At 36.5% G+C, this 144,179-nt stretch overlaps 1 long non-coding RNA gene across 1 annotated transcript; it reads right to left on the reverse strand.

Moving 5' to 3' along the window:
* Window positions 1–30,984: 30,984 nt before the first annotated feature.
* Window positions 30,985–90,859, reverse strand: LOC134471873 (uncharacterized). Its single transcript, XR_010041580.1, has 3 exons — window positions 90,513–90,859; window positions 57,448–57,556; window positions 30,985–32,223 (listed from the first exon to the last, which is right to left on the reverse strand). It is a non-coding gene; the product is annotated as an uncharacterized LOC134471873 (long non-coding RNA).
* Between the last annotated feature and the right edge of the window lie 53,320 nt (window positions 90,860–144,179).

A 144,179-nucleotide genomic window follows, 5' to 3' on the forward strand; every position in this document is an offset into this window, starting at 1 on the left:
TATATATATATATAGACTACATGAAGCAGATTCAAAGAGACAACCAGGAAATTAAAAACTCTATGGAAAGACGGCAAATCAGTTTGAAAGAAACTGATCCAAACTGGAGGACAGTTTTGCAATGTGGGAGTATGAAAGGAAAAACTTTTTAAAAATAACAAGGAAACAAGCAGTAACAATACAAAGGCTAGAAGATGACAAAAGGATCTATAATTTGAGAATAAAGAATGTGAATGAAGAAGCTGGGATACAAACAACAGAATTACAAAGGTTATATAGAAAGGATAGAAATACATGTTAAGACTCGTACATGTGTAGAATCTATGAACAGTTTATGAGAACTGATCTTATGACACATGATGAAATGAACAGATACTTTGAAGAAAAAGAGACACTAAAATACCCAGGGCTGGTCCTAGAGTGTCATAATGTGAAACCCAGCAATAGTATTATTCTTTGTTCAGAGTGATATTAGCCTGCTTGGGTTTATTCAATCTCAACATAATTGAAGATATGGATAACTGCATGTTTGTTTAAGTGTATGGGATTGATAACTATATTTCTAAGTTTTTTGTTGGACAGTTGAACAGAACTATTTGCAGTCTCATTGTTTGAATTCCCACTTCACATGTTCCATTTTTGTATTTTGAACAACAATTTGTAAAATGAAAATATGTAAACATCAACTAGTGATTTCTTACTATTTATTTTTTCTCTGAACGTATGTATTATTTCTACCTATTTCCTGTTTTGTTTAGTCTTTCTTTAAATAAAATTTTAAAAAAAAGAGACTGCAAACATAATCAAGGCAAAAGCCCTTGAGAAACAGTGTGTAAGAAAGAAAACTACTCACTGTGAAACATCTCCCAGGCTTTCTTCTACATGCTCCACTATACCAGGCTAGTGAATTTTTCTTTTATGTGCTAGTTTGCATAGTTTTTTCCCAAATTAATGTCCATATAGAACCTATGAATGTGATCTTATTTGGAAGTAAGTTCCCTTTAAGTATACTGAAATTACCAGAAGGCCATAATGGATTAGGATATGTCTTAAGTCAAATCAAACTGGTATTTTATAAAAGAGAAATCTGAAAACAGAAAAACAGGGGAGCAGGCCATATGAAGATGGAATTAGAGACTGGAATTATGCATTCACAAGCTCAAAAATGCTAAGGATTCACATTAACCACCAGAAGCTAGAAAAAAGAAAGGATTCTTTCTTAGATACTTCAGAGAGAACACAAAGTAACTGATAACTGATACCTTAAGTTCAGACTTCCAATTCGCTATAACTGTAGAAAAATACATTTCTGTTATTTTAAGCTTTTCTGTTTGTGGGACCTTGTTGTGACAGCCCTAGGAAACTAATACATTGGAGGGAATTAAAACCTGCTATTTCTCTTTGAGAGCAAATGTCATTTAGATAGCCAAGGAAATTGATTCCACAGATATCAATCTGGAATAAAATATGATTAAGTTCTAAATGGATTACGAAGAAATAGAAAGATTGGGAACAAGGAAATTAAAGAATTCAATAGCTGATTAAAGCTAAGTTCTTAGGGTTAATTATATACAAACTTTACTGTAACTCAGTTTCCTGAAAAAATTCCAAGGAAATGTCACTCGAGCATTGACAATATTAATACTTCCTTTAAGGAATATTCACTGAAATAGTCAGTGCCACTAGCTCTACTTCATTTCCCTGTCTTTGTCTTTTCCAGGATCCTCAAAGAGAGATCTGCCAGCTCCCCAAAAACCCATGCCCACCTCTCTGTGATCCCTAACCAGACAAAAGGCAGCTTTGGCTCCATCATTCACAACAGTTTACAAAATGGAGAGCAAGAAGCGGGGACAGTACATGTTCAGTAAATATGTTAAACATTGCAGAAACTGCTTTTGCATTTGTGAGTTAATAATGTTTTCATTTTGTATTCATTCATGACATGACTATTTCTATTAAGCATTAAAGTACACAGCAACAAATCAAATTTAGGGGATTACAATTGGACAAGAAAGCATGCTATCTCTATCCATGTCATCACCTTTCTTTTTCTGACTCTAACTAGATAATTCAAGCTAATCTCTCCACCTCTGGATCCTTAACTTTCAACTGGAAGTTTATCTTTGCCAGTAAAGTAATGTATTACAGGTTTGGGGATTTAGGACACAGACTTTGAGGGCAGAGGGTGTTTATTACTCTGTCCATCCAATCACTACAACTTGCTGACATGAGAAAGTTCAGAGAAGAGAGCAGAGGTCACGATAAGTAATTTGGATGATTTGTTAAGTGAAAATGGGAATATAATAGTGGATTTAAGAAGAAAAATTCACTTTAAAAAGTCATCTGAATCAGTATGTAGAAAAAGATTTAAGATGAGAAAGAGGGCTAATTGGAATTAGAGAGAAAGACTGGGATGAAACTCAGTGGTAGAAGACAGGCATAGTATGCACAACGCCCAGCATCAAAAACAAACAAACAAACGGACAGACAAAACAGACATTCTGTGTTACAATTTAGCAGGCAGGGGATGCAGCTCGGTGGTGGTATGTACTTAGCATATGCAAGGGTCAATCTCCAGTCCAAAAAAGGGAAGAGCCGTAACAGGAAAGAGAGGGAAAAGTTAGAGGAAGGGAAGATTCTAAATCCCCATATCAAGTGTTTACCTCTGACCTTTTAAGACTCTGCTGTCATCTGCACCTGACCTTTTACATCACTGAACGGTACTTCCAGTTGTCCTAAATCATATTGTCTAAGTCCTGCGATATTACATGAGGCTTCTTTTATTCATTTAGATTTCCATTCTAGTGATTTCCAGATGAAACTCACTCCCACAAAACAGCCAACCACTAAAATAAGAATGCCTTTTTGGGAGGCAAGTTTCAGGCTTCCAGTGAATTTCAATACTACTGAAAGTCTTTCAAAAAATGAAATCTTTCTCCATCTTCAAAATTAATGAAGTCAAAAGAAACTGAGAAACTGAGTCCAACATTCTTTACTTTAAATGAGGAAATCAAGGTCTCAAACTTTTATTACTGTTTGAGACAAACTCAGAGAAGAAACCAAAAATTTGACAAAAACCTTTAGATACTATGGATGCTTCCTATTAAACCATGTTATCTCTACAAATAAAAATAACAATTTGATAGCAACATGTTCTTGACTCCATAGAGACAATAATGAGAAAGGTTATGGAATCTTAGTGTGTTCTGTTTTATAATAGCTATGATAAAAGTATTTTTTAGAAAGTAAAACTTTGCTGCAAATAACTAAGCCCTCATATATTGCTGTATATGACAAAATATAACTATGCTGCCCAGTTAGAAGGAAAAAACCATGAGTAGTCTTCATTACGTTATGCTAATGAAAGAGGTCCAGGGAAAAACTTCCATCACTTATTTTTTTTCTTAGAGAAGGATAAAGCTAAGCCTAAACATATATTTGGACAGTGGACAAGAAAAATGCTAATTTCACTTTCCATGACCAATTAAATCTCTGACATTTTTTAAGTTCCATCAACTTCCAATAGCCATCAGTTTTGAAGGTTATTTTTGTTGTTGTTGTTGTTGTTTGTTTGTTTGTTCATTTGTTTACTATGCCAGGAACTAAATTGAGATCAGAGCTCATTTCATAAGGCATCAAATGGGGCAAAGATAATGACTTTTAGTCAGTCTTAAAATGGAGATAGATTCAAGCCAAAGGCATAGAGGTGAAAGTCCTGTACCCCGTGTCCATTATGAAGCCCTGGGGAAGCTAATTTATGTTTCATGTAATTGTATATTTGAGAGCTGAAAAGTTTTGAGTGATCATTAATCTTCAAGAATGCATTTAGCTATGACTTGTCTTGTGAAAGGTTTTCCTTCAATCCATTTTGGAAAGTGGCACTTGCAAACTCCACTGAATTAAACGGGTGTGACTTTATGTCCTCAGGTCAGCCAAGCATATCATGTTTCTGCAGAACTCACTGCAGTAGCAGAGTCAAATTCAATTCAGGTTGTAGATACGTGTTAATATTAAAGTTATAGTGATTGACTTTATATTGCACTGAAAAATGTCTCAACGGTAGATGACAAGAGGTCTTATACATATCACTCAGTGTTTCTCAAATCCATTATTAAATATATCTCCAGAAAAGAGTGTGCGTGTGTATATATATATATACACACATATATAACATGCAAAAAGATTTTTTGCAAAGCACATCTATTATTAACAGATTTTAAAAATATCTATGGTTAAGCACTGAGACTCTTGGTAGAAGTTGCTATATATATATCATTTAAAGTGTGAAGATCTTTCTTTATAGAACACATATTCACAGAATTGTTATATGTAGTAAAGATATTAACATTCTTCGACACCAGTCTCTTGCTTTGTAAATGAGAATTGAAGCAAGCATTACTGGGTTATGATAAAACAATTTACACACTTTAAAGCTAATCTTTTGATTAAAGTCCAGTGTATTTTAAAATTTACCATACTTTCTAACTTATATCATTTTCTGATAAAACAAAGCAGCAAATAGATCAATAAGTCAAATAATTAATATGAATATACATAACTTTTAAAAAGTCTTCATATTTATCTCATTTCTATTAAACAACTTTTGCTCCTGTCAAATAGATTGCTTTTGCCCCAAAACACTTATTATTCCAGTGCTTTGTCCATTACTGAGCGTGTGCTGAATAGCACCCATGGTTATTAGAAAGAAGCTACAAATGTACAAGGCACCATTCTTGCCCTACTAGAGTTGATGGCCAAACTAGGGAGGATATTATTCTATCACAAATAAAATCAGTACTGAGACAACAAATTTCAGATTCAGAGGGGAATGATAACTGTGCCAAAAACAGATTAGGGTAGAAATTAAAATTTATGTGATTTGAAACTGGGGTTCAGTATATGGGAGGAAACAAAAATCAAAAACTGGAAAAACAAAATAAAGGCATAAAGATGGAATATGCAGTCGTACAGTGACAGTGCTACAAAAACTACAGAGCAAATAAAAGGCCCATTTTGCTTTTTAAGAAAGAGTAGGGAGGCTGGGGATTTAGCTAGTGGCATAAGCACCTGCCTTGCAAGCAGGCAGTCGTGAGTTTGACCCCTGGTACCAATAAAAAAAAAAAAAAAGAAAGAAAGAAAGAAAGAGTAGGGAACCTCTTATTCTAGGCTTTTTAACTTAAAATATTGTTTGTAGCTACACTTTCTACTTATACAAATTTTAAAAATTTATGTTTTGGTATTATAAAGAAGACAGGACTGCTGATGTAGTCCAGTTGTAGAGCACTGGTTTTGCATGGCAAGCCCTTGGGTTTGCTCTCCACCATCATTGAAAGGTAAACTGAAACACAGTATAATTTTTTTTAGTGCTTTTGATGTTAATAATGGTTCATGAGTTAAGCAACTCCAAGCCAGAAATGCCTCAGGAGCCTTTCAGGCAGGAATACAAAGTTGAGGCATTTAGAAGACAGACACAGAATTAAAACAAAATATTTGTTTCCAATTATGTAGTTGACCATTTGGTTTACCCCCCTGGAAAATCCTAGTTATGTAATTATAAGTGAGTGGGCTCTTTCTCATTGGTTAAGATTAATTACTGTTTTTCCTTAATATAGGCATTTACAAAAAATAGCTTGTTAAGTTTTATTTACATTTACAAATAAAGCAAAGTGTATATCACTTATGAAGTTTAACTGGTTTTGTCAGCTAAAAGATTCTTCAGGCTTGATCAGAATTTTAATTTAAGATTACTGTAATATGTATTTATCACTTCATTAAAAATAAACCATGAGTTTCCATAGCATCAACTTTAAAATTACATTCAACCACATGAAATGAAGGAACTGTGGAAGACAGTCTAATAAAATGATGGAAGATATGAATGTATCCTAGCTTTTTATAGTCCACGGGAAGACTAGCAATTGGAAACAGTTATAAGGAAGAGGACAGTATCTATGAATGACAAGGGAAGAACAGGACGATGTAGCCACACGGTACTATGAATACATCATATGAGCTCAGGCATTAAAAAAAAAAAAAAAGGTTTTCAGAGTCAATTTTGTCCCAAAGATAGCTAAAGTAAGAGAGTTAATATGGAGGTTTAAGGTAAAAGGGTTTCGGTAAGGACTCACCAAGAATACTGGTCTAGAGGTGAGACATAGGATGCACTTTCCTTGTAGACCAGTGAATGCTGTAGAGGAGGCTGGGTCACAGCTGGCCCCGAAGGGAGAGGGATTGAAAAACTGAAATATGAATTATACTTTCTTTTTGGGATAAAAGATTAAACTTTCTCAAAAAGGTTCTCATATCAGTTCTCTTGGTAGACTTGTAAAAACTTTATTAATGAAATCTATAAAAAATGATGGGCTTTCAAATGGGACAATGTGCTACAGGATAGCAAGCACCAAAGTACTGTCAGAAATACAACACAAAAATAGCATCTCATGCATATATTCAGTGACAATGCTGGAAAAAAACTAGATGGTAAATGCAATTACTAAGTGATACAGAAATTGATACCACATAAACTGAGCGCACTTTAGGAGCAAGAGTTACTCAGAGATTGGTAGCTGCTATTGTCTGAATGTATGTACCTCTCAAAACTACATATGGAAATGTAATCCCCAACAGAACAGTGTTCATATATGGGGCCTATAGGAAAAGGGGTTGATTATGGCAACTCTACCCTCAGGAATAGGATAAATTATAAAAGGGCTTTACATAGCCTCTTTGGCTTTTTTTTTTTTTTTAATCTTCCACCACAAGCGGTCACAGAGTGTGACCCTCCTACACCAGACACAGTAACTTGATCTTAGGCATCCTGTCCTGGAGGAACTGTAAGAAATAAATTTCTGTGGTTTATAAGTTTTGTAGTTAAAGATAATCTATTATAATGTTCCAAACTGACTAAGTTGTAGTGTGCTTATTCTCCTTCTTTAATTACGTGTAGAGCTCTAAAATAGTAAATTTTGATTATTAAACATATTTTAAGTCTTGTGAGTTTTTACTTTCTCCTATCTACCTATTAATTTTTGGAGAACAACTTGTAAAAACTGCAAAACTTGATATGTCATCAAATTGGACATATTACCTGAGAATCTATATATTTATAAATGTAACTTTTTTTCCATCCTCTAACTCTAAAATTCAGAGCATCTATACACGAGATGAATAATTATGGTACAGAAGCAGATACATTTAAAAAGTACCTACTAGAATATAAAGCCTTATGACTACTCATATTTGTTATAACTTGAGCCCCGGTATAAAATCCAAGGAGGCAAGAGACCGAAAATTTAGTGGCAAAGGCTTTATTTCCAGGCCTGGCGACCAGTCTCCGGGAGCCAATTTGGAGACCGTCCCCTAGAAGCTGAAGGGAGGACTTTAAAAAGGGGCTGGAGGAAAGGGCGGGGGGAGAGAAACAAAGAAACCTGTAGAGCCATCAAACTTGTTGACCGGAGTCTGGAAACTGTATTGCTGTCTATTTAGCTCTGACAGTCTAGGGAGTTCCTGGTGTTTTTTAAATTACTCCCATCCTGCAGACTGACATTATCTCAGAGTGGCACGTCTGCAGCAATATTTGGAGAAGAAAGTGGAGAGTTAATTATCTCAGGACAGCTTGTCTTCACTAGTGAGTGCGAAGGGGTCACAAGTTATGAGAGGCTGGAACTTAAGTTTTACAAAGACCTGATATCTAACTCATTTGATACATACAGAACAAAAGGAAAGCACCGATTGGAGTTTGGGCCATAGTATTACCCGGTAATTTGTTTAAGCTAAGCAGTTTTTAAAATTGGGGCAGGCTCATTTTACAACAGATCATCACCGGGTCGGGGGGAGGTCACCAGAAACCCAAATTCTTTATGGCCTAGATAGATAGGTGAGGGGAGAGGGAGGCAATAAGGCGCCATACAGAACAGAAAACGGCGGTAATGTGTCAAGGTCAGGGTAAAGGGTTAAACTCACACGCAAATCTCTCTGCACACAAGCAGGTTACTTTAAACAAATGTAAATTAATTGCCATTTTAGTTTTTCTTAGCTCTTTAGCGGAGAATAGAGGCTCCTAGCAGTGATTAACAACCCTTGTTAGCTTGTTTTAGCACAGCTTCTGTAGTTTGTAGAGAGCAACAATGGTTAACATATCAATTAGGTGAGATTTTTGCAATTCTTTACAGAGGAGAGTGTTGCTCAACAGATCAATTAGGTCCCTTAACATATCAGTTAGGGAAAAAGGATAAAACAAACACATTTAGTAAGCCCCTATACAGGTTTGCTATAATACACATATAACAAAGCTATTTTCTTAGGGTACAACAATATTAATCATTTAAGTTAACTCCATTCTCTCCTGCCAAATGAGTTCCTGGTCTTGGCTCCATTTAAATTAGCAGAGGTTTCACTATGCCAATCATATTTCTTATTTTAACCTTTCCTTGAAAAATTCAGATTTTAAGTAGTCACATCAGGGGTAAAGAATGCTAACTACTCCAGGAGCATCAGCACATAAGTAGCTCAAATGTTCTATTCTCAGGCCTGTTTTTATTTAAGGTTTGTGGATTTTTTTTTTTTTTTTTTTTTTTTTGAGACAAGATCTTGAAACACAGTTCACCATGGTCTCAAACTTGCAGCAGTCTTCCTGCCTTAGCCTATTGAGTGCTGGGATTACGGACAAATACAATCAGGCCCGGCACAGCCTGTGAATTAAAAGTGTAATTACAGGTCCTTAAAATGCTTGCATGCTTTTTTTTTAAATTTCATAGTAAACTAAAGAAGCTCTCTTAGTCTTTGTAGCTGTGCCAACTCTGACTGTGCAGTAGGTATCAGAAGTTTATACTTCACTTGGCAGATAATTTGGATGGAATCAAGACCTATGTGATCAGACTTTTTAAGCCAAGAAATAACATTAATCATTATTTCTAAGTAACACAATTGTTTCCTAAGAATTATAGAGATGGTTTAAATAGGTAGCACTTGCAAATTTCTTGTACTCTCCAGTCTATTTTCCTCATATAACCTGCAACTGAAATTCTAACAACTCTTTGTTGAAACCTCCTGTTAGAAAAATCAAACCAAAATACAAAACTAACCAAAGCCTCACACTAAAAAAGAGTTCTTTCTATATTCATCTTGCTCAAACATTTTACTCGTCTTCTTCTCATTTCTCCCTTTCTTAATCTCTATTATTTAGGTCAAATCTTTCCCTAAATTTGTCTTTCCGGAAGTCTCCTTTTCCAACCTTGCCATGTTCTAAAAATTCATTCAGAACAGTAAAGACTTAATCTGGTTCAGAGAACTTCTCTTTGAAAAGTGGGTAGGGCAAGGGGGCTGTTTGAGCAAAATTTGGGAGGAATGTAAACAAAGTTCTAGGAGTCATTCTTTTTGAAGAGGAAGTACTATAAATACTTACATCTGGTATTCTCACAGAGAACCACATTGGCATTACTGTTCACCTTCAGTTTCTACCCTCCTTTTCTGACCCTCCATTTTTTACCCGCCTCTCTCTTTTGTTCCACCATCCATACACATACGTTTCCCAATTTTTTTCCCAATTGTGTTGGCTTAAAATTTGAGTCACCATCACTACATTTTTGGTTATGATTTCAGCACACAGCCTTTTGATCACGTTATTCTCCTAACTCTTCTTTTACAATGAATATTTCCCGAGAAATTCATTCTTAGCTAAATACTCAGATTTCTTAATAGGCATAGCAATTAGACTACTCAGAAATATGCAAATTTGAATTCTGAGATGTAAAATTCTTTAACTCAATGTAAAATTTACCTAGAGGTATTAAAATATAATAAAACATGACAAGGCCATTTAAAAAATCAAACAATAAGTCAGTCATAATGATGCAGATATTTTCATGTATTTATTATTGTTGTCATTAGTATTCCTGACATACTGTCTTTTTGCAAAGGATCAAAGGATGCAAAAATATTTTAGCACTTTGGCCAAAAGATTTATTTGACAAAAATACATGTTTTTAAATTACTTCCCTGGTCTCTGCAGACAGGTATTACTTGGCTTCTTTGCCCTTTGTATTTAGAATTTCATTTCAGTATGAAAGTCTTCGGGCTTACAGACAGCTCTAGATAAAAGCCGCAGATGATTAGAGGGAAAATTGAACAATAAGCATTCTACTGGTTTGATAACAAAGTGCAGCTGTAGAGGTTGCAAGAAGTAAACTCAAAATCATTTCCCAAGCTCAACAGTTTGTTCACTTAGCTAATACTGTTATTGATCAACTTCTCCAAACACAGTGCTAGGCTTTATTGATATTGGGAAACCTGACCATAGACCTCATGAAGCTATCATCTGCATCCTAGTGACAAGTAGAACACATTCTCACAGCAGCTATTGAAAGAACATAGATTTGAAGCAAGGAAGATCTTGACTGAACAGAAGAGAACTTTATTCATGCTTAAAGAGGCTACAAAAGAACTTCCAAATAGAATAGCCCATAAGTAGCTTAAAAGTAGGTGTAAGTGTCAATTATAGGTTATTTGTATGGTGGTAAATATCCATCATTACCCTAAATATTTTGTACAGCCATATAAATTTCATACTGTGGGCTTTGGTAGACAGGCATATTAGGGGTCTAAGTTCTATCTTGAGGGTCAGTAGAAATCATAGGAAAAGCTTTCACCAAGTCAGGAAGTTATGATGTACTACATTGACTGAAGCTGTCTTGTGAAGCCAAATATGTTTAGGAAATTCCTATACTTCGGAATTTCGCCAAGTTTTTACAAGGGATATGAGATATTCCACAAGATGTGTGGTTGAATTCGTATGGTTGGTTTTCATTCTAATTAATTATGAGGACTTCTGCTGATATCTAAGTTATATTTAATTTTCTGCTACTCATTCTCAATTACATTTTAACCCAAAATATATTCAAATGATCATAGGAGTTGCTGTCTCCTTTACACTTATTTGTATGATTACTTTTATTTAAAAGTATGTTGGCGTCATTTGTATGACCAGTTCTTCTGGATATTTATAACTCTCCAGTTACCCTGTCATCTCTTTTATTTTTTCTTTCCCCCTACTTTCTTCATCTCCCACCAGCACACCTCATCCATGGCTTACAGCTTGGCAGTGATCTTGGCTCAAGTTCTTGATAATAAATGTATATATATATATTGTTACATATATATATATTAGCCATAAATTTACACTTAATTCTGCTCACTGGAATTGAAGTTTGCAAATATCTCTGCTTTTACAAAGAATTTATGAAGAATTATCTTTTAAGTTTCTTTGTATTTTGAAACATATTACTTTGCTCTATAGCCTAAACAAATTTCTACAGCACAAGTCCCATTCCATTAAAACAATGAACCTAGATGACTTTTCAAAAACAAAATAGATTATGTCTTATATTAAATAACCTGATGCTGTAGTTGGCATCATGTGGAACAGAAAGAAAGACAAAAGTAACTGGCAGGAAACTGAAATGTCACATAATTCAATCATTTAGATTAAGGAACTTAATGGCAAAGATACTTGCCTCAAGCTACATGCTTAATTAATTTATGGGAAAGTTTGAATCAGGAGCTGTGACCCCAAACTACAACAAAGATGTAAAAAAGGGTCTGATGGAATCACTGTAATTCTTTAAGATTATTTCATCTATTTTCTATTTCTTTCATCAAGATTCCATGATAACCATGATACCCAAGTATTTGGGGTCATGCATAGTTCAAGCTCAAATAAAGAACTATGGCAAAATTTGAAATATGTAGTTTTCCAAGTATGAATATTAAGTGGCTATATATACCCATGGTAATTCTTTGAAAGAGAATAACAACTTTTTGAAGAAAATAATTTATTTTATATTCCATAAAAATTGATCACATAGACTTATGGTAGTAGCTCATTAAGCAGCAGATGGTCAGATCATATCCTTCAGGCCACCTGTTGAAATAGGCCATCTAATAAAGTGAAATGTCATCAGCATCTTAAGCAGTGCTGTGACATGTCATTTCACTTGCAGGAAACTTCATGTCTATAAGATGTTAACTTGTAAGATACCAATACAAAGTGAATTAAATGTGTAAATTCAAAACTAGTGAATTTTGCTCCACATAACAGTTTCTGAAGAACATGAGAATAAATTCTATAAACACATTAATAAAAGTATATTTGATTGTGTAGAATACTTAAGATTAAAAAGAAAAAACATCTAACTTTTCAGTTATAATGTATGATTGTGTTTGCTCCATTTATTATTCCCTTCCACCCCCAGGACAGATTCTCTGCATCCTAAGAGCAACACGCTTACCTTATTTTGGAACTGCGCCTCATTCTCACCTTAAACCTGGGACTTAGTTCTTTATTCTGACTCAATCTGCAAGTTACTAATGAATTGGAGTCCATTGGATGAAGCGGGACTTTCTCCGGCCACCTTCAGATCAAATCACTGTACCTACAAGGAGCCGCAGTTAAACCTAGCAATCCTAACTTCTCTACATCTCCTCTGCTCTTATTTTTCAAGTCTCATCTCTCCACAATCCTTTCTCACACCAATTTTCTTCACACAAATCTTTGCATAAATATACACCCAAACATTAGTCACCATTGTCACTGGAAGCCATTCAGAGTATTTAGAAGAACATAGATCTGGATGTTAGAAAAGCATAATTTGAGCTACTGGTCTAATACTGAGCCATGTAACCTTGACCAGGTCATATAAAGACCTAGAAATATGTTTTCTTAATTATATAAATTAAGATAGTAGCATATTTTCTATATTACCTCAAAGTAGCTTTAAGATTCATGAGATAAAAATGTGTGGCATCCCTAGAAAATAATTATAATTGTCAATAGTTGAAACGTATTTTATATTTCACTTAAAATAATTGATAATTACTAAGAGTTTTCAGCTGGGCATGGTGGCACATGTTTGTAATCCCAGCACTTAGAAGGCTGAGGCAGGCAGATCACTGAGAGTTCAAGGCCAGCTTGCATGACATATTGAATTCAAAGCTAGTCTGAACTATATACCGAGACCCTTTCTAAAGAAGTAAATGAATAAATAAAACTAAAAAGTATTTTCTTGGGGTCTTTAGTCCTTAATATTACGCAATAGAAAAAAATTAATATAAACCTATCTTTCATTATGAAAATAATAAATACTAAACTAGAGATACATTGAACTATGAATTTTGAAAGTTAGGGTTATTGTGATTGGAAAACATACTAAGTAGAAAGTGTATGGCTCTTAGGCATTTTACACTGCTGTTTTTCATTGTTGTTGTTGTTGCTGTTATTGCTATTGTTTTTAGTCTCCTTTCTCCTCTAAGAAAAAAGAGTTTCATAAATCAGTAAATACCAGTTACGTGTGAGGGAAATGACAGCTTTTTATATTGAAAAAGAAAAAATTTTATACATGAAAATTTGAAAGAGAGGCCTGGAAAGCAAACTTCTTGTGGTGTTAAGAAACACAAGAACAGAAAAGAAGCAATAAAAGAAGTAAAAGAGAGAAGTATACAAAGAGAAAGGGCAATAAGGGAGAGAAAAGAGGAAAGGGGAGGAGGGAAGGAGAAATGAGAGAAGCAAGGGGATGAGGAAGTTATACAGCAAAAAGTGACTCGCTGGACTCACTCAGATGTGCTGGGCTTGATTTCATAAAACCACAAATAAGAGGACCTGAATAGAAAAACACTAAGACCTTTCCCAAAATCTATAGTAAATTATCCAACTGTAATTCTTTATTTCAACTCTTTGGAGTTATGAGATACTTATTTCATGTAAGCAAAAGCTAGGAAAGTGCTATTAAGAAACATTACTCTCAAATATATTTTTCTGACAATGACATGAAAAAGAGAGCCAAGAATACCCCTGCTATATGGTGAAGTTGCCCACCAAATAGTTTTTCACCTTATTAAAAATGATCAAGTCTCTCAGTGCAGGGCTAATGTGCTGAATGGAGCCATTGAAGCTGTCTGTTAGCCATTAAACTAAATAGAAGATCATTTCATGCCTGACTTCCTGTCGCTGTATGAAGATTGCACTGGCACATTAGGAAAGGTAGTGGGTACTCAAGGAAGCAAAGAAATCCTCTTTGTGACAGTTGACAGTCTCTTGTGATTTAAAATTCTTTTTAAAAGAGTACCAATATCCTACTCAGGCAAGCAGAACATTTTCACATGTGGCACTCACTTCTTGGATGATAGCATAATTATTTGTCTCCCTCACAATAAAAAGGATAAGAATAAAATGAACTAGGAACACAAAGCTCCACAGATAATAAATACAATGATAATATACTGCTCCTGAGTCACAGGCAGTTAAACAAATAACCATTTCTATTCCATAAAGCCAGTCTCGCCTATGCCAAAATTAAAAATTATGTAGGCCAAAACTTCCCCATCACGTTGAAATTTCTATTTTAACCTCTGTTTTCTCAACTTTTCTTCTTTCTATTTCTTAGGATCTAATAATATTTTATTTGAGCATTTTCTGTCTTGTTCAGATCTCTTCTACTCTGAAGCTTACAACTCACGCTGAAGTGTTAGGTATTTACTGTTTGATTTTTACTAAAACTGTTCGATTATTAAATAGAACTCTCACAAAGGCAATAGTTAACCCGAAGGCAACTTGATAGAGTAAAAAAACACCAGAATTCAGGGTTTCTGCATTAACTTTATGCACAAATAGCTGTATAGCCCTGGGCAATTTCACTCCTTAGTTTTTTTCACAGAAAAAAAAAAAAAACATGTAGGAATAGTTAATGATTCAGGAATCAATCATGAAGCCAAAGCATCAGGCTGCAAAGGAAGAAGACACATGAATACATAAAAATCTTGAGTGAATTTCATTTTATTCCTAAACATTAGGCCTTTGTAAGTCTCCATATTTGATCCCAGACAAGGTAGGCTTGATTAAAAGAAAATGTAAGCATGGTAATTTTATTGTAGACATAACATAATGTCTTTTCTAACATCTATTTAAAGGTGTTCCATAGTAGCATAACTACCTCATTAGGGCACAAGATGCCTTTGTATCCCTCAGGCACAGTGTATCACTAGTGGGTATTGACAAGGGTATTCACTCATTTCATTTTACTAGGACAGTTAGTAAATTATTTAGAAGATAATTCCTCTTAAATTCACATGCACTTAATAAAGTAATGAGAAATTCAGTCCACTGGTGATATTCTAAAATTAAGCAAAATATACGTTTGTCTTTGAAAGTTCATTTAAATAAAGCCAATGAACTTCTCTTTATAACTTCTAATTTTTTATTAATTTTATTTTAAAGAGGATAAAACCAAGGAAAATAAAACAGAATAAAATCAATCAAAACAAATCAGTGTGATGCAAGACTTCAAAACAATACAAAAATCAACAATAGCAAACGTAATGCCTCTTCTTGTCTTCAAAATAGTTGCAGATACCTTCAGAAATAGTAAAACTCCAACAGAATAGAACCAATAAAAACAAAACAATGAATGCAACAAAGGACTTCAAAACAAGACAATAGTAAATGCAAAATTGTTACCATAATAGATCTTACTATCTTTGAAATAGCTACTCATGCCATCAGATATAGCAAAATCAAACAAAACAAAACAAAACAAAACCCAATCCAACAAAACAATTAAAATGATACAGGACTTCAAAATAAAACTATAGAGAATCAGCAATGGCTACTACCCTCAAAGAAGATCCCCTCCTAGATGCCATACTGCATATCGCTGTCCTCTGAACAGATGATCAGAACACTGGCCCTAGACCTGCAGGTCAGTGAAACACCAAAATACCACAAGCATCAAATTGCATTTCACCTCAATAGCTATCATTGCAGCCTGTGTTTTCTCCAGATCGGCCGGGCACTTGGGTGGGGGTGCAGATTGGCTTTTCTTGTTTGCCATTCTGTGCACCAGAAGGGGCTGGGTTCTGGCTGTCTGTACATGTTGCTGGCTCACAGGGAGGGCCTGCTTCACGGTGAATCCTTGTTCTCTCCCTCACAGTCCACAAATGGCGCTGGCTCATGGGGAAAGGCTTAGATATGGCTGTCTCCTTGGCAGCAGTGGCCCCTCTCTTCATAATAAGACAGTCTGCTTTTAGTGTTTTATTTTGTTCTGGGATTTTTTTTTTTTTTGTTCATTTTTTCTTTTTGAAACAGGGTCTTGCTATGCAGTTCAGGCTTGCCTTAAGCTCACTCTGTAGCCCAGGCTGGTCTCCTCCTTCCCAACCCCCTGAGTGTTGGGATTACAAGCACATACCACCATACGAGGATAACTTGAGAGAAATTAATCTCAGGATAAGCAATAAACAAGACTGAGAGAATTCCCAGCTGGTGTCTAAGGGGACGGTGTGCTATGGACTAGTAATTGGAGCGCTCTTAGTACAACATGAGAGGAGATAGCCTCTTAAGAGGAAGATGCATTTGGGAATATGGTGCACAGAGAATGACACTTTCCATTTTAAATAGAATTTAGTCTCAGGACTATGGCTTATATTTAGGAAAGCATAGCAGATTTCTATCCTCAAAATTCTTTAATAATCAGTGATCCTACAGAATTGTCCAATACCTTGTTGCCCATGACTAGGTCTATTCATATGGATATAGCATGTCCTCAGGAATCCAATTATGGCATAAGATACTATATTAAAATGACCTGGTTAAGCTTAGATTCAAGTCTAATGATCTTTTCATCCTTAATACACTCTTTGATTCCAAATACTTACCAATACCAATTCCTACATCAAAGTCTTCTAACCAGTCAGTGTGAAAGTCAAAGAAGTTCTTGGCTTTTTAAGACTTTCCAAATACAAATAGACACATTATAATATATACCTTTTTAATGTTAACTGAATGCCTATAAAATGTCTTGTTGATTTTTTTAAAAATTTTCTGTCATTTTCATGTAGATGATCCTAGTATTTCCTCTTGCTCTTCTTTGTCTCATGAATTCCAGTTACAGACAAAATAGATAATCTCCTCTATTTATCACAAACTCATCAAATTTAAAGATGAATTCAGTGTCTCTTCTCTCAAAATTTGACCAAGTTCTCTGTCTCTAAAACAGTTTATGCCACAGTTCTCTTTCTGAAAATCCTATAGTCAAATTTTGCTAATTTTTCTATCACATGAAACAACGTTCAAAATTTATCCTCCACTCTGTCATTAATGTCATAAATCAATTCCTTTATTCCATCTCTCACTGAAAGTGAGTTTCTAATGTCATGCTCAGACCCATATAGCTGTTTCTCAGTAGTTTCATGCTTTCCAACTCTTGCTGATGTAATCTATTTTGTATTTCATTGGGTAACTAACTCACATTCTTATCAGCTCTCTCTACTACAAAATAATTTAGAAAATTAAAAAATACTGAAAACCAAAAAATAGATAATTAAAATAAAAACATAAAAAGTACTTCATGAAACTGATTCAGATTTTTCCCATAGAACGTTTTCATGCCACTCATAATTTTTCAAATACAAATAATAATTTCTACTGCAATATTTTTGTTGCTTCATGTATTGACCTATCCTTTCTTCACCTCTCCTCTTTATTAAAGCCTTTCTTATCTCTTAACATGAACTCTGTTCTTCCTCCACGATCCCTTTCTCAAACATCACAGCCACAATGGATCTTCTCTGGCTTCTGCTTTTAGTTCTCACTCTTAGTTCTTACATGTTGTTTTGAGTCACATATACACATATATTACATTTCCTCCCTAGGGTTTTCCAATTCAACATAAGTAGACTTTCCCAACAAGCAAAGCTAAAAAAAAAAAAATATATATATATATATATATATATATATATATATATATATATATATGATTAATTTCCAAAGGAGAGAATTGAAGATTGCTGAAGTTATTTACAAGCAAAAGCAAATTCTATAGAATCCTATGGTGGTAATATCACAGAGGTCGATCAAGTAACATATGGAGGTAGTACTCAGTGATCTAAAAGTCTTAACACATTATTATAGACAAAAGGAAATAAAATGTCAACTTAAGAGATGTACACTGAATGTTAACTTTATCCAAGTCACCTACTTAGGCATTATGAATGAACAATTTAAAAAGTAATGTCTTTCAAAAAATATTGTTAGTAGACGATACACGATAGTGTAACTATAATAGATTAGGATATGGGTTGATTCTACCATTGAAAGAACAAAATGTCTGGATTTAAATACCAACACAAATAAAATATATAGGCCCATTGTCTTAAATACAGCCAAGAAAAGCAGAAGTTTCTTAGGAAATGAAAAGAAGGAAAGGAAAGGAAAGAATGAAAAGAGAAGGAAAGAAACTAGAAGGACAGAAAAAGGAATGAAGAAAATTGTAGGGATCACTGAGTCTGCTGTACAATAAGAGCATTTACCAAATTTGATGAACTTTAAGCTTGGCTGTCAAGCCCAGAAGAATGGACAGAAAAGCAACAAGGTTTGGGTTCTGCCACAAGGATTTTTTTTTTACCATGTTATTCCCAAAAGCTGAGACCTCAAACAGGTATCTTCAATGGAAATTTTTACTATATACAAATCATGTTTTCTATACACTATTTATTCATGGGAATAGACTTTTCTCAACAGCAGTGCAGGTCAGAATAGGAGAAATATTCACTGAAATATGGACACACAAGCTAGCCTTTTACATACATTCTTGGCTGATCTACTGAAGAACAATAAAGTATCAAATCAAAAATCTAATTCTGATTATGGTACTAGTCTTTAGTGCCTTTGGACATTTGACAAAAGTAAGTTGAATCTCTAAGAAACACAATCTTCAAATTAGACATCAAAATTTTTCTATCAAAAATATTTTTAAAAAAGAAAGTCAAATATAATGATACTATAAGCAATAAACATAGAAACAATGAAATATTTTTTTTAAATCATAGAAATCAAATATTTCAGATAAAATTACTAAGTATACTTAGTAATTACTAACCTGTGGGATAAATATGTAGCTTTAGATCATAGGAACCAAACAGCAAGATGAAGATGGAGTAAAATTTTTGGTAAATTCTTACTTAACAAATATAAAGTTGGTTAAAGTTGATACAGCTTACTGCAGCTCTGTCAATCAATCAAAGGCAAATGACAAGCTGTACATTTATTTTAAAATGCCAGAACCATGGGTAATAAGGGCAGAGTCTAAAGCTCTTTGCAAGAGTCACTGCTATCCTCTTTCTATCACCTCAGTTAAGAAAAAGGAGTGTTCCACTGATAATCTGAGGCTCGCGCTACCACACTGTGGGTTGACTCAATTTCAAGCTGAGGCTTGAACTGTCAGTAAAACACAGACTTGTTCTGTCAGTAAAAGTAACACTTGTTAGGACCTGAATGAGGAAAGCACATAGCTCTGGTACCCAAAGGTGATGATCCAGGTGAGAATGAGTGCTGGGCCAACCATGAGAAATTTTAGGAGATCCTAAAAACAAGAAAGTTATAGAAGAGATGGCATCAATTCTTCACATATTGGTGGCTTAATGAGAATGCCTACTGCATACACATATGTAAAATAGTATAATAGAAGCAGAGAGATTGACTATAACAGACTTTTTTTTTTTTTTAGTGTTATGGAAAAATCCCAAATTTGAAAGTAAGGAAATGACATATCGAGCAAAGGTACTGAAGGGGTTACCTACACTCAGCAAAGACATCAACCAATATAAATTAAGTCTAACAGTATTGAGATGATGGACGTTACAGACAAAATTTTATAGTACTTATCAAAAATGTGTTAAAAGATTTAAAAGAAAGATATGTCTGTAAATGGGAAAACTCAATATAAAAATAGAAGCATAGTCTAAAAATCAACATTCTAAAATCAAAATGGAAAATAATTAAATGGTAAAGTTAAAAATAGTTGCTTAGTTTTTAAAAGAAATAACATGCAGACTTGAATATGTATGGAGAATAAAATTATAAAAAATCTTAAGCAGATTTTGGTGTAGCAAATTGAAGTTTCACAAATTAGAAAAAAAATACATTATTTCAAATTAAACACTCCGGTATGAAGAGTAGCAGGAGACTTACCAAAGATAACATAAATCTACAAATTTATCAATATTACAGTAAATGGAGGCACAATTATGGAAAACTTGAAAGACACAGTGAGGACAGAATGAACTACCATTACTCAAGAACACAGCAAAGGGGAAAAGATAGTATTTTAGTTAAAATGACTAAACTTCAAAGGCCAAATAAAGATAACAATCTATATTTTCAATAAATCCAATGAATCCTTAAAAATATAAGCATAAAAGAATAAAAATGCAAAGTGTTAAAGATAAAAAGATCTTGCAGCATCTAGACAGAAAAAAGGCATTTTCAAAAAAAGAATTTATTGATGGTATATCATTGGCAAAAGTGAGTTAAACACCATGAAATAATAGTTTCAATAAGATAAGAAAAATAAAACTGTCAACTAACAATTCTATGTATATTTTATGAGAGAGCTATAAAAATATTTTGTAAAGCAGAGTCAAGCTTGCCCTCAATAATGTCTGTTTGAAAAAGTTTTAAAAAAATAAGGAGCGTATAATATGTCAAGTGATTCCATATGGAAGATCTTAAATGAAAGAAGAAATGCAGACACTACCATAATGAATGTGAATACTAATCAGGATTCTCCAAAGAAATACAACCAATAGGATGTATAGAGATATACTGAGAGGAGACATATTATAGAAATTGTTCATTTGATTATGGAGGCTGAGAAGTCCCACTAACGCCCATCAAAAAGCTACAGACACAACAAAGCGAATGATACAACTCTGAACATGAGCCTGAGAACTAGGAGAGCCTGTGGTGTAACTCCCAGACTAAGACCAAAGATTTCAAAATAGGAATGAGGGAGGGAAACCTCGATAAGACCTAGAGTTCAATGGCCAGAGAATCAGGAAATGTGGTATTGAGAAGGCTGGAGGAGATAGATATCCCACCTCAAGGACAGAGTATATCCTTCCTCCACCTTTTTGTTTTCTTCTGACTCTCAGAAACTTGGGTGATTACCCACCCATACTACTTTCTCAGTGTACTCATTCAAATGCTGAGGTCTTCCAGAAGCATTGTCACAGAAGCATGCAGAAATGTTTACCTGCTATTTGATCATTTTTAACCCCATCAAGCCGACACATAAAATTGCCCATCAAGACACCTGAATGCATTTAAAAAGGCATGTTTAACAACCATTTTGTGAAATTTGCTTATAAAATGCACAAAGTCATTAGCACACTAAGAAATAGTTGATGGAGCAATTTTATATCTGCTGAATGAAACAGTAAAAATAAGGGTCAGGTTTTTTATTTCTCATTTTATTTAACTAGAGATTTTCTACCATTGATCAGTGACAAATAGGAAAAAATTTGAAAGAGATTTTTCAACAGATAATTTGAACTCTCTGGTTTATGTATAAAGGATCTACACTTAGAAATACTTTGATAGCTGAAATAGAACAAGAAAAAAGGAACCTAAAATTATAGCATTTCTACTGCTGAATATAGTAACACAATCACATCACATTTAAAAATCATTTAATTTATTCTTACACTAAGTACTGAGAAAATTCTTTATCCTTGTCCCAAGTTTTATGTGTAGTCTACTTTCTGCACACTCAAAAGAAGATTAATCTTACAGATACTATCTTCCATCCCTAAACTTTCACATACAATTTCACAATATCTATTTTTTTTTCTGTATTAATGGATGAAGAAGAGAATAAAAGAATTGTTGAAGTCATTTAATTGTGACCTTGTCATTTTCTGGTATGGAATTTGGCTATTTCCTTATTATACAGAACAAATTTCTTTTAATAACTAAACTCTCTTCCACTACTATCCCATCTCAAAATACCATTTTTTCTAGCTTACCTCTGTAATACACATGAATTCAAACCTGTAGGTTTCCTTTCTAGATTTATTTTTCGGAAATGCAAATGTAATTCTAAACCTTAGAGCTTAAAGTCCTTCAATGCTAAATGTCTACTGAATGTCTGTTGATGAAGTAAAAATTCCTCACAACAGGCATTCAATACTTTCCACACTATGTTTCTAACTGTCCCTCTTACTCTGACCTCCCTCTATTTTGTCACATAATCTCTGATGCCTTAACAAATGGAGTATTGCTCTCCAAATACAGCACAATTTGTGAAGCTGCTACAGTCTTCAGTCAGATGCCCACATTTATCCTTTAGATTCTATATTTTCCTCTTTTCCTTCCATGGCTCTTTGTTTAGTGGACCACTTTCTCATTCTACCTTATGTTATAATCATTGGTCTTATATATTAATAGACTATTTATGCATTCCTTATGTGCCTGTGATTGAATTTCCAGAATAAGTTGAACAAATAAATTATCCATTACACATGAGGTAAATATAAACCTCTTCTCATTTGCAACTACCTTTCCACTGCTATTAACCAGTGTTAAATTACAAAAATTGGGGATCCCACACATTATTTTTACCTTGTTTTTCATGCATTTCCTCATGATTTATTTGGCCAGACTCCCACTTTCACTCTGTGATAGTTAACTTAATTGTCAACTTGATTGGCTTGGGAGTCTCATAGAAGTAGCGAAGCACATTTTGTGTGTTTCTTGTTGGGGCATGGAGGTGTGGCCTTTGGTTCTATGTCTGATTTCTCTTCCCTTCCTTTCTAGCATTGTTCACCTACTCTGCTGCACTCTTCTAACATAATTCCTGCATCAGAGCTAAGTGGCCATGGACTAAACAACCTGTGTCTTTGTTACTTTCCTCTCATTACTGAGACAAAATACCCAACACCCAAAGTTACAGAAGGAGAGATTGTTTGACTCACAATTTGGAGAGATTTTGGTCCATAGTTGGCTGGCTCCACGGCAGGGTAGGGGAGCCCCTGTGAGAGCAAGTGAGCAAGGTAGGTGAGAACCAGCAAATAAAGGAATTTAGCTGCTTCTCTCTGCCCCTTTTATACTCTGTTGAGCTACTGAGATTAGAATGATGCAAATCATTCAGTGGACTGATTTGGTAATCACATGTTATTTTCTGTGTCACACGCCCTAGACTCAGCCACCTGTGAAAAAGTCTCACCTGTGATCACACGAGGGCAAAATCTAAACACAAATCACAACACTCTGAAAGTATAACCCAAATTAAACCTTTCCCCCTCTAAGTGTTGGGTATCTGGTTCTATGTCCCAGCAATGGGAATGCTGACTAATAGAATTCTTCCCTTGTTATGCAAATATAACTTATTATATTTATTATTTTTCAATAATCTTTTAAGTCACAACTTTATCTTCCATATTTTGATGAAGTCATTTATCCCTCTACTATCACTTTGTTTTTTAATTTGGCAAAATAATATTGATTTAATATATGGAATTACATATATCTCTTTTTGTAGTCATGCTGGACTTCCATAATTTATCATTATTTTAAATTTGAGATGTTTATGACTTGTCTGTCGCATAATCAATAAAACAAATATACATCGGTGTAGCTAAAAGGGTACATTGTAGATCCAGATTAGTTGGGTTTAAATTCCAGTTTGTTTATTAGTTGTAGCATTAGAGTTTCTTACCCTTCATATGCACTTTCCTTATATGAAACTGTTGTACACTAGCAAAAAGAGCTTCGTTATATTTGTATTATACCAAAATACCTGTAATGTGGCCTACTGTTCTGTATGTGTTTTCCTTTTCCTCTGGGTGATCTCATTGATATGTTAATCGATGCTCCCTTCTGTAAAGAGTTGAAAATCCCTAAAAATCTTACCTAATTGAAATGTTAACTATTGTTGCCCTCTACAAATAACAGGTGTGGTGCTAGAATAAGCTGACAAAGATTGATAATTACTGCTAGATCTCTACCCTCTGCTAAGGAAAACAAACGTGTTCCTCATTAGCACTTTTCTTGATCCACGCCCATATCCCTTACTTTGTAAACTGTGATATATACTTAAAGGCAGCAAGTATAGAGGATCAACACACAGCTTTTGCAATCTCCAAGTGCACTGTGTCTCTGGGCTCAGGATAAAATAAATCAGCCCTGCTTTTTAAAATACGTTTTTTGCCTCATATTTTGAACTCAAGTTTGGGGGCTCGTTTGTGGATTACAAGAGAAACATGAGACTATTTGTGATATGCCATGAACAATTATGAAGATTAATAGTGACAGGGAAATATTTAGAGCACTGATAGCATGTGCTCAAGAAATGTACATTCCATTTTCATTCCTAAAGGAGTTATCATTGTTACTATTTTATATTTGATTTTGCTTTTCTGTAAAAATACATACTGACTCTGCATATATATTTAGTGCCCACAGTATACCAGCTCTGGTATAAGTGAAGTTGACATCAGGTTGAACAACATAAAGCTTATATTCTGGTAAACATATATGGTCTATGACTTTCCTCAGCCCCACATTGCCCTTACCATTTGAACAAAAGAGTGTTTATTGTGCTGAATATTGTGGTGCATTCAGCCTTCTTTGTCTTAATGCTTTCAGTAAGGGAAATGTTGAATAAATCAAGTGAGCTTGAATTGAATGGGGGAGCCGATATGAACCACAGAAAATTCCACAGACTGAAATAAATATGATGTTGGTTCACCAGTTAGGTCCGCCATTACAGATGGAAGGCTTTGAATACATTAACTTTCTTGAGATTCCGTTTTTACTCCTAGAATCTGTTTAATATTATTAACTGCTTTGGATCATTGTTTAAATCAAATGAAATAAATATTTAAAGTGCCTGACACATAGTTACATATCCAATAAAAGCAAGCTATAATCGTTTTTATGGGCAAATACATATTTGTTATATATATCTGAGACCTTTACAATAAAACACCCTCAAATGCCTGCATGCTGTTTCTATGCCACCAAAGTTAAATTTATTTATTTAAATTTCATTTATTAAAAGTATTTTTAGAATCTAATGAACTGTATGTTATTTGGTGCGTAACTTTTAATAATTCTTAGTGAGGTTTAAATATATAAATTAATATCTTGACATGAAATCTCTATTTTCTCATAAAATGAAAGAAAAAGTCCTGCAACGTGACATGTACAGAAATTTTATGGGTGAGCTGTGCAATCTGGTGGCAGAGCATGTGCTTGGCATGCACAAGAATTTGAGTTCAATTCTAAATATTAAAAAAGTAACAGAGTTTGTTCCATGCTCATGATTTTATGCCAATCCTCTTTTTTGGTTCTCTCCTCACTGATGTCAGCATTCACAACTAGATATATTCTGAAATCCAGAAGAAACAATCATTCCTCCAAGCACAATATTTTATGGAACTCTGTGGAAAATGATTATCATTTACCTCTGGAATTTCAAGACAAATAGATACTCAATAACTGAACACTTGTCATTCTGGTAGTAATTTTCCACCATTCTGTCACCTTACTTAGAAGAAATTAAAGTCTAAAGATGCTTAATAAATGTGTCTAACAAATATATAATTATTTTCACAGTTCCGTCATGCACTATGACAGTGTTACAGCCACTGGCCATGGTGGACACTGAAAGTATTGATAAATGTTTGAGGATGAGCTCCCTACCTCTGCTCTGAACCAAAAAAATGAAGGATTTGATGATTTCTATGGGATAAATAGTTTCACAGTAGCCAGTTTTAACCTGCCAATTAGCAAGTATATGTATTTCTGAAAATATGACCATTGGTTCTTTCAGTTCTGTGAGAGCTGGCTCCACCATACCATTGAGAAGTCTACTTTATATTTATTGAATGGTGAAATTTTGGCACTTTCGATATATTGGGCTAAGTGAAATGTATTATTAAAGTAATTATAAATACTAATTTTTACATTTTTACAATGTGGCCACTAGAAAATGTAAAATTAGAGATGTGGACCACTTTGTATTTAGTGGTGCATGTATTGACCTAAGAAATTATTGTTAAGACAAATATGTTCACACTGTAAATTATATTTAATTTATATGTATTATTTACTTAGTTTCATTGGTGATAAAAAACACTGTAAAAATCAACAACTGGGATGCTTAAACATGTTCCATAATTCAAAAAATAATGTTCTTGATTCAGAACTGTTTTATATTTTTGTCTTGGTAAGTTTTCCCATCAATGGGATGAAATACCTGATATTTACAATTTAAAAGAGAAGGGGTTTAATTTGACTCATAGTTTTGAGGGATTCAGTGAATGATTGGCTTAGTTCAAGGAAGAAATGGCATGGTAGAAGGCCATGATGGAGGAAAGCTGCTAACTTCATAGCAGTCAGGAAGCAGAAAGAAGAGGGACGAGCTGCTGAGAGGAAATATATCCTCTAAAGGGTCATCTCCAGTGACACATGTCTAGTCAATCCCTACCTCCTAACAGCACATTTTGCTATGAACTCATCAATAAATTGATCCACTGATAATTATAGTGCCCCTTGAACCAATTATCTTCCAGAATCTCCATCTCTGAACACATGAGACTTTTGGGGGAACATTCCAAATCCAAATCACAGAAGTTGTTTTATCTTACCAAAAATCAATCAATAAAAAATTTTTATATAGAGATACACATAAATAAAACTTTCCTTATCCTTTTCCATATTTCATTGGTATCATATACCAATGGAAACACTGGAAAATATTTTACCTCTGGCATATCTGGTAAAGATGGAGTAATGGGACAATGTCAATTATATAATGAAAATATGTAATGTAATAAGCACGTAATCTATAATCCTAAGCATGTCTTTAAGATCAAATGGGACAAGCAAATTGAAAACTGCAAAGGAAGACTTGATTCAAGGAATTACTGAGGCCTGCAGTTGTCCTGTGCTGTCACTGACAGCCTGTGAGTAGACTACCTGAGTGAAAAAGCCTGTGAGTGCACTTTTGTGAGTTCATTGAAGGACTTGGAGGACTGAGAAAGCATCCCCACAGGTGTGTTGTACCTTTAAAAAGGAACAGAAGAGGTGCCAGGACACAAAAGGGATGGCTTTGGGTGGAAGACAGGTTGATGACGTATGACTCTGTCTGGATACCATGCTCTCAAACTTGTCAGGAAACATTTCTCAGAGCCTTGTTCACACAAATGGGTACAATGGCTTCACTCATCAAACTTATAAATTCCAAACTCAGTAGTCCTTTCCTCACCAGGAAACCCGTTCACATCTATCAAATCACTGTCCATGACTTTTAAATTATGCTAACATATATACAATTGTCATCAACCTTAGAAAACATCATGGACCAAAGTAAAAATGCACGCAGTTGCACCCAGGTTGCCGTACAATGGAAGATACAAAGGCATCATAGTAGAGAGGCAAACGTGCTGGGCTAGGTGTCAGGAGACCTGTTCCAGCTCTGACTTCTTTGTTAACTCTCTGGATAACCCTGGGCAATGCATTTAAACATGAGACTTAGTGTCTTCATTTATAAGATTGGGACAACAGAATATGATTTAGGAATTTATTGTGAGCATGTAGTATTAAACATTAGAAAAGTTACTGGAGTTGTTTTTCCTAATAAATTGTATTGTGTGCAATTTTAGGTTTGTAACATAATGTTACAAGATATATATAGATAGTAAAATTTATACTATTATGAAGTAGATTAATGTACTTATCATCTCCCATAATTACTTTTTCTGGAACAAAACCGCTAAAATCTAATGTCTTAGTTACTTTACTCATTGCTGAGACAAAACAGCCAAAGATAAAAGGGGAAAGGTTTATTTAGCTCACAGTTTGTAGAGGTTTCACTCCATAGGTGGCTGGCTCTAAGGCAAGGTGGCATATGGCAGAGAGGCATCATAGAGAACAGTTCATAGTGCCCAAAAGGTAGTAAAAGAATCAAGGGGTGGAAACAAGATCCTTTCTGTCCCTTATATTGTAGCCAGGATACCTCCTCTTAGGAAAGTTGTCGTGCCCATACCTGTAACCTTGATACGAGAATGAGCCAGACTCATGCTATCTTAGGTCTCAGCCACCATCTTAGCTATAAAATAGATGTAAAATCCTGTGCTCACAATTGTTTCCTGCAAAAATACCCTCATGGACCAAACCATGAACTCTTACTTTTGCTTCACCCTGAGCTGTTGTAAGATGATTGGTTATATCCTGTCTTCCACTCCCGATAAGATTCCAAGACAAGTGAGGCAATATATCCTTGCCCGGTTTTGCCCAGAACTAAAAACTGTGAAACCTAACTCACTTGCCCCTTGGGGTCAACCATCCAGAAGTTTGCTGGATGTCATCCACCGCTGTAAAATTTGCTTATACCTGCTTTTTGCCCCCTTGAGTGATATCTTGTGTTTCTCTCTCTGCCATAACAATCTTAGCCAGAACTACACTAGACCAATTGGTAGACTGATTCACTAGTCACACACCCTTAATCCCAGCATCACGTGCCCTAGATTCAGCCACCTCTGAAAGCATCCTATGACAAAATGAGGTTTTGGGGGTACATCTAGACATAAGCTATAACACCTAACAAAAGTCCACAATACAATTTCACTAACTTTATTCCTCATGCTGCATGTTACATCCCTAAATGTGTTCATTCTACACATCTACTATTTTTTACTCTTCGATCTATAGCTCTCCATTTCCTCTGTCAACACCTATATCCATAACCAACCATGGCTTCATTATCTATCTGTTTATTTAAGATTTCATATGCAAGGAGTGATTAAAATATATGGTGAATATTTAAATTTAAAAACACTTATTACATTAAAAGACACCTTGCCATTCATCTCCCTCAAAATATTGTCCCTCACTTCTAATGCACACAACCCAATGAAGGCCATTTTCCTTGAGTGTCAGTAGAAGTTGTGATTCAAAAAGAATATGATGAATAATGCTGCTGAAACTGAAAGGCAGGCTCAAAGTATATTATGATGAGTCTTCACTTGCCTTATTCATGGGATCTGCACCCTGGGACTTCTGGGTCTTAACCAAAGACAAAATAAGCATGAAAGGTAAATTTTTTCAACTGATGCACTGCATCTAAATAGCTATGACTACACAACTAAAGACATTTACCAAAAAGGACTTCCAGATCTGCTACAGAAAGTAGCAAGAATGAGGAGGTAAGTGGGTTTAAAGTGAAGGAAGATGTTTTGAGGGGATTAATGACATCTTTTATTGTAGTAAATATTTTTAAATTTAAATATTCATGGTACATTTCGATCCACACACTATATGATGTACACATATATTCACTAGATATATATATTCACTACATATTTCTCATATAAATGAAATCATGCAATTAGTTTTTTTCCCTATGGCTGATTTATTTCATTTAGTATAATGAGATACATATTAAAAAGGATCATAACTTTTAAGTGCTTAAGTAATGCCATATACATGAAGGTGCTCAAAATATGTTAACTGATATTACTTTTTTAAAAAAAGTTTTAGGGAGTAAGTAGGTGTCATAGTAAAAGAGTTAAATGGTAGCTTCCTTTTGCCTTTCTAGGAAAATTCACCTTCCGATGTATGCCTACACAAGTAATTTATTGAGCAAATCTGGCAAAAACTGAGAGTTCTCTTAGAAGTGTTGAGAAAGCTTTTTAAAAAAGAAACTTTTCCCTGTGACCTTCAGAGTTTATGGTTTAGTTCACAATATGCAAATAAATGCATAAAACAAATGGAGGATAAGTCCAAAAACATTACTTACACAACAGCATGCTCCTGTGAATTAGCTGAATTCTCCTGTTCCTTCCTTATGAGCTACAGTCAGAAGAGGTGTGATTGTGTGAGTTTAACAATAGATGTTAAACAGGGGATTACAATATGTTTGGACTTAACTGGGATGGGGGAGGAAAAATAGAGCTAAAGGTATATTTAGAGATACAGGGGAAAAAATCACAAAATTTCAAGAGTCATCTATGGAAGTTTTCAGCCAGGTGATAGAAGGGTCTGGCTTCTCTAACCAGACCCTTAGATAAGTTGGCTGAGGATTTAGCTCAGTGGCATATGCGCCTGCCTTGCAAGTGTGTGATCATGAGTTTGATCCCTGGTACCGATAGAAAGAAAAAGACCAAAAAAAAAAAAAAAAAAAAAAAAAGTTGTTCAGTGTAAAGATATTAATGTTCCTAGGTTGGTTCATCTTTCACACAACTGGAGTTATGTATTCCAGAGCTAAGTAAACCTTCTAGAGGGGAGATCTTTTTTTCTTGTAGGTAAAACCAGCTTCATCTTAGAGTATTAGAATTACAGATTTAAAAAAAAAATACATTGGCTTCATAAATATATTCAACACAGTAACTTTTGTTTTACATTTAAATGGAGTTTGAATTTTACAAAGGGTTCCCCTACCCTCCCCTGTACCTCATGCGTGATCCTCAAGAATCTCAAGAAGCCAAGCTTGAGCCAGTCACAGGCTGCAACAGAGATCCAGGTCTAGTGAATGGTGCAAAGTAAGGACTGTAGCTGTCTGACCACTCTGACTTCTTTCTCTCTTTTTCATTTGTGCCGGGGACTCAGAATCCCCTCAGAGTTCAGCAAATGCAGAAGAGCCTTATCTGAGGGATGTGCAAATGTGTTCAAAGCAAGCAATTGCTATATTTCCACAATGGCAGACAACAGTTACTAAAACACAATCACCATCACTCGGCAAGAACAGCTCCCAAGCTGTGAGGGCTTCCCAGGTGAGTCATGCCACAGCAGCAGTTAAATGTGTCCTAAGGAAGAGAGAGACTCAGGTAGCAAGTGGGCTGGAGATTAAGAGAGAAAAGGAAGTGAGCGTCTGGAGGAAAAACATCAGAGCTAACCACAAAAGCACCATCTCAGCAATAGGAAAATTAGTTTTCCCAGGGATGGGAAAAATGATGAGGATTTAGAGGGAGTGATTGAGATTACTCTTCTAAGATGTTAATTTTTCTATAAAAGGGTGTTCACCCTAATAGTACCTTGTTATTTTACATTTTGTAAGAATTGGAGTGAATTTGGGTATGGTAATGATAATCAAAGAATAATTAGATGGGGGTATTTGTTAGGTTAGATAATCACATTAGAAATTTACTCATTTACTCACTCAATAAAATGAAACCATGTGTATCTGCTCTGCATCAGCTTTTACATTAAGAGTCCAGTATAAAAATGTAAGAAAAGCCAGGGATTTAGCTCAGAGCCACAAACACCTGCCTGGAAAATGCAAAGTCATTAAAAAAACAACAACAACAAAAACAAGACTGGGCTTCCATTCACCAGACTGAGGTTCTAGTTGGTTCTTTTGTTTTAACCCTAAATAAAGTGATTCTCTCTTTTCTTTATGGAGGAAGCTTCCAGAGGTGCCTTTAACTACACAGTGGTAACTCATTATTTTCAGGAAATTCTGGCCTTGTAAAATATGCAAGTCTTCTTTATATATTCATAAAATAGCCCAAGAGGTCACGATTAAGCATTTTTAAATGGTGAGAGTAGCAGGTAAAGATATCAGAAAACAGATTTCTATTGCAAACGTGTTTTGTAGTAATATCGCCTTTGGCCAGTGCATAGAAATTGTAGTCTTACGAAGTGCAAAATCAGCTCCATTCCACCTGTATAGTAAGGCTGCTGTAAAGATGAAATGAACCAATATGTGTAAAAATGAGTAAAAATCATAATGGATTCTGTAAAAATATATTTTTGTGTATCAAATGTACTGAAATTGAGGAGGAAGACATTTTTCTAAATAGAGAAAAGCTTTTACATCATTACTGTAAGTCATCCACCAGTATTTTCTGGATGAGCACGTATGATTATGCTGCCATGAGTGACACACGATAATTCTGAAGCCATGGAGATAAAGACAGGTAGTGTGAAAACTGCTTGATAGGTAGAGGAAAATTTTCTCGGGGATATACAATTATACACACTTACCAGTATCCTAGGAACAAAAGTCTGCATCTGTATGTTAATGCCTTATTAACTTGAGTCACTTCCATAAGGCAAAGGCTTTTCTCTCTTTAGTACTGAAACATTAACAGTGGTGCACCCAGGGTGCGGTAAGTGGGGCAGACAACTTGGGAGCATTTTTCCCTTAGATGGAAGTTATTCTGCTTATCTTTCCTACTCCCGCTGTCATGAGGAGGAGGGAGGACCACTTCTAGAATATTTTAAATGAGAAAATCTTTACTGGCTTCCTACCTTGGGAATTTCCCCGAATCAGAAGTGTTTGAAAAGATAGCAGTGGCTCACAGGAAGCAGTCCTGATGTGGAGCAGTTGCCTCCTGAGCAGAGCAAAATATAACACAGCAATGATGGCATGGTGTCTCATGATGTCATCCATTGTCCTGAGGGGAGAAGTAGAAATAGTCTGTGCTTCAGGTTATGTGATTTTCCACGACAGAGTCTTGAAAAAGACATTAATATTTATTTTACTTTTCATTTCTGTTACTTTCCATTTCATTTAATTAAGAAAACAATTCTGATGTATAAGTGCATATGTGTTTCTATTCATGCAATGCAATGCCTAAAAGACTGTCATCGAAGACTGAATGAAATAAGAATCTTTTCAGCAACACAACGTACTTAGTACATGTGCTGCTGAATCTAGCACAGAGACTAGAGCTTTTAATATGTAAATATAAAATGTATCTGGAGAGAGGGAGAGAGAGAGGGAGAAGAGAGCGACAGAGGAGAGCAAAACAGAAAAGGAAAAGAGAGAGACAGAGACAGACAGAGACAGAGAGACAGACTCAATTCTCTTATCACTTTCTTCATTGCTGGGACAAAATTTCCTAAACCCACAACTTGAGGATAGGCTTATTTTAGCTCACTGTTTTAGAGCTTTCAGTCTCTACTCAGCTGGCTCAAATGCAGAAACAGCATAGTGGAGAGGCCTGGCACAGAAAAGGCTGCTCTGGCAGGCTGACCAGGAAGCAGAGAGCAAGGGGAGGGAGATACCCCCTTCCAGAGCTCACCCCCAGCTCTCACCTCTCCCCAAGAGCACACTCAGCTGCAGCATTCACTAGTGACTGAGCACATCAATGAATACCACATCCATGTGATACAATCACCCACCAAAAGCCCTGCCTCTGTCAGGGACCGTTTGGGGATATTTTTAAATCTACATTATAACCTAAACATGGGAGAGTTAAGCCATTTAACCTTAAACAAATATCAACACAGATTATCAATATACAAATTGCTTCTCTACCCAGAAAAATCTTAGAAAACACAACACATAAAAATAATGTTTCACAGATACAATGTTAGTAAAAGTAAAGCCAAGAAAATGTGATAACCAGGAAATCCAGCTTTGGCCCAATCTATAGTAGGAGTTTCTATACATTACAAGATAGCAGATGAGTTCTAAGTATCAGCAAGCAGAGGAGAAATAAAGATGGAAGGCGAACAGCATTTGAAAGCCATTACAAATGCACCCCCCCCATTCACAAGTTTGTCTCACTGGCCATATTAATAATAATTATCTCACATCTTCTGGCTCACCATTCTAAAACTCAGACTTTTGATTTCTTCACTCTAGAAAATTGGCTTGAGAGACCCTAACATGTGAAATTTTTTCTTAAAGTATTGTTTCCTAATTGGGAGTGATTTTGCTCCAAAGAAACAATTGACAAAATCTGGGCACATTTTTGCTCATTACAAGGTGTACTGCTGGAGTCTAATGGGTAAAGCTGGGCATGCTAGTTACATCTTGTCATGCTCTTAACAGTTCTCACAACAAAGATTCTGTGGTCCAAAATATAAATAGCACTCAGACTGAGAAACCTCGTCTTGAGTAAACAAAGTAGTACTATTTAAATTAGTCCACAACAGAAGGTAACACAAGAAGCGTGTGTGTGTGTGTGTGTGTGTGTGTGTGTGTGTGTGTGTGTATGTGTGTGTGTGTGTGTTCATTCAGTGGCTCTTTGGGTGCCCTTCTATCCCACAAATCTCCATTCTGCAAGCAGCTGGTCTGCTCCCAGTGGAGTCTGAAATATCACTGATTCATCACCAACTATCCATCTCACAATAGGGAGGAAATTTAAGACCAGTCCTATCAAAGGAAGTATAAATCTGCCCTTTTTGTTCTTTCTTAAAGAAACAGAATTTAATGATCTCAGCTGGGGCCTAATGAGCCAGTGTCCACATCAGAAAAGCTGCTCTGTTTTTTGACATGTTTGACAGCAAGTGAGGAGGAAATAGGGGGGAAATATATTGGAAGACTAATTGAGCACAGCAGCTGAGCAATTCATGGAAGTCTTGTCCTCTAGCTAAAGGTTGTTATGCTTCAGCGGAGCCACAGACAGACTCTACTATGAGTGTCACTCTTCTATATAGAAAAAATATGACTTGAAACACTACAAAAGCTGGAAGTATTGGGGAGATAGGTTGATAGCTACAATAACTGCTGTCAAAAGAGAACCACCAAGCTGCTGCTAACAGTATGATTTTGATGTAAGGCGCACCGTGTGAAAGGGTGCCAGGTGCTAATGCTCTGCTTGGGTGCTGAGGAAGCAGGGCTGGAGTTTGTGAGGCCACTATCAGAGAGAAGACTAAACCAATCCCATGAAACAGGGTCTTCCTGCAACATTTCTAATATATCCAAGGGGTCCCAGCACAGAGAGGGACTATCTCCCCGATACAGTTACGTCAGCTGAAAACAGAGGAAGACACCAGGAGGATGTAAGAAATTGTCATCTGCAGGCAGAGATAGTGAGATAGTGAGATAATGAGAGAAAGATTTTGAAATGGCCTCAGGCAGTGTAGCCCAACTCTGGGCTTATTGGAGATGGCCAAGTCAGGACCAGTCAAAAGCATAACAGACATTTCCCAGCACTGATCAAGTCAGACTTGGAGGTGAAGCCCACTCTACCAGGTGCTTGATGTTTGATTAATTCTCATCTCAGTTTGTTGTATTAATTTAAAAATGAAGATACGAATAGACCTCAGAGCATTTTTAACTAAAATCATACCAATAAATTATTTATGAAAATTACCTTGAATCATGTGTAGGAATCAAGACATAGGAGCCAGTCTTGGTTTGCACATATAATCCCAGCATTCAGGAGGCTGAGATAGGAAGGTCTATGCACATTTAAGCCTTTCCTGGAATACATAATGAGTCCCTTTTTCAAAACAAAACTACTTCTAGCATGTACTATACACATTTTTGGGACCATTTGTGGATATGTCGTTAGAACTGATTGGAATTATAAGCAGGTCTGCAAGTGGTACAAGCAACAGCCCAAGCGAGTGAAAACAGGACTTTCAGCCACTAGCATACAATCTAAAGGGTGCTGTAGCACCTAGCCATGGTGGGAATGTGTCATCCAAAAGGCATGTTTTAGGAATTTAATCCCAAATACAACAGTGTTGGGTGGTAAGGCATTAATGTGAGCCCTTTAAATTGCGAGTCTTTTACTCTCAGGAACAGATTGGTACTAATCATAGAAGTAAATGAGGTTGCAATTTCAATTTCGTGTTTTCTGGTTATCTCTTACCCTTCTGCCTTTGACCATCAGATGACACAACCAGAAGGTGCTCAACAAATGCTGGCATGGTAATCTTTGAGTTCAGGGTCTTAAAAATTATAAAAATAAATATCAGTTCTTTATAAATTACTCCATGTCAGGTATTCTGTTATAGCAGCACAAAACAGACTTAGACACACCTGGAATGTTTTGCTTGTAAAATAAATTCTCTGAATTAAAGAATTCAAAGTCTTTGCTAAAATGTGAGCATGCCCAAAATGTTGCCATTTTTCTAGTTACTAAAACTTATCAATAACTATTTGTACAAATAAAGGAATTGTGGGGGGAAATTGCACTAGAATTGGAATTACCAGATTTGCAATTTATAACCTAAGTGTTACTGGTTGGGTGACTTTAGCCAAATAATCTGTCTGAGTTGCTATATCCTTATCTGTAGTCAAATGCAGCCCCAACTGATTCTCCAATTGATAAATGCATTATAAGTATCAAAACAATAGTGGAGACGTAAAATTTCAAAGTACATCATAAACAAATGACAGCATTACCAGTATGGTTATTCAACAAGGTTCATCCACATATACATGAGATAAAAGATTGCTTTAGTAACAAGCTCATCTTTAAATATAAATAAAAACAAAAAAGTCAGTCACTGAAAGGCCAGTATTAGGGTTGAGGGAATGAGCACCATGAAACAGCATTGTGTAGGAGTATCTTCTACATACGAAAGGAAAAATAGGGAATTACAGACCATGGAACAGAACTTTCCAGAAGTACATATCAAGTATTGGAGGCAAACACTAACAGTGGGAGGTTGTATGCCTTCCCTCTTAGAATCCCTTCCATAATCCTGGGATTATGAGCTCACAGGATGAGTACTTTAGTGCTTTTCTTACATCTGTATTTTGTAGGAAGATGCAAAAATGCTTGGAATAAGAGCGTCAGGCACCACCCAGTGAGACCTACCGTCTTGAACCGGGGTGGAAGTAGAAATAAATGAGGGGTAAGAAAGGATTCTGAGTGTATTTATCTCAGAGTAGGAGATCAATAAAGAGACAATTATAAACATAATGAAATTGCCAGCTCCTGTACACTAAGCAGAGACTTAATTGGCACAAGTTCAGCTTAACTCTGCTGAATAAAGCTGAAGCAGATGAATAGTCAAGGGTGCCACCAATCAGAGACTCAGAATGGTGGAATCATCTTTTCTAGAAGTCTGGATTTCAGATGAAGGAATTCAATCCTTGAAATTCTAGGCTTCCATCTAGGAACTGACTTTCAGGGCAAGGTTAGCAAGTGTTTATGAACTATGAGCTTTGCCATATGTTGAATCAGTTGCTATGCTTTCTTCACATTAGAATGTGATAAAATGCTTACTGTGATCATTTTACATAGGCTCAAAGAGTCTTAAGAAATCCCAGATAGAACGTGACAACATCCATGTTCTTTTCTATGTACCTTCTAATACCCTGTACTTAGCAAATGCTTAATTAATACTAATTTATTGGGAAAACATTGAACTACATTTTACTAGTCATCCTGCCAAACAGAAACATGTCGATGTACACTGTCATTTTTCTTAACAAGATAATGAGCTGTACACTTTCATCTCTTGGACTCCATCAGCATAATAAAAGACACCAAATAGGAGTTTAACAAACAGATAGAAGTTTTAATTAAACTGATTTGAAAACTTGGAGATGCTCATTCAATACAGAAGTATTTCACAAAACATTTTTCTGAAAGCTTTCAGATATATAACACAAAAATCAGTATAATCTTTTAAAAGATAGATGTAGCTACACATTAGGTGGTCTTTTCTTCATTTATGGAGAGAGAATTTTATTTTGACCTTCAAAATGCTTCATTGGCAATCATCCATTAGTGTGTCTCTGCCACTCCATCTTCCTTTTAATCTAGCAGGTGCAACACTGGCTGCACATTCTACATGGGCAGTTAAACCCATCCAGACTTCCTCCTCATGATCATGTGATAGTAAGCTTCAGAATTCTACCTCACCAGCCCCTTACCTCTGTACATATGTTTCTCAAGATCATTCAAATTTTTGGAAGAGTTAGAGAAGTGGACAGTTGGTGGAGAAACGTCCAGCTGTTGGCATGGCTGCAGACCATCCAGTCTTTAACTTAGAGAAAGAACACTGCACATTCTCAACAGGAAATCTAAGGTCCTTCTTGAGAAGAGGAGAGAAGAGAAGAGAAGAGAAGAGAAGAGAAGAGAAGAGAAGAGAAAAGAGGAAAAGAGAAGAGAGGAGAAGAGAAGAGAGGAGAGGAGAGGAGAGGAGAGGAGAGGAGAGGAGAGGAGAGGAGAGGAGAGGAGTATCTGCATCAAAAACATCCCTCAAATTTCTGAACTGAAACATCACTGAATTCCATGGTTTTAATTTTCACCAGGATTTTCTTTCAATAGCTGATGTCACATTGCTGTTTGCCTTTTACTGTACTATATAGAAGAAGAGGAAATGGTTGCTACCTGGGAGATAAGGACCAACACAGAAAGCTCTGTGGAACTACCAGATACTGTCTTTAGTCACATGAAATGGGAAGGAGTGACATAGTTCATCAAAGGTGACCAGATTTTTCTTTCCATTTCTAAGAATATATGTAAATATGCTGCAGTGCACAGTAACATGGATTCCCATTTCTGCATTCAACATATTTTATACCTATTGTAATGAATCCTACTGGGCATTCACATTCTTTTGTTAAGCTAGAATTGGACTAAAATTAAGCCCTCCCAAAACATCTGTCAATGAATTATGTGTCTACTAATGGTGAATCACTTGCCAGCCTCTGAATATAGTGCCTGTCTGGTGAAGGTGTTGTTTCTAAAACTCTATCTCACAGGTTAACATGGTTATATGAATGTACAGGTTGACATGTTCCATTTCCTCTGGAAGCCCTATCTGGCCCATTTAATACAAAACATTTTCCCGATGCTGCATGTTCAACATACCATTTATTTAATCCTACTTATGTGTCTTCTCCCCATCTTTACTCTAAAACATTCTTAACACCCACCCCCCGACCCACTCACACATATACATAGAAATCTAAGCTCCCAAGGGACAGGGGCTCATATTTACATTTCTGTCTGCAGTGTGTAGCTCAGTGCCTTCCACTAACAAGTGCTTTCCAGATAGGTGGAATAATATACCTATGTTTGTGCTTCTATGAGTATAGTCAAGTCTCAATAAGAAAAATTATTCCATCCAATTAGGACACTTGGGGTCTCAATCTGGAGAGAAAAAGGTGAATTTGAGCACATACGCTATTGGGTTAGGAGTTAAGCATAATGAACACAATAATTTAAAAAATAGGATGAGATGGAGAATCATAGAATCTTCCACTGCCATTATGACACGATGCCAACAGCACAGTGAAGATTTGTGCTGTAGACAGCGAGTGCTTCATGGGCTAAAGCCAAAATAAATCCTCTGATCATCTGTTGTGTGGATTCCATTGTAGTGCACATGCTATAGCTAGATCAGCAAATTTACACTCTAGGCCTGTGCTCTAAAATGAGGCAAAGCTTTGTTATGTGTAACTTTTGTCAGAATGGCTTACTTTTGTGTAATTATAAAGGGAAGAGAATGTACTGTTCTCCTCTGAACCAATAACTCATGGGATTTATGACAGTACATAAATCAGCTTTCTATTCTAAGCTGTTGCTTATCCAAGGCCTATTCATTTATCTATTGCTCCAACTGTGTTTGTTAGTCAAATAAGTGTTGTTTGTAGACAGAAAAACTGTTTTGGGAAACAAAAGGAAACTCGAAGTACTTTACAATGTGATCATAAATGACTCTTTCTGTCTTCACTGCACACACTGGAACTTACCTCAGTCAGATTCAGCAAGATAATCAGGCAAAGCAGAAAGTCCAGTAATACACCTCTGAGTATGCTGTCCCTATGCAAGTTCATTCATCAAAACCACAAGGACAATAAGAGCAGGTGAACAAGCTTCTTACTTCTAAATGTCTTCCTAACCTCTTCACTGATGACTAATACCTATACTTTGTTTTCAGGAATGATAAGTTCTTTTCTTTCATTGTATATGAGATTTACAATGGCATATTAATTTGAAGTGGGTAAAAGGCACTAAAAATTTGAATTCATAACAAAATAAGAGAATAAAATGGGGAATAGGATGTCGGGGACCACAAATTCACAATGGCTAATTTTGCATACTTCTCTAGGGGATAAAATGGAGGCTTGGGGTTATCCATACCACCCATCTGAGATTTTCCATTGACTTTTCTTAGCATAAACTCATCTACACCCTCTTGAGTCATCCCAGGATTATACTCTAGAACAAGCTCCTTCTTAACATATGATCATCCATGCCCTCTTGAGTCATCACAGGATTATACTTGCCCATAGAGTCCTAAAACATCAGAGTCTTCTGTCAAATTGGAATCCTTCACTAGCCTCGCCTATCACTGTATACACCCAATAAATCATAGCTGTTTGGGAATATGAGGAGGAGGACCCGTCAAGAGACACTGACTTCCCAGCCACTCATGTATTACTAAACTCATCTCTGTTTTTTTTTTTTTTTATTTTTCTTGTCGTAACCTTAACAGAGACAATTGAGACTTTTCTTCATTGGATCCCTAATAATAGGACTTTAGGAAGATAGAGGCTGATTGGATGGAAGTTACCTAGTGAAGGAGAAAAGAATAATAGAGTAAAGATTAAAAATAAAGTCCAAATTTAGTAGGGACTATAAAATGCTTCTACTCTAGTTTTCCAGAACCTTCAGCAACTGTCCCTGACAAAGAAAATGTCTGCTGGAATAGGAGAGAGCTTAGTAAGTTACATATCCATCTCCTTTCAATTTTGCTCCTGCAACATTAAATATTAGTCTGGGCTTGTGATAATGACTTTTATTTTTTCTACTAGAAGTAGACGATGATTTGTTTCTTATCATTTCAGTTGCAGATTGAACTGTATTGTCCCACAGAGCATACTGAGGTCCTAATCCTAGGTGTCTTACTTTCTTATCACTGAGACATAATATCCAATGCCCTTAATTATAATGAGGAACGATTTATCTTGGCCTACACTTTGTAGAGGTTTCCATGTACAGGTAGACATGGCAGAGGGATGTGGTGGTAGACGGTTGCTCTGGGCATGCCAAATAGGAAGCAGAGACACATCAAGGGAAGAAGGAAGGAGATACATCTTTTTTGGTCACACCCTCCATGACCCACCTCCTCCAACCAGGCTTCACCTCCCAAATAACATTTAGCTATAGGCTCATTAGTGGATTGATCCATTAATGAGTATCACACACACATGACTCAGTCACCTGCCAAAAGTCCCACCCATGAACACACGAGTCTTTGAGAAGACATCTGGATATAAACCACAATACCAGATAACTACAAATGTGTTCTTTGAAAATAGGGTCTTCACAGATATAATCCAGGTAAAATATAGTCATGTTAAATTAGAGTGAGGACTCAATCTAGGGATTTGTGCCCCTATAAGGAAATGTCACTTCAGAAGTAACTACTGTGGCTTTCTTTGGAGATGAAGAGACATAGCCATACAGGATCGTGTGCCAGAACCGGCCGAGGCTGGAATGAGGCAGCTACCAGGACAGGAAAGCCCAGGATTTCCTTCAGTCACCAGAAGCTGAAAAAGGCAAGAAAAAATTCTTCCATAGAGTCTTTAAGGGACTATGGTCCTGCTGAGAATTTGACTTTGGACTTCACAAAACGAGAAAAGATACTTAAGCTTCTAAAATTCATGACTGCTTCCTCAAGATAGAAAAGAGATGGTAGCTTCTTGACAGAAACTTGGTTCAGGGTGAAAGCAGTGCTATAATGTTCCTTCCTTCTTTTCACCGAATCTTTACCCTGTTTCTTTTCTGTCAGTGATCCAAATAATATTTCATTCTTTCCATACTTTAAAAACAAAACAGGAATTAGGCTACTCGGTACCTATTAACAATTCTAAGACAATTAGGAACCTCAGAGACTTTAGAGAAGAGAGTTAGGCAGGAAAGAGACAACCTAAATATTTCATTCAGACTGAGAGTGAGCATTGACATTTCGCAGCTTTCCGGAATTCTCTGAATTCCCAGTGATGCAATGTCTTGGGTGTTGAATTCAGTGCATGGCAGTAAGGGCTGGAGCCTGAGGGTGTTGTTAGTCCTGCTGCCCCTGCTGCAAAACACAGAACAGAGCTAAAAAGGCTTAAAGCTCCTGGAAGTTTTAAGACGAATAGAAAGATTTTCTTGTAGGAAAATTAAAATGCAAATTGCAATGTCTGCTTAATATCCTTTGGAGGATCCTAATGCTATAAATACACTATTTACTCCTAGACATGTGCATAGGTGCGTAATTGTGTTAATATGCAGGAGGGCAGCTCATCTTGCTTGTAAAATCTCCCCCTACATTTTACAGCTTTACAAATGTCAGGCAGTTAGGCCATAACTCTCCTGTTGAGGACCTCATTACCTATAAAGCATTCATATCTGCCACATAAAAGATGCAGGTGAGATACAGGATTGGCAATTCATACATCTTTATCCTAACTAGCTGGTCTTGCTTATTTTTAAAATAACAATTGCATTTTTTCTGGGAATCTTTTACAAAGTACCACTGTTTCCCTGTGTGTTCAACTAGAAGGATGAAATTGCCACTCAGAACATTCATTTTCTCTGATAAGTAAACCAGTTGAAATGCTTTCCTAAAAATAATTCAGATAAAGTCCCAAAATTTGAAGAAATTTTGCAACTATTCGGGGAACAGGAGGTCTTCAAGCTCCCTTACTTGGTTCAATCAAAATTGTAAATTAGGAGACAACTGGTCTGACTCTTCGAGGTCCCTCTCTCTTGTGCTGTACTTACCCCTGCCTCAAGAAAGCCTCGGGGAAGTGGGAGCCTTGCTTCACAAGATCTGTTGTTTAGGGCAATGCCTTTGGTTCTTGGTCTTTCTTTGCCTCTGGAACACACGATTAACATAGAAATCGCAGATAAATGTTCTCTAGGGTGTTAATAATTAAGACCTCTGGGAATTGAGCAGAGGATTTACACTGGCTATGAGTGTGTGCTCAGCACTCTCAGGACCACACATTAAAACCTCTAATCATTGTCACTGGAAAAAGTAGCAAGGGTCTCTCATATTTCAAATATAGAAATTGGGATGCAGAAAAAGCCAATAAGTACCCTGGCACTGTCCAGTGAGCTCTAGGACCACAAATGTAAAGTTCACCCCATGAAACAATGTGATCCCCTCCTTCAAAGGAAAAATCATTTCTCCTCAGTTTAGATCCTGAATCAGAGCATTTTGTCTGGCAGCCTACTAATTATTTCATGATTAGTTTCTCTTCAGGAAAAGATGCTAACCTAGAGGAAGAGAAATAATGATCCTGACAGGGGGAATATTTTTCTCACGTGTGGAGCTTGCTGCACCCAAAGAATACAGACCCATAGCATAATAAGCAAATCCCTGATTGTTTATGTGCAGGGATGATGGAAAAGGGGTGTGGTATCCCTGAGTGTGAAACTAAATTCAATTTATATTCCCTAGGAAAATCAGCTAAGCACACTTTGTATTCAGCACGGATGTGAATAGATTAACTCCTAAAGGAATACACATAAGAATCTCACAAAAAACAAAATCCTTAAAGAACTTAAAATGCATGTGCCATTTTATGCTAATTCTCAAGTCACTAGGACAAACTCTAGCATGTCATATATCTATTAAGGCTTTTTGTGACCATTCTGTTTCACTTCCTCACTTAGATTTTTGAGCCAAATTTCAGTGACTTTGCTAAAAATATTTCATTCAAAGCAAATACTCTATTTTTTCCCTGAGAAAGTAATGGCTAGTTAGGTAAACCAATCATCTGAACTTGAACTATATTGAAACTAATCCTCCCTATTTTAACAAATTCTTTTGAAAATTACACATTTACTATAGGCTAGAGGCTAAGGCAACGGTGTTTCTAGACATTACTGACAATGGGTTTGCAAAATGAGTGAAGACTCTCCTTGAACATAGGTAGCATCATCTAGTAGTATGGGAATCCAAGTGGAAAAAAAAAGGAGAGAAACTCAGATATACATACCTTTGACCCTTATTGAAATAATGCATTTTTTGTTTCTGCTTTTGCCTGTGGACATCAAACTGCAAATTCTTCAGCCTTTTAGGAGGATTATAATGATCCTATAGGTAGATTAGAGACCTTCATCCTTGTTTTGGGCTACTTTATTATTTCCTCATACTCTGGAGCTTCCAGATTTTTAGATCAATAGCTATTGGTTTCTTTATCTCTTCACTGTGCAGATGGTTGCTTTGAGACTCATTATTGTTCATCTAGAGCAATTTAGTAAGTTCCTTCTTATTACATATATTTTTTTTATATTTGATGTATTTGGTTTTGTTTATCAAACTCAAATATAACATGGAATGTGAGAAAGGTGTGCACATTCAGTTCTTGCAAGCCAATGAAAACTAGCCCTGCATACTACTGCCAAGACCATCCAAAAAATCGACTCTGAAACTTTTCCCTAAAATAGTATCTCACTATATCAGGTATCAAGATCATCTTTGCAAATGCAAAGTGCTTTGGGAAGGATACAGAAGAGAGTTTCTACAAAATTAAATTTGAGACAGGGGTCTCCCTGGTGCTTATTTCAGACAGCAAATGGAAAGAAGAGGGCTAGGAAAGGAATACCAAGAATGAGAGTAAGAGACCTAAGATGGCTATGTTTCATCTATCTTAAATGAATACGCTAGCTAAAAACAGAACACAAATATAGAGGTAAAGCAGAAAGATTTGGAAATGGAAGAAATCACAATGAGAGAGAAATGTATATCCCTAAGCAACCTGGTGCAGAGTGAGCCTGAAAAATGTAGCCTTCATCTAAGCCACATTTCAGGTTGGCAGGATATTCCAGGGAACAGAGCCAGGAAAACTGGGGATACATTTTCTTCATATAAGCCATAGAGCCAAATATTTTTAAATAATTCTTTATATATTCCAGACTATCTGGACCTCCTTGAAGACATGAGAACATCTGTCAGAAGCTAAGATAGAAGTCCATCATCCCAGAAGTTACAGAAGGTATCTATCTACTGTGTGGTCACTGAGGTCGCTTCTCAGCCATGTACTCCTGGTTCATTTTTTGTCCTTCCCTTGGTCCTGTGATTTTCCTCCCATGTGACTTCTCTATGCCATTCCCATATCACAGTAGGTTTCCTGGTACAGCATCAACGGACTGTGGATTCAACCTCATCTGTACATGTTATGCTAAGTCTTTGGATAGAAAGATAAAGACCCAAGAAACCACATTGTTTCTTCAGCTTCCACTAGAGTTATCCCACGGGAACTCTGACTAGAAAAAAAAAAGTATTGATAGTCCTTCCTTTTTTTTTTTTTTTTTTTCCTACCAGGAATCAAACTCGCAACCTCACACTTGCCAGGTAGGCACTTATGCCATTGAGCTAAACCCACAGCTCAGAAGAGTTACTCTGAATCTGACATGAAACTCCCACCCCAGCTTTCCAGTGGACCCAAGGTTCTGCTCATTTGTCAGTGTTCCTCTCCTAATAGGCTGATCTCACCTCTCCAGAAGTCAATATTTCCAGAGAAAGAAGGCCTAATACTGTCTCTCCAGAGCAGATGGCTGCTAATTGCCACAAGTAAACAAACATAGGTTGCAAACAGATACAACTTGCAGCTCTGAATATCATTATTTTTCAAGAACACCCAGGGTACCCATTCCCAATTAGTGAAGAATGTGAGTCTGGGAGTGGAACTGAGGGAGCTCTACCAGTGGGGCTTTGCAGGGCATTCACACTTCCATCTTGCAGGCCCTGGATCAGAGAGGAAAACTTCTTCGGGAGCCACTAAACCTTGTTGCTTTTTGTTTTCTCATCTGTGAAACAGAGGGTAATAAAACCCCTCTGCTTCCTCACTGAGTTTTATGTGAGTGAACTAATTAATGATTGCATAAAGCCTAATACAATGCAAAATATAATTGAAAAGTTTAATCATCGAGGTAATAGCCCAATAATAGTAGGTTGCAGGGTAGTGATAAATAGTGCATTTAAATTGAAGATATTACCATTTTGGTATTTTTCTCTCTCTGATCTGCATTTTCAAATTAGCAGCATATATAATTTGATTTTTATTCCCATTTTTATAACAGTATTTAATTCTCCAGTGCTGCCTTCTCTGTTGTTTTCACTGTGATACTTTAGCCACACAGAGATCACTATAGATTTCGGTAATAATTGGGCATTGTAATTAAAAGACTTTATGCCCAGGAGTCCTAATACCAAAATAGATGAGCAAGGATCTGACTACTTCTTACACAGAGAACTCACTGTTTGCATTTATATTTTCTAAATTAGATAAAAAGAGGTCTTCCAAACCCTTTGATCTCTTTGTTAGACTACCTTTCCTTACTTCTAGGCCTTTGTACAAGCTGTTCCCTCCACCCAAAATTTTCTCCTCCCTTCCTTCACAACAAAGTTTCTTTCTGGAAAATTCCTACTTTTCTGAAAAGTAAATTAAATCTTATTCTGTGACACTTTCCCTGGCATCACCAAGATTCCTAGGGTCCTCTCATGTTTTCCATTCTTTTTGCATAGATAGCCAGCTGTCTTCACTCTGGAATTAACACATATATTGCTTTGATTTGTTAACAGTGGGTTACATCACAAAACATCAAATCAGTTAAGAACAAAAATCTCCTCTTCTAATATACATGAAAGTCACTTCCTTAGTGCTGTGAAGGTACAATGTAAGTGCCTAAGAAATATTTTTCTAACGATCAAAGGATTTGAGTGTCTGTAGGTGCATTCCTGAATCATTTGTAGTTGTGTGTCATTATATTTTTCATTTAGTAAGTGTTGTATAATGTGTGAATATGTAAAGATTTTAGGAAGTGTTCTCACATTGATATAGTTTTGAACTGCATTATGCTCAAATTTATTACAAGAAGAGGCTTCCATAAATTAATCCCCACCACCTTTCTAATCTCAAAACTTTTCTACTTTAATGCCAGACACAATGAGGCACATCTGTCATCCCACTTGTCAAGAAGCTGAAAAAGGAGGATTTCCAGGAGTTTGTGGCCACCTTGTGCAACATAGTTCAAGGCCAACTTGTCTCAAAAAGGCAAAACAAAATACATTTTTTCCCTCCAATCAACACTCTCAGGTGGTGCTAAACTTTTTGCATCATTCCCATTGCATTATGCCAATCTGCACTCCTCTCATAATGGTGGAATGATGTTTTCCCTTGGTTGACAACCTCTCACTCATCCTCAAGTTTTTTCTCATCTTCTCTGTGTGACTGCCTTTGACATTCTATGTCCCGTCTCAAAAATGGGTTCTCTTATTCATTGTGTATCTCCACTATCTTACAATCCACTATCTGGTATGATTACAAAACATGGTGACTAAATTTTTTAGTTACTATAGCAAAAACATATGGCATGAATTCCCATCAAAACACTCCCTCTCAGTTGAATCAGTTCTGGAAGTCCTTTTCTCATGCCTTTGTTTGTCCGTCATAGCTGTCTCAGTGTCTTGAATTTTACCTTTCATGGTCCTTTCAGCTTTGGAGAAGAGCCAGCAGTCCCATGATACCAGAGCCTATGAATAAGGTGGTTGTGTAGCACCTTAATGTTTCATTTGACACAAATTACCATAGCCATTTGAATTAATTCATGGCATCAAAGGCACTACGAAAAGACATTCACAAGAGTTCTTCTAGAACTGCTTCACTAAGTGGCAAGTGAAAGAGTTTTGGCCCAGGCCGGACACTGTAGCTGGAAAAGCCTCAGCCGGAACCAAGGGGCTCTATCTCCTCCACCCCTAGAAATCTACCTCTGGGGCCAAACTAGTGCCAATGGGCTACCTGTGCATCCCTAATGCCCCCTCAGGCACCACCCCTAACCTAAGCTACATATAGGCCCCACTCCATGTATTCCATGGAGAAATCACCGACCAGGGTGCAGATGCCACGCCTCAGGGGATCGGGGGTGTCTCTCCCCTCATTCTCAAAATAAAGGTCTTTATATTTCATACTTCCTATCTTTTCAGCCGCCGCTGGTCCCCCACAGTTCTATCAACAAGAATGATAGGATAAGTGTATACAGAGCTAGATTTTTTGAGGGAGATTAAAAATAATATGTCTTTTCCTGCAACAATTTTTAAAAATTTTCCTTTAAACATTCACTATTGATTTTGGTGATACTTTCTACCTCACATATTCCATTATTATAAGTGCATATTTGTATACCTCTTTCCCTTCAAGAGGGAAACTCCTTGCAGATAAGGGTGGTATTTTTTTTTTTCTTTAAACAGAAGATTTTATTACAGAAACTGATGCATAATTAAAGTTTAATTAGTCATTGTCAATTGAATGAATGAATGCATGCATTAACTGGTGGTATCTATGCCTAATGTGCAGGCTAACTAGAAGAAGCCCAGAGTCCTGTTCTTTTGCTTGTTAACTACAAGGCACAAATTTTTCTATTTATCCTGGTTTATTTTAAGATATATTTGAATAAACATTGAACATATTTTTGCTAAATTTACTTTACATTACTTTCCTTTGACAAAATGTTTATGTGTGCCACCCTTCCTTTGTCCCTTAGGTCCCAAAATACCCCATTATACAACCTCAGGTTCCAATCTCTTGAAATAAATTTGAGAAATTTTTCCAAGAATACCTTGAAAAGAGATTTTTCTTGACAACACCACTACTGCTAACAAATAGAAATTTTGCAACTGCACACGAAAACTGTCTATCATATCTGTGGCTTACAGAACTTGGAAGGGAAAAACAGTGATTGTGAGTATTCAGGATAAACTCAGCACATGCTAAAATTTAAAGATTCTGGTAAGAGTCTTTATTTGAGAAATATATGGATTAAATCTACATCTAAGTTTTTAATCTACATTTCAGCATACTTCTCCAACCTAGGCAGTTTAGATTTTAAAAAATCTTTTTCCTTTTACCAAAATGGACAGATTTTCCATTCATTTTACTAACGCATTCTATTATATAGCTCTGGAATGACTACTAACAGAGAGTAAAGGCAAGCACTTTCAAACACCGTTGTTTCAGAATTTCTATATAGTAAGTAAAGAGCTGAAAACTTTCTTTAACATGGAGTAAAGTGTGACAGCCTCATTTCCAAGGAAAATTTGACTCAAGTGCCATATAATTTGAAATCTCTATGCCCACAAACACAGATAATGTTTCTTTGAAGCAAAGTCTTCCCTACTATTATCATCACCATTATCATTACTATTACCATCAACCAGTGTTTCCTGAGCAGCAGGTATCAATAGTTCACTGGACCGGATGGCGATTTCTTTGCCAGAGGCTGATAGGAGCCATCCATGATGAAGCCTCCATGTTGTTCCTTTCACAGAGATTCTAATTTCCACAGAAAAAAGGAAGAACCTTTGTTGTCATGTAAAAGAAGAAACTTCTAGCTTTTCATTGAGGGGACACTTTTGTTACTTGTAAACACCTCAGAATAATCTTCTAATAGTCAAGTAACGAGACACTCTTCTTCTTCCTTCTCCTCCTCCTCCTTCTTCTTTGCCTTCTTCATTTCTTTATTTCTCTGATAGTGTGTATCTGGAATGATCCCCAAATACAGTTAAAGGCGTGTTCTGCTGCTTTTGTCATTGAGAAGTGGTAGAAACTTTTAAGAAGTGGGACCTACTATGAAGTTCTTAGGTGACTGGGGGTATACTATGAAGGACATAGGGGACCTAGCCATTCCCTCCCTCTCTCTTTCTCTTTCTCTGTCTGTCTCTTTGTCTCTCTGTCTCTGTCTCTGTCTCTCAATCTCTCTCTCTCTCTCTCTCTCTCTCTCTCTCTCTCTCTCTCTTTCTCTCCCCACCACAAGTTAAGTATTCTCCTGTGCTATGTGCTTCTGCCATGATGTGCAACCTCACCTTTGGCCCCAAGCAATGAGGTCAAATGATCATGAACGGAAACATCTCCAAAACTATGAGCCTATGTACACCTTTACTCTTTTTGAGCTGACTTATCACTGGCATTGATATGGTGAGGGAAAGCTAGCCAATTATTTTAACAAGCCAAGGAGTCTTCATTTTCTACAGCATACCAGTGTCTACTTGGGAAGCAACAGTACTTAAACTGGGTTCACTGAGATATGTCTGATGCAGCCCAGAATACATGGACTGTTTATGTTACTGTGTGGCATTATGGTGGCTGGTCCTTTTAAAAGACACACTCAGTCTCTTCACAACAGTTTTACCCCATGAAATTTTTATCTAAGTAGTTTCAAGGTCAAGTGAACTTTCTAAAGCTGCCCTGTAGGACTTTGGGGAGGAAAACAGAACCACTATTATAGTTGCTTTTCTTATTCTTCAAATATTTTTAAGAAAGGATCCTGAACCAGTTTTGGAAGCAAAACTGTAAAGTTAAGCACAGTTACGTCTTAAAGTTCATTTGTTTTTCCTACACTATATTCCTACTGAGTTATTTCTTCTCTTCTTTCCTTTCTCTTCCCAAACTCCCCAAAAAACATATAGTACCATTCACCCATTGCTTTTAGTGAATTTAAGTCACATTTCTTTAAAAGGATTAAGTCTTCATTTTAATATCATTATGATAGGCTTAAGCTCCTGCTAAAATATTTCTGACAGGGGTGAATTAATAGGAACACAATCTTTTTGGAGTAGGAAACACAGCCTTTTGCAGTCATACTTCAGTTTCTGGATTTGCCACCACAGCTCAAATAAATACCAATTTGATTAAGTAGTGATTTTCACCACTGCTATCATCATTTACTCTTGATGGTCTTACCTAACCATCCCCTCATAAGTAATCCTTCCCCCTTGCTTCCAAGATGGGGTAACCTGTGCTCCCCCTTCCTCTTTAACTTTACTTTTTCCAAAGAAGGTTTAGTAGGAGGCAGCTTACCAAGTTAAAATACAAAGATACTGAAATCTCCCAAATGATTTCAATATATTTTTACACAGCATAAGGAATATAAATAAATCATATACTTTTGATTCAGTTACACATTAGTTAATCGTAGGTGAATAGTTTATCTGAAATTCAGTTTACATTTCTGGCTTATTACTACATAAGGTCTGATTATGTAAAAAACATCTGCTCTAGTCTTAGGAAGCATCTTAATGTTCAGTTTTAAAAATTAGTGGTCTGTATCATAAAACTTTAAACAAAATTTGGCACATAAAGTTATGAGACATACTTACTGTGGTTCTTGAAGCACACTATGAAGATTGGTCCCTATGGTAAGATCCATAAATATTTTAGATATTAAAAGTTATAGTAGAATAAGTGTATGACTACCCTAGCTGAGTACTTATATGAAAAGAATATTGACTTGCGTTATGAATTCAGTAACTTAAACTCATAAGAATGCTGGCACAGGAAGGAAGGGGACCCTGGAGATATTGCTGGTATATTAGAACCTGAAGGATATACTCTTTCAATTGATATGAAAGAATTCTCCATCAGTCCTGTGGGTGTTTAGGCTAAGAGAGAAAAGATTTTCATTTCTTTTCTTCAGTACAAGATTTAATTTCCTTAAGGTAACATTTTCTGCTAGTCATTGGCACCAACATTTTGCTTTGAAGTTCTCTGAGCATAAACTAGTTATTATGGTTTTTACATTATAAGAATGTAGACAAAAACCTACAAAAATCACTCTTGAATCATGAATCTTCCTCTCACCATCATTCTTTCGCTGACAAGCACTTACTGAGCACCTGCTACAAGGCCATCATTAATCGGGCGATGCAGATTATAGTGATGAGTCCCCATATCCAAGGATTCTGCGTGTGGGCTTTAATATTTTTAAAGGAGTTCGATTACAAGTAAGCAAGTGAAGCTTCAGGGCAGTAAAATTTTTTCACAGAGAATTAGTAGCATCATGCGATAGAATTTTTCTAAACTGTCTCTAAAGAACAAGTTCTTGATGAGTTGAGGGTGAGAAAGCCACGTGTTTAGGGAGCAGTAAGAGGAAGCCTGGCACTTGTGACTCAGCCAGTCCTTTTCTGTGCAGGGTTCTTCTGAAGTAGGGAAAGACTTTCTTGGACTTCGCCACAATCTCACCCGTCTCATGGCCTCCTTACTTTTATTTCTTCTTCATTCCTTATAGCCAGGCCAAATGTCTTCTTATATCAAGAGTTCTAGCAGTTTTCCTTGTCTTAAGCAGACTGTCAGAATTGCCCAAATTACTCAAGCTTAGCTTCTGTAACTTCTGGCTCCACTTCCTAATGCTTTCGTATCACACATTCTCTACTAGACACACCATGCATTTTGTTATTGTCATGTGTTTATTTAGACTCTTGTCAAACGACATCTTATGCGCAGGCAGTCTTCAAATCCAACATATCCTTTAATACATATAAAACATTAAACCAGGCTTGTCTTCTTAATTTGTTATAATCTGACATACTTCACTTGCTTTTCAAAGTGTATGGCATTTCTTATCTGTATAATTCATTTTTCCATTTAGTTCTGCTTTTCTGTATCTTTTTTTACATTGGAAATGTTATTGTTATAGTTCGTGTCTAGATATCTCCCCACAGCCTCGTGCAGTTATAGGTAGGGGTAGCTGAAACTAAAGTGTGTGATTGCTTCACACTGCACTGGTACGATTAAGAGTGTTAGGATTAATTGTGTGTGATAATAAATCAATCCACTGATTGGACTGGCGCCACCTTCATCCTGGTAGACCAGATACAATACAAGCAATGAAAGAGGCTTGTCTTCCCCTCACTCATTGCTTTTGCTGTCTTCTGCATGCTATGAATTGGTTCTCCTTTTTGATCTCCTTCTGCCATGCCATATTGCCCTGGAACCAGCCAACTGTGAACTGAAACCTCTACAAATTGTAAGCTAATCTTTTTTCTCCTTTAATATTGGGTGTTAGGTATTTTGTCTCAGCAATGAGAAAAGTAACTAAGACACTTTTTTACTTTTTACTTTACTACTCTGCTTGCTTGTTTGTTTATTTTTGGTGTCAACATTAATATAAATACTTTGGAAGCAAAACAATATGCCATGATTCTTCCTTTCCCTTCCACAGCCTAGCATAGTGCCTGGCACATGGTAGATCCTCAGTGATGATTTGAAATGACTTGAATATACCTCTGTTAGCTTGATAAACATAGGGATGTCATCTTCTAATTTAAGAGTTTTACTCTTAAGAAACAAGTCATTGTGGTGCAGTCTACAGTAAAAAGGAAAAGTTTGTTAAATTCATGCTCCAGTATTTCCCAGCAATATTTGTGCAATGTATATTGTCTCAGCTCCATTGACTCAGAATCAGAAACTCTCAAGACGTAAAATTAAGAGAGACCCCCAAGGAGAGTTGTGTTGTAAACACGAAATAGAAAAAGCTATTTAAATAAGGGACATATTGGTGGCTAAATCCTTCAGTTTCAGAACCTACCATATGAGATTTCCCAATCGTTGCACAATGAGAAGAGTTGCCCTAAAATTGTTCAAATTAACTTATTTCTTTTGAAAAATATGAAATAAAATATACAAAAGTGTTCAAAAAATGTAGACAAAGTAGCAGAAGTGCTTATGTACACCTGAACTAATTGTTAAATGTGTATTGGTATTTTTCCACGCAACAGAATCTTTCACTTTCAAGAAAACGTCATACGTGCCTCCTAAGTAAAACTTTCTATTAAAAAAACCTTTCTGGTTCCTCTCTTACCAACCTTCTCAGGAACAAAGTTGCTGTCTAACATTGTTAAGTATGTTGTATACTATTATTAAGTACACTAACTGTACAAACAAATTTATATTACCAATGTATAAAAATATGTAATGAGTTTTGCCATATGTCAAGTTTTAGACAAATATTTTAAGATGTAACAGATCTCATTTGGCAACTATTTTTATTCAATATATTCATTTCTGTTTATGTATGTTTGCATATCTGGATCATTCATTTTTAAATATTTAATGTTTATTAACAGAGTTTTAATTATAATCATTATAGTTTTATCAGGCTTTCCAATTAGTTAATTTTCATGTCCAATGTTTAAATGTTCTTTCTTCTCAATTGTATTATGGTTTCTCATTCTTCATGAAGTTGTTTCTTTTCTTATCTCTTGTTAATATATTACTCAGAAGAATCTCTACAGCAAAATGAAATTGGCAACAACAATATAATGAAACTGACCCCTCAGAGGAATTAAATAATTCGCACAGTGTCTCATCACTATCAAATGGAATAGCTGAGATTCAAAAGGACCGAAGCTCTTTTCATTAGCCATTCCCACTTCCATGAGAAAACAGTTTACTTTGGCAGTTCTTACTCTCCTGAATCGCTTGAATAATAATGATGGTATCAAGAAACAATGGAGAACAAATAGAAATAATGTGAACTTCACATCTGAGTGTATAAAGGGAAGAGTTAAGTCATGGTAAAGTAAGACTATTGTGCTTCATCCTCTCTATAACGGTTAGTCCTGGCTGTCAACTTAATTCATTTAAGAAATCCCTAACCATTAGTAAAGCACAGAGGGCATATCTGGAGGGGGTGTTTCTAGAGAAGATTGGCTTGTAAGACAATAAACTGAGGGGAGAGACCCAACCTGAATGTGAGTGACACCATAATCCAATTGTACGGGAGTGCAGGTAGAATAAAAGTGGAAACAAGAGGAATCATACTAGCACAGACTCTAGCTCTGGAACACTCTGTCTGTCTCTCTGTCTCTGTCTCCCTGTCTGTCTCTCTGTCTTTCTCTCTGTCTCTGTCTGTCTGTGTCTCTCTCTCTCTTTCTATCTCTCTGCCAAACAATTAGCTTGTCTGGGCCTGGCAGCTTGATGCAACTTATAATGATTTGAATCCATGTAATAGTGCTCACAGGTATTGAAATAATAATAAAAAGTAGTGTTGAATGAACCTGAAAATACAGGCTTCATAGTCCCTCTCAAAAGCATGTTTACACCTATTATTGTTTGTCTGAGTGCCTTCCCAAAGCCTCATGCAGTCATAGGAGAGTGGGCTTTTCTGAGGCAGCTGAATCTAGAGTTTGTAATTGCTTCATGGTCTAGTGCAGGGATTGAGGGGGCAAGTGTTTCACCTGCTCTAGGGCAGGTAGCCTCATTACAATATAGGACAGAAAGAGTCTTACTCTCTCTTCCTTTCTTGTTGCTTTTGGTGTCTTTCAGCACCATGAAAGCTTCCTCCTCTACCACACCATCCTGCTTTACAGACAGCCAATTATGGAATGATACCTCTACAAATTGTAAGTTAAACAGTTCTTTCCTCCTTTAACATAGGGTATTGGGTATTTTGTCTCAGCAATGAGAAAAGTAAGTAAGACACTTGTCAACATAAAAATTAGTAGATCAGCTGAACATTTGCATTTATATTGAGCAGAGTATTAGTCAATCTTAAGTTCTATATTAAATAGCAACTTGACACATTTCTTTATCAGCATTTCAAAGATTGGTTTTGTGCAAATGAAAACTTCACTATATAAAAGTCTCTCCTTTATTATGAGCATCTTTTACATTGCTTCACCTATATATGTATAAAACTATTGTTAATAAGTAGAGAAAATTGTGAAGGGAAGATTAGGAATCAGACTGTAATTCCTATGACTATGGTCAAAACAGTCCTGATTTTTATTAAATGCTGATAAGTAAACTATTATTATATATCAACCATGGATCAGACTGTCATGGTTTATGTCTGTGTCCCCCAGGACTCATGAGTTTGCATTGTGCATTTGTGATTGGTTCATTGTCTAGTGCTTGGATTGATGGTGTTAGTGCTACACCCACCTAGGGGTGGGGCCAGGATGTGATGTAATGGCAGGAAGTAGGAGTGTCTTGTTCTTTGCTGGTTCCTGCTTGCTGTTTGCAACTGCCATGAACTGCAGCCCAGCCATGCCCGCTTGCCTTGGAGCCAACTGAGTGTGGACTGAAACCTCCAAAAACTGTAAGAAATAAACCTTTCCTTTCTCAATTTGGGCTTCAGGTATTTTGTCTCAGTGACAAGTAAAAAGTAACTAAGACACAGACCCTTTGATAGTATATAAAATATTATAAGCTCCCTATAAAGGGCAGATTTGCAGAAGAAATTAAAGTTGAGGGTGGAGAAAGCTATGATTTGGGCAAGTGTAAGACACTAAATTCAGGACCAGATTTGTCTAAACTGCAAAGCCAAGTATCTTCTACAAGTACAAATTGACAGTAAGCTGAAAAGTCGTTGGTAGCAAAATGAGAAAGCAGGTTCTACTCTGTTGAACAAGTGTTTAACATAACCTTATGTTCAAAATTCCAAAGAATGTCATCTGATGACATTTTATGTCATTTTCGCCATGTTTATAAAAATGCTGAAATTTATATTTGGTTTATTATATCCATATTTCAGGAAAACAAGGCTTTATGGCATCTTTGTAGACAAGATAAAAATATATGAAATTAATATTGGCACAGGAGATAAAAATAATCTATTTAAGCAACAGAATGACTCAAACATAGATTAGTTAACAGCAATCTAAGTTTATAACACACACACACAAACCCATATGCACACACACACACACACACACACACACAATTTTGGGAATGTTTTCTCCTGAACTTTCAGGTGTTGGGAGATCAATGAACTGTGCCTGCTGCCTAAGACTTGAAAAGATTTCCTGGACATGAGGATTTCAAATCTAAAATGAGAAAATCTAGAGCACACTGAGACAAGTCTGTCATCTTATCAGAACAGCATATGTACGTTCTGCTATGCACCAGTGTTTTGGCTCTGATACAAGGAAAATAACCAGGTTCCAAGATTCAGATAATAGGAAAATTTACATTTTAATACTTAGGACTGGAAACACAACGCTTGCTTCAATTATCTTACACAATCTGGGAATCGAACTCATGACCATGCACTTGCAAAGCAGGTGTTTATGTCACTGAGCTAAATCCCCAGCCCCAATCTTACACAATCTTAAACTCAAATTTCTTCCTGAATGTTCTGTGCCTGTGCCTGGTGCTGACACAGATCAAAGCAACTATTGTTGTAAAGATGTATACATCTCCCCATGGTGCTTAAATCCATCATTTCCTTTTCAATGCCTTGAAATTAAAATAGCATTGATATTATTGTCCTCACTCATCACTGAGTGAGTAGTTGTTAAGAATGCCCCAACTCTAATCAAAAAGATTTACTGAAATCTAAAAGTCAAGGCTGAAATTTACAAGTTGACTCACTAACCAAGAAAGAACCTTGTGTTCTTTGTTAGCTGCTATCCAGGAAAAAGTGGTATGAATGACAGGTAATAAGTATGAGAATGTTTTAGACAAATTAAGGAAATGCTACTACTGGAAATTTGCAATGATGAACACACTCAGCATGTCTGTCAAAATATATCAACTTTTGGTTAAACATAATAAATTATTTTTGTTTAGATAAAAATTGGTTGGATTTCATTCCTTTTTGGAAAGCCTATGAGGAAGAAGAAAACATGTTAAATATTACTCACAGCCAGCTAAAAGGAAGAACTGGCTAATTTTTTTGATACAAAGTCTTCTCTTCAGATCTCAAATTGCTATGACATAACTTTGGTATAGTCGCCAATGATGTGTTGTAGGGTTCAATTTTTAATCCTGATATCTTAATTAATTTTTATGACAATGGTGATGGAGGTGATAGATTTTGCTTATTAAAATGTTTATTCCCAATTTTGATTGGAAAGCTTTTAAAATGAAATATTAGTTAAAAGGTAGAGTAATTGATTCCTCAAAGTCAGATCCTTTAGTTTTCCTAGCAAAATTTGGAGAAGTTCCTAGTTATTTATCAAAGCAGTGATGGATTGAAATCAACATTAATTAGTGGATTCATACTAAAGGAATTAATAAAATACCATAATCAAAGTGTTCTTTTTCTTTTCTTCTCCTTTCTTTCTTTGTCATTCTTTCTCTGTTCTAAAGTCAGTTGATAAGCATTTGCTAATACATTAGTTGGAAAAATCTCCTCCTGCAGGTTGCACTGCAAGCCTATATTAGTTATGGTTGGCAACAGAGGAAATTCCCTTACCCGTATCCATCTTCTTATCCTTGGCTTAAATGGAAAAGCTTCATTATCTAGGATTCCGGATTATTTCAATTAAAAGTCGGACTTCAGAAAGTACCAGGCTCATGTGAAGCTGAGAGAAAAAAGAAAGAGTTAACCTGAAATGTGAAATGGATATGAATGCTGTGCACCATTTATTTTTAGCTGAAAGCACATAATTTATTAAGAATGAACAAGAAAAAGGAAAGTCATCACTTTTACTCCAGTTAATAATGACCTACACTTCTCCCGTTTCCCACTGCTTTTTGTTCTGTGAAACTCAGAAGACATACAAAAAAAAAAAAAAAAAAATCCTGATGCAGCTTTTCCATCCAGAGGTCTTGTTAAAAGCTTATGAATCTTTTCTTAGATTAAACCTAACTTCAAAAGCTTCAACTGTGGTCTCTGTTTGTCATTGTGAAAAAGAATTAAGCACAGCAGAGCTAAGATCTTAGAGTGATGCTTCTTTTTTCTCCACTAAACACATTTTCTTTCAGAGCAGCTTCATGGACAAGCAGCCCACAAAGAAGGCTCAGAAAGAATAGTTTTTGCATTTTTTACTTATGTCATGAATCTTAACCTTGAGTTGCAGTGGTTTTTCTTTCATCAATCTGCAGAAGTCACAAAACACCTAAATTCAGCTCATTTATTGCTCATTTTCCTTTTACTTTATTTATAGATATGGGTGATAGTTTCTTGCTGTGGGGATTTGCATTCTCTGGGATCAGTCAAGGTCAAAGAACAGACTTTGTGTGCATTCTAAACCCTTTCAAATGTGTGTTCACCTCCTGATGTGATGCATTTTTTAAAAAAGACACCTTGCTCAGAATCAACTCACAGACTGTACTGCATTTTGTTTGTCTTCTATTAAAGAGTAAGCAGCTAAGTTTTCATTTCAAATTCCACATAAATGCTTTCAGAATAGCTTCAGTCTGGAGCTGTCTGGAGACAGGGAAGGTGTTAGAGGGCCTCCCGGAATCCTCCTCGCTCCTCATGCTTCTCCTTCTGAATGCATTCAGCTGTTTGGACACAGTATGGAAGGTCACAGGTTTTCTTCCCTGAGCCCTTTTCCTTTCTCTAAATTTGTTCCTATTCTCCCTTCTGTTTCTAAATCTAACATATTCAAAAAGGTGATGATAGATTTTATATAATATACATGTAATATACTGTATATAATGTAACATTTAATTACTAGATTCATTCATAGTTTATAAATATATGTTACACCTATACATAAGGGAATGAATAGAAATACATGCACTTAATTTCCAAATAAGGTATTATAAAATCTATTGAGAGGATAATGATCATTTAATAATGTGGGCTTGAAAGACTGACAGACGCATTGTTAGTTTCCTTACAAATTCCTTCTGGGAAGATAAGTAATTTTTGAGCATTTTGGGCATTCTAACCTGTAGGCAAAATTGAGTAAATAATAGTTATTAATCTGTAGGCTTTCTGTGAGAATTAAATTACAAAATGTGTATAAATTACTAGCTCAGGTATAAAGGAAGTGTTAAAAAAAAATGTGATTTGGGAGTTGCCGAATTACTTGCAACCCTGTCACTGAGCACGGTGTGAGGAGGTTCCTAAGGCTGAGACAAGAAATCAACCCATCATTTTTCTTTTATTTTAAAATGAAAAGCAAAAAATGATGATACAGAATTTCAAAGCAATATAATAGATTAACGACAGTTAATATATTGCATATTGTTATCTTCAAAGTAGCTGCTCAGATTACAAGATATAGGCATGAAAAAATGATCAAACAACGAAAGCACAAACTGTTCTTTTTGATGAACTAACAAAGATTACTAGTATAATTATCTATTATATATATATATATATACATATATATATGTATATATATATATATATATATTCTTTTCGTTTTTTCTTTTCTCGTTTCCCTCAGGCCAGTTGTTGTTTCCTTTTGAGACGTTTCTTCCCCTTTCACTTTCACAATAGCTACTGTACATTTTGGCTCCCGTTTACTCTGTCTATTTTTTACACCAGGGAGACAATATGTAGATTCACAAATCCCCATCATGAAAAAAGAATTTTCAGGACTGAGCAATGAGAGGAACATGAAGGGCTTTAGGCAGAAATTTAAAAATATACACTTAAAGAAATATAACTGTGGGCCTTGGGAGAGAGAGGTGAGGGAGCATCCATGCTTTTCTTAACAGTTGGAAACTCCAGGAAGAGTGAACCACTTTCCAGGAGGGTAGTAGCCCATTCAACCACAAGTTGCTTTCTTTCTCTTTTCTTTTCTTTTCTCTCTCTCTTTTCTTTCTTTCTTTTTTTCTTTCTTTCTTTCTCTCTCTCTCTCTTTCTTTCTTTCCTTCCTCCCTTCTTTTGAGTAGGTAATTTAAACATTGTTTGGATTCTTTCAGCCTGTTCCTTTATTTTAGTGCCAGGTTTCTGCTCTTCGCTTTCTCAGTTAAACCAACTTATAGACTTTTATTATTTCTGGGGAATTTTGAGTGTGATGGGTCTGGAAGAAAAGGAGCCTAAATTTAACAAGGGAACACTGATACGGACAGACTTGTATAACTTTGAGATCCAAAAGATGTGGTCTTCTTAAAAATACAATATTTAGTTATGACTTCGTTGTCTTCTTTTTACTGATCTCTTATTTGTTCTATTCTACCTCACACTGCCCTGATTTTTGCCCCCTGGTCTTACGAGGGTGCAGAAAGCCCAGTGGTGCATCTTCTTATTAACAGCTTCAGGCTAAGAAGGGGCATTGATTTTGCCAAGCCACAGATCAAAGATTTACCCTGACTGATCTAAAGGGGACCAAGGAAGCTATGTTTTGTTTGATGAAGAATAATCTTTTGATAAGGGGCCGGAGATTTAGTTCAGTGGTGTAAGCTTCTGCCTTGTAAGCGCATGGTTATGAGTTTAATCCCCAGTACCAATAAAAAAAAATAAAATAGTAAAATTAAATTAAATTAAATTAAAATAATCTTTTGATAGCCTGGAAAAGGAGGAAAAGACATCACCAAGTCACTGACACTTAAAATTTATTTTATAACTTTGTTAAATAACCCAGGGACAGAAATCAACAGCAGAATATTGATAAATAGTGACTCCAAAATTTGCTAGAAGTCAGTGACATTTGGCACATACCTTTTACATTTACTATTACCACCTATTTGTTTGGACCAAAATGCAACTCTACCAAAATGCAGCAGGTAAAGTTTGAAGCATACAGATCTTCCCTGTTTTATCTGTAAGAAACCTATTTAAATTATGCTGGTGATGAAAATACTAAATAAATATATTTATATATTTTGACAGTTGGACATTTAAATTTTTGTAAAATTTTATAAGGCTATATTTTTAGTCCAGAAGACCTTTTGCAATTATTGACCTTAGATAATATAAACAAATAGAAAATAGTGTGTATCTCCAAGGTAACAAAACTTAATAGCTGGAATATTTATATAGCTAAAGGAATATTTCTTTTTCATTTTGTAGGCATAAAAGAAGCTAAATCTTTACCTGAGAGGTATTTAAAAATACTGTCAAATAACATCCTGGGAATATAATAAGAGAGGCTGAGGGACACATTTTTGTGCAAGGTTAACAGGACTGGGTATCAAAATATTTCTAAAGCTGTTGATGTAGTCTTTGGAGCTCCTTTTTTTATTTCTAACACAGATTTTTATTTATTACTATTATTATTATTATATTATTATATCTCATACACTCATGCTCTATTTCTCTCTCTTACTCTCTCACTCTCTTTTCTCCTGGGTATTTATAATCGAGTTAATGTTTACCTAATAATGAAAATGAATATATTTATATCTATTTGTCAAGGTCAGTTAAGGCTCCTCAAAGATTACTTTGCTGAACATATGGAAAGACTCTTAACTGATCTGATTTGTCCTTTTATTTTCCTCTATCACTTGTCTCATCTGCCAGGATGAGTTATGACCCTTGTTTAACCATAATCTTTGTTTGACTTATTCATGTAGAAACTTAGGGGACATTTCTCTCTGTAGTAGTCCTGAAGTATGTTTTAGTAGTCTCTTCTTTTTAAGCCAGTGTATACTGGTTGCCTTTTGTCCTCTACTATCTTACAGACAGTCTTTCTGGTAAGGAGGTTGGCTGACTAATCAGAGAAGTAGGATCCTTTTAGGGGAGTGGCATCATGCCCTGGGGTCTTGGTTGATCCTGAAGTTCAAGGACCAAACTACTAATTGTATTAGCTCAGTTAATTTTTTTCCACTTTGCTCTCCCAAGGTTCAGTTGTTGAATAGCCACAGGTTCAGTTACATCAATCTTGAATTGAGTAGTTTAGGTTTTAATCTTAAATACTACAGTCTTTTCAAATACTACATATTTTGACAACACAAAGTATGACTAGAGAACAACTACATTTTCTATTAATCATGGTCATCATTAAATCATTGTTATATTTTAACTTTATGTAGATTATGGCCTACCATCTTAATATACTGCTTAAATTGTCTTTTTGAAGTCATAGTTCTGCAGTATTTTATTAGAAAACAGTTATAGAGTTCTACAAGGAGAATAACATTTTAGCATAATTATGATGACATAATTGTATTAGAACCACTAGGTTTTTATAGCTCTGAAAATATTTGTAAGGTTCCATTTTAGTATAAAATAATATCCATAGGTCAGCTTATCCAATTATAAAATATTACAAATTCTCATTTAAATTTGTTACTTTTTAAATACAGTAACTGCGTAGAATGTACTTGTTTATAGATTTACTTTATAGATAACTATTGCCCGATCTTTAGTTTTTAAAGTAGCATTGCTTGGGAAGTATATTGTTTGGACACACTTAATTATTATAATTTTAAAATAGTGCCATAAAGGTAAGCCTGAAAAAGTCTGTCCTTCTAAACAACTTTAATCAGGAGGTCATCAGTATGATGGCAAGTTTTCCTAAATTCCACATCATAGAAGACCTGTACTCTTGTAAAACCCAAATGTATTTAATATACCATAAGGTTAACAATAATTAATATCACAGCAATATACAAATCCTTATATATATTTACTTAGTTTTTATTCTTATAGATTCCTTTGACATATTTACATGGTCTAACTGTACTGACAAGAATTAAAGGACTTCTATAGAGTTCTTATAAGTTTAAGAAACAGTGTTAATAAGTACAAATAGACTTACTACCTAATATGCAAGTGTAACTCATTTATACAGTAAAATGCTTGTTTAATCAAAGCCAATAGATATAGATTAAGTTTTAAATGAATGGAACAAATTTAAAGTGATTTCAAAATTTTTTATCATTTATATATCTAAGACCTATATGTAATATATATCATATACAAGAGAGCACTTACTAGTTCCTTTGTATTAAAAATTAATTTTATATCTAGCTTTACAGCATATTTTATCTTCAATGGATAGACCTCTCTAGACTTAGATATAGAAAGTGTGTTATAAACCAAGGTGATACTTACTGATTTAGTTAATCATAAACCAAATAGAGAAAACATTTTTTAGATTAATAACATTTGTTGAGGTGGGGCATAAGAAAACTCAGGAAAAAGCACAGAAACTACCCAACAGGGAAGAAAACTGAAGCAAATAGATTTGGGCAGCTGCTTTTTCAGCCGTATACATATAAGAGGGAGTCACAATAGCCCTACAGTATCACCCCCTCACTACACAAGCATAGGCTGCCCTTTGCCTTGGCAATATCAAGCACTCCCAAGATGGTACCCAGCTAGGAGGCTGCTTCCTGCTGCAGCAACAGCATATAGTATTCACTGACCATGTGGCTTCTCTCCTGCCCTGGCCAAACTCCAGGAGACTTCCCTCTGTGAGACATGCTGTTCGTGACATAAATGGGTCATGCCACAACCACAGTGTGACACTTCTGGGGACCAAGCCAATTACCTTCCTTCCCATTCACTGCTCATTGTGTCAGTCATCATGAGAGAAAAAGACGAGGAACACAGCCAAACCACAGCGATCCTAAAGGACATTCTAGCACATTCCTTCCAGATGTCCACAGTCTTCAGGTCTGGAAGGTAATTCCTTTTGGCCACTTTTTTTCTCAGGAAATAATGTTACCTTTAAGTGTTTGTACAAGGAAACAGTGACAACTTGTGGTAGCAGAGGTGCAGGAGAGAACACAACCTTAGTTATTGGAGACCTGAGTTCCCAGACTCAAGGGAACTAATCAACTGTGTCAATTTGGAGAAGTCACCAATATTCTCCTCTGTTCTTCATCTTCCGGCAAATAATGATGTTCATTCCTTTGGCTACAGGGACAGCCCTGCTATCAGAAAGATGAAAGCTTTTATAAAAATTTAAAACATTGAATAACCTGAATTAATCCAGGAAGTGATTTGTCACAGCATGTTTTTGTGTGACCACTCAGAGCAAGGCCCATTTTTGTAGGCAGGTGGACCAATTACAGCTGCCACATTTTCCATCTTGCAAGATGTGCCGCTTTATTTAGAAAGAAGTCTTGGATCAGAAAAGTTTAAGTTCACTCTACTTCATGCTAAATATTCATTGAGAGCCTATCATGCACAATATTCTTTGCTATACTTTTTAATTTTAGTCATTTGTCCAAGGTCAGAGAGCTGGTTTTATAGGACTGAACCACTGCCCGCACTCCCAGCTGTGTTATCCATCATTCCATGTCATCACGTACGTAGGATCAGCATTTTTCAGCTGACCAAATAGCATAGGCTTTATCTGTTTTATGTACACAGCTGTTTGAACTGAAACTTCACTTAAAGCTCTCCTGTTTTCCAGAAATATTTCAATGGATTTCTCTTAATTTAAGGAAAGAAAAAAATATATATTAGTGAAAGCTAAAGAAAATGTAGTGTATGTGCTGGGTTTGAAAGGAAAAGCAGAAAAAATAAGGGCAACACATAGTAACAACATAATCAATATAAATAAGTCTGCAAAGATTGGTCATCCTAAATCTCGGGACCCTCATCCTTAAAGAAACGAACTTCAGACCAGAGGTCCAGCAATCTGAACCAAATTATCATCTGCCAGAAGTCTGAATCATTTCTCCCCATTACTAGAATATTCTTCCTAAGTTGTATCCATCCAGCTGTAGTTCTAACTACACAGAAAGAAAGAATGAGAAAGGAATTTGGCTCTTGTCATAATGTATGTCATGCTGATTTATTAACCTGAAGTATGGTTTAATCTGCATAAAAATGGACTCTTGAAAACTGACTGGAATTGATAGGCTCTAGCTTTAATTCCTTCTGGTGGTTTCATTTAAATAGGCCATTCATCACTGTGACCTCTTTTGATAATAGCCTTAACGTAATATTTAATTTTACATTAATTCAGTGGTAACTTAGCCAATATTCATTTGCTGAAAATTAGCTCTGCCCCACCTTTGTCAACATATCGATGTGAGTCAAAACAATGGATGATGGTTGATGCCCTTATTTCCTAAAAGGTATTGTTCAAGAATCTTGTGTATTTCAATAGTATGGAGCATAAGGAAAAGTGGACATTAGCCAAAAATCTTTATCTAAGCTATGATATAGAACATTTATTTTGAGCTAATTAGGAATAAATTGTGTCTCAATGCAAAAACTCAGGTTAACAGGCTAACTGGCACACATGAGTTGATTTTTCTTTGTGTTAGAGTCTGGCAAAATCATTTATGTGAATACTGCTTCTTAGCTACATCATGTCTGTTCCAGAGGGACATTATGGACTATAACAAATTCATTTCCATTCATAAAATGCTCAGTTCAGTGTAGCCCAGTTCATATAATTTATAATGTGTTTATAAAGCATGTATGGTATTTACATGCTAAAGTTAGTCCACAGCTGTGTTGAAAAGATTAATACATGTTTTCTGGTAAAAGACAGTTTATGCCACACCTGGGTCATGTTACAACTAAAACCAATGTTTCCATCACACTGGCCATGAATGAACTCTAAACATTCTGCATTAGGCAGCTTTTCATCTCTGGGACACAGTGTCCTGTGTCTACAATTTAAAGGAGAAATTTGATTTGGCTCATGGTTTCAAGGAATTCAGTCTGTTTTTGGCTGATTCTAGGGAAGAAATCTCATGGTGGAAGATGGAGAAAGAACAAAATTCTCTATAGTAACTGGGAAGCAGAGGAAGGAAATATCACCAGAGAGAAAAGGGGCCAGATACAGTGCCAAAGGTCAAATCTCCATGACACAGAAGTGTGCTTTACTAAGGCCCTGAGTGGCTCTCAAGTCCAGCAAGTCGACAATGGAGCCTGACTGCCACACCTTCCTTGATGCCTTCACTTTTCTCTAGCCTGTCCACAGTGCTGAGGGAAGAGAGGCTCACGTACAGTCTACACATATATTCCTATGGACAGAGAAACTAGAAGTGTTGCACCTACAAGATCTTTAAATTAAGATTAAAACTAGTCTTCCAGAGAAGAATAAACAAATATAACTATAATCTCTTTGGATATCGTACATGTGAGTAATAATGAAATTGTTTTCCAGTTTCAGAATTTAGAAATGGTATTAAAAAGTATCCAAAAAGTTTGATATTAAAAAGTATCTACTCTAGATGAGAAAGAACTGTTGAAAAAGAGTAATCTGCACACAGTAACATGCTCAAAGTCACAGGCAGAAAATGTGCAAAGTGAGAGTCCAGATCAGAAACCATACATCCTCACCCTGGCCCAAAACTCCTTCTGCTCTGCGTGCCCACATATGCTACTTCAGCATCTATCTCTCACGTGGCCATTGCACTTATAATTCAGGCAGGAAGTGAGTCAGCCAAGCAGCTGCCTAAGCACTAGTTTATAAGGTACATTAAAATAATTTTCTCCTCATCTTCATTATATAAATAACATTATTTTGCAGAAGTGTCAAATTACCAACCTTCCAAGTGTGTCCTCAACTCACAAGCTAATCCTCATAGGGACTGCTAAGACAAAGTTATAACACAGCACTTAATGTGGAATAAATGACTAGCAGATATCTACACAAAAAAGAGCAGGCCTCCTCTGCGCTGGCAAGCAATTGCATGCTATGCTGAAATACTGAAAGATTCCAGGTTGTGATATAGGGGAAGGAAACTACTATGTCCGGTACGAGTTTGTGCTCTGTAAGATCAAAGAATGAATTTCAGAAACAACAGAGGTTAAGAGCAGAATGTATTTATTGAGAGAGAGAAAGCTTCTGTCTGAACAAGACAGAAGGGGTCCCGAGTAGATTGCCAAGGACTCTTGTCTTTTCCAGGGATTTTAAATCATGGGATGAGATGGGTTTACTATGGGGAAAACTGGAAATTTACAAAGTAGATGGGCATAAGGTGAGACAGAACTATGGCTAGCCAATAAGATGAAAAGTTCAGGTAAAATTGATTAAATTGAGTGCAAATGGGGAGGCAAGCAGGCATGCTTAGAGAGCAGGACTCTTCCCTAAGGGGGTTGGAATGGTGACTCCTGACTTCCTAAGGGCGCCAGGCAGCTATTTAGAATATCAGTCCTTAGTGTATGGATGCATTTGCTTGATCTTTTATCTTGAGGCTTGGCCCACGGCAGGAGGAGCCTGTTTCCCCCATAGATGCAAAGTTTCTGGGCTTCAGCACTGGCTCCTTAGAGGACCTAGGCCTGTCTCACTGCGTATATAGTCTTTCTAACTAACTCAGCTGCCTGTAACAGGAGGAATCTCACAAAGGTGAAAACCTTTTTCTTTAACACTTTTTTCCTTCTTTCTGTATTTCCCTAACAGCTTTTCTTTTCCACATCCTCAGTATGAGATACTGTCTTTGCTTCATAATTTCCTTAGAAAGATATGAACCAATCAGGAAAAAAAAAAAAAAAAAAAAACAACTTCCCCACCACCATTTAATCTGCAAACCTGTCCACGTTCATATGCAAATATCCAACCTCTGCAGGAAAAAAAATCACAGAATGTCTCAGCAGCTTCCAATCATAGGCTGACTCATATGCCCAAGGACTTCACTCCTGGAACCATCCCTACTCTTTACTGTATCGACAATGTTTGCCCTCTCCGGCTAATCACCTTATCTTAAACTTATATCCCTTTCCTAAACCCCTATTTTCCTCTATCTTTTTTTTTTTTTTTTTTTGCAAAACTCTCCTGAAAGTGTTGTCTATACTGACTTTTATTTCCTCTTGACCTTTTCTTGATCTGACTCTCATCCTTATCAGTTCACAAAATCAATCCCATCAAGATCATCAGTGATCACTATATTGTCAAATTTCATCAGTTCTCATTTTGCATGGCATCTTGTAGCATTTCTCACAGTGCCTTTTCTTTTATTCTTGCAATACTTTCTTCATTTAGTTTAAAGCCACTACTTTTAGTTTGCCTCACCCTGTACCAGTGGCTACTTCTCAGTTTCTTTCATTCATTTCTCCCAACTTTTCCAGTCTGTAAATATGGAAGGATCTTAATTTCTCAGTCCTTCAGTTGACAGCTGTACTAACTACCTGTGCAATCAGATGCTCAGGCAGCTACAAAATACTGAATATTTCCTGAAGATTCTTAGATTAGTAGAGCCACTTACTAACTGATCCCTTTTCTTCAGATCTATTGGAAGTATTACACTGCCTTAAATACCCTACATTTAATAACATCCTACCAACCATTTCCTGTCCTCCCTGCCCACCTTAACCTCTGAATTCTAAACTCTCTCCAGCACTCACTAGACAATATTGCTTGACTGTATAAGAGGCATTTCAACTTTTAGACAGGGAAATCCAAACTCTTGTTATCTGATCAAGGGGTTTTTCTCATCAGTCCCACCCTTATGGTAAATGATAATTCCATTCCTTTTTTCTTTTTTTAGTCATAATTTTAAAAAATTCAAAATATAACGAGAGATTTGCCATGATGTCAGCCACTTCTATCTCTCATCTGAGCTAATTCAACAGATTCCCAAGTAGTATCTTCATTCCCAATCTTGTCCCTCACCATCTGCTCTTTATACTGTAGCCAGAGTTGCAACTTTTATAATTGAAATCATCCAATTCCTCTGCTCAAAACATCCAATGATTTCTCAAACTATTTTTTTAACCACCAAAATTGACAAAGCGTTCTAGGATTCTGCATAATCTTTCCCTAGCATTTTATCATTAACTGGAATATTTGCAAAGTTATACCCTACCTGACTAGATAGTGTAAATGCATAAAAGAGAGAACATCAGACATGTTTATGGGTGCAAAATTACATTGAACTTCTCGGTGTGCTCCAAACAGTTCTTTTTTTCCAAGCTAAAGTATTTAAATGTTAAAAACTGACAGCAAATTTTCAGAAGCCCCAAACTGGCAAATGAATAATCACCTTGGTAGCTGATCATATTACTGCCTTTTTTTCCCCCTAAAGCCAGCATATTACCTCAGAAAGAACTTTAATTTACCCATATTTTTAAATGATGGAATCTTAAGGGCACTGAGATATCAACAATATAGACAAAACTTCCATTTCAACATTTTAGCATGCACGGAATTGTTAGCATGCATAGAACTGTAAGCACAGACACTTTTGAACTACATTAACTTGCTTTGCAGTAAATTTTAATGTTCTTTTTGTTTTCATTTGACCATGATTTGAAAAATATGTTAGAATCATTTCTCTTCATCAGAAATTCTCTAATTCCTGTAAAACATTAGTGTACATAGATACAATCTTCAAGGAAAATTCTACGGTATACAGTCTATGATATTTAGTAAAACAAATAAGATAAATAAGTGATTCTATTTCTGTACATTCTATCTCCACAGATGTTAGTTTATTCTGTAACAAAAATTTTGTCTACTCACTTCAAGTTCTTACTGAGTTGAAAGAAATGAAATCTTATCAATAATTACAACTATATGGTTGCGCTTATTACATTTAGCTACCTAAAGAATAGCATGATAACATATATTAACTTGCATTATTCAGATACAATTAGTTTTTTACTATCTACCTCACTACCATATAGGAGATTTGTTATTATCCCATTTTTATAGATGTGAGATAATATTCAAAATGGTGAAGTTTCACACCAAAGTCACAAAATGGAGCCAGAATATATCTTGACCTTCAGTCATGCAGTCATTTTCACCATGCCTCTGTTTGGCAGGAAGACTTCTATGTATCCTTTAATATGTTATTCTTAATTTATCCAATTTGCCATTGTAGATGCATTCTTAGAAAATTAAACATTCAATTGTATTTTTATATACCCATGCATCAGTAAAACTAACATTTATTGTTAGAAAAACTTTGAATATACCGCAAAGATTCTGCAAAACCATGAAAAAGCTAATACTTGATTCTTCAATTGTCCAACAAAATTTAATTACTTTTATATGATTTTGGTAGCTTTTCAAAGAATGAAGTTAACCTATCCTCATGAGTATAATGCCAAGGTGCAGAAGACCTGGAACACAGGTTCTCTGGATAGTGCTTGGCAATCCCCCATGTACATCTTAGGGGACAAAAACCCCAGCCATCAACAGCCAAGAAATTCTTTTTTTTTTTTCTTTTTTTGCTATAACACTTTGTCAATTAAGTCACCCAATAAATATCTAAGTAAGGCAGTTCAAGACATTTAAAAGAAACCCATATAGGAGAGTCAACAGATCCACCTCCACCTGCCAGATGCCACCACTGAAAGGCTGCTTCCTGTGGGCAGCCAGCGAAGAAAGAGAGGACCAGCAGATAGGCCTCTACCTGCTGGGTAGGGCTGCCAACAGTTGATGGTTTGCTTCCTGTGGGCAGCCAGTGGGAACAGGGACACACAGCCAGGTAACCCGATGCACTCCACCCACAGCAGACAAATGGAGGTCCTTGGCTGTCAGCCACTGGGTGAATCAGACAAACACACACCTGTGTGCCTGCCACTATCAGGAGACTGCCAGTGTAGACATGCAGGCTGAGAGAAGCAGCCCCACCACCACATACCCCTGGCTATCGAGGAAGCCCCAGTGTAGGTACGCTAATCTGGAGAAGCCTGCCCCACACCCTGCTACTTCCCTGTAAACCTGGGGTCAGAACAACCCAGGTGCTGGCCCATTTCCTTACACCTCAGAGGGGCAGCCAACATGGGAAGTGCCTGGGACTTCACAATCAGCTTGTTGGGAGGAACCCAAGAGAATGTAAAGACAAAGGGGCAAAGGGCAAACTCAGACTTCTAGGCAACACAGAACAGGTCTGGGAGATACAGTTGTGAAAGACAACAGAAGTCACACCCTGAAATGTCCAAAAGTATAGCAACTGAAGAATCAACTGCATGAGACTGTAAAATAATCAAATCAGAAATAATGTCTCAGGTAAAAGAGGAAATAAAAGAAACATAATGAAATATTGCTAAGCATATCTATAGAAGACAGATAAACAAGAGAAGCATAGGAAAATGATGGAAGCTTTGAATCAGCAATACAGAAAGGAATTATAATGCATGAAACAGAATCAAAGAGATATCCAGGAAATTAAAAAGTCAATCAAAAGCTGGCAAAACACCTTGACAGAGACTGAAGATAGGTTTTCAGGCCTTGAAGACAGGATTACAGGTAGTGATCATGAAAGGAAAGATCTTTTAAAAATAACAAGGAACAAGGAAATAAGAATTCAGTGACTTCAAGACAATGCAAAGAGAAATAATTCATTGATAGGTATCAGTGAAGCAGCAAGAGTCAACACAAATGAAATTTACAGCTATTTACAGAAGTAACAGCATAAAACTTCCCAAACATGGGAAAAGGATCTGGTATACAGGTAACTGAAGCATACAGAACTCCAACTAGACATAACCAAAGTAAATCTACACCCAGACATATAATAATCAAGATCCCACAAATTCCGCACAAGTACAGAATATTAAAAGCTGTTAAAGAAAAGAAACAGATCACCTATAAAGGAAAATCAATCATAAACACAGCAGACTGGTCAACATAAACCATCAAGTCAAGAAGAGTTTAGAGTAAAGTGTTTCAAATCCTGGAAGAAAACAACTTCCAACACAGATTGAGGTGTCCTGCAAAACTATCTTTCAAAATTGATGGAAAAACAGGATACTTCCATGATAAAGAACAACTGAAGGAATTCATGACCACCAAACCAACCCTGCAGAGATGATAAAGGATATTCTACAGAGAGACAAAGATGACCGTGGTTCCAGGAACAGCAGCAGAGGAGGATCACCAAACAAGACAGGCAATTGTATGAAGGGGAAAAGTGGAGGGCCAGCAACAGAAAGAGAGCGTGTCAGAGACAAACCAGTATATGCTGGTTGTAACCATTACTGTAGATGGCCTCAGGTCAGCAATAAACAGAAACACAGGGAGAGTGGACCAAGAAACAAGAGCTATCAATATACTGTAGGCAAAAAACACATTTAACTCAAAAGGAAATTCATAGGCTGAAAATCAAAGGGGACAAAACAATTATTCCATGCAACAGGAGACCAGAAAATAAGCAAGATTAACTTATCAACCACAGAATGGATAAGAAAGATATGATATTTTCATATAATGGAAAACTACCCAGCTATAAAATAGGATAATCTTGTAGGTAAATGGATCCAACTAGAGATCATATTCATGGGTGAAATAGTTTGAATTCCTATAGGTGAATACTAGCATAAAAAACAGAAGGAGTTAGTGAGATCCAAAAGCACAATAGATACTATAAAAGTGACAGGGGAGGAAATACCTAGGAGGACAAAGGTGGTAAGTAATGTTAATTTGGTATTGTTTTGTCTTGAACTTTTGTAATGTTTTCACAATTTTGTTAGGTTTGGTTCTGCTCTGTCTTGTTTTGTTAGATTTTACTGTGTCTGATGGTATTGGTAGCTATTTTGAACATAATGGGATGTATTATAGTTATTCTGGTTGGTTTCTTACTAACTTTTTTGAAGTCCTATGATGCTTTCATTCTTCTGTTTAACTGATTTTATTCTGTTTTGTTTTGATTTTATTATGTGTGATGCTATGAACAACTATTTTAAAGAAAATGAGACATTATAGTAACCATGGTTCATTTTCTGTTATCTGATTTTGAGTCCTATAATGCTGTCCTTCTTTTGTTTTGATTGGTTTTAGGCTGTTTTCTATTATTTGATTTCACTGTATATAAAGGTATGGACAGCTATTTTCAAGAGAAAAAGAGACATTTGTTAGCCAAATGTCTCTTGTCAAATGTTGATTTCCTAATGTCTTGTTTTCAAGTCCCGCAAAGCTTTCATTCTTTTGTTTTGATTGGTTTTATACAATTTTTTTTGATTGTGTGTGTGAAAGTATGGACAACTATATCAAAGAAAACAAAAGACATTATGTTAGCCACTGTTGATGTCCTGTCGTCTTGTTGAGAAGTCCTGTGTTGCTTGCACTGTTCTGTTCTGATTTGTTTTGTTCTGTTGTGTTGTTTTGTTTTGTTTAGTTTTATACTCTTTAAAATAAAAAAAGTTTAAAAAGAAACTCATCTATATTAGATTATGGTAAACTCTGGGAATACCTTAGGTTTTATAGGTTCTTACAGGTTTTCAGGTGGACTGGATTAAATTTAAAACTCATCTTTGCCTTTTCTGTGGAATTGAACATATTGATTGTGTATCATTGTGACAGTTAAGCAGGCTTATCAAGTTGATTGACTTAAGAGCCTCCTATGAAATAAGTAAATCATCCCTCTGTCTCAGGAGGTCATGAGGAGAGCCCTGGGTACTTTATCTGATTCCTGGCCCGTTCTTCTCTGGTGCTGTTCTCCTACTCTGTCTCCTGGCTGCATCCCTTGAGGAATTTTTCTCCACCAGACCTTTATACCTTGTCTGCTATGTAGCCAGGCAACCATGGACTGAAACTTCTGAAATTATAAGCCAAATAAAGCTCTCCTCCTTTCCACTGCAGCTCTTACATACTTTTTTCCAACAACAAGAAAGCTAAAGAATGTAAGTGTAATCTAGAGAACAGTTCTGTGTCAATATAAGAAGTATAGAATATGCGGGAATTGTTAAATGACTGAACATCCTTCAATCTTAGCAGTTCTCTATCCCTCTGTCTTTCTGTCTCTCTGTCTCTGTCTCTGTTTCTCTGTGTCACTGACTCTCTCTCTGTCTGTGTCTCTCTGTCTGTGTCTCTCTGTGTCTCTCTGTGTCTCTCTGTGTCTCTCTCTGTCTCTCTCTCTCTCTCCCTCTCTCATTATGCTGGCTATATGTAGTAACTGTGAGTGCCTAAATGCACACTCATTTCATTGAAATTGGGCTGCAGCCTAGTTGGTCTATTTTAGTCAGCTGCACTGCGTTAGCCTTCCATCACTGAATATAATACCAGAGCTAATTAACACATAAAGAGAAAAGAGTTATTTTGGCTCATGGTTTTGGAGGTTCCAGTCCAAATTAGGTAGACTCATTGTTTTGGCTGTTTTCTACTATTTGATTTTATTGTGTATGAGGGTATGGAGAGCTATTTTGAATAGAACAAGAGACATTATGGTAGCCATTGTTGGAGGAGTTGCTGGATGGCAGTGGTGGATAGTACATGGAAGAGCAAACAAATTGCCTCCTGATAAGAAAAAGAAACAGGACTGGGGTCCGACAATCACCTTTGAGGACACTCCATCAATAATCTAACTACCTCTTCCTAGCTTCCACCTCCTAAAGATTATATCTCCTCTCAATATACCATTAGGGAACCAACACCTTACCACACAGAGTCTTGTGTGATATTCAACAGCAATTCTATAATATCCTCCTATTCTCTTCCAAGAACAGGAGTCCTTTAGGAAGCAATAGTCCTTACTGAGTGTATATTAGGAATCTATATTATGTTCTCTCCAAACTCATTGGTACTCAACACTCATCTGTGTAGATTCTCTCTTAATATACTTGTATTAGATTTGATGGCATAGACAGTCATTCCAAAAATAGCAGGATATATTATGGTAACCATTTTTGATTTTTTTATTAGCTTAATTTGAAGCCCTGTATTGCTTTAGCTGTTTTGTTTTGACTGATTTTATTTTCTTCTCTTTTGTTTGATAGTATCAAGTCTGAGGGTATAGGCAACTGCTTTGAAGACAATAAGATATACTAATCCATTCTAGTTTCACTATTATCTTCGTTTGAAGTTCTATAATGTCTCCAATGTTTTGTTTTTATTGGTTTTGTTCTGTATTATTTTGTTTAATTTTATTATGCCTGATGATATGGGCAACTCTTTTGAAGATAACAAGTGTCATTACGGTAGCCATTATTGATCTCCTTGTATTTTGTTTTTAAGTCATGTACTATGTTCATCCTTTTGCTTTGATTAAGTCTGTTTTGTTTTGTCTCATTTAGTTTTATTCTCTTCAAAATTAAAAAAAATACCAGCCCTATGACTCTCACCAAGTTGGGTTCAAATCAATCATTATATTCCCCTCCACCTTGTGTTCATTATGTCAAATCTCAGTCATTCACTTCACAAATTTAAAATATTGATTCAAAAAGTAGTGGGTGAGAGGCAGTTGATTTCTTTGTTTAAGCCATCTCTGTTTTTAAAAATTGTGCTCAAACCCATGTCCCATTAAGAAAAGGTTGAATACTCTCCTTTCACCTGTCAGGGAGTTTGTCCATTAATCACCCAGAAAGTTGGAAACACAGATTTCAATGGCATCTTAGAGCAGGAATAGGGAGAGTCTATGAACTGCTAATTCTCAAAGGCAAACAGCCAGTTGTACATTATCAATTCAATTTATAGCTTGAGGACTTAGTATATCTTAAGATATGAATCTTTTAGCCTGGGCAGTTCCATATTTTCCAGGCAATATTATTCCATAAATCTTAACATTTAAAAAATATTGATAATAAAAAGATAAACTTTTAAAACCAGAACAAATCAACAGCTTTGACTTTGGAAGCAAAACAACAAAACTGCCTGCCAGATCAAGTCACAAATATCTGCCAAGTCTTCAGCTCACAGATAAAATGGAGCTTGTAAGGAAGTCTTTCAAAACATAAATGAATTACGTACAGGCTATCAGGCCAGAAAGCAGAGATAAGGACACACATTAGGAAAAAGAAGGCTGGACACGTTGGATAGAGTTGGATTACAGAGGCAGGGGAATTTCGGTTCTTCTGTCCTTTTCCTTTTATCCTTAAAAACTCCTCTTGCTCAGAAAATAAATTCTGTCACCGTAGGCAACAGTTTCATCTCCAGCTCCAGCTCGTCTGCAAGCCCAACATGCTTTCTGTTTTCCCATCACATCTGTAACATTTAACTTTAATGCCTCTGCCCCAGAGAAGGTGCTGAACACATTTCAATGCACCAACCACAGATATGGCCTGAAGAACTAGTCACTTGGCAGAGAAGCAGCGGGTGACCTTTCCTATTGATATTGTCTGCAGAACAGCTTGGCCACATGGACAAGAATGAGTTATCCTCAGATGGGAAAAGAAAATGGCAGATCCCTTCAGCAACACTGGATTTATTAGAGAAAGACTGCCCATGGCAGAGTGTAGAAACCATGAAAATGGATCCACAGAGCAGAGCCTTCCTGCTGTAAAAGCTGCCTGTGTTGCATTCTGTTGTGACCCTAACTGGCAACAAGTTATCATGTTTCTGTAATATTTTCCCTAGGAAATTGCAATCTGCATGAATGAGCTTCCAGTTTTCCTTCCTCCTTTTCTTCTAATCTGATGATCAATTTCCCTGGCCTCATGGCTACTCTATTTCTACAGTTCCAAGAACAACTTGTGATACAACTAAGAAATCTCTTGTCCTCAGACCTTAGGAATTTTTTTCTTTTTTCTTTTCTTTTTTTTTTTTTTTTTAGACCTTGGGATTTTAACCTTCTGCCTTTAACAATCTTCTGTCCAAGTTGGAACTACATTAAAAATTAAACTACTGCTTATGTGTTGGTAACTTTCATTTGAACCTGAGGTTTGTGATGAAGGATAAGGTTTAATGATGGTATAGGTCAGTGAATTTTAATTATTTTGAATTGCATAATTTGTTTGCTTTTTTTTAAAGAACAAAACTTCACAGAATCCCAATGTAGAAAACAAATGAAGCACAGTTCCTCTGATTAAAGATTAGCGTCAGCAGGGGAATGATTCATCCTCCCCAAAGCAGAGGCGGATGCCTATGTCTCTTGGACCTCTGAGGATGAATACTGCATCCTCAGAGGTCCAAGGGCCTTTCCCAGTGCACAGGGACAGCTCTACATATGCATTTGCACCATCAGAACACAGCAGTCAACTTTTGGGGGAAGAGGGACATAGAGAGAGGTAGAACAAATGTACTAGGCTATGGTTAAATAAGAGAAAATTCTCCTGTGCTATTGCCCAGTTGATTAGTTTTACATGATGATAATGTACTACATACATGAAAAAGCAAGAAGGATTTTGAATGATTTTACCATAAAGAAAGGATAAATATTTGTGAAGATAAATAGGCTTCACCTGATTTAAACATTTCACAAAGTACAAATATATTTATGGAAATATCATGATATTCCATAATATCTATAGTTCTTATGTCTTATTGGTTAAAAAATAAATGTAGTGTATGTTTTTTTAAAGGCCAATTCCTCAAAGAGACAATAAATGTGAGTCTTCTAAAAAATGTTACTATATATATGGTGAAAAAATAAGGTGAATATTCAGATTTTTTACATTTATTAAAGTAAATGACATAGAGTCACAAACCCCCCTCAGAATGCTTCCCTTTGCTTCAAACATATTTATGCCACCATTCTTGCCATTTTGGGAGGCAGTTCTAGAAGTGCTCTCTCTTGTGTCTTTATGATGTATGATCAAAAATTCAGTGAAGGCTGCTGCTACGTGCCATCCAGCGGAAAGGTAGGCTCCTAAAAACATGACAGTGGATCCTCCTATTCCTTATGTACCGAAAACAGCATGGTGTCACTTCTGGCTCTTTCCCAAGTCAAAATGATTGTGAAAGGTAAACATTTTGAAGTGATTCAGACATCAAGTCAGCCATGATAGCAACAAAGATTTTGATAGAACAATTACCCCCCTAGTTGCAAGTTAGATTGTGTTTCATCCTTCACAATTGTAACAAGTTACTTAATCTCTTAAAGTTGCTCTGGGATATAGGGTTAAGTGGGAGAGGATGAACAGATTATCTGGAACACTACTTAGTTTAGACCTATCCCCAAAGCGCCACTGGCCTTCCAGCTGAAGTCACTGTTTTAAATGAGTTTGTAATGAATTCAGGAGTGAGTACAAAACAGCTAAGAATATGTTGTGGTGTTCAGTGCCATAACAGAAATATTCATTAGTTGTTCTGGAAAATATAATGTCAAACTTTTCTACATTTAGATTACAGGTGAGTTTTCAAAAGGAAAAGCTTTAGAAGGATAAGGCCACATTCATATGCAAAGCAGACAGGTGGGTACTCCACGCAGTAAAAACACTGAGCAATATCGCAGAGGCAAATAAGTTCCTGAGGACTCAGAATAGGCACAGCACAAGGAATGGGATCCTGAGGTTGCACAGGTCTTGTCTGTCTGCATGTCTTCCAAGTAAGCATCAACTATGATGCAACAGTAAGTAGTATAGGGAGATAAAGATGCAGAAATTTTTTTCAGTTTTCATTGGGTTGCAGAGCTTGGTAGAGTCCAGACTTTACATGCAATGGAAACCACCAGTGGTGTTTACCCGTTGTAGTATGCTTAGAACCTGGTTTTAAAACATAATGCTAGTTTCAACTAGGAAGTCAAGTTCACTTTCAACACTGATTCCAAGCCAGCAAAAAGGAAGGTGCTTAGGGTCTGGGGATTTAGCTCAGTGGCATAAGCACCTGCCGTGCAAGCCTGCAGTCGTGGGTTCGATCCCTGGTACCAATAAAAAGGAAAAAGACAAAAAAAAAAAAAAAAAAAAAAAAAAAAAAAAGGAAGGTGAAATAATCCAGCAGGTGATGTTAACATAATAAGAACTAGTATTTATCTTCATATATGCTGGGCATATTTCTAAAAGCATATTGTCACATTACTTCATGTAATCTGTTAGAGAAAACACTACTATCATTCCCATTTTAGAGGTGAAGAAATTAAATCACTGAGAAGTAAAACAAGATAGTCTAAATTACTCAGCAGTTGAGTCCACAGGAAATGTGACTGATGATAAAGATTCAAATTGAAATCATTGTGCTTCAATAACATTGAACAGGAGAGCTTGTGGCCCAACTTAATTTGAAGTTTCCTGTCTTGGAAAACTAGGAGATAATGACATCATTAAGTGACAAGAACAATTAAGAGAGTGCGTAGATATGCTGAAGAAATGAAGACAGGCGGTCAGGAAATTGGTAGGTAAGCCAGGATTTCAATAAGAAATTGTCTTATGTTTTTGTAGTGTTAATTTCTTTACATAGGCAATTAAGAGTCATAAGGTGTAGGTAGCCCGATAGAAGATAAGTAGATAGATAGATTCCATTTTATCCACCTAAAATAAAAGCCTTTTCAGTTTAAATGTTCTAGCATTGTGCTTGCTGACTTTTGATCCTTAATCTTCTTGACCTTTCAGAATTTAATATCTAAGAGCCATAGAAAGACGGGGATATATATACCATAAAATACATCAGGACATTGTTAAAAATACATTTTTTAAAAAATTAATGCGTTTGGAAAATGCCTAAAACAAAGATTTTCTGGACATATTTTTTCCAGGAGACCTTAATTATTATATATAACACATTTCTTCTCTATTTTCCAAATAAAGATAAAAACACAAAAAAGAGATAATGCAACTAACTCAAGTTTTCATTCATATCACATGTTAGGGTCCCGTCAGGACTAGACTAAGTAAAATTGCTGTGGAAAGTTTGAGATGCATTTTTAGGTGATACTCTGAGGTTTTTTAAAAGCCATCTGTAATTTTTGTTCTAAGATCAACATGCTTCTTCTATACCACCATAATTGAGAAAGGATACAGTGAAATGCAGTACTGGAAAGCAGTCTTGTGATCCTTTCAGAAGATGAACCTGCAGCTGAGGTGGTCACATGACACCATGCCTTGTAAAGAAGTAGACAGATACATCTTGAGGCACACCACAGACTTCTTTCCTACCGTACAGAATTACCCAAATCTTGAACTGTCTTTATCTGTTTTTGAGACAAGCCCAACTACCAATAGCTATAAAATGCTACACCATTTGAGATCTGTTCTGAAATTCATGATAGTGGATACTATCCTTCCTTGTTTGCTCTACAAAATAGTTAGTTTGTAAAAAGCAAAAAAAAAAAAAAATTCAACTTTTATTAACTGCTAGTCTATTCATGAACAAGAAACACAGTAGGAGCTCAAGATACTTATTGGTATACTTTGCCTTGACATGATTTAGTCTACTTTACAAATTGTGTAACAGTATTCTGTAAAGAAATGAAAACACTATTTCCAACAATGACAGCTCTATATTAGTTTGATACTTTATTCTTTATTGTATTGTTTTAAAAGATACATACAGTTAATTAGGATAGGTGGAATTCATTCACAGTGATTCAGTTGTTGATTCTCTTTTATGATCACATTTCACTAACAAACCACCTCTTCTTTTCATATCCAAGCATGACATTTTCATTTTTCTCTCCTTCTGTAAGCCAAGTTGCTTATTTATATCCTGTGATCCTTAGAGGATAACTCTGGGCTTACGCTTTCCTTTTCATTGTTTATTATAATAAGCATTTATAAAATATTGTGTTGACATGCTAAGTTGAAGTTTCTGGCTAGAAGAGAAGCTACTATTAAATATGGATTGCTTTAAAGCCTGGAAATAAATCTGGCTGGACACAGGGTCACAGAGGTCCCAAGCACTCTGGATTTCCATCTAAGAAGGATTCGGGTTGTGTGGGGGTGGAGTGGGTGGAGTGCACACACAACTCTAATTCTTGCTATAAGCATGTTAGCAGAGGTCAGTTAGACCTAAAGAGATGCGTTTTATAATCTAGAAACTCAAAGGTTCTATTTTCACAGGTTTTCTTATCTTCTATTAAATTATTTGAAAGCTTTGAATAAAGCAGATAAAACAAACAAACATCACTTCCACTTCCCCCCAAGCTTACTCACCTGGTTTGCGTACACTGCATTATTTATTCATTATTTCCTTTTAGGAGTTTAAACAAAAACTCAACTGTTTTTTTTTTTTTTTATTATTGGCACAAAGGAGTACTTCACTGGAATAGAGTGTGAAGAACTTGATGCAGGAAAGCCAAGTTCGATGGCAAATTGAAGAATTCACTTTGCCATTTTGCTTTGGTCTTTCCCTTCAGATGAGAACATTTGGTTTGGCCCAGGTTGAAACAAAACTGTTTTCCATACTGGATGCCTCTAATGTCATTTTGTATGAACCCACCTGTTTTGTACTAACTTACCCATGTAAAAACAATCTAGTGACTAGTAAGTGAACAAAAATGAGCTGTGGCCAACCTGGGAAGGGTCTCAATTGAAAGACTGATGAATTTGGTAATAGGAAGTCACTGAAGATTTGTAAGCAGAGCATAAACTGCTTTTTAGTTTGCTTTCTTTTGTTTTTAGTTAGGATTTGTATACTTTGATAAATGTTTTCTGAAATAACTGAGCTACTCCTGAGATAAGCAGATGGAAACATTTAGACATGGAAGGTTCTGGAATGTTTAACTTGGGTCATTGTTTTATTCAACACTTGTAGAGTTGATGCCATGGGCAAATAGAACTTATGAGCTAGATTCAACATCATAAGGGCTTTAAAATTGCATTGTGGCAAAAATAAATAATCATTTATCCTGTTTTCTTTTTAAATAAGAAACTATAAGTCAAGAATTTGGCATTATATTAAGGAAATAATGTTTCATATTTGCCTCCAATAAATATTTATTAGTTGTCTACTATATTTTTGAGAACTTAACTCAATTTTTAATTCTTGTGTTCAAATAATTCTAAGTATTCTTAAGAAGAAAAGCTATTCACATGTTAGTGGGAATCTGGTAGTATAACTATAATTGCCTTTATTGGAATTCTTCACAGATTGCCAAGAAATTGCTCCAGTATACTGTCAAAGAATCAAGACAACATCCAAGTTATTGGATGAGTGGAACAATGTTATCATCTCTCTTTCTGAGAAGAAAGCACACAAGTTTCCCTGGTGCCACATAGCTGGAGTAGATTCGTGAGTAGAAGCACACATAGCGAAACAGTTGTTTCTTCCAAAACTGCAACACAAGAGATGTCACACATAATATACCAGCTCATAGGGGTGAGTAATCCCCACTATTGAACTGGTATTATGATGTTATGTTTCATAAAGGACAAAGAATTCTAACTGGATCTTGAAGAAAGGCAGGATTTGGGAACTAAAACAAGACTCAGGCTCTGGGCAGGTTATGTGTGGAGGGCTTCTATTGACTGCTTATAGGAATCAGCTTTCAGGACCAAGTGTCACGTTAATGACATAGTACAGCATATATGCTTTCTTATGTGCCCTTCTTGCCACAGTATTCAGATTTGAAAGTAGGCGAGAGAAAGTTCCTGCAGAGGAAGAGTTTGGATTTTACAAAACAAACAGAAATAGATTCATAATAGCAACAATTTGTTCTCAAGATGTTAGAGTTTATTTTATTTTCCAGACTACCCTCTCTAACGTAGGGTTTCAAAATGGCCTTGAATCTTATTTATATTCTCTTAGAATGCTTACAGGTTTGTTATCTAATGTCCTCTGCTGAATGATTTCTGAGTTATTTCTCTGAATTATCTTGAGATCTCCACAGAGATGTACTCTGCTAGCCTTACTTGTAGCCTGAGGCAGCCAAAGCACTGCTGTGGGACTGGGAGGTGGTAGCTGGAGGAGCACTTAGGCCTAACTTTCTTTCAGCAAATACAACCTCTGATGAGGCTGATTGCATCTGACAACATCCCCATCAGGGCCGACCACATTCGCTTTTGCCTCTCACCCTGTCAGACTACAGAACACCAGGGTCCCTCATCTGCTAGCAGGAGGAGAAGGTTATATCTGGGCCAAATGCAGAAAGGGGAAAATAGGAAACAGTTGTCAAATTTAGTGAAAACTGAAGATCTGGGCCATTGATTCAGAGGTCCCCAATGCTTCATAGAATTCTACCTAAGTTGGAGGAAGAAATAAAAGAAACACACTACCAACATAATAGCTGTCAAAATGTTAAAATAACTCTCTGAAAGTCATGTGGAAGAGAGGCCAGGATTTCTCTTTGATAAGGTTCAGACAAGATGAGAAAGAACTGAATGACATCCCAAGAATTCTAAAATAAAAACAGGTCTGTACCAGGGGTAAAGCAAGATTGCAGATCGCTCCTTTGCAAAACAGGGTCATGCAGATATGAATAGCAGATTGAACTACATCCAGGCTTATATGCCAGCACATGTCTGAGTTTCTAGCATAATTCTGGAACTGACAGAAAAGTCAGAGTAGGGAGAATTTACCACTAGCTATAGTAAGAGGGCCTCTCACAGGTCTAAACAACAGGGCGTGATAACAATAGGTGGGTGGCAAAAACTTGAAACAACTCAAGAATGCTAAAGGAGGAGATATGATGATAACAAATTATAGATTTAAACTGAGTAGAAGACGGATACAAACCATACCATACTGTAGGGAGGAAAGTGACCACTAAACTGAGCATTCTTAACAGGAATATAGCAACTGGAGCACTGAAAAACACGTTTGTTTTTTATTTTCATGTTGGTTATACTATAATTGGTGAACTTGTTGTTATGTTTTCTGTCTGGATGTCCCCCCAAAGCCTCATACAGTCATAGGGAAAAGCTTTTCATAGGTGGCTAAATCTAAAGTTTGTAACTGATTCATGGGCCAGTGCTGGGATTATGGGTGAGAGTGCTACACCCACCCCAGGGAAGATTAGCCTTTGTAAACTACAAGGAACAGAAAGAGGCTTCCCTTGTGTTCTCTCTTGTTGCTTTTCCTGTCTCTGTCATGATGAACTGTTGCCCCCCTGTCAAGTACCACTCTACTTTGGAGTCAACCAATTATGGGCTGAAATCTCTACAAACTATGAGCTAAATAAGCCTTTTCCCCTTTAATTTTGGGTGTCAGGATTTTGTCTTAGCAATATAAAAAGTAACTAAGACACTTGTCCATATAAAAATTAGTAGTTCAGCTACAAGAAGACTAATATGCTAGTACAGTGTAAAGGTATAAAGAACAAAACTAGAGTGTATAAGGACTCTTCAAGAAGAATGAATCAGGCCTGGGAAAAAGAAACTAAAAATGAAATGACAATTATCTTTAGATACTTACCTTGGAAGGCACATTAATCTTGGAAGCACATTTTTATGGTTTGTAACTTAGGTGTACATAGGTGGGGCTTTTTGGACTGGTTGAATCTAGGGTGTGTGATGTTGGGATTAAGGGTGTGTGGGACCAAAGTAGCCCACTAGTTGGAATTAGCATAGTTCTGGGTGTGTCTAAATGCACTTACTAAAGACAGAGCCCCACCCTGGGTAAGGCTGGCACTAAGCAAAAAGGTTTGTAGCCCGAATGGGGAGGCAGTCTCACCGCTTTGCTGCTGCTACTGCTTCCTGCCTCCTCTGCCATGGACATTTGCCCCTCTGCCATGCCGCTCTGCTTGGAACCAGTCAACTGTAGACTGAAACCTATACAAATTCTGAGCTAGAGTTAATCTTTCCTGTTTTCATTTGGGGTGTTAGATATTTTGTCCTGACAACACAAAATGTAACTAAGACATTTATCTTGGATTGAAAATTATTATTTTTCTATAATATGTTTTATCTTTCAAGTTTTATCTGTTTAATATTTCCTTTAGTTTTCCAACTCTCTAATTTTTGGAATTTTATGATGTAAAATAAATAATGGGAAGAAACCAACACATTCATTTAACGTTGTCAGGAGAGAATGAAACTGGCAAATTCTCAGAAGAAGAGTAATCTGATAGAAAGACAAGTAACTAATGCAATAGGAACAACACAGAGCAGTAACCAAGTGAGACAAATGGTTCTGCTGAGATGGGAAAATAAAGGAATCTCTGAAAAGTGGAAGAGAATAGTAACCTAATAACACTTTTGAATACTATGTAAAGGGATCCTTTGCTGGTTTTACAGGAATGAGAATTAAAGTTCAAAGGGAGTAGAATGATAGTGGAAATTACACTCCGTGAGGAAGCAGACTACTTGAACTTTAGTGTCAGTTATCATTCCTAATACCATTACCTTGGACAGCGCCTTTAAACTCTTAGACTGAGTTCTTCATATGCCTAAATGCATAAGGAAAAAAAAGATGCATTACCTATGGTAAACTAATTCCTCATCCTTTATTTTCCTTCCTAGAGAAACTTGAAACCAAAGAAATTGATAAGGTCATTTCTTAGGACACAGCTGCAGTGGGTGGCAGTCCATTCAGCCATCCAGGCACTCTGGTTCGTGAGACATTATTTCCAACAGCTGGGTTTGTGTCTGGAATTCCATATGCACAATATTCTAAATTGAAGTTCAACTAGTTGATAAAATTGTGTTGGTCCCATCTGACTTCATGACTACACGCAATGCAAGTTAGGTAGTATACGTTAAATATTATCTGCTATTCTGGGATTCATTCTCTATGCAGATCCTTTAACAAAACTATCTCTCCAAATAAATTTGTTTCTAAAGAAGGTTTAATTTTGTTCCTGAACTCTAAGTAATTCATCTAAAGTCTCCCACAGTGCTTGTGATAAGGTCCATAGAGCATCCAGGAAGAGTTATTATTTAATAGCATTCACCATAACAATCCTTTGTTATTACCCAAGGTCTTTCTGTCTTCCAGGAGACTTAAGTGGAATATAATAGAAATAATCACCTTTGAATCTTTCAAGTCTATGAAGATGGACTAATCTCTGTCATTATTCTAAAGATACAATGTTTCCTTTAGTTCTTAGGGAATCTGCTGGGTTTTAGGAGTTATGACTCTGCAAGGCAGAAGGGTAATATGTGAATTATGACTATTACTGAAAGTATATCTTTCCTATCTATTGAACAGTGACCACAGAGTGAATTTGTGAATGCTCTGGGTCAATTGTGACATTCTGTCAGCTCTAAATTCTTTTTACCACCTGATATCCATAAGTCTCATCTATGATCTCTAGACCACAGATTTACTAGAAATTAGTGTTTTCACAGGGCCATTGTCCAATAATTTCCCCCCAAACCCAGGTATTTCCTAGCAGTCAAGACATCATTAACCTTGAATTTGCCACAAATCTCTTTGGAGAATAATGAGAAGATATGTAGTGAATACTTAGAAAGTCATTACAGAGTTTGTTATGGTTTATTTCCTCTAAAATTCATGTACAAATTTAACAGCCATTGCAATAGTACTAGGAAGTGAGATTTTAATAGGTAACTATATCATGAAGGCTCCATTCTCATGAGTGACACTGATGACATTGTACAAAGGTGTTTGGCTCTGTATTTCACACTCTTGCCTTCTTGCCTTTCACCATATGGTGAGCCAGCAAGAAGGCTCACACCAGATACAGTCGCCTTGATATTGGACTCCAGAACTGTGAGCCAATAAAGTTCTGTTCTTTATAAATTACCTAATGTCATGTATATTGTTATGGAAACACAAAACAGGCTAAGGCAGTGTCACGTGTGTGACTTTCTCTTCATTTAAGTGGTGTAAGCCAGATTTATAATTTGGGTGAGGAATTCAACTATCGATGGCTTTGATTCAAGTGAAATTCATCTGTCTCTGAGTCACATTAACTAAAATTATAGTGAAATGTTGTCCCTTTTCAGCTCTGAGTAGCCACAGTCAAACTATCATTGCCAAAATTTTATGTAGATCAGATCACTCTGCTTACCAATTATGCTCGGCTGACTTTAATAATAGCATCCCTATCTTGAATCAGATCATTATTAACCAATATGTTCTTGTTGTTATTCTGACTGCTGAGGATTTACATTGAACCAGAAACTCATTTGTATAATTGCATTTCCTACATCTTTTATCTTAGTCCAAAGATAATAGTCATTTAAGTAAGTTGTTTCTAAAGTTTCATGGTGCTTCTACTAATCTGTCTGTCTGTCTGTCTGTCTGTCTCTCTCTCTCCAATTCTTTTCCCTAATGCTCCCTAGCTCTGCCCTTCCTCTCCCTTCTTCTCCCTCACCCTCATCCTCTCTCCTTTCCTCCTTTTCTCTCTTTCCTTAGTCAAATCCACCTAGACCCCCTTGCAGGTAGTTCTAAATGTACTGGAAGGGTGTGATGAATCTAAGCAATTTTTTTTCCTTTTAAGATTTTGTATTCCTCACTTTACATTACACCAAGGAATTTCCAGTCTCTTTATTTGACATAGGCTGTAATTTATTTGAGTTTTAGTAAAAAATAAAATTAAATCTGTTTAAAGCCCTAGCCCATTAAATCCAGAATCTCTACCATTATATCAAAATCGATAAGCAACTTGATGTAAAATATTTCTCTTTGTATGGCTTAGCACACTTAGGACCAATTCTCATATACGATCTCCAAGATCTTTTCCTGGTGCAAAATATTGAAATGTAGGAGTCAACATTAGGTTTGATCTGTAATGGTTTGGTAAGAACATATCACAATCTAACTGAATATAACAAGTTAGGTGGTTGGGGGAGAAATCTAGCATCCCTGCTCTGTGAAGTCAGTATCTGTAAGCATTATGGGATCAGACTTATCCGACAAGAGAGAGGGACTGCTTTTACTGCCCGAGGAGGTTCTGGGCTTAAAGTTATTCAAATCTCCAAAGTGTCATGATTTCAATTCTACATAATCTAACTCTTTACAAACCATGTCATTTCATGTGTTTAACAGTGTTTTAAGATATTTTCATGTTATACCACTATCTCACAATTAAAATTCAATTCAGGTATCTCTTTGGCATACTGATTTCCATTTTTTGCATGCACATCCAGAAATGGAGTTGCTAGGTCAAATGATGTTTTCGTTTTTAATTATTTGAGGACCATCCATACTGTTTCCCATAAAAGCTGTACTAACTTACATCCCCACAAATAATATACTGGAGCTCCTCTTTCCCATATCCTCATCAGAGTTTGAAATTTTTTGTCTTTAAAATGGCAACTGGAGTGAAGTGATATTTCAATGTGGTTCTGATTTGTATTTCTCTGCTGAAAGAAAATCAGAAATTTCTGCATTGTCTATTTGTTGCGACACTATTCTTAACAGTGAAGACACAGAAACAGTGTGAATGTCTATGTACAGTTGAATAAAGAAAATGTAATGTTCACACAACAGACTATTTTTTCAGCCATGAAAAGAATAAAATCTTGCCATTTGTGTAAACATAGATGAACCTGAAGGACATTATGTTAAATAAACCAATCACGGAAAAACAAAAACTACATTATTTCACTTATATGTGGAAGCAAAAATGCTGGTCATATAGAAGAGAACTAAGAGACACTAGACTTGTAAGACGGGAAGGAGAAATTAGTCAATGAGTTCAAACTTATAGTTAGAAAAAATAAGTTCTAGAGCCCTACAGCACAGTAGGATGCTTGTAGAAAATAATTTTCTGGGTATTTGGAAAAAAAAGATTTTGAATGTTTTCAATACAAAAAATGGGGTAGTTGACAAGATAATTGTCCTAATGTGATCATTACAGATTGTATTCAGGTATTAAAATATCACACAAATATGTATAATTATTATGCATAATTTTTTAAAAACTAAGACACCTGAAACCTTAGAATATTATAATTCATAAATTCTCTTGGTCCTCTGAGGGCATTGCTTTCTTAGGAATATACAATAGAAGAGGCTGGTGGTCTCTTTCATCTTCTAAAACTGGATCTGGCATTCTGTCCCCCCACACCAAACAAAGAGGACAGCCCTGCTTAGTTTTGTGCCAGTTCTTAAGTCCATAAACACACAATAGGAAATTTTTCCTCACAGTATTTTATAACTTTAAATAAAGTATATTCTCCAGCAATTTTAGTTTTAGAAGTTTGTACCTAATAGAGTGGAGAAAAACACTTTATTTGTTCCAAAGCATTTCATTTCATCCTCCTAAAATGTGATTGATGTCCAAATAAAACAGGGTAATTTTGCCACATACCTGGAATACCATCTGCTGCAAAGAATAACACTAGGCAAAAATTCCACAAAAATGTGTTCTGTGAGCAGTATTTGAATCCACACTTCTAAAACAGAGTAGACTGTCATAATTCAAAGGTGATGTTTCTAACATCACCTTTTAACCATCTTTGATTAAGACATTTTTTTCATTTGGTCTTGTATACATTAAATTTTTCAACACTTATCCATACATGTTTACTTGAATTATCTCACTGATTTTGGTGTGCATCATACAACCCAGACAAAAAGACACAGCCTTCGAGCTGCTGGATGAAACTATCTACCCTAACTTCCTCTCTGACCAATGGGCAGACACTGTTTCTAAAGTGACATAATGTGAGCTCTTTGGAACAGAGCTCAAGACAGTCACCCTAGGATAATTCATTTAACACTTAAAATGTCCATGAGAGTAGCTGGTACTCTTGATCTGCTACTTATGTTTTGTTTTCTCTACCCCAAGAGAGAAAATGGGTCAGCCAGGCTGAACATAAACCTGTCAACAATTTGATTTATGAGGTCTGTGTCCTAGTTTTGCTCCCAAAACGTTAAACAAATAGGCTTTCATTCAATCATTACAGTTTTATTCCTTTGAGGTTTGGGGCTTTTAATCCTTAAGACATTGATTAAATTCCTGTTAGTAGTCACAAGTCATGTCATTACCAGTACACTTTGTAGAAATCTCTAAGACTGGACTATCAGATTAAAGCCTGAGAGAATCAGGAATTTGGGTAGAAAGACAGACATAATTCAGGTTTTTCTAATTTCTCCCAGTTTTTCTCCAGGAAGGTCTTTGGTGACCTGGCATATCAACACCCCTCTGGCGTCTTCATGGTTCCAAGAATTTTAATTTAAAGTAGGCTGGCCTCAGTCAAAAGAACTCTAAAGCTATTGAACAAGAATAAGAAAGCCAATTTCTATCAGCTAAGAGTCAATCTCAAGACATTGGGTAAAGGCATTTCTCTGAAACAAGCCTCCTACACCTTGATGAAAAGACCTGGAGCCCCACTAGGTTTTTTAATATTGCCTCCACCATGACTGCAAAAGGCCCCCATACTGAATTTTAAAATTTAAGTACTTTTTCTAGGAATGACCTTTGGGGATTCTCATCCAGGATGCTAGCCTTTTAAAATCCATAATAAAGGGCTGTCAGATACTGTGAGACATCCTAACATATTACCCCAGCACTGAGATCAATCACATCCCAGGGTCTGAGATTCAATATATCTTGTCGAAAAGATGCAAAGTTTTCAGAATACATTATGGTGAAGCTTGCAAATCCCTCAGACATAAACTAGGAAATCTGCCTGACATACTTTCATGTCACTGATTCTTTGCTGGGCACCTGGCTGAGTGCAGAGACTCTTTAGGGCCATTTCTGAGGGAGAAAAATGGAAAAGTCAGCTCCAGAGGTTCAGCTGCCTATTCCCCGCATCAGCCAGGACTGTGGGGTTAATGAAACTTGACCTTTTTACATGTAAGGAAGAAGGAACGGTAAAAAATAGAAATGGAAAGAAAAGAGTGAGAAAATAAACAGAAGCAAAGATTTATTTTTATTTCAATAAAAAACACAGAGGAAAAATATTTTTCCTCAAAATTTTAGATCTTGTGTTATATAATATATGCATAACCGTAGCTCTTTCTTTTGATAGTTTGGTGAGTCAAGAACTGCCTTCTCAGACATTTATCACTCCCGATTAGCTTCAGTGCTATGGTTTTACAGCCTGACAGAAACTACATTTCTCTCCTTTAGAGTCTTGAGTTTTTCCAAAACCTCTTCCTGCTGGCCTTTCAGGGTTGCTAATCCTTTGTCTTAGCCAGAAGTGACGTTGGAATTAGTGTAGAAACAAAGCATGAGCTACCACCCAGTGACTTTTGCAAAGCACTCGTCCCCTCAAGAACATCACCCCACTCTGTACTTCTCTGACTTGCACGCCCACCTCTTTTTAAATGTCAGTGTCATCAATTACTGGCATTAATGAAGTCAGAAAAATGAAATCATGAAACTCACCAGAGAACAAGCCTTTGTGTCACTGCCGTGATGGCTTGGCTGACACGAATGACCCCACAACAACAGCTGCTTGCACATGATTACTTCCTCCTCTTGGCTGTTAGAAAGTCCAAAGTAGAGACCTGGTAACCCTTACGAAGGGCTTACATACCTCACGGTTTTAAAACTATTTCAAAGGAACTTCCAAAATAAGGGTTATAAATTAAGTAGATATATTCCTCTAGTGACAAAGAGAGTGCCACAAAATACTCAGAAACAGAAAGTCATGTATATATTCATAGTACCTTGCTCTACTATCAACATGAATAAATAAAGTAAAAATATAGATGGAGCCATGAAACTGTTGCCATCCTTCTTGCAAAATAAATTATGTCTCAGATTTGTAACAAGACCAAATTATTCATGGGGAAAATATGATGAAATCACATTCCATGGATGCACATTAAAACACCTTTCCCCAATTTACTCTGATAATCAGTTAAGTCTGCAGTAAATACTCATTAAAATACAGATTTCTTGCCAAAATCTCAATAAGAGATCCCAAAATGCAGTCTTAAATCCAATAATATTGCATTTCTCTCTTCTTACATTTGAGTCTATTAGTCTCTCCAGAGTTATCAGATGAGATACAACAAGGACTGAGATCCCAACTCCTTCTGCCTTATGATCCTGCCTTTTCACAGGTACAGAAGTCATCATGGTCTGAAATAGCTTATTACTTCATCCCCCATTCAATCCCATAGGAAAGGGATGGACATAAGAGGATGGAGATGTCATGCCCATTCCTGTTTAAGGACACATCTTAAAAATTTGACACACAATTTTTCATCAGTATAAATAAATTGCCAGACAGCATGAAAATGCATCTTTAGCTTTTTTGCAGAAGACTGGCCTCTGGGTCAGTTGCATACAAGATGTTTCCTTCTTTAGTTCTCCTGATTATCTAAGAAATCTTTATTCCCCCAAGTGTTTGTCAGGAAACTTCAGAAAGCTTCCTTAGCTTATGATGCCTGTGTGACTTCTCTTATTCAATAATTCCATTTATTTCACTACAAAACATTGTGATGGCTTGAGGAAAATTTTGCTTCTCCTCGATGTCCTCCTTGACTGTTTTAGTCATAGTCTTTTTATTTTATTCATTTATTTATTTGTTGATTTTGGTGCAGCAAATAAAACATCATTTGTGTGAACCTTGCCTGCTCAATAATATTATCAATTCCTTGAAGGCAAGGGTCATTTGTTAAGCTCAAGATCAGTTCAAAACTTCAAACCTAGTGAATTGATTCTTGAAAACATTCATATTATGTTTGCTTTACAACTATTCTTGTGCAATGACAAGTAACAGCCATGAAAAATAATGAAGAAACAAGACTATGGTTATGTTTTAGTCAGCTTCTCTGTTGCTAGGACAAAACATCCTATTTCAACTCATGGTTTTTACAGTATTTAGTCCACAGTGATTGGTTCCAAGACAGAAAGAGGATGACAGAAGGACACGGCAGAGAATAGATGCTTACCCTTTGAAGGCCAGGAAGCAGAAAGCCCAGAAAAAAATCCAGCAACAGGAATACACCTCTCCAGCACCCCACCTCTACCTGTCTTTTTACCATGTTCCACCTGCTAACATTCAGCTACCAATCAAAGAGTGGATTCATCCGCTGAACAGTCCGGTGGCCCCATGATCCAATCCACTGCAAAAACCCTACTTCTGGAAACATGAGACTTTGGGGAGATATCTTAGATAAACTGTAATAGATTAACACAATGTATTCCAAAATATGAGAGCTAAAAAGTGAACAAGAAGAGGTCAAAAAGGACAAAGAGGAAGTAAGGGTAAGCCTGCCTGAAACCACTGAGAAGGCAAGCTGCTCCATGGGGTGAGGATTTTGTCAGTAAATGCTGCAGAATGATAGAAGGCGAGGCCATTGTCAAGGATCATATTTGCCTTTCTGCCAGTTCTGGAAACCAGTTTCAATTTCAAATGTCAGGATAGATTCAGCTTTTTAAAGAATTCTTTCCCATCAGTGCATTTAATAGTTCTTTTATATCAAGACTATAAAGATCACTGTGACTATTAATCAAAATTGTCAAATTGACTGGATTAAGAGACACCTAGCAGATTAGTAAAACAGTCTCGCGGGTGCATTGTGTTGGTCAGGAGACCATAACCAAGGAGGCTACATCTGCTTCCAGCCCTTTCCCTTCTGGAGCACTTTGCAACACAGTCTGCTTCCCGGTTACCATGAGGTAAGCAGCATTCCCCCGCGAGGCCTTTCATGTTTCACGTTTCTGCTTTAGCAGCTCTCAATTGAAGCAGATGAAACTACGAGCCAAATAAACCTCTCCTCCTTAAATTGTGAATAGATGTTATTTCTTTCCCTAGCAAGGAGAAAGCTAATGAAGCTAAAAATGATTTTATTAATATATACATTAATTGAAAACTGCAATTAACACTGCAATGAATTACAAATTAAAGATCATTCAATGTTATCTAAATGGCTAAAACAAATTATAGTTTATAAGCACCCTTTGTCTATGATATTTACTATAATTCTTTCTCAGAATACATCAAGAAAAATCCTCATCCAATTATCAAAGTGGATCACCCATGTATCTTTTTTGTTGTATGGTTTCATATTATCACTACTTTTCTTGGACACAGATCATTATAGGGTCAATTTAATCCACAGCACAGACCATTTTATTATATCAAACCCAGTGTATAAAACACACACTGCCTCAGTTCTTCTTCCTCTTTCTCCTCTTTTCTTTCCTTTTACTTCCTCATCTTTTCCCTTGTTTTCCTTTTCTGGCAACAGCTTCTTTCCTTGGAGATATAATGTAAATAATATTTGAAATTCTCATTTTAGAGAAGGAAGCAAAATTTCTGAAGAAATGACACACTAAAATATTCACGTCACTTCAAAAATTCACTGTTATTTTCTATCTTACACTGCCACACGTGGATATGTCCACTTATGTGTTCATGAGCATAGCTCTGCACACTACAAATAATGATTGCTTTGCCTTTCATATCTGTGGAGCTAAGATGACCCACAAAACTCATACAAAATGATACATTTACACATACACACATTTTGAGACCTGACCTAAAGACCTGACAGAAAGAAATTATTCTTTTATTTCTTCATTAATGTTCTTGTTCTGCATCTTGTACTCTGGCCTACAGTGCAACTTCAATACCCGCTCCAGCTTTGGAGAGATACAGAGCAGTGAACTGGCTTTTATGATTAAATGTTCCTGCTCTGCTACTACGTTTCATCAGTGACTGCAACCTGACACCACTTCATTGGCCACAAGAAATTACAGCTTAAACTTTACACGTATCACCTATGTCAGAACAAATTACAATTTTTGTAACTACATTATTTTAGAGCTTCTGAAGATGACAACTCTTTCTAGAAAGATAACACATTAACTTTTATTCTAATCAATTCAAATATTTAACATTATTTCCCAGTATATTTAATAGTACCTTACTATTACAAAAGCTACAATAATGTTATGCATGTATTTTAATAGTCTAAAGATGATTCTGGTAGTTACTACTCATTAAAGAAAATGTAAATGTTCAGCCCTAAGAGATCACATTTATATTTATTTTATGATATATTATATTTCATATGAAGGAAATTTCGTTTTATATCTCCCATAAAAGCTAAATGGGTATGTGTGTTCATCTTTGTTCTGGTGACTCCAAGCATAGGGAAATATAAATCATAGATAGATAGATAGATATAGATAGATAGATAGATAGATAGAGAGATAGATGATAGAGAGAAAGTGATAAATATCATCTCCAATTTTAAAACTCATGTTTCTTCACTAAGCATCTGTACTAGACTTTTTAAATTAAAACACTTTTTATTAAAACACCTTTTAAACAACTATTAAAAGAAATCTCAGGATGACTGCTTACCATGAAGATGTGTTCTGCCATGATTTAGATATGCTTTAACTCTTCATGCGTTAAAATTTAATCCCCTTCCTGAGACATTCAGAGACTTGGAACTTAATCTAACTATTGTGTTTAGAAGGAGGCCTTTCGGAAGTGATGACAACTAGGTAAGATATTTAAGGTGAAGCCTCCAAGATGGCAGGAAGAGTCACTGTACATATGTATGCAGAGTCATGCACATCCCTCTCCTGCATATGATGCCATGTGCTTTCTCAGGACTCTGCCAGCAGGAAAGCCATCCCGAGATGTAACCACTCAATCTTGAATCTCCAGAAACATTAGCCTAGATGAAACGCTTTACTTCACATGTATGCTGCCTGTCTTATTCTGTTAAAAAGTGATTTAAAAAAAGACCAATCTATATCCCAAAGATTTGTTCTTTGAGAGCAGGGGCATGTTATATAAAATTTGGTGTCCCTTGCAAGGAATACAATTCTTTGCTAAGAGTGAGTGTTTAATATGTCAGTTAAATGTGCATTTTGTGTCCTGAATGTCCACCAAAATTCTGAAAATCCACAAAATAATCACTATAAATAAGAAGCAACATAACTAAAAACAGCACCCCTTTTGTTTGTAACAATAGAGACAACTTTAAGTTAATTCTTACGTTGTGGCAGTTTCTACTGCCTTAAGTTATTATGAAATGAAAGTATTTCTGGGAAAGACTACTACAAGAGAAATAAAGAGCACTGAGTAACTTAATCTGTAAAAGCATCAAAACTGGTCACCCTCTTTGGTTCAGGAAACTAATCAGAGAAGAGTTGAAATGAATGACCATGAAAGATAATTGATCAGCACTGTCCAGAAGTGTGCAGAAAGGTGAAGGAACTGTTACAAATGAAAAGAAACTAAATGAAAATTATATTTAAATCTTGAAAACAAAAATGAATGCTAGTAGGAAAACTATAGAAATTCAAATAAGGTCTACAGTTTAGTTAGCTCTATATCATTAACATATAAAGTTTCGATTATTATATTGTGGTTACATAAGATATTAAAATTAGGAAAAGCTAATTAGGGTCCTACAGAAATTCCTATTTCTGTGAAATTTCCTGTCAGTCTAAAATTAATTCAAAATTAAAGAAAAAATTTTATGTAGGGGTAAAAATCACCAACCCTGGAAGGATTAGTTTATCAATTAAGATGATTTAAGATGTAAATAATATACATTCAATTCAAAATAGTTTGAAGTACTAGGAGCTTTATAGATTTCCTAGAAGTTCAGAAATCGGAGGTTTCCTGAATTGGTAAAATAGGATAGTAGCTGCATTTATGAGATTCTTTACTTTTCTTATTATTAACTTGCCTTACCTAGATTTTCTTATGGTTTATGATAGAGCAGATACAGAGGCCAAAATTCCTTTTTTTGTTTCTTAGAAAAAGGAAAGAACTAGATCTTCTTTTCCCTCTTTACAAGATCAAGAATCTTTGCAAAGTCTTTTAACAGTTTCCTCTTGAATATCTGAAGGCAGATTTGGATCATATTTTCATTTGGAAGGCAAGACTGGCAAGAGACACCACAATTAGTTCAATTAACTACAGTCTCTCTTTGAAACCATGCACGGGCTCAGATTCTCTTACATAATATAGCTGCATAAAGGCAAGACAGAAAAGAGCAGAATCCAAGATCTGTAAAGAAGATGGAAGTGGATACTTGGGAAGCAATTAAAATTATCACTACAATGGTACTTAGGAGAGATGTTCTTAAAAATTTGAAGAATGCCACCATTGCATACATAAAACAAGGTACTGCTTTAATAGTAAACAGTGGTAGGCCAACAAAAAAAACCTCAGACAAGTTCAAATGTGTTTCCAGCTGAAGAGATTTAGTAAATGTGAGGTTAGTCTGTGCATAACAGACACACAAAGAATTCTAGATTTGGAGTTTCCTTACAGATATACACTCACTAGTGCAAGAAGTTCCTGTACTCTGAGTAACCATCCTTTTCTAAACTATCTCACGTGTGTAGACTGGCCTCAGGCCTGCTTCTTAGGAAGTTATGTGGCAAGGGGTTGTGTCTTTTAGGGGGTGGTTTTTGTTTTGTTTTGTTTTGTTTTTTGCCTTCATTCTGCCTTCTAGATGACCACTAACATAAATACATTCCTCTTCCCCATGCCAAGTCTTCAAGTTCTAGGAGATAAATTCCACATTTCTGTTCTTTACATTGAACAAAGTCGTTTTAGGCGTCTCATGTGTCTGAGCATCTTCTAGACTGCCACATTTGTTAGTGCAAAGCATTGAGGTTAAAACCCACCTCCACATTCATAGTAGAAGAAACAGAAGCACAGTTGGACCACAACGTGTAAGCGATCAAGTACTATGTTAATGAATGCAGCCTCACATTATGTGTTTAATGTGTTAATATTATTTCATAATAAGTTCCTTGGGGAGTGAGCGAGAATGAGTTCCTAGATAATAAACTGCCTAAATGTGCTGAATAATGATACAAATGTCACTTCAATTCTTTCTCCCTCAAAGTCTTGCTTAGTGGTCTCCTGAGGGTAATAACAATAAAGCAAACTTAAGAAAAAGTTGGGGTAGGGGCTTAGCAGATGCTTAGCCTATTTGAGCCAGGGGACATGTTCTCCTACTGAGGCCCCAAACAGCCTTCAAACTGCAATAACATAAAGCTTGTTAGTGTAGCTGAAGGAATTGGCCAAGTTACTGCCCTGCAGGCATTAGGAATTAGAATATTCATCAATCTATTTCGTGTCCTTGAGAGCAGGTCTAACTCAATTTTTGAGAGCAGTGGAGAGAGGAAGAGTCTGGAAAATCATTATATCCAGCAAGTCCCATCTCTCAGTCTGTGTATTAAGGCATGATTCACTCACAGCGTGGCTTCTGGGCAGTTTCTTACAAGGGAGAATGAAATGCCTGATCGCACAAAGCCAAAGACTGTGTTCCTACATAGACTATAAGGCAAAGAAAAAATTCTGCCCCTCAAAACAAGGTTCTGATGGTCTGATCTACATTAGCCAGACTGACCAAGCATACTGATGAGTCCCGGTTGATACCAGTGCATTATAACAAAGGCGTTTTCATTCTGAAAGCATATGGACATGAAGAATAAATTATCTAACCATTTGATATTAGTGCATGCAAGATCTGCACAGAGGGTTAGAAGTTTCATATTCATATATTATTGCCCGAGTGAGGCTTTTATGAAGGTAATCTTGAGACAAGTCCCATTCAGTGCATGTGTGAATAAGTGACATCCCACATCATACAACCCGGTCACAGCAGATCGAGTTCTAGAACTCAGGTCTCCTAAACCTTACTTGACATTTTTCATTAGAAATGAAATGCTTGCAGCATGGTCTTTTTGCTGCTTTATTCCCTTGCTGCAGTTTGGTTGATGGGAAGAAGAGCACAGCCATAGGGAATCTTATTTTCCTGATGTTTACTATTTTTCTGAATTATTCCTTCCTTTGGATGAAAAACATACAGTAAAATTGAAAGAAACATACATTGCTTGTCCCTCTATCTTTCTGATTCATAGGACATCACTAAACTTAGCTATTTCAAATAATATGTTTACCAAATATTTTTAAGGGTATAGGGCTTATAGACAAAAATATTTAATTGCAGAACATGCAGTGTGAAGAAACTATAAACAAAATTAAAGTTTGTAATTGCTTAGAGTGAAGATTCACACTTTTACACTAACACTCCTGAGATATTTTTCCTACTTTTTTCTTCTTATCTAAACTGTTAAATATTCTTAAGGCCTCCTTAAAACTTCCCTCAGTTCTGTTTCAAAGCAATTCTCTCTCTCCTCCAAAATTCTCTAGAATCAGATGCCAACTTTTCTAAAGAATCAAGTCCCATTTTATACTTCTGTATATCCATGGCACCAAGAACCATGTATACCCATACAGAGTTTGAGAACTCTATTGAATTGTAGTTGATGATGATGGTTATGATGATGATGATGCTATCAAATGAATATTTAACCAATTAGTCTCTGCAGATACTTCACTGTATTGGATTATTAGCCTTGACTACATATCTTAAAGGAATGTTAAATCCTATAAATAATACCTGTGTCTGCTCATAGCAAATTACATTCAAGCCTAGAGCTTCTCAGATTTAGAAAGATGTTGACAAATTGCTACAAATTCAGTGGAGACTTGCTGGATTGATTAAGGGGATGGAGGGTTTGATTTACGAGCAAACATTAAAAGAACTAAATATGTAAGGCTGAGCACCATAGCAATTCTGAGTGGCCCTGTGGGATCTGACAACGGTATATTAGTGGCCAGAGGATGAAAACAGCATTGCAAGAAGAACCACTTAAATTAGAGAAAAGCGCCTTTGGTGACACTCAACAGGGATTTTAATTACTAGGGAATAAATGTCCTGATACATGAATTCAGTGCTTCACAAGCTTTAATGTGCCCACAAATCACCTAAGATCTTGTTAAAATGTAGATCCTGATTCAGGGTATCTAGGACAGGCCTGAGATTCTGCATTTATAATAAGTTCCCAGGTGTGCCAATGCTGCTGGTCCAGAGAGAGAGAGAACACCTTTAAAGTGTTTTCTGTTTTAGAAGTATGTAGCTTTAAGTATAGTGCAAATAAGTTTCAGAAATGGGATTGCAGAGTAAGTATTCTGAAATCTATTAAGAGAGAGTTGAGGCTCGAATCTGCTAGAAGGAAAGCTGAATGACACGTTTTTCTCCTTCTGATACCCATACAGGGGCTGTGCTCTGTGGGGAACTGCCCAGAGTTATCACTTCTTCCACATTTATCTTTCTAGTCACTCCAGACACCAGCATAGGAAAAGAGCATATGTAACTCCAGGTTGTGATTGTAGGCTACCAAAACGTTCCTTTTTGCTTCCAAAATAACTCCTCCACCTTTGGAGGAATGCCTGGAATTCTGCTGCTTCACTGCTTTAGATGAAAACCTTTTATAGTTGGAAATCCCATCATTTATTTTTGCCTTGAGACGAATGGTTTTCAAATCTTTTTCCTGATAAAATTAATGGAGAGGAGAAAGGCACTGTGTACTGGGGAAGTAGACAAGGATCAGCAATGGGAAGGTGATGCAATTATTTCACACCAAAAAACAAGGTCTGATGAAGAGAGGCCAGTTTTTCAAGGGGCACATTTCTCTGTTGCTTGAATCCAGATTTCCAGATTTTCAGCCTAACATTCTTTCCAATGTAACAAGCCTCTTCTCTCATCTTTTGCAAATCTGTATGGCCTAAATCTTCATCTGTTTTGTGCTGTAAGTGTAGCCAAGGGGTACCCCTTGGTCCACAGAACAAGTCACTGATCGCTCGTTTTTCTTACCCAAATTATGTCTAGTGAAATAATGTAAAGGTAACATTTCCCTCATCAGATATAACCTCTGAATAGGTGAGTTTCCACTTCTGGCTGATAACTGAAGCAATTAAAATGAAAATTGGGAGGATGCTTCCAGCTACTTCCTGTCAAACAGCTCAAGGAGACTGAGTAACTTTGTTAATCACTAATGGTGCCATCAAGTCACCTCCATATGTGTGATCATTCAGATGAGTAGAGTCAAAGCATTGCAGTCCACCCCATCTCACCCTCTGCTGAACTCCATGTATCTGTTTGAGACCAAGATCAATATCTTGTCTTCATACACATCTCATGTCTCTTTTATATGCACATTTAATTTGATTTTCACAATGATTTTTAAAGTATTATAACTACTACTTCTCACTTTTGCACTGGAGAAATTGGTTCATAAACAAGTTAATATGCCAAATGTCACTCTTAATCTGAATTTTGGACCTTGATCTTTGTGCTTCACGTTATTCTCTCTAGAATACACTTGCTTGATCAAATCAATTATTTCATTCTCAGACTATGACAAGTTTAGAATTTGTTGCTTTTACCTAATAAATAGACTTCAGTGAATCATGATAAAATCTTCTCTGCATGTTCTAATACGTTTTTATGATTTTTTCCTCATTTTTTCCCTGCCTCCCATCCTGGGAAAGTAAATGTATTAGCAAACTATCATAAAGTATCAAATGACTGGGACTAAAGTAACCAGTTGGCAAACTTAATAGTTTCTTCAATCCAATAGATTAAGGGAGAGAAGCAGGAAACCCGAATGGAGCAGTTTTACTTTTAAACCCAGTGTACTTCCTAGAATCATTATAGATTCAGTGTGAACTCATTTTCTGTCTCTATCTTTAGCAGAGCATATTGAGAACTCATGACCATTAAGATGTCGCCAAAGTTGTTTAAGATCCCTAGTCTGCAGAGAAAAAAATCGATCATTCTCAATAGGCTCTCCTAACTGAGACATAAAACAAATTTGGACATCAAGATAATGCCCAGGAGAAGTCTACCCTAGAAAAATGTTAACCTTGTTTATGATCTCAGTTCTCCATAAGATATAATTGAGCAAATTTTCCATTCGTAAGATGTCTTTGTCCATTCTGTTTTCTTTTAACTCTGCTACAAGAATTGAACATAAGAAAATATTTCCATTTCTTTCCGGTGGGATGAGTTTTGGGATCAGTGACAAAAAGCTTAGTTACCATTTAAGGATCAGTCCCTACTCTCCACAGCTCTGTATAAATAATATCAGTTGAACTCATCCATTGATCTCAAAGTGGCTATCTGGAGGGCAGATAGTCCTGTCATGAAGAACATTTTTTCTATAGATATTTGTCTGCCTAGATTATGTGAATTTTTATTTGAAAAAAAATCACCATATTTTTATGGATATTATACACCTTGTTAATCTACCTTATTTGTGAACTATATGCAATGAATAAAAAACTATTGATACTTTTGTAATAAGAATAAATTTGGGATAGTGTTGTAGATAGAATGCCAATCTAAATAAATATATATTGTAGCACACTGGATAAATTCTATCAAAGAAAAAGGTCACAACCAGATATGAAGAGAGTAAAAAAAGAGATTTGAATCTAAGAATGAAATAATTTATTTTTTGTGCCTTTGACACAAAAATTCTATTTCTAGATGTCAATCCAGGAGAAATGATATGTGTAGCCACCAAAAGATGTGTCCATGATATTTTGACATTTCAACCCTTTCTGGGTTTTGGCCAAAATCCAGAAAGAGTTGAAATGTCAGTCAACATGAAAATGTACACATAAATGATAATATTTCCATTAAATTACTTTAAAACCTAACTGAAGTCAGGCATGGTGGTACACACTTGTAATCTCAGCACTCTGAGAAGCTGAGGCAAGGAGATTGAAAGTTGAAGCCCAATCTGGAGAATGAAGCAATTTACTAAAACTCTATCTCAAAATTAAAAAAAAAAATTTAAAAGGCTGGAAATATAGCACAAGTGGAGGTCCACAGTTCGAGAAAACATGCTGACTCAACAGCATGGGTGAGTTTTATAGCTGTGACATTGAATGAAACAAACTAGACACAGAGGGTGCACACTGAGTCTATTCTATTTAATGAATATGGGGGGGGGAGGTTGTGACTTGCATCTGGAAAGTGACCTGAGGGAGCTTTTGGGGTCACTAAAATTTCTGAATCTTCTTCCAGTAGCAGGTTCATAAGTGTGCATCTACGACAAAATTCATTGGGGTTTATTTATACTATTAATATGCTTAGGTGATTTACTATGCAAACCACATATTACCATATCACAGTCATTAAGCTGTGTCTGAAAATAGCCGTAATTCTAAACACAGTGGCTGAACAGCACCTCACTGATTCCCTGCTTCATCTTTGCTTCAGGGTTTCTTGTGAAGGCTTAAGTCCCAATTTAGGAAAAATAATTTCAGGATTCTCAAAGACAAAGACTCTAAGCATAATGTCTGGAAATAAGTACCTAGGCAAACCCCCAGTCCTTAAATTATCCTCATCAGATGGCATTCAGCTAATGAGCCAGTTTTTTCACAGAATTCAAGTGGACATCAGACAAATGTTTACTGACCAATGACTGAAGCTGCAGTAATTCTCTTTCTTCTGGGCATTACACATCGACATAATTTTCATCACTAATGTAAATTTTTCTTTACTCACTTCATATCTATTCCCCTATTTAAGACTAAAATTTAGTCTTTTGCCATAGGAACTCAGGATACTTGTGAAAATGAATAATGTTACATTATATTTTAATCACTCTTTATACTGGATTTTATTTCTCAACAATGAGTTGCTAGTTTATTAAAAAATTGGTCTAGAAGAAAATTAAAAATCCTTTAAAAGTGATAACAGGGAAGGAACAAAGTACTTTTTAAAATTTTGTTCTTTATTTTAAAGAGAATAAAACAAAATAAAACAAAACAAAGCAAATCAGATCAGAACAATGCAAGCAACACAGCACTTCAAAACAAGACAACAGGACATTAACATTGGCTACTGTAATGTCTCTTGTTTTCTTCAAAATAGTTGACCATACCTTAACACACAATAATAGCAAACATAACAAAATAGTATAAAACCATTCAAAAGAATGAAAGCATTACAGGACTTCAAAATCAAATAACAGTAAATGAACAGTGGTTACTATAACATCTCATTTTCCTCAAAAAAGTTGTCCATACCATCACACATAATAAAATGAAATAAAACATAACAGGATAGAACCAATCAAAACAGAAGAACAAAAACATGATTGGACTTCAAAGCAAGATGATAGGAAATCAGCAACAGTTACTATAATGTCTCATATTCTTCAAACTAGCTGTTCATACCATCACACACAATAAAATAAAACAAAACAGAATAAAACCAATTAAACAAATGAATAAAAGCATTTTAAAACATCAAAGCAATATAATAGGAAAACATAATTATAATATCACATTCTATTCAAAATAGCTGCCCCTATCATCAGACAGAGTAAAATCCAACAAAACAAGATAGACCAAAGCCAAACTTAACAAAACTGTGAAAACAATATAAGAATTTAAGACAGGACAATAAGAAATTAACAGTAGTTGCCATCTTTCCCTCCCAGGTGTTTCCTCCCCCATCACTCCTATAATAACTATTTTTCTTTTGGATCCCATTAATTCCTTCTGTTTCTTATGCTAGGATTCCATTAACCCCTTCTGTTTCTTATGCTAGGGTTCACACATATGAGTTCAAACTGTTTCACACATGAATATCATCTCCAGTTGGATCCACTTACCTACACGAACCCTGAGATTATTCTACTTAATAACTGGGTAGCTTTTCACTGCATGAAAATACTATAACTTTCCTATCCATTCTGTGATTGATGGGCAACTCAGTCTTGCCTTTTTTTCTGGTCTGCTGTCACTTGGAACAACTGTTTTCTCTTCTTTGATTTTCACTCTATGAATTTTCCTTTCCAGTTATATGTGTCTCTTGTATGCAGTATATCAGTGATCTTGTTTCTTGATCCACTCCCCCTGTGTTTCTTTTTATTGCTGACTTGAGTCCATCCACATTAATGGTAGCATATATTGGTTTGTCTCTGCCCTGCTATCCTCCTGTTGTTGGCCCTCCACTTTTTCCCTTCATTCAGTTGCCTGTCTTGTTTGGCGATCCTCCTCTGCTGCTGTTCCTGGAACCACCGTCATCTTTGTCTCTCTGTAGAATATCCTTTATCATCTCTGCCGGATTAGTTTGGTGGTCATGCATTCCTTCAGTTGTTCTTTAATCATGGAAGTATCCTATTTTTCCATCAATTTTGACAGATAAGTTTTGCAGGACATATCAATCTGTGTTGGAAGTTGTTTTCTTTCAGAATTTGAAGCACTTCACTCCAAACTCTTCTTGATGTGATGGTTTGTGTTGATAAGTCTGCTGTGACTCTGATTGGTTTTCCTTTATCAGTGATCTGTTCCTCTTCTCTAACAGATTTTAATATTCTACTCTTGTGCTGTATTTCTGGGATCTTGATTATTATATGTCTGGGTGTAGATTTCCTTTGGTTATGGCTAGTTGGAGTCCTATACTCCTTACTTATCTGCATGACAGATCCATTTCCCATGTTTGGGAAGTTTTCCTCTACTACTTTTGTAAATAGCTTTTTAATTTCATTTGTGTTGACACCCTGATTCTTTACCAACACCTATCTCTTTGAAATTATTCTTATTTAAAATATCTTGCAGCCATTGAGTTGTTATTTCCTGACTCCGTGTCACAATCACTAGCTGCAATCCTATTTTCAAGGTTTGAAAGTCTATCTTCAGTCTGTTTCAGTTTTGCCAGCTTTTGATTGACTTTTTAATTTCCTGGATCTCTCTTTGAATCTGTTTCATGCATTGTAATTTCTTTCCATATTCATTTAATATTTCCATCGTTTTCCTATGAAGGATACCTTCTTTTTTGTCTATGTCTTCTTTAAACCTGACAAACAATCTTTCAGTATGTTTGTGATTTCTTCTTTTACCTGAGACATTATTTCTGATTTGGCTGCTTTTACAATCTCATGAAGTTGTTTCCTTACTTCAATTACTATCCTCTCAGAGATTTCAGGTGTGTGACTTCCAAGGTCTTCCATGACTTCATCTCCCAGACTTGTTCTGTGTGGGCTAGAGGTCTGAGATTGTCTTTTGCTCCTTTGTCTGAACATTCTCTCAGGTTCCTCCCAACAAGCTGGTTGTGGGGCCCCAGGCACTTCCTAAGTTGGCTGTCCCTCCATGGTGCAGGGGCATGGGACAGGCACCTGGGTTCCTCTAAATCCAGATTTACAAGGAGATAGCAGGGTGTGGAGCAGGCTTCTCCAGACCTGTGCAGCTACACTGGGGCTTTCCTGATGATCAGCGGTGCATGGAGGTGAGCTTGTTTCTCTCAGCCTGTGTGTCTACAATGGGACTCCCACAATGGTGGCAGACACACAGGGGTGTATTTGTCTGATTCCACTATTGGATGATGGCAGCCCAAAGGAACCAAGGGTCTCCAATGGTGGCCTACAGTTACACAGGGCTGACCTGGTTGTGTGTCCCTGCTCCCGCTGGCCACTTGCAGGAAGGAGCCTTCTGGTGGCAGCACCCAGCAGGCTGAAGTGGATCTGTCTGGCTCTCTCTGCCCATGCTGTGTACTCATTGGAAAGACAAAGTATTTATTTTTAAACAAAAGGCTTTGCAAGTGTAACAAAATAAAGTGAAACCCTTCTATAAATTTTAAAGTGAAACAGAATTAACAAAAAATGGTTAAATATTTCAAGATAAGATTCAGATTAAATAATACATCTGATCTGGAGACACAGAACATACTGACCATTTTTTCCCTTGAGAAAAAAAGGAAGGTAGAAAAATCACAGTAATTTTTGGACACTTATGCTGCTTAGGGTATTATAGAGTTAACTGGGAAGCTATTAATTCAAGGCGATGCTAGGCTCCTTTTAACAATACTACTAGGGACCTAATACCAATTGCAGCCAATATACTACCTGCAAGTTAGTTATAAAATAAAGTTATTTCCATTACAAATTTCATCTCCAAGTGAACCTCTAATTGTTTCTTCAAAGATCTGTCACTAAATTATCAGTATCTCTTTACAGTCAAAACCTGTTTAAGTTAAATTACTGTTGTCTTATTATTGAAAATGCAAAGCATCAGATTCCCCTGCCTATTTATAGAGAAATTGCAATGGCCTTTTTACTATTTCTGAACCTATTACCATAGCTCAAATATGGTTATTTCAAGATAATTATAAAAACATACTAAACAAGAGATGAAATCTGGGCATTTTCAATATGGTAGTATTTAAGTCATAAGCCTGTATGTAATATTATCAAATTTATATGGAAATTTTACTGTATGCTGAACTTGTGAGGTTTTTAGGAATTTAGTAGTAAGAATGGAGCTTTCAGTGAAGTGTCTAGAAGAGAATCTAATCAATGTAACAGACTATTGAGTATGTAGTTACAAAGAAACATAAACAAGAAATGGAGCTAAGGGAGTCGGATCTACACTCTAGTTTCTAGAAGTGGCAAGCTGAGATCTAAGAAGTTATGTCAATGAGGGAAAAGATTTAGATAATTTCAGTTAGCAGAATGTATATGAGCAGAACACTGAGCTGTGGAAACATGAGATTATTCAGGGAACACAGAAAGACCAGAGTCTTAGTTTTCTTGCTGCTGAGATAAAAGACCCGAGATCTAAAGTTAAAGGATGAAAGGTTTACTTTGGCTCACAGTTTGAAGTGGTTTCAGTCCATAATCAGCTGGCTCTAAGTCAGAGAGTTATGGCAGAAGAGCATCACAGAGAAGAAACAGTTCACGGTGTGCAAGGTGGAAGGCAGCAAAAACAGGAAGCAGCAAGGAACAGCAACATCCCTCTTCCTAACTCTTATATCCTATCCAGGCTACTTACCCTCAGGGTGGTATCTTGGCTACTTTTCTATCCTCTCCTTGCTGAGACAAAATACCTGACACTCAAGATTAAGGAAGGAAAGGTTTATCTATCTCACAGTTTGTAAAGAATGGAGTCTGTATCAGCTGACTCCAAGGTAGAATGACAATGACAGAGGAGCAACAGTTCATGACAGTGGAAGACAGCAAAAGCAGCAAGAGCAAAAGGGATGAACAAGCCTCACATCTGTCCCTTATATTGCATGCTGACTACTCACCTAAGGGTAGGTGTGGCACTCACACCCCCAATCCTACCACTAGACAATAGGCCAATCACAAACTTTAGCATCACACACCCTGGATACAGCACCTCTGAAAAGCCCAACCTATGACCACAGGAAGCTGGAGGACATCTATATACCAATCATGGCAATCAGTGGATATAGAGGACAGAGACTGAGAAAGACAGCAGACGGAGGAAAGGTGAGTATGATCTTGAGAAGCATATGAATGATATTTCAGAATACATCGAAAAATCAACATTGTGTTAACGTCACTATTTCATTGGTAGGACAAAGTGTCTGACATAAGCAACTTAAAGAAAAAAAGGTTATTCTGACTCATGGTTTCAGAGATTTCAGTCCCTGGTCAGATGTCTCCAAGGCAGAAATGACAGGGCAGAAATGCCTGGTGGAGAAAGCTGCTCAACACATGACAGCCAGAAAACAAAGCAGAAGTGCCTGAGGAAGAGATACACCCTCCCAAGGCACAGGTCAGCTGGGCCCACCGTTTAGCAGCACAATCATCTAATAATTAATCAATGTACTATTCCAACAGGCTTCCAAAATCTCTGCTTCTAAACACATGAGTTTTTAAAGGGACGTTTGAGATCTAAACCATAATGGACATCATGGAGAAGTCTTTTATAAGAAGGAAATGTATAAGATTGTCACAGCATTTTGAAGACAGCATAAAGCCACACTGAGGAATACAAATTAGAGTAGAGTAGGATGGATGCAGAAATATCGTTAGCATGCTATCAGAGGGTCCAGAAAGAGACAAGGAAGCCTGACTGACACAGTTATCACAGTGTCTATGAGACCAGATTCTATAAATCTAATCCTCAAAAGCAGATTTGGAATATATTCTTCACTAAGAAAAACAAGGACTCCTTGTAGATGTGTTAATTCCAAGACCAGAGCTGAGAATATATGAGGTAAGTCTAGAATATTTTTGAAGTTAATGCTTCAGGAATTGAAAGAGACCTGACAAATACTTCTTCCAAAGGAGTCAGTCAAAATGTACACACTTTGATCAAATCTGTCCCAATTGAGCATCGTATTTTTTTCTTTTTAAAGATAGTTAGTGTAGCTAAGCACGGTGGCATACACTTGTGATCCAAGAACTTAGAAGGCTGAGACAGGAAGATCACTTCAAGTTCAAGGCCAGCAGATGCTATATAGTGGGCTCAGGGCCAACCTGAATTACATAGCAAGACCTTGTCTCAAAAGAAAAAAAGAAAGAAAGAAAAGAAGAGAAAAAAAAGATGATAATGGATTGTAATATGTTTTTAGTTAATTGTATAGATATATTTTAGCTATACATAATGACCACATTCATCTTAGGCAATTTGTACCTGAATATAATGTATCTTGATTCTTTCTTTTCCAATTTCCTCCTCTCCCTTAAACTCCTCTTCCCATCCTTTATAAAAAAAGGTTTGTTTCTAGTTTTTCAAGTTTTTTTCTCTCTCTCTCTTCCTTTCCATGTTCCCCTTTGCATTTGAACACTTTACTCCCATTTCCCAATATCTATTTCACGTTTTGCTCCTTATGTACACTTTTGGTTTCCCATACCAGAGGGAAAAATGCTATACTTATTTAGAGTGTCAAATTTATCTCACTTAAGAGCAATGTAATTTCAAATAGAGTAAGAATTCATGAGTCCATTACGGAATGGAAGGATAAAAAGAGGGAGAAAAAGGGAAATGGTTCTATTTATAGTAGAATGACCAACTATTGATGCTTTAGAATTAGAAAACTAATATTTGGCAATTGTCATTTTAACAATGTAGGCAAGAATCATAAATAGATACTAAAAATAGTGGATGAAATGTTAAAGAGTAATGGGATATTTGAGTACTCAAAATATTGTCAGACATGATCCAAACTCAGTATTTAGGAACAATCAGAACTGTGCAGTGGGATCCCTAGAAGAAACCACCTTGACTTAGTGACCAAAGACAGTATCACAAATTGAACAGATCCACATCAAGTGTCTCATGATATAATCCATGGAGAATACAAGATTGCTACTGTGATATTCTTGCCCAAAATGCATATGTTGAACCTAACTTTGAGAAAACATCACACAAACCCAAAATAAGAAACATTCTACAAAATAATTGGCCTGTATTTTTTAAGTAAATGTCATGAAATAAAAATATCATGGAACTATTTCAAATTAGAGAGACTAAAGAAGCATGGGAATTGAATGGAATATATGACCCCAGACTTCGTTGACTCTGAAGGACATTATTAGAATAGTATATAAAGTCTAAATAAAATTTACAGATTACATAAAAATATTATTGTAAAATCACTGATGCCCTGACACTTTTTATACTGTGGTTATGTAAGCAAATATGTTATTATTAGGAAAAACACTGGAACATTCAGCATAGAAAGGCATCTTGTGAATTACACAGAAGAAATAAGAATGCTAAAGTGAATGTGGCCAAACACTCATATTTGAGAAATATGGCCGAAAGTTACACAGGATTTTTTTTCTTGCAACCTCTCTTTAAGTCTGAAATTAGCTAATAATAAAAAAGGTAAAGGAGAAAGTGAATAACAGAAGGCAAAGAAAAACAGAAGTGGGCATGGAATGTAGATCCAGACTTTCTATACAGACTTGGACCAGGAGCTTCACCTGACAAAGCTTCAAGGCCAAAATTTTTAAAATGGATATAATAATAAAATTTACTTGTTTGGATTTTTATGAGACTCAGGTTAAATTAGCACATGTAAAACTCTCATTTATCATTGTGGTTGAGGCAAAAGATTGAGAAGAAATATGCAAACTCAAAACACACTGAGTACTATGTAGATTCGGGGTACCAATTCATGTAATCCAGATACCTCAGACCTGTTACACTGCATTTTAATGCAGCCCACCCTCTTCTTGCAGTTTTAGGCTACTAACATTCTTATGATTTCCTTCACTCCTTCTAAACTTCCCAGTCCTGGGTTAAATCTACCTGAAATCTGCCAGGTGATATGAGAAGGGCAATCTGACTAATAAAAACTAGAAAATTAAAACAAACACACCTTATGAGCTTAGGTTTCTCTGGATAAAGATATAGTTTAGTGCTTGCCTAATTTCATCCACCCCCCAAAATTATTCTCTCATCGTAGATGTAAATATTTTCTTCCTAGTTCAAAAAAATTTCTGAGAATACCTGATCAGCAGCACTGTGCAAATGAAAATTTTCCTGAACTCCTGAAGTCATGCTATATGGAAGTTCTTATTTCTCCCCATGGGAGAGCCCTGGTGAATAATCCCCCCATTGCACAGGGCTGTCCCTGCTTATAGTTCTCTCTGGGGCCCTTGCAGTAACGCATGCAGCCCTATTCATCATGTCATGTTTCAAGGAAGAAATCAGAAATCTATCAGCTTTCAAGGCCTGAGTGATGGAAGCAGGAGCAAAAAAGCACCTCAAATTGGGGCTGGTAGGAGCAAAGTTGACAACAGCTCCTGAGAGGCCATTTGTTTTCCTTATTTATCACCTGTCAGGGCAGGAAGGAAAAGGAAACCAAATGGAATATGGGACTCAGTAGCACATCTAAAACTTGCCCTTACTTAGAGAACACTTATGACGAATACAAAAAAGCCCTCTCTAGGGACAAAGGGCACTGTAGGTGGGACTCTATGTTATCATTTAAATTCAAGATGACTTGCAGTGTAAACAGGACTCTATAATTATCCCAGAAGCAGTTACCAACCAGGATTGCTGCAGGCAAATCAGAGTATATGACTGCCACAGAGATGAGGCTGATGGGAAGAGATTTATTCTAATTCTGTCACATATCTGTCCAGATTCATGTTCTTTTGTTTTAGAATATTAGAATATGCAAAAAAGAATATTAGAATATGCAAAACAGAGGTTTGACAATTCCAATAGCTTGATCTTTCCATTTTAAAATGAAGGTGAATGAGGTCAAGACAGTTTGTTAACAACTCTAAAAATGTGGCAAAAAATCAAAAGTCTTGAGGTATTGTGAATCCAGCCGAAACCTGGAATCCATGCTTCCACCACACTGCCACAGAAAAAGAGCCCAGTCTAGTTTGCACCAAGAAGATGATGCATTGTTTATCTCCACATCCCATTGACATAAGAAGTACAGGCTCAAACCTCATAGCCTGAGCTTACCACTCACCCTCATTCCTCAAGCCATGATGCAAAATAGAAGCTGCAGTTGTTGACATGAATCCCCACACAGGAGCCAACAGACCATTGCAGACATGAGCACTCATGCCTATGCATGAAGCAAGGCATGTGGACCACAACTCACAACATGATGGAGACAGGATTTGTAGGGAAACTGCAAGCATGTAGAGAGGGATTCTCTATGGGGAAACATCTGTCAGTGTGTTAAGATGAAGGGTTGAAAACCAGAAGTGGAGGGCTTCTAGAGAAGCAAGGTGCTCTCAGCTACCTTTCCTGATAGAACTGTTTCTCTGTGGAAGCCCAAAAACTTACTTCACCCATGGCTTCTGTTGAGGGATTTTTCTCAAACATGCAACTGACAAATCTTCTTGTGCTTACTACTCTCTTTGATGAACTTCTGCCTCTGCTGTTTCAGGCCTGTGTCTCCATCCTGATAGAAGGATTAGCTCAAGAGACAAATAAATACATGAAAAAATGTTCAGCATCATTGGTCATTAGAGAAATGCAAACGAAAACAAGTGAGATTTCATCTCACTCCAGAAAGAATGGCCAAGATCAAGAAAACTACTAACAACAAATGCTCAGGGTTTTTTTCCTTGTGCTAACCCTGGTTTAAACACATGATATTTGAAAGGAGTTGATTTTCCAAAATTAAAGAACTAAAGGTAACGTTTTTATATGAGACAAACAAACAAGAAGGAAGACTTGGAGCTATTGAGCTCTTCAGAGCAAGTCATCATCAAAGACAGAAAATGAGACAATCAAGTCTATTCATTCTTCAGACCCACTGAAGGGAAGAACTAAGCATCCAACCACTTCTGAACCTGTTTACTCAAGAAAACAATTGGCCTCACCTTCCAGGTGCTGGGACCAAAATTAAAGAAGCTAACTGATTCATGTAAGGCCATCCAACCAAAAATTCTTTTAAATTACTGATTATTGTCCAGACACCATCCCTTTCATATCTACTTTATCTCATCACTTGTTACACAGTTAATAAGTGTCAGAGCTGGAATTTCACCCAAATCCTCCAATTCCAGGTCCCATCTGCTTCTTACTGTGACAAGACTAAAACTCCCCATCACAATGTTTGTAGATTGTGGTACAGAAAATCCCCTTATGTAAGACAATATGAAATCTGAGCGTGGGAGGTGGCAGGAGACAGAGGATTTGTAAGGTCTGTGCAATAAAAATGCCCAGAAGTTATAGAGTCATGCACAAAATATTTATGTGGCTGGCTTGCCCATAATATTGGAGGAAATAATATTTAATGGCTATGAAGAGTAGATGAGTTAATATATGTAATATTTTGGAAGCATGTGCAACATATAAGGGATGTCAAAATAATACAATCACTTATTCTACTTTTACTTGATTATCAAAACTGGAGTCCTATTTTTTTTGCTTTTTCTTACCTCTGTCTCATACCAAGTTTTATTAAAAAATTCAGAAGACATAAGGTATGATTACCAAGGTGACAAAAATCAAAGACTTAAAAGCAGCACAGAAAGTGAGAGTGAACATGCTGGGACCAGTGAGAAGAGTAGCTTTTCCCAGACAATGAACACAGCAAAACAGATAACCTGTGTCATTTAAAAAGAGTAGAGATTAGGTTCATGAGGAAGCAGTTAGGAGCCTCCTGATATCCTTCGCCACTAATAAGGACATTGGCTTTGGGGGACTCTGTACTTGTACAAACATGACAAGATACATTTCCTGACTCCCTTGGCCCTGACCTTGTCAAATTTCTGCCTATTCACAACACCTTCTGTAAGCTCCAGAAAGATGCTAAGACAAGGAAAGCAGATTTGGAACTCAGAGGGCTCTTTGCATGTCACTGATGAGCACTTCCCTGTCAAGGTGATGTCTGGAGTCTTCACCATCAAGCAAGAGAGTGTTTGACTCCTGAATGCCAGCAGAACAACAGGTGTTATTGCCCATGAATCTCTAGCAGCAGCACCAGCTGGGGAAATATCAGGGAAGATGCAGCCCAAACATTTGGCAGGGGTTTAGTTGATTTTCTTTATTAAACTGGTAACTGCCTTGATGAATCATTTATCATTCCCCATATCCTGCCTCTGTGACCCCCCATCACATACCCACACAGCTTCTTTTGGAACTGTACACACAGAGACCCAGGTGGTCAAATGGCATCATCAGTGCCACTGAACACCTCTCCCCATAAATATCCAAAGAATTCATTACTGAGGAGAAATTTTCCTGAAAGAAGTGAGGGGCAAATAACAAGGATTAGTCACTAATTTGAAAATTCTGGTCACTCGTTACAAATGAGTATCAATGAGCAAGTCTGAGACTCATTGTACAGAGCACTGCCTGTAAGGTAAACAATTTATGAACACAAGATGCTACTTTACACAGGCAAATGAATCATGTAACGAATCATCATCAAATGTAAACAGTAAGAGAATCAAAAATAAAAATTTCTAGCATGTCAATTCTAGAGAATACATTCTTGGGTACAAATGCAGCAAAAAAAAAAAAAAAAAAAACACTAGTGAAAATCATACTACCATTAGTTCTTTCCATAAGTAAGTATTCCATGCAACAGAATTTTAACTCCTTACTGACCTATTAAAGTTCACTGATGATGTTTTAAAGGCATACAACTTCCTGTCATGTTAAAGAGAGCCTCCTACACTACCTCACCTAATCTGTGCTGATAAGGATCAAAGTCCTAATATGAGTCAAGGAGATGGACAGGGTCCACCCTGCTGTGTGGTATTTTTCCTTTCCCCACCTACCTTATGGTTATGATTTCTAGCAAGTGCTCTTCCTCTGCTATTTTGTATGTTGGATTGTGTAATGTAAGGCTGAACACTAGAGTTTACAGATTGCTCAAATTTTCTGACACTAAGTAACTATAAAGGTCAAAGTCAGGAAATAGATGTCCTAGGAAGGGACAAAACTTCCTTGAATGGGATCTGACTCTGAAGAATTCTTCACAATGGCAAGGGGTAGGCTTTGGGGAACACTCACATAAAACTACAGCTGTCCCTGGCCAGGAAATGGTAGAGCATATAACTGTATCCATGATACAGGCATACACTGAAAGCCTGGCCTCAGAGAAAAAATAATGACTCTCTAAAGAGCTGATGGAATAGATGATGCACACAGCTGGTTTTCTGTCTGCTTCAATTACTGTTTAAAGGAGGTGTCCATACAGTTCACCTCCAGCCCTGATCTTCTCATCACTCCTAATTGTCTCCCATTTCAGGGTGCCACATTGATTCAGATTCTAATCTTGCTTCCAGGTCTGCTATTATGCTTGCCTGATCCTTCCACGCCTTTAACATAAATCTTGCCGGTGGCTGTGACCAGTTCTGACTCTTGACTCTCTGTTGAGGTCAGGTTATCCCAGAAGTCAACTCAGAGCCAAAGGTTTAAGGAAAGTGATTTATTAAGAAATGTCCCTAGGAGAAAGCAGTGAATGCTTGGAGGGGTGGGTAAGAGATCAGAATAAGAATGGAAGAGACATCTAGCATGTCTCAGTCTCAGTTAGATCCCATGATTAGCTCTGCAATGCAAATCATGTCTCAGAGTCGGGCCCCCAATCCATGAAATGAAGGATGTGGGCCTTAGATCCCCCACAGCAGCAAACTACTAACTATGATGCCTGGGTTTTGGGAGTGGGCTACAAGCACAAGTTCCCACACGTATTCTGCTTTCCACAGACACAAGGCTTTCCAGTACCCCAGAATAAGTTTCTCAAGGTCACCGGTAGCAGTAAACCTGGCTGATGCTGGAAAGAGAGTGAACAGATATGCTAAAAGAGATCTGCAGTGTTCTAGGAAAACTACTAAACTGTCCCCCACATCACTGAGCAGCATTACTTTACCAAAATGAATTTACTACAATCACTGAGTTATACATGCAAAATGAGTATGTCTTCTGATATATAAATTAAACTTCAATAAGACAGAGAGAAGAATTAAAGACATAGTATGGGCTGCTCTGTGGAGAAGGGGCAGAAAAATCGGGCAGAAGAATGGATAGTATCTGAGGTGGACTTTAAAACCTTCTATTTATATGGAAGAAATAATGCCATCTTGTCTTCTGGTTTAAATAAGAGAAAGGTAAAAATGTATAATATAGGAAAGAAAGGGATACTTACCTGAGTAACATTCTAAAATGATACACTATTCACTAAGCCTTTAAGACAAGTCAAATGGTAGTCTGCATATTCTGTGTGTGTATGTGTGTATATTTTATACATTTCTGATTGACCTCTCTCCCATGAAATAGATTATCGAACATTCCAAATCACTGAGTGAGACAAGTGGGGTTCTGAAAGATTAAGTACATGACTCAAGAACACACAGTCCATATGTATAAGTGATAACTTTCAACTTCCCTTTGACTCCAAAAATATTTACTTCTGCATAGATTCCAGTCCACCCAATTTCATGATGGACTTAAATAACTTACAGACTAAGTTTACTGTGCAACTGAAGGCAGAACATGATACAATCTTACAAAATCAATAGCTTTAACTTTTTGTGGGGCACTCAGTCAGCACGAGAAACTTCAACCCCACTTCAGCTCATCAGGAAAGTGCATGTGATGTGGATATAAAATATTTAAGCACAAAAACCCTGAGATAGAGCATCCAGGGAAAATGCTAATGGTTTGGTTTAATTCATAAAATATTGCAGCATCTACTATTCTACCCACAAAGAATACTTTTTCTCTTTGAATCCTAATGAAGATGTTAATTTTCCCTGCAGAGATGGTGAGAGTTAAATATTCCTAAATACTGCAGAGCAAAACAGAGAGTTAAATGCTGACTACCATTATGGTCACAGTACCTTGGCACATATTTGGGCTATATCATAGAGTTCTACATTGATATTTCCAAGTGTTTCCCTAAGAATACCATTGGAACTCCATTTATAAATTTTGTCAATTGCAGATACACGGACTGAAATTTTCACAAATTATAACCAAGGATTTAAGGCCAAAAATAAAAATTCAGTACATCTTGGTGTAGCAGTCAAGATAATACCCTCAATGTGGGATTTAGGTGGATGCACAAGAAGGCAATTTGCCCACCCTCTTGGTATGCAAATCTGGCACAGACCAGGAGGAGAACCAGTCAGCTGTTCTCGTGAGCCTACCAGCATGCGGGCTGAGAATCAAACATCTCCCCCTCCCCGCCGTCAGCAACCGGGAACAGAGTTCTGAGCATCTCTTGGGAGGATGGCCATATGCAATATAGCAAATAAGAGGGATTTCCTTCTATGTTCTGTTTGAAGGCAAAGGTTATTTTCATTGTTATGTTTTGTAATGATTGTTATGCTCTATTCAATATTCTCCTTCAATTGGTTTTATAATGGTCTGTTATTGGTTTGATTTCACTATTCCTAATTGACTGGACAACTATTGTGAACATAACGAGATATACTATGGTACCTATTACTACTATCCCAGTATCCTGTTTCGAAGTTCTGTACCAATGTCACTACATTGTCTTGATTGGCTTTGTTCTGTCTTGTTCTGTTGTATTTTTACCACATTCAAAATAAAATTTAAAAAAAGATAATGCCCTCACCATACTGATGTCCACATTCTAATCTGCAGAACTTCTCAGTGTGTATGTCCTCTTATATAACAGGAGGGACAATGCAGGTGTGATTAAGAGTCATGAGATAGGAAGATTATTCTAAATCAGCTCAGCATACTTTGAATAATCACAAGGGACTTTATAAAAAGGATACAGAGGGTCATAGTGAGTGCTGAGCTGTTGCTGCTTTGGCAAAGAGTCAGGGACTATCAGTATGCAAATGACTTTAAGAGATGAAGACAGGCAGAAATAAGAGACAATCCTCTCTCATCCCTGCTCTGAGCCTTTAGAAAAGAACAGCGTTCTGCCAGCACCTTTATTTTAGCCCAGTAAAACTCATTTTGAACTTCTGTTTCCAGAACCATAATTGTTTTTTGAGCTTTAAGCCACTAAGTCTGTAATAATTTCTTATGGCCCCCAAAATAAACTAATACAGGTGGCATAGAACAAGAACAGAGCACTAGAGAAAAATATCAGATGTAAAACAATTTATTGAAATAAATTCTGGACCAACCTGAAGTGAAATCTAAAATTCATAGCAGATCATAAGCAAAAGTAAATGTCTTTACTGAATTCCCTTAAACAGAGGGAGAGGACTCAGTTGTGCAGGTTAACTTATGCAGGAGTAAAATAAGTGAAACAGAAAGGAAAGAACAAAGGAACAGAGCATCACCCCAGTCACTGCTGTGGATAGCTGCCATCACTGCGGTTCTCTGAAAAGCAAAACCCTTGCTTCCCATAATTAGCCATGCAGTACAGAAATGCTAGGACTCTGATTCCATGCCTTCTATCTCTGGTTGGGCAAGGGTTATCCCACTTTATTTAAGTGGGCTGCAGGGCTTTGGAGAATTCCTTTAATAGATTTCAGAGAGAAGTACTGTGCCTGCCAGTGAGAATCTGACCTTGCATAGAACTGCCATCCACAGCTCTGGCTGAAATCAAATTTGGGTCAAAGGTATGGGTGGCAGGGCACCAAAAGATTTTGGTACAGTTAGTGTGTTATAAATGTAATGAGTTCTACCTACTGAAAATTATAAAACTACCAAAAGACAAAAAGACAAATATATGGATAAGCATTAGACCAAAGAATTAGTACCAAATAACTATACATCTATGAAAAAATGTTGGATCTTGCAACTAATAGATAAATTGTAAATAAAATAATGAATAACCTCTTGATTATTGAGACAATATTTTTACAGTTATAAAGCCAGTTAAGATCACATTAAGCTTCCTGAAATGTTTTGCATTATGTATTAAAGTACTTGAAAAATGTGTTTTGATTAATTTGTTTTGACCTAGATATAATCACTTAATTTAAAGAGTTAAAACATATATTTAATAATACAAATAACTTAAAGTAGGATATTGCTTAAATAAGTCCTAGTGGAAATATATAACAGGATATTAGCCATTATATAGCAACTATTTTTAGACATGAGATTATATTCATGACATGCTATTAAATGAAAATTCTAAGTTATCAAATAGTAGGCCCCCACAGAGTGATTCAGTTATCTATAAAATTATTTTATATCTGATACTATACATTGCAAGTTTTTATAAGTGAATGTCTTTAAGAAGTTTTCTTGGTCAGCATTTTATAAAAATCATATGGATTTCATTTATAATATTCAAAGTAAGATTTCTCAAAAAGAACCCCATATCATATTTTAATCTATTTTATAAAATGATTTTTAAGATAGCTAAAAGTGAAACACTTAGACACTTAAACACTTAAACTTGATTATTTAAAATGATGTGTCCTGAGATACAAGAATAACATCCTAACTGAAAAATTTGTGTTTTAAAATACAATAGAGTGTTAGAGAAAAGTTTAACTATTCAAACATTTAATATGATGACCTCCAGAAAGCTCAAATGGATATGGAACTATACAACTTCCAAATCATTTTGTGAAATTAATAATGTTCATTATGGCTAAAGCAAACCATATCATGTGATTAGGTTTCATTTGCAAACATCAGATCTATATTCATTTAACTTTTCCAGAGAGGGTAGCAGCAGCTTCTTGCTAATCTGTACTCAGTTTAAATACAAGGGGTGATTGAAAACTGCAATAAATTTCAACATTAAAAACTTCATTACAGTAAGGGACACATTGCCATTAAGTCCCCTCAAATATCACCCTTCAGTTTGCTTGCATTATACCATCATTCTTAGCACTTTTGAGGACAGCCTTCCTCTTTTGTGAGAGTCTTTAAAGTGTAATAAAAAATTCACTGAATGGTGCTGTTTTATGCCATCCACAGAAACAAAGTATCATAAAAACATTAGAAGATGTTCTCATTCACCTTATTCACTGGATCTGGTGTGTTTTTGCTCTTCCTCAAAGTTAAATGTTTTAAATCTATTCAGGTCATCAAGCCAACTATAATAGTACAACTAAAGACACTCAACAAAGGCTCCCAGAACTGCTTCAGAGAGTGGAAAACACAATGAAACAAACTTGTTCAAAATTAGAGAACACAAAGGATTGTTGGAAATGCATTTTATTGCAACAATCATATTTTTATACACAGTGTATTTTTTAAACAACCTTCATATTCCTTACAAATGCCTTGGAACATAATGTTACATCATACATCTATTGAGAGACATGCTTTTCTTTGTCACTCAGGCTGTAGGGTCTGGCAGTAGATTGCCTAACCCTGGATTCTCATGCTGAAACTTACTAGTTCTGTAACCTTGGGTAAACTGCTGGAGCCCTGTGACTCAGTTTCTTCATCTGTAATAACAAAAGTATCTAACCGTCTTAGTCACTTTCTACTCATCGCTGAGACAAAATACCTGATTCCCAAAGTTAGGAAAGGAAAGGTTTATTTCTTATAGTTTTTGAAGGTTTCAGTCCATATTCAGTTGGCTTGAAGGTAGAGTGGCATTTGGGGGGTGGGGGTCACAGTTCATGGTGGCTGCAAACAGCAAGGTGGAAACCAGCAAGAGAGCAAGACACACCTTCTTCCTGCCATTACATCACATCCTGGCTCCATCCTAGTCTGTTGTAGTACTCACTCCCCCAGTCCAAGCACTAGACAATGAATCAATCACAAATGCATAATGCAAAGGCATGAGGTTTGAGGGCCATCAACATAAACCATAACATTCCACCCCTGGACCCCAAAAACTCATGTGCATCCTTCATACAAAAGACATTTAGTCTATCTCCAAGAGTTGCCAAAGTCCTAACATTTTCAGCATTGCTGAGAAGTCCAAGTCCCAAGCCTTCTCCAATATCTATGGCAAACTCTTAATTGTAACCCCCCTGTATAAATGAAACAAGGTTAAACATTTCTGCAATGCAAAGGCACAAGATAAACATTACCATTCCAAAAGTTACAAACAGGGGGATATAAAGCATTAGAAACATAGCAAGTTCAACATCCAGCAAGGCAAACATTAAGTCCTAGCATTCCATGCTCAGCATGTGAAATAATCTGACTGCAAGCTCCAAAAGGCTTGGGTGATTCCACCCCCATGGCACTTCCAGGGATGTCAGCTTCTGTAGCTTTTCTCTTAAACCATCTCTGTTTACTTTTTGTAGCTTTCCTTGAATGATCCATTTTGCTGGCTTTTCCAAACTTCTGGGGTCTCCAATGCACCTTTGGTTTCACCTTTACATCTTTACAAATTGCCCTCAGAGGGGTACACTGCTTGGTCTCCCAGGCCCTTTGCAATTGAGGAGAAAACTGTCTTACTGTCAGAACTTGTGTATTTTTCTTGCACTTAAAATCAGTGCTATGTGGATGCCACCAAGGTTTGCTGCCAGCTGGAGCAGTAGCCAGGCTTTTCTCTCTCTTGGTTGTAGGGGTTGATTGCCTGGATTGCTGGGCTCTGTGGACCTGATGGTGAAGAAAAGCATCTCCAAGTTGCCGCCATTTTGGAACCTCATGTGACCTCTGTCACCATTATGGAACCTCATGTGGACCTCCGTCGCCATTCTGGAGCATGGTGCTCTGCAACTTTCTCCTCTGAGCAAGTTCTTCACTTTTGCAGTTTTGCAGGCTGCAAAAGGTGGAAACCCACTGCTTTCTGGGATGCCTCGGGGCCATCTTTCTTATCTCTCTGTTTCTCCTCAGCAATCAAAGTCTCAACTCTGTCTTTACCATCCACAGCTGTACTGAAGTTTTCCTTCTGGCCAAACTCACAGCATTGTAAATTATCCTGCTGGGCTCTTTGCTCTTGATTTGCAACATAAAGCTGGCTAAAAGCCCCCAACAATAGCCATGCCACAGCCTCAACATTTGACTGCCTTGAAATTTCCTTTGCCAGATTAATCTGTCCATTGCCCTTAGTCTCAGTCTCAGGCAAAGTCTCTGAGCATGAGCAAAATACAGACAAATTTCTGCCAAGCCATAACACAAATCATGGGGAGTCCAACAACCAATACAGTCCTTCTTCCCTGAAGAAACCTCCCAAGCCTGAGACTATATCAGCATTCTCCTCTTCTGAGCTCTGACCAGAATCTCCTCTACAGAACATCCTAAGTTGCTCCAGTGCTATGCATCCAGGTGACATGTCCAAACCTTTCCAAACTCTGTGCACAAGTCATTTCCAAAGCCTCTCAAAAAAAAACATGATCAGGTATAGTCATAGCAATGATCCCACTACCAGCACCCAATTTTGTCTTAATCACTTTTTACTCATTGCTGAGACAAAATACCTGATGCCCAAAGTTGGGAAAGGAAAGGTTTATTTCAGTTTTTGGAGGTTTCAGTTCATACTCAGTTGGCTCCAAGGCAAGGTGGCATGGTGGGGCCGCAGTTCATGGCAGCTGCAAACAGCAAGGTGGAAACCAGAAATAGAGCAAGATATATCTTCTTCCTGCCATTACATTATATCCTTAGCCTGGTATAGCACTCACTCCTCCAATCCAAGTGCTAGACAATGAACCAATCATAGATGCATAATACAAATGCATGAGGCTTGGGGGCCACCAACATAAACCATGATACTTACATAGAAGTTTTGTGAATGAATTTTCAATCAGATAATGCAAATACAATATTAAAAAGATTTACACTCAACAAATGCAAACTACTAATGTTACTAAATAACTCCAAAACTTTTCCCCTCTTTGGAGGTTAAGAGTAGAAAAGTTTACTGGGGAATAGAAAAGTCTCCTGAGTGATGGGAGGGGTTCCAAGTGAGCTGCCAATGAGTCCCTATCTCTGAGCAAGCTTTATAGAGAAAAATCAAAAGTGGGGTACAACATTGATCAAGTTATAATCAGCTATTAAACTTACAAATATGGTTGTTTAGCTAATATTGATCCAATAGTAGCAAACTCATATGGATGATCTCATTAATCTTGGTTTATAATCTATAGTCTTAGTCTTGTTTTTAGTTTTAGTTTTAGTAGTCTTAGTTTTAGCCTTAGCCTTAGTTCTAGTAGTTTTAGTCTTAATCTTAGTGGTTGGGAGAGGACGGCCCACCCCTAATTAGATAATGGTTTAGTTACATAGTAAATTTCAAAAGAGTAGTACCAATAATCTCAAGCTTCCATTTATCCCTTAAAGAAGTGTATGAATCCAGCCATTGTGACATTTAGTATTGTTCCAATGTGTCTCCCGTCATTATTCTGGTATATTCTGATCTTCTGCACTGATTCCCTAGAGGGCCTAGCCCTGTCTGACTGTCTATAATATTTCTACCTATTTTAGCTGTCTATAATATTACCCCTTTTGAAGAGATATCTCCAACTGTGGTTAGGGGAGAATGGATAAAGTTTCCATCTAGCTGCTGTGAGCTGAGAAGGGTAAGTGCAGGAGAAACTACTGTCAAGGACCTTCTTCTGTAACATAATGGGTCATGAATAGAAGTCATGTTGATGCAGAGGAATGAAACTCCTTGAGATGGGTTTGTGAACAATATAGGAATCCAAGCAGCCAAACTGATAAATTTGGAATTTATTAACTGAGCTCAGTACCACTTGTATATAGACCTCCCCTGGTTCAGGGTCCAAACAAGTGGCCCCAAACTGGAAAGTTGCAGAGTTTTTAAAAGAGAGAATTGCAAAAGACATCCTGTTGGAAACAGTTTAGCTCGAATCTTTCATTAATTTTTGATTGACACCTGTATCTTCCTTCTTTTGTTGAGCAGGTTAATTTTTTCCTGCAGGTACAGCTCATTTTGCTTTTTTCATGGGACTTGTACCCTGGGTAATTTTTTCATTTTTCTAAGTCAAATGCAGGGTACTAGTTAAATAGGCTCAAGATGGTATCAGTTATGCCAAGCCACAACACTCCCAACCTACTATGTCTGCAAGTTCTTGTTCTCTAAAATCAAAGAATGAATTTTAGGAACAATGGAGATGAAGAGTAGAATATATTTATTGAGAGAAAACTTCTGTCTGAAGAGAGACAGAAGGGGTCCCAAGCCGGTTGCCCCAGACTCTGTCTTTTCCAGGGACTTTTATAGAGTAAAACCATCCATAGGTGGGCGAAGACTGGTAACTCACAAAGCAGATGGGCATAAGGTGGGACATAATTATAGTAAGCCAATAAGATTAATAGCTCGGTAAAAACTGATTACATTAGGGACAAATGGGAAAGCAATCACAGAGGAAGCAGGCATTCTTAGAGATCAGTGACTCCTCCCATAGGGGACTGGGATGGTGACTCTTGGCTTCTTAAGGGGATCCAGACTTAATCCATAAGGATTATATTTAAGGGTGTGGTTGCATTTGTTTTGCCTTCTGTTTTGAGTTTTGGCCCACAGCAAGAGATGTGTGTCTCTTCCAAAGTCATCAGATATCTGGTCCTCTGTAGTGGCTTCCTTAAGGGCCTAGCCCTGTCTGACTGCCTATATTTCTAACTGGCTCAGTAAAAATGTTGCAGTCAATCTAGTGGATCTCAGTAAAAGAAATGTGACACATTTGTCATTGGTTCTATTTGCATGACCTATCTGCATGACTTGGGGTTTGGCGGCCATGAGAAAAAGTAATCAAATTTTCCAAGAGACTAAAACATGTATAATCAAAGCATGAACACTAGAATGGAAAGCCGGGTTGAAGGAAAAGCCACATCCATGAACTACTCTTAAGAGACTGAAATAGTGATTGTAGCCAATCATCTTTTAGATCCCTTTACTGATGGAGGCTACCCATAAATCTGATATTTCTTGTCATAAGTCACTCTGGTTTTAACTGTAAGAACATGGAGAGTTTGGTAGTTCTAAAGGATGATTTAGCCAAATAATTTTAAAACTCTTCCTTAGCTTTTATAGCTCCCACTGTAGTTTTTACCCTCATGACCATAAGTGGTCAGCTACCAGTGTAACTGAAAAATGCCTGATGGGATTAGCAATTAGAGTTTCTTTTTATATCTACCTTTTATTACTACGGTATTGTTTTTCTACATCCTTTTGGTTATACTTCTTGCTGGGTGTTTGAAACCAAATTAAAGTAAGACCTTAGTTAATTGAAATTGACCTCTTGCTAAACCAGGCATAGCAGTTCACACCTATAATCCCACTGCTCAGAATACTAAAGCAGAAAGATCATTGCAAATTCAGGATCAGCCTGGGCTACAAAGTGAACTCAAGGCCAGTTTAAAGGCTAAACTGCATAGTGAGACCCTATTTCAAAAAGGAAAACAAAACAAAACAAAAAACCTTTCGTTGTCTTTTAAGGTTAGTTAAGTCTCCTTCAGAATTACTTTTGTATATAGCAGCTTGACTTCTCTGTCAGTATCAGTCACTGTCATGTCTTGCTTGACTAAGTTGCTTTCTTTGAAAGCATAGGAGACTGCTTCCTCTTTGGTGACTCTCTTTTGTGACACAGTACATTCACTGAGTCCTATCTTCTAGGTTCCAACAATCTCCCTGTTCAGGTGGTTGAGAGACTCACCAAAGATGTAGGGTCCTGTAGAAGAGGTTCCCTCTTGTCAAGGGTCCTCATTGAGCTTGGAGGACTAGGGTCAAAATATTGCCTGTCCTCTTAGCCCAGTCTCTAGCTCTGGTCTCTAAACTTCACATGTTGAACACCCAGAAGAGAAGATCAGTTATAACAATATTGTAATGGGAACAGACCAGACATGAAGTTACTCATAGTAATGCTCTTGGGGAAGAGATAAAGAAAAGAAAACCAGTTTAGGCCACATGTGCAGCCTGCCTGAACCAGGTTAAAACTTCCCAGGAAGGCAGTTCTGTCCTGTTTTCTGTCACTAGCCTAAGTGTTTCTATTATTGATGTATAAAGGCTTATGTTTAGCGTCAACCTGAAAAGTAAGAGGTACAGTGTTTGTTTGAAAGCACTAGTTCGACTAAAAAGGAGATCTGGAACTTAGGGGGGAATGAGTGATGACCTAAGATTCTAGACCACGCACCCCTAGCCTCCTTTAAGCAATCAGAAGCTTTTAGAAAAAAACAACCCTGGTTTAATCAAACCAGCACAAGTGGCCAGGGGTATAGCTCAGAGGTACAGTGCCTGCCTGGCAAGTGCAAGGTCATGAGTTCAATCTCTGGTACAAAAAAAAAAAAAAAAAGCAAAAACGTCAAATTAAGTGAACATACATCTCTCTCATAAACTGTATCCTTCTTGAATCTTCTCTGCATATTAGAGCCTGTAGTTTTGTAACCATCTCTCTCTCTTTTCTTTACAGTAGGGCAAAAACCTTATACAAAATCTTCTTACATCAAAAATACTCCCTACACACTGCTTTCTCCGTATCCTCTTCTTTATCTTAATTAATCTTTTTGTAACAAAACTGGTAGCAACAATTTGAATTTCAGAGTTTCCCCTAACCTCTTTTTTTTTCTTTTGGTCTCAGGGTGTTATAATTTAGCATCACAGTCAACATTACATTCTTATGTTAGAATAATTAGGTGTTATTATCTTTGAAACATATATAAATTTCTATCTTAGTATAAATTAACTTTTTAGTCAGTTACCTAATTACAAGGTATTAAATAACATAAAGAAATTCTGACCTAAATTTGTTAACTTTTACTCATTTTTATTACCAGAGTGATATTTAAGTGGAATGCACTTGTTTATAGGTATACTTTAAAGATTATTAGCATCTAATCTCTATTCTTTACAATGGCATTGTTTGTTCTGTACCTTTGACTGCTACCACATAATTACATAACAATGATGCAAACACAAGTCTGACAATGTATCTGTACCATTTAGCTAGTTGTCTCATGATGCATTGGCATGTACATTTAATCACAAATAGCTGGAGCACAGTAAAGCAACGCAGATGTTTCAGACTAAAGAGTTCATCACCAAAATAACATTCACAGTAGAGATTTTTTAGTTTCACATCTTTGAAAGCCTATACACTTGGTAAACATGGAAGTACCATTTAATATGAGACTAACCTATATTGCCCAGAATTAAGGGAATCCTTAGAGTTCTGATATGTTTAGGAAGCAGTGTTTATGACCACAAATAGATCTCTTACTTGACATATACGTGTATCTCATTTATACAATAGCACCTATTTCTTTGAGTTAGAACAAATAGATGTTAAGTTTAAATGTCAGGACCATATTTAAAGATATGTCAAATTTTGAACATTTTATAGTTTAATGCCTGACCACATACAGTATTTTATTAAAAAGAGCACCCATTAGTTATTTTGTGTGTGTTAAACTTATGTAGCCTTAACCCTATGTACTTAACATTAATACACAGACTCACAGCATAGCTTGTACTTAGATGTATGTATGCATACATGTCAAATATTTAATTTCTGTCATAAACTAAGATAACCCATCATGAACTTATTATTAAAAACATTTCACAGGTTAATTTTGTAGTACTTTTAACTCTTAATGTCCACCTTTTCCTAACCAATATTATAAGGATGGGAACATAAGACACTTATTTTAGTACAGTATAGAATCTTTTTTTTTTTTGCCTTAATTACTTTTTATTCATCACTGAGACAAAATACCTGATGCCCAAAGTTGGGAAAGGAAAGGTTTATTTCTTACAGTTGGAGGTTTCAGTCCACGCTCAGTTGGCTCCAAGGCAGGCGGGCATGGCGGGGGCGCAGTTCATGGTGGCTGCAAACAGCAAGGCAGAAACTGGCAAGAGAGAGACACGCGCCTTCTTTCTGCCATTACATTGTATGCTGCCTCCACCCCTAGTCAGTCAAGTGGTAGCACGGACACCAAGCTAGACAATGAAACAATCACAAATGCACAATGCAAATCAGGCCTGGGGGCCACCAATATAAACCATGACAATATATTTATTGAGAGAAAGAAAACTTCTTCCCGAGAGAGACAGAAGAAGAGGTCCCAAGCGGATTGCCAAAGACTCTGTCTTTTCTATGGACTTTTATATAACAAAATCACGAGGTGAGACAAGTCCAAGATGGGAAAACGTGGAAACTCACAAGGTGTGGGCATAGGGTGGGACAGAACTCTGAACCAATAAGATTCATTGTTTAGGTAACTGACCAAATCAGGGACAAATGAGGAAGCATGTGGGCATTCTTCCAGAGCAGTGACTCTTCCTGAAGGGGCGACTCCTGGCTTCCTCAAGTGATCCATACCTATTTAGAATTCAATTTCTGATTTTTATACTTAGGGTGCAAGTGCATTTGTTTTGCCTTTTGTCTTGAGACCTGGCCCACAGTGGGAGGTGTCTGTCTCCTCCAAAGCAGCAAGGTATCTGGGATCCTGCACTGGCTCCCTTGGCCCAGCCCTGTCTGACAGTCTATAATATTTCTAACTAGCTCAGCTGCCTGTAACATTTGGACCAAAGCCTTTGAGAGCTAACTAGGCCTAAGTAAGATCATGAGAGTGGTTCCAGGATGGCAATAGTGGTCTTCTGAGATGGAAGGAGACCTCAGTGGCCTTGTTTGGCCTGTTTTGCTGTGTGATGCTGTTCCCCAGGCCCCCACGTCACGAGGCTGCACAAGGGCCCTCGCCAGATGGTGAGCAGAGGCCACACGATATCTTGGACTTTCTTGCCTCCAGAACCATGAACCAGATAAACCTCTATTACTCATAAATTACAAGGAGTGAGGTATTTTGTCATAGGCATGGAACAGAAACCTAGACCTCCTCTTTCCCACTGTGCCTGAAAAGGCTGCTAGATGCTCACTAAGTCACAAGCAAAGCCTCACTCAAACTCCCTGAAGGTAAAGGGCGGGGCCTGGTTCACAGGCTGTTTGAGGGACCATCTCTGTCCTGCACTCCCACTGCAGCTTCCCTGGCTTCCTCTCCCACTAGCTGGCCAACTCTGTCTAACCTGCTTACACTTAACCTTGGAGTGAGTGTGTCGGGCTCCATAATGACCACAGACCCCACTGGCCAACACTATTGGTCCACATCAGGGACCTGCCCTCGGATCAGATGGCCTGGTCCCTCTTGTCCAGTGATGGTGGACCCTTTCCTCCTAGCACAGGACAGCTCCCATGGCCAGGGCCCATGAGCAGGCAGTTTCTTTTTTTTTTTTTTTTTTTATTTAAGGAGAAAAGAAAAAAAAAAAAACAGTGAAAGGGTGCAAGTTATACAGATTTACAGAAGAAAAAAAATAAACAGTAGGAAATCACTAGTTAATGGATTACATATTGCCATCTTAGAAATAATTGTTCAAGTCACAAAATTAAAGCTTGTAGAGTGGACATTCCAACATTGATACTGCAAACAGTTCTGTTCAATGATCCAATAAAACTCAGTGATATCATTTTCTATCTTATACACTTAAATATACATGCAGTTATATAGTTTAGAGCACTTTCTTTTCCTCTCTTTTGTACAATGACTATTACACATTTTGGGTTTCATTGCTCCCACGGTTCTTATCGCTTTTTTGGAAGAGAGTAAAACCAAATGAGACATAACAGAATAGAATCGGTCAAGTCAAAAGGGTGGACATAATAGATAATATAAAAACATAATACAAGGTGATCAACAATGGTTATCATAATGCCTCCCGCTATCTCTAATAGAATTGCCTATATCATTAGTTATAATACAATTGAACAAAACAGTAAAGAACAAAACCGACAAAACCAAAACATTGGAGACATTGTAGGTCTTCAAAAGTAGATAAAAGTCAATGAGAATGGGCGTTATAATGAATCTCATTATCTTCTCAGCTGATGCCTAAACTTTCGAACCTGATACTATCCAGCAAAACAGAATAGGGGAACATCAGTCAAAAACAAGATGGTGAGAGTAATACAGGGCTTCAAATTGAGATAATAGAAAGTCAAAGTGGGTACTATATTATATCCTGCTATTTTTTCCCTTTAATTAAACAGATAAAAATAAAAAAGTAAATAATGGAGTGGAGATTGAGAAAAAAGAGGGCATAACAGCGAAACGGTGCAGATCAAAACATAACCATTTAAGCAGAATAGTGTTTCACCACCAGATAATTCTGACCCAAAAGTAGTTACCATATTGACTCTTTCCTTGAAGTCCTTGAGTACAACTTCGTATACTGTAGCATTAAGTATATCAAAACAATGTAAAACCATTTAAGAGAATGACAGCATTACAGAGTATTTAGAATCGACTAACAGAAAATGAACAATGGTTTCTGTATAATCTCCTTGTCTTTAAAAGGTTTTTGCTTATACTATCGTACATAATAAAATCCAATAAGATACAACCTGTTTAGACCATTGGAGACAGAAGAACAAAAGCTAGATGAGACTTCAAAACAAGATGATACTAAATCAGTATTACCTATTAAGATGCCATTTTCTCCAAAATAGCTGTTCCTATCATCCAATCTTCTCTGTCTCATTTCTGTTGAGCTCTTTTTCTGTCAGTAGCTGTCAGTTTGTCTTCTTCATTTTGTTCTCTGCTCCATTCGTTGTGGCCTCCCCGACACTATTTCTGGGTTCTTTGTATTTTTCTTTTTTTAGAATATCCTGCAATACTTTCTGTAGGGTTGAACTGGTGGTTGCAAATTCCCCCAGTTCCTCTTTATCCTGGAAGCACCTTGTTTTTCCATCAATTTCCAGGGACAGTTGTGCAGGATATCTCAACCTTGGCTGGAGATTATTATCTTTCAAAGCTTGAATTATTTCCCCCCATGCTCTTCGTGATTTGATGGTTTGTGCAGAGAAATCTGCTGTAATTCTGATGGGTATTCCCTTGTAAGTGGTCTGTTTCTTGTCTCTGACAGCTTTTAATATTCTGTTCTTGTATTGAATTTCTGGAATTTTTATTATTATATGCCTGGGTGTTTCTCTGTTAGGGTTGTAGGTAGCTGGGGTCCTGTATGCCTCATACATCTGAGTATCTTTACCTTTTGCTAAATTAGGAAAATTCTCCTGGATTATTTCTGTGAGTAGCTTTTGTAGTTCACTTGTTTGTGTCCCTACTTCTTCTTTTATGTTCTTAATCCTTAAGTTATGGCTCCTCTTATCATCTTCTTGTCTTTGTATTATTGCTGTTTGTTTCTTTGTTATTTTTAAGAAGTTTTTCATTTCATTCTCCCATATTACAAGTCTGCCCTCCAGTTCAGATAGTCTGTCCTTAGTTTCTTTCAAGCTGTTATGCCAGTCTTGGATAGACTTCTTAATTTCTTGATAGTCCCTTTGAACCTGCTTCACGTACTCTATGCTTTCTCTGTTTTCTCCATCAAACAATTCTCCCCTCTTTTTCTGTTCTTCCATTCCACCATCTGTTTTTTCCTGGGTGGTGCTTAGCATTTCTTTAACTATTCTGCATACTTCTAGCTTCAGGTCGTTGATAACTTCATTCCTGAATTGGTCTATGAGGCTCTCTATATGGCGCTTAATGTCTATTGGTGCGGTGTCTGCTATTGCCTGTTTCTCAGAATTGGGGGCCAAGGAGCTTTTCTTGTTGCTTCCCTTCCCCATATTCTCTGTTCCTTATATATATGCAAGCTTACATAGGAGGCCCAGCTTCCCTGCCTGTCAGCCACAGCCTGATCAAATTGCGCTGGCTAGATGTTCCCGCCCACCACTGTGCACCAGGGAGTTACGGACTAGGCAGCCTACGAGGGAGTCAGTCGCCCCTCCGGGCCACTGTCAGGCTCTGGGATCTGGGTTAGGCCAGCCTACCAAGTCCGCCCGCAGTGTCACGCAGGCCAGGCACTTTTCACCAATCCCGTCTGAGAGGGGAATGTGTGGCTGGAGTCGCCACCGCGCCCTGCTCTTACAGGACTTCCCGAGCCCAGAAAGTCCTCCGCTGGAGTCAAACTGTGGTAGAGTGTCAGTTTCTCTCACTCACCTCGCCACAAGTCAGTGTACGCCTCCTTGTCCGTCCTGTTTTCGACTCCGTTCGCAGACTCCCGTTCCCAGAGCTTCTGCGCGTCTCTCCTTGCCGAGCCGCTGTGGAGGCAGCCAGCCGCCAAGCGGCGGGAAACCCAAATCGCGGTTTCCAATGGCGCGGGGTCCAGCCTCCACACCGAGTCTTTTCTGTTCCTATTTTAGTGCCAGGACTGCATTCCAAATTGGTTTCTCTCAGCCCAGTTCATTCCTGAGTCAGCAGAGCATATCTCTACCGGCTCATGTCTTCTTAGTCCGCATCATTCCTGACTTCTGAGCCAAGGCTTTCAGAGAGCCTCCGGTAGTTGCTGTTATCTGTCCGCCATGTTCTCCATCGAGCAGGCAGTTTCATGGCAAAGCTGGAGTGAAGAGCTGGAGCTGCACTTTGGGAACTGGGTGTGGGGAGGAGGCGACTGCCCAGGGTGGATCCCACCCGTCTTTCCTCTTGTTTGTCCTCAGTGCAAGGGTAGCTGCACCTGCTGGGACACATAGGGTTGAATCCTCGTGCACTCACAGTATAGAATCTTTTGCTTTAAAAAATCTATTTTTATAAGATTAACCAAGAGTATTTTAGTATGTTAAGAAAATCTCATGTTTTTTTTACATAGAAATCTTAACCTTTGAATTATAACCAACAATTTTATGTCTTAACAATTTCTGTAGGTAACACAAGAGAAAAATTCATAACATTTAAACACTTGAAGCTTATATTATATATTATCTTTAACGAAGGAAAACAAATTATTGTAGACAAACAATAGACAGCATTTATAAAACCAATCTTTAAGTTATTTCATTTAGCTAACAAGACAGATGGAAATATGCTATCTACTTTAAATGTCTTCATTTTATCTTTTTAAGTCATTGTTAACCCTATGAACAAAGATATTTGGGCTGTATCATGAAAGTCTACTAATCTATATACCAACTAAAATAGAACATATACCTGAAAGTTGACACATGGAAATATATGCAGCCATGTAATCATATATTATATTATCAAACTTTCATTTCTAAGTTCCATGTAAATCTTGAGAGTATCAGTCCTCATCTGTTGATGTTTTAAATAAATTTTGGTACCCTTAAAGCCTATGCAAACAGCTTTTCATGAAAATCTCAAAAATAAACCAAAAAAAGAAAGACATTGTTTATCTCAAAAAATTTTTAATGAACCAGGTGCAGGTGTTTTAACTGTTTTAACATGGAACAGATATGCTTTAACACTGAAGACAGACAGACACAAGATAATTACATTTAAATTAAAGTGAACTCTCAGAAGCATTTGGCCAAGGTGAATTACAATAGCACTTTTATAGTTTTTAGATTTGTAACTATAAGTAGACCAGTATAATTTTTATAGTCAGTTAACAGAGATCTCTTGTAATAAGAATCAGAAAAAATAAAAAAACTTTTATATCTGTGAAAGCAAAGACAGTTTTTAAGACAAGCCCCAGGCTGATAGTTTACAACAGGCTGTCTTGTAACTGCCAAACATGTCAAGAAAGGAATAAAAGTAGCATTACTTGTAGTAGGGATACAAGTGTGTAAGACCAAATACAGCAAGAACACAAGAGAAATACAAGGCCCTGCCTGCAAAAATAAAAATGTTCCATCAAAGAAACCTAAATATGAAGGCACACCTTTCCTGCTCTCAACTTTTAACATGGCTCAAGCAACCAACAAAAGGTATAAGCAACCAGCAAACAATAAATGACAATTTTTGATTGCCTAAATGAGCCTACAAAGGCCTCATGATTTTTCTTTATGCTACAGTAGTACTCCATTGTAGGTAGGTACACATTTTCTTTATCCATTTATCTGTTAATAGGCATTCTAAATGGTTTTACACAGGTAGCATAGAAGTATCACTTGGATAAGCACTGTTCTATGTAAACCATCTGTAATTATTACCTGTCCAAGAAACAAGTTTTTTTTAATTCATATTGAAGTTAGCACTTGATATGTATGCATTACAATTCATGTTCAAATTTTATCATTAAGTAAGATTACAAGTTACTTAAAGGCAGAAATTATATTTTCTTCCTTTTGGTATCTTCTATTGCAGCTTTCTTGCAAAAATAGTGACTACACATAGATTTTTAATAGATTGACTGTTGAACCTTCTGTTCTCAAATACACGAACTCAAGACTTAACTTATTTCAGTATTAAATGAATGATAAGCCCTTCTTTTCAGCATGGCATCAGCATATTATTTCAGATGATCTAAAAATACAGTTATTCAGCATGTTATATTACCATTTGATCTTCATGAAGAAGTCTGAAATTGAATCACGGATTCTGTGGGGCTTTAAATATTTTCCTAGCAACTTATTAAGACCCTGTAAAGTTATATAAGACTCCTACAGTCATTGGATAAGTTTGACATACTCCAACTTTAAAAGTACATTGAGCCTGACCTTGGATAATTTTAATTGTATTTAAAAAGTGTCATGTATCACTGGATTATTTATTATTTAATAACATAAAGTCATTTGATTCTTAGTAATGTAGAAAATAAAATCTTCTGAAATTCACGCAAACACTATTCAGATGACCAGATTTAGTCTAGGTTAGTGGCAACACTGTAGATTTGCCTGAATAGAATTTTAATATCTTGATATCCAGACCACATTTTAACCAATGAAATGACATTCCCTAGGAAGTGCGCCTGAGGTACCAGTGCCCCCCGTAAGTGTCTCAGCTGATGACAATGTGCAGCAGGATCAGTGTCCAGGGCATTAGCTTCATTTCAGTGTAACTTAGCAAACAAAAATCTTGCTTGGTAACCGAAGTGTAAGTACCCAGAACCAAACTCTAGATTTATTTGAAAATTTATTTAAATTCCTTCGATTGATTCTGATTTACCCTGGACTATAAAACATATAATCATCTAATTAATCATCTAATTAATGTCCCCATTTTATAGCTTAGAATTAATCACAAAGAGAGACATTCCACATCTCACACCACAAGAAAGCATGCCTAAAGATACTTTCTCCTCTGGCTTATTATGATGAAAGCCAGCGTGGATGGCCTGAGGGGTCTTCTTCTCACGGCATATTTAGGGAAAGTAGAAAACAAGTACACTGGAGTATCAAAACAGAGAAGGAAGGAGTTTCAAGGTCTCAATGAGAGCAATTTAGTAAAGCTGACCAAAATGAACAAACTCATTTTTGCAGCAAACCCCCTTGCATAAATATTTAAAGCACTTAAAACTATATCTGACAATTAACTGAAGACTATATAAATATTTTTGACATAAAATAAATATGTGAAAAATATCTATATGCATATGCAATTCTCTAGGGAAAGAGTCTAGCAAACCATCACTCCAAGGATCCATCTCACTGTCATTATTCCTTTAAACAATCTATCTTTCTGACAAGAAATCTACATGCTGAGGTCCATGTAGAACACTCACACTGGCTTCAACTGTAGCATTGAAAAGAGAGACACACAGAAATAAAGACCGAGACAGAAAGAGAATATCAAACAATCAAAAGTGCATGCAACTGGAATCATAACCTACTGCAAGATGAGCAAACTATTGTTCAGAAACTAAATTTAGTCTGACCTCTATAAAGTCTCATTGGAGTAGAGTTATACTTTTTCATTTACACACTACTTATATCTACCTCCACACTACAACAACACAGGTGAGTACTTGAGCCACAGACCATACGACCACTAAAACCTAAAACGCTCACCATCTGACCCGTTACAAAGTTTGCTGATCTAGATAATTTCATTTACAAAATAAATTATCCTATATTTCCAAGATAACAATGACAAAAGTGTTTGTACTGGGTCTCATTTTCGTACCCTTTCTTTGATTATACTCTTCAATCCTAAGTTGTATACTTGTTAAATCATATATATACTAACAGAGGAACAAAGTTGAATACTCTAACATAGGAGCAAATCATACGACCAGCTCTTCTGTCATGGATTTCACACCAGAGGATTCAATCATGTATACTACATGTGTTCATACATCTTTTCCTTTTCTTATTCCCTAAATAATACAGTATAGAAAATATTTTCTCTGCATTTGCATCCTATTATTAAAAGTAACCTAGGGATGACTTAAAGTATAAAGAACAACGTGCACCGGTTACATATAAACATTATTCCAATTTCATACAAAGCAATGATAGAAATCAAATTCAGGGTATCTGGGAACTCACCGATGCTGAGGAATGATACAAAAGGCAAAAGGTATAAACCTCTAAATCTCTTACAAAGCTCACAAGCAGTCTGTGTCATATCCGATAGTTAGAACTTCAGAGAGTCACTAAAAATAATGTTTCTTTGAGGTTAAAAAACATGAGAATATCCTTATGTTGCAGTGTTAATTGAAAAAGTCAGGTTTCAAGATGATATAAAGTATGCTCACAGCTATGCAAAACAAACAAACTACACATTTTCACAGGAAATCTCTAAAGAAAAACATTTGAATGTGTTGGTTGTAAGGGACAGATGAATTTTTCTCCACTTTTTATGTAATAAATGCTCTACAATGAGCAGGCATTACTTTTGTAATAGAATAAATTTAATTTTTAAAATGTGGAATATGAATTCTGTTTTTTAAAGCATACAACAGACAATTTGTAGCACATGTATTAGGCATGGCACACAAATATGTGACTGCCTCACAAAACAGATACTATTTCTCATGTTTATATATCCATAACACTTCAATGTTTACAAACATTTTGCAGATGCATTGTCTTAATAAATTCTCAGTACTTAAAAAAATTTAAAAACACAAATGACAAAAAAATAACAACTGAGTCTTCCTGGCAAATGTGGAGCATCCTCAAAAAGTAGTCATATTGGTACTAACTTATTCCTCCCCCTTGATACCATACAAAATCTAGTGTTTAATGAAAGTAGTATCATCTGTGAAATTCTGAGGTTTCACAATAAAATGCAGAGAGTACATGGAGTTTAAATTCTATTTTACTTAGAGCTCTGTAATGATTCAAAGTGTCTCACAACCTTAAACTACTTAATAATTTTCCCAATCATAATATAACTCATTATGGGCTTAGTATCTGACAGACGTCACAGCTAAAGCAAATGGGGCAGAGTAATCTCCTTCAGTACCAAATATTTTGATTTCTATTTTCAATTGAGGCTTAATGAGTCAATCAAAGAGTTGACAAGGCTCAGTACACTAGTCACGGTCTTAAGAACTTCGTATGGTAGAACATACTTACTGTATTGTGACCTGGAACCAACTCTTAAAAAGTTGTTTTGTTTTGCATTTGTTTTTAATTTTCCATAGCTTATTTTTTCAGCTTTTATGAGTTAAAATTGACAAACTTTTGAACCTCCCAAAGTGTCCATTGTGATGACTGATACATGCATACACTGTAAAATGATCACCACAATCTAATGAACATAGTCATATCTGCATTCTCTGTCTCTCCCCTCTGTGGAAGGCGGAGAATGGGGAACATGTGTGTACATGTATCTCTGTGTGTATTCCCTTCAGATCTACTTTCTTTGCAAATTTTAAAAATTACTGTGGGTGTCTAAGTATAACATAGTAACGATAGTTGAATTTTTTTCTGGAGAAACAAATTTTATCCTTGAAAGCTCCAATTTTTCCTGCAGGTCTTTCTCTTCCTTCCCTCCCCCATCCCCAGATTGCTGTTCCAGGCAGTCAGTATCCCCTTCCATCATTCTCAAAGGGCCTTGCTCTCAGCTGCTAAGAAAATTCCCTGCTAAAACATTAGCCGAAAAGTGTTTCCTCTTATAGTTTAAAGGATTTGTGCTTTAACAGGGTGCCACTAAAGAACATAAAAACCAAATTTCCAAATATTAATCCCCTTCTGATGCCCACACTTCCAACATACATCTCAAGTTTGCTTCTGTTCACTGTTACCTCTTTCCAGCCTCCAGGACATTTCTTCTGCCATGTTGCTCTCCCACTAGCCCCATCCCTTTGACTTCTCCATTTCTTCCTCGTGGCATCCTTGTCCTCCCTCAGCTAAAGGAACAAACTCATGGCAATGTGATATTCAGGACCTCCACAATCTTAACTCAGTCTATCCACAGAACTTCTCTCCCACCCACCACCCTGTGTTCTGATTCCTCATAGAACCATTTCCCACTGTATACATACCCATGTGCTTCCAGGGTACTATTCTCCAAGGGATTTGCTGTATTCTTTCAATACTAGTAATAATCTCATCGTTCTCTGAGACGTCTAATCTCTCCCTTGCTGAGTGGGCCGATATTTCCTCTATACTATCATTTTACTCCTCACATAAGCCTATTTGCAGATTAATTGCATTCTGCTGAAATTAGACAATATTCATTCATTTCTAGCTGCTTGAAATGAGTGTCTGTCTTTTTTCACGTTTTATTCCTTTTCCCATTTTCACCACCTCTAAATTTCTTGTGAATTCAGGCTCACAAAAAGATCACAATCATTATTAAATTATATGGAAAGAATTAAAAAATGTATGAATAAAGGACAGAACTTCACTCATCCTAACAGGCAACATAAGAGGGACTCCCTGCATCAGATGCTGGACACAGTGGGAAATCGTATCACGCTAGTTGCTTTCCTCTTTAATTGCAATAGTTTTAAGAGAAATCAGTCGTACCATAAACAGTCTCCCCTCTTTTTTAAATTAAAATCAAACAAGTATAAATTTTGAAGAACTAACTACAAAATTTAACTTGTGTTGTAATTAAAAAAACATTACAACCAAATTAATTTGGATTGCATAGGATACTTATTGGAATGCACAGTAGTTAATCAGCAATTAATTTTGCTGTCCAGTCCTGTAAAAGAGAAGAGTACAAGAGTCTTAAAAATTCCATTTATTATATTTCAGGTCTGTATTTACTCAAACTATGAGAGAAAAATAAAAAGCATAATATTAAATTATAATTGTGTATAAAATAAGTTATTTCTGGAGTTCCTTAAATAATGAAAGTGGCCAAACTTCAAGAGATTTTTTTCTTTATTCTCTAAACACTTTTGGACACCATTATAAACAAAAAGCAATCATTTGTTTCCCACTGTGTAGTGTACTACCACTATATCTATTTTTGAAATTCATTCTTGAAAACTACTGTAATGCCTCTCTGTTCATGAATGCTTCTGTTTTCAAACAATTCTGTTCACAAACAAAAGCATTCAGTGAAATTTTTCTTCCTTTGGCAAACTCCAAGTCTGCTGACAAAAATTACCACATTCATGTTCTCCAACAAACACAAACACAGCCATCTTCCCCAAAATTATAAAATGAATTAAATTCATAAACCAAGGTACAACTGTACTAGGATAGATAGATAGATAGATAGATAGATAGATAGATAGATAGATAGACAGTCAGAAAGAGAAAGGCAAATGTCTAACCCCAACTGAACAAGAGAGACATTTAAGATACTACCTTAGATACAAAGTTACCTGAAGGGCCTAAAGAATTCCTATTTACTTAATTTGCCCTAAGCAAATCAATTCATTTTCAAAATGTTTTCTTTACATTTTCCTGAAGCAGTATTACTCAGATTTGAACTAGGGTTAGTATAATCAAAGACTGTCTGGAATACTGAGGGATAGGAAGGTGATGGTTATTATCCATATAAATATCTGTGCCCCAGTTAGAAATGCAATCTGAATAACAATAAAATAGATTCATATTTTAAAAGGATTTGTTTTTTAAACTAGAAGACTAGCTCCTTTAAATCAGCGACTCTGATACACAGCACTTGACACAGTGATATTAAATGGATTTGAAGATCATTGTGGAAAAAGCTGCTGGATTCTTGAGGAAAAGGCAGTTCAGTTTGGAAAACTGAAGTAATTTTTAGCAGGAAACTTTGAGGAACAAGATTGTTGTTAAAGTTATCTCTTCTTGCACAATGAATACCACTAAAGTCTGTTCACTCTTGCTTGCTTTCCCCTCCCTTCTTTGCTCCCTTAATCTTTCCTCTCTCATATTTTGGAACAGTGCAATTTTTCTATATGAGAATTCTTACAATGATAAATTTCAGGTGAGCAGTGTATACTCCCACGATAAGAAATCTGAGCAGGGACACTTATACCACGCATACCATAATATATGAAGTGTGATAGCAATTTTAAAATAAAAAATAAAACTTGACTTTACTATAGGGCAGAGCTACTTGAACCTGACTTAGTTCCCTGGCAGGTAGAATTCTAAGAAGCCTGCATGGTCCCCTCCTCCGGCATTCCCTATGTAATCTCTTCTCTTTGAGTATGAGTAGGATATGTGAGTTATTTGCTGTCACTAAAGATGGCAAAGAAGGTGCTATTAACCTTAATGATTAGAGAAGAAGGTCTGAGAAAGGAGAAAGATATTTCCTTGATGGTCCTGAATAATTTAACAGTCATGTCATGATGATCTTGTCAAGAAGGCCAAGTGACAGGAACAACCAAGAGACTAGAAGACCTGAGTTTGGGGAACAACGGATAAGGAAGCAAGTCTTTGGTCTCACTGCCCAAGAAAACGCCTTCTGCCAATGTACTGAAAGGACTTGGATGCAGATCCTTCTCCAGCTAAGGCTCTAGATAGAAAAACAGACTGCTGGATAGCAGCTTTAATGTAAGACCTTGACAGAAAACCACACTAAGCTGAGACCAGACTCCTGACACATGGACACTGTGTATGCTACCAGGTCACTAATTTTGTATGGCAGAAATAGAAAACAGATGCAGGTGATTTTCTTCAAAATGATTCCTTCTGAAAACATTTTAAAAGGATGTAGCAGAGATTAGCATACTCCACGTCACTAGGTAAATCCCCCTGATATGCTTTGTTTTTGTTCTTTTTTGAATATTTTAACTCAACTTGTATAGCTTGAGTATTGTCAATTTCAATGGAAAGTATAAATAAAGTATTGCCTTTGACGAGTACAAGCCAGTTGACATGTCCCTCATCACCTTTCATTCTCAGGCCTTTTCTTTCTGCTCAGTTATCTTTGATCTCAATGTTTTAAGGGTCCGGGATTTTCAATAGTTAGTTATTTTTATTATTGCAGGTGAGGTAAAAAGAGAGTTCAAGAAAAAATTTATAATCCTTCTCCTTTTCATCCTTTTTCTGCACTAGTATTAATTAATTCTGAAATAATGTCAGTCATGAGCCCTACTATAATATTTACCAAAATGGTATCCCAGCTTTTTATCATGTCTTACGCTTACCCCATTTCTTCATAGAACAGCATTATTTAATTCCTTGGAATTCTTTGTGTCCCTTTTTTTCTCTTTCTCTCTAAAGAGGTAGAAACTTAAGAGCAGGTCAGTTGGCTATACCAAGGCAACTTAGAAGGTTAAAGCACAAGCAAGACTCAAATCCCTGACTCTGGATTTGAAATCCAGTGTTGTTTTTCTGCTTCTGCTTGCATTCCTTAGGGAATTATTTTAAGTATAAAATGAGAGACAGTTTGGTAAACAGCATAAATCTTGGAGATCTAATATAAATTTTAAAATGTTAGAAAGCCATTTCCCAAACAAGTAAGTGATATGTGATATTAAAGGTACAATCAGAGAAGACTATAAAACTAGGTGACATTATTGACATGCTAACTCTACAGGAAGTATAAACACAAAAAACTTATTTACCTCTGTTCAAAAATTGTAATGAGCAGGAAGAAAGATTTTTATTGTCCTTATAAAATCCACTAAGTTTACCCTAAAAATAGTGGAGTAGCAAAACATGTGTTCTCTGACAATCCTAAAAACTAATTAGTGATGAAAACAAATTCTCAGACTTAGGAGGCTAATAACCTTGTCTATTTTGAAAAATGTAATAGTCCTCTGTATTCCAACAGATTTTTTTTCCAATTTAGTCTAAGAAACAACAGAAGCATGCATCATTAGGCTGGACAAGGAGATGATAAACAGCATTGTTACGGCTCTGTGGTTGCTAGGTTGCTAAAGGCTCTAAAGTGAGAACTCTCATTATTTGACACAGACAAGTTGCTAAATGTGTATCAAGGCAACTGTTGATGCTTGAAGTGGCTAAAGTAACCTTATAGCACATTCCTCTCCCCAAGAACTCTGTCCCTTCTTCGCCAAGGGCAAAAGCATGGCCTCTTTCACTATGCTGGTTGCTTCCGGGTTTTTCTTATTTGAACATCCAGATATTTTTCTTTTAGTACTATTTTCATTGTAAAATTTCTCTGTGCAAGTCAAGGCATAAAAAGTTTCCCAACTGCATATAAAATTCAAACTCATAAAATACAACTTTCAAGTAACACTGCAACCTATTCAGTCTTTTTCCATTGTTACAGTCTCATCTCTCCCAAAACAACCCAGTAACTTACATAAATTTATCACTAATAACAGCCTATGTGTTTACTTTTCCAACACACATCTGCCTCCTCATAATCCCCATTTCTTTTTTACCATCTTTTTTTTCCCTCGAGCTATTTCTTAATAATTATTTACCAACTCTTCTTCTCCATTATGGTTACCCATCCTCTTCGCTGGATATCACGTTTTCCAAAGAATTCATAATATGATAGGCTTTATGTGTTAACTCTTTAACTACAGTTTAAGCATCTAAAGAAATAAATTTTGTCACATGCTTCTTTTTGAAATTCCACACAATCTAACAGTGTATTTTATATAATAGATCTTGATAATTCCTTATTTTGCTGTCTAAATTTGGTGAAACTAAGAAGGATATTATTCCTTAAAGGACATCTTCCCTGCTCATGCCAGGCATTCTGGTCTTTTATTTGAGGCATTTAAAAAGTGCTGTTGGCAGATTGCCTTTTTTCTTATTTGTACTAAGACAAAAATCTGCTTTCAAAACCCTTCCAACTAAGCTCTTAGTTCTGGTCTCTGAAATGGCACACACTAAGTCCAACTCATTTTAACTGACAGCACTGTATTTATTTTAAGGCAGATACCATGGCTCTCTCAAGCTTGTTTCCAGTCAAACATTTCACATTCTCCTATCATGCCTCATAAGCCATGGTTTCCAGACACTCTACGCATTCACTTGGCCATTCTTAAGAATCTTAGCTCTTACCAGAATTTCTCTTGGATTGTCACTGCATCAAAGCACAATACATTATAGGTAGTGTGTATTTCAGGGGAAGAGCTACTTTGTTAAATGTTAGCACTACCTTGGTAGTAACAGAATTCAAGTTTATTTTATCTATTTTAATACCATGTGATTTGGCTTCAAATTAAATAAGTATCTACAAATAGTTTCCAAAAATTATGTTTTTGAATCTTGAACTTACATTAAGTACTAGTTGCCATTCATCTTCTAATAAATCTTTCAGAGAAGGGAAGACATTAGACTGGGAGAATGTTTAATACTTAGGAAAAGAAGTTGTTAAAAACATGTGGCTATGAAAGGATACGTTTTCTCTAATGAATTGTAACCCATCCTCAAATATTTAAGAAACTAAGAGTTAAAAACAGAACTAAATTTTTTCTAAGTATCTCCCGATGACAAAACAGGTAAACTGCTAGATTTAAATAACAAAAGTTTACATTAAAGATAAATGACTCCTCACAATTAATGTTGTTCAATAAACTGTGCTGTCCCAAAGAGACTATTATATAACTGACCGTGTTCAAGCACAAGACGACAGCTATCTCACCACTAAAGTTTGATATTGAAGTAAGGGCTGGGGATTTAGCTCAGCGGCATAGGCGCCTGCCTTGGAAGCAGGCAGTCATGAGTTCAATCCCTGGTACTGATAAAAACAAAACAAAACAAAAAAAGATATTGAAGTAAAAATCTATCATAAAGAGAGGGGAATCAGTTAAGAGTTCCTCAATGGAGTTCCCACAGCCCTCATTACAGACTGCAAGGTTTGAGGGTGAAACGGAAGGAGGAAGTCTCTTCTACCAGACAAAGCACTACTATACAAACAGCAGTAAACACTAAGACTGACCCTTAGTAACTCCTTTATCCTTGCTGGACTTGGGTTTTTCCTGCCTTTAAAATACAAAAATCCACCTGGTTAATTACTGTGCACATTTTCAGACAGAAGACTATATCTTCTCCTTCCCTAAGTACATTCAAACCATCTGTGCAAGAATCTGTTCTGAATGTTAACGGATATTGGTGTTAGATAAATCAGCCTAAAGATTCCAACAGCCACATCTTCCATTGGGAAACTGGAGCAAAGTTTCTTTCATTTTTATGGTACTGATCATTAAAAAATTAAATAATTTGGTCCCCACTCTCTATGACAAAGGAAGGCTGGTTCTTAAACAAAGAGGGCCCAGCAAAGCCATGACCATCTGTGATGGTGAATCTTCCCTTACCCATTCTGACATTATATTCCTAGAGAAATTGGCTCCAGGTTTTTCTCCAGCTGAGCATACACAGAAGCATCTTGACAAGGGGTGAGTGCGCATGTGTCGGTGTGTGTGTATGCACACACACATAAGCATAAGCATGTATGCATGCATGTATATCAATCACAACATTTAACCATCAGTAATCCTGATCTCACATCCCCCTCCCCCATTTTAGTTCAGACTTTGAATTTGTCAAATGACTAAGTGTTAACAACCAGCAGATGGGCTAGAAGGGCAGATGGGGCTCTCTCAAGAAAGCAGCTAAGAAGTGATTAAAATCACCAAGGACTGTACTCATTATTCGTCCTTTCAAAGGGTGCTATGTTTTTATTACTATTAAATATGATTAAAATAGCAAAGTAGACAGTAAAAGCAAGTCAAACCTTTTTCCTGTCTCTTTAAGTGAGAAGATTTTTTAAAAGATAGTCTAGATATGTTTAATAAAATTCATCTGCTTTAATATTGATATCGTAACATTCCTTAAGACTGTAGAACGCTTGTAAAGATTTATTTTGCATTTTTATAAAGTTTTTGAAAAATATTACCTTACTTCCAGATATATTGGTTGTCTTTACCGTAAGTTTTTTCACTCAGTCTTGTGATGGCCTTGTACTGGATGCTGATGCCACAGTGAACAATAATAGTTCAACGTCTCTAAATTCAGATACTTTTTGGGCCAACAGAAGATATACCTGCATGAGCATCCCTCTCAGAACATTCAGGTTTGAACAATGAACATTTATTTTACCAGCATTTCTGCTTTCTACATTTCTGTTTTATCCCTTCTGGAATGCTTTCAGAAACAGGCTAGCAGCCCCAAAAGAAAATATGTCTCATTAATTTGCAGCAAAACCTT

Source organism: Cavia porcellus, unplaced genomic scaffold (genome assembly GCF_034190915.1).
Source record: "Cavia porcellus strain 051 isolate PalLab524CR breed Dunkin Hartley unplaced genomic scaffold, mCavPor4.1 scaffold_20, whole genome shotgun sequence".
Classification (NCBI taxonomy): Eukaryota; Metazoa; Chordata; class Mammalia; order Rodentia; family Caviidae; genus Cavia; species Cavia porcellus.